Source organism: Malus domestica, chromosome 15 (assembly GCF_042453785.1).
Source record: "Malus domestica chromosome 15, GDT2T_hap1".
NCBI classification, from domain to species: domain Eukaryota; kingdom Viridiplantae; phylum Streptophyta; class Magnoliopsida; order Rosales; family Rosaceae; genus Malus; species Malus domestica.
This window is the reverse complement of record NC_091675.1, coordinates 53,890,848-54,032,790: the sequence shown is the minus strand read 5'-3', so window position 1 is coordinate 54,032,790 and position 141,943 is coordinate 53,890,848. Positions and strand designations below refer to the sequence as shown.

The following is a 141,943-nucleotide window of genomic DNA, read 5'->3' as shown; positions in this document are numbered from 1 at the left end:
AAACTCAATATTCACTCTACTTTGAATTGTTTTAATGTATTCCGTTAAATAATTGTTCAGCTAACTTATGCAACATAATTAGAGCCTATTAATGGCTGACGTGACATAAGTTCACATATTTAATGAAATGGTGCCACATATATAGAAACATAAAAGCAAAAGAAAATTTAATTTTCAAAATGTTGTATAACAGATTAAATAAAGAAAAAGTAAGAAAAATAGCAAAAGCATCTCCTGTGAAATCTCGTCCCTGGATTTCACAGTTTAAAATTACGAATTTTGTATTTCGTATTCGTATTTGTAGTTTCGACGCTTTTGTATTTACGGCGTATAGTTTTTTTTCGATGAGTAAAAGGACGAAACACCCTTAATGAACTAAACGGAATTTTCGCAAACGTATTTTATCCTTTCATGATTTTCCAGATTTCTTTACATTTTCGGATAGTAAGTCTCGATACGAGCTCATAGGAGAAAAACGTTCGTGAAACGGAGTTATAACAAATGAGATATAAACGAACAAAGTCAAGGGCATTTTGGTCATTTTGACCCTTCCTTTCTTTGTTGGAGCAGAAATGAGTGTGATGAAGATACGTGTGTGGTTGTGACGGGAAGAAGAGAAGAGAAATGAGAGAAATGAGAGGGGGATTGCCTAATCAGAAGAGAAAGCAAGGAGGGGAAATGAGGGATGAGAGAATGAAGGAATCAGATCCCCCTTTGACCCGTTTTCCTACGTGACCCGACCCGGTTCTGGGTAGCCAATTCTGACGACTTTCATTGGTTTTTATGGTGAATTGCACTGATCTACCACCTGTAAACTGATCCCCAACCTCCCTTCTCCCATTTCCATAAAAAATCTGAGAGTTTTTTTGCCTTGGTTTTGCAAGAATTACAATGACGACATCGCAGGGTGCACGGCGGCGATCCACCATATTTGAAGGTAATTCCATCGATCACCAACACCAAATGACTTCTCTTGAGACCAAGAACAAAGCCCAAACAAGTTTGGGGACGGCAGAGTTGCGGATTTAACGAATTGGAGAACACCCAATTCTAGGGTTTCCGATGGATTGAGGGTGATTTCAGGTGTTTCCCGACTGAATTGGACTTCGGCCAGGTGTGAAAAATGTTTCCCTCATTGAGCTCTACATGTTTGTAAAATTTGGTGAATTTTGGAGTTGGTTGGAATATGTGGTTTTCGTTTGTCGGAAACCGCCACCTGCAGTGGCGCGTGGTCAATGGGCCGACATTGCCTTTTTAAGTTAAATTCAATGTCCTGATTTCAGATTTGATATCCATTTGATGTGGTTCGATTATTTGAATATAGTATGAATATAACCGCCACTTGAATTTGCAATTGGTGGAGATTCGACCGTCGGATCGTGATGAAATTTTAGTATGTTGTTCTAGAGGCATAATTTGGACCTTAGGAAGTTACGGATTGAAAATTCAATGTGCGGATCTTCTGGATCGAGTTATGCAGAGTTGTGGACCCTACTAGGGGTGGGTTCAAATCACCGAAAACCGAAAAAAACCGAAAACCAAACAGAACCGAGGCCGAAAAAACCGAACCGAGGTCGAAAAAACCGAACCGAAACTGGCAAACCAAACCGAACTGAATCTGGCTGGTTCAGTTTTGGTTTTTGAGGTCCGGAAACTGAACCGGACCGAACCGAATCGAAAAAAAAAATATATATATATATATATACTAAAAAATATGTTAGCGTCAGGGTTTGAACCCCTGACCTGCAGGTTGGGTTTAGGTGCTGCAAGCCAACTTAACTGTAGGCTTTGTGTTGTTATAATTGTACTAGTATGGTATTTATAGGTTTCTTATATTGAATGCTTTATAAAATTTCTTAAGCTTAAAACCCTAGCCGTCTCAGTGTCCCACTCCCATTTCATTTTCAGATCTCAAAGTTTGAGACTCAAACACTCGCTCTCTCTCCCCGCCGCTGCTTCCTCTCTGCTTGCTTCCTCAGTCTCTCTCTCTCCCTCTCCTTCCTTTCTTCCTCCAAATCACTCTCTCTAGTCTTCTCTTGTCCTCCTCGCGGATTCTTTCTTCCAAACAATGATTTTCCCTCGCCCATTTCGAGACCCGACGAAAAGAGGAATTGTAAGAGCTTGCGACGATCACTGCGATATCGCTGCAGCAAAGGTTGTGGGTTTTATTTATTTTTCAGTTTATGGGTTTTTAATTTTATGGTTACCCATTTGAAATTTATGTAATTTAAGGTGGAAAAGTTTGTATTTTTCTCTGAATATGTTTTGGAATTTTCTAGATCTATTGTGGACTTGACTATGAATTTGAATGTGGGCACTGGGCATGTGATATTGGAGTCCGATTATGGCATTTAGACGAACCCATTTGCTTTTTTTTTTGTTTCGATCTGCATCAGGTAATTTGTTGAATTATTTCATGATTTTGCAAATTTTAAAGTTTTAGAATTTCGAATCCTGTACATTTCCTTGAAGTATATATGTTTATGTATTTGCTTGATCATAAGTAGTTGAAATGCTTGAATATATTCAGGATTTTGAGGCTCTCAATTCTCTGATATATGAGAATTGGGAGGTTGATAGGTAAGCTCCTTCCATTATTTACATCATTTTTTGAAAAAAAAAAAACCGAAAAAACCGAAACCCGAACCGGAAAAAATCAAAACCGAAAAAAATCGAACCGAAAAAAAAAGAACCAAACAGAACTGAACCAAAATTTCGGTTCGGTTTCAATTTTGGCAAAAAACCGAATCGTTTTAAACCGAACCCAGCCCTAGACCCTACCGTTAACCTTTGACCAACGGTTGACTTTTGGTCAACCGGTCTCAAATCATTCTAAAATATCCTAGATGACGTGTACAAACTACGATTACGTGTTCTAGCTATAAAATTTTGAAACGTGATTTGATACTTGTTTTAGGCGACGATCGTTCGTGACGCCTTGATATTCGTGCTTGGGAGTCGTAACGCGAACTCCAGGTGAGTGACTTTAATACATGTGATCTGGTTATTACCCTGAAAACTCCGTGCTAGTATTCTTTGTGGATACGGCATGATTTAGAACTATGTTTTATATTAAATTGTTATTTTATATTTAGCCATCGATCTATTTTTATTAAATGTGATTTGACTTATAGATTGGAAATATTTGTTAAATATGATTTGAAATGCATGTGAACTGTTTGTGAAATGTGAGGGCTAGTAGTGGACTGTTAACCCTTTGACATGGGGATTTGTTGCTTCAAAACTTGCTTCATATCCCGTTTCTTATTTCATTTTTCCATTGTTGAGCCGTTCTAAATTGTGTAACTTGTGCTTTGTTTCATTCGTTGAGCCTTTATAAATTGAGCAACTTTATTCATGTCTTGCTTCTTCAAGTCGTGGTTATGTTTCTTGGACTTCTGCTCAGTTCCGTTGAGTGATCCGGAACTGAGTCCTACTGGGGTTCGTTGAGTGGTCCGGTTCCCTACTTCGTCTGGATTCCGTTGAGTGATTTGGAATCCCTTGTACTCTGCGATTCTGTTGAGCGGTTCGAAATCGTATCCTGCTTTGGATTCCGCGAAGTGGTCCGATATCCATTGTACTCCGCGATTCTGTTGAGTGGTCCGGAATCGTATCCACTTGGATTCCGTTGAGAGGTCCGAAATCCCTTATACTCCGTAATTTCGTTGAGTGGTCCGGAGTCTCACTTGGTATTTTGGTTCCGTTGAGTGGTTCAGAACCCGATGTTGTTGGATTTTGTTGAGTGGTCGGAAATCACATTCTTGACTTCGTTGATTCGTTGGATTGGGTCTAAATTGAGAAAGCTTTAGAGATGTGGGCTTCAGCCGAACTGTGTCGCTCTAGCCCTGCATTTTGGCACATTGCATGAGTTATTGATTGTGAACCTTTGTGATTTGTTTCAGATATGTCGATGGATGTCTGTGTGATTCATTCGGGATTTTCAGTGGCTTGATTATGATTTCATAAAATATGATTTTATATTTGATGTTTATAAATCGTGATCGATGTATTGTTTTTATTATTATCACATACGTTGCATTATTATCACTCACACGAGCTTCGCGACTTATCCAGGTTGTTGTTTGCCCAGTGCACCATTCCCACGATGTAGGGGGCGTTGTGCAGGTTTTAGTTGATACGTGGAGCTTTGGGGTAGCAAACAGAGTTTAGAGAGCTTGGAGTGATTAGGTTACCCCTATATCTTTCCTTATACTTTCTTTGGACTTTTTTTTGGGAACCTACGGGCATGTCTTGGCCCTATGGTAAATATTGTAAAATTTCAGTTCAGTATTTCAGTTGTATTCTTGGCATTCCCTTATAGTCTACGGTCGCGCGTCAATCCTGAACGTATGTCGGAATCGGGCCATGACATTTCCTGTGTTTCATCTCTCCGACCCCTCTCTATCCCTTTTCTCTCTCTAATCGTTGTTCATACATTCATCCTTTCTCATTCGTTGTTTCTTATGTTCTTAATAACGGTGGCTAATCAAGAGAGAAGATGGTTCTTTTGTTCTTTTTTACTATTTATTTATTTTAGGGAAAATTTGACATATTATCAATTATAAATTTTGAATGGATGAACTTATTTTAAAAAAACATAAACAAGGCGTCTTTAAAAAAAAAAAACATAAACAACGCAATGTAGAGCGAATTTTGAGTTTCATGGAGTAAAAATGCGAGTTTTGAGTTACAGGGAGAAAAGTGAGATCAAATGACGATTTTTAAGTTTCATTTACTGATTTAAATTAGTATTTTCAATGCAGGTGGCTCTTTACCATAGTGGTGAAAAAATGTTGAGTCCTTACATGACGACGTGGGTAACCTAACATCTAATCTAACAAAATCTATCGTTTGACCAAAAAAAAAAAAGTATTTTCAGCCAAACAAGATGAGTTTTGATTGCCAGTCATATTTTCATTAATCCAAATTTTAAGTTAACGATATCACTTAACACTATAATCTAGTTATATTATTCACTTGGAACTATAATCTAGTTATAATATTCACTTGGAAGTAGAAAGCCTTAAGTTAGACTCCCGTGAACAATGTTAAACCCTCTCCGCAACACACTCAAATTCATGATACAGTTAATCATGTCCTTAACCAATAGTCGTGAATGAAGATAGCAAATCAGCTCGTCCTCTACGAGTTGAAGCTTCTGAAAAGCAATGTTCCCTTGGACATAAAAGAAACATATCCTATCTATTCCTACCATTTTTGGAGGTGATTGAAATAAATAAGCATTCTTAACTAAAAAACTCTCGGTGTCATACATTAACAATAATGCCTTATCACACTAAGTGAAATCGACTGTCCTAAAACGCCACTGCGCTCCACTTTATAAAACCCTGGTGTCATAAAGAAAGAAAACACGAGAAACTACCGCAACGATCCATTGATACAAGTACGTGAGTTACAAATTCAACATTTATCCACGTAATTCACACGACACGTTTGGGCCATTGAAAGTAACAAATAAATTACTGTCAGGTTCTTAATGGAGATACAATACACAAATATAGCTGATGTGGACTTCATCTTCTAGGTCGGACAGTCCGCGGCCGCCCTGAAAAAGGAGAACAAAAAACAGTGGCTGTTACAACCTCCAACACTAAATAAATTGAGTACCAAAACATATCCTGGACGAACTGGACTGAAAGGCATTCAACTAAGAGCAATCTCAGAGATAAAGTTGAGTACAGTGCAACTCCGACGGTGAATTTATCTTCGATGAACAAGGACCCTGTTCAAACTATTACATTTCCACTACTCAATAAAAACGCGTTGTATGTATGCAGTTATAAAATAGGCATCTAATATAGGTGAGGCAAAAGGCATTCAAAAATGCAATCTCCTTTTATTTTGTTTGCTTCAAATTTTTGTTTATAAAGTTAAATCTATGCTTCTGGTATTGTGCCATCCCTAAAGCAACTCCTCAAGCCAAAGAGGGTCACCAAGATGTATGCACCGCTATCTACATGTCGCTTTAGAAACTAATGGAAAATTAAATGACTGCAAAAATTTATTAAGATGAGGAATGAAATGGGAAAAACACATAGGCAAGTATGATTTCACTAGGGAGTTGCAGTGGTAAGGACAACAAAGAGCAAACACAGCAGCAAATGTTCACTATGGAGATGCAGGAAAAAGTATTTGGGTACGCAGTAACATTATACGATGTTGCAAACTTATGGTATTAGTTAAACCAAATCAAGTGCTGAAAAATTTCCACTTTTAATCACACAAGAGGTAACAAAGAGTGGCAAATGATGAAAATGACACCTACTGTCGCCATTCTCATTGATTCCACACACTGCATATTTACCCAAGTAGGATGGTGTGTTCTTTACGGAACCTATATCTTCATTAACAGGACTATAAGTAACATGTACCTAAACGTTGGGATGGAACCTCTTAAGTCCCAGAACTTCAGGTCCTTAAACACATAGAACCATGGTACAAAGCCACAACATTTTACAAAAAACAAAGGCATTTCTTATGACATGGAGGTCGTGAAATAGAACAGCATACTAACTCAACCTTCACTGAATTTTTATCATCAGTGAAGAATTATGAAACACTTATAGTGGTGTCCGACTCATACTTTACCAACCAAGAAACAAATAGAATTCTCAATGCAAATGAGCCATACTTCAATGTAAAGTATGAAAAGATTGTAATTCCTTTTTTTTTCTGGACACCATATAGCCAATTCTTTTTTTGGTCAACCATATAGATACTTCCTGGAAAGTAAGTATTAAAAAATGCATACCTCTTTGGGAGGGTGGATTTACAGTAGGCCTCTCTGTCTGCACAGGAGAACTAACTTGACTCGCCAACTGTACTAGTAAACCTTCAAACCGATTCATTTGCTCTGAAAACAAACCCTCAACTCTACCAAGTTGCTCTTTTAAACCCTGTACCTCAGCAACACATCTTTGTTCCGACTCCTCTTGTCGCTGCTTTGATTCGTCAAGTTGCTTTCTGAGTTCACCCCATAACTCTTTGGAGGTTATACCACGTTCCCTCTGCGGACGCTCAGGTCCAAAAACCTTTTCATAAATCTCGTCTTCAGTCATATGCAAGTTCCCCGCAGACACTTCAGCATAAAGTGCCTTGAGCTTTGACTGGATTCAGAAAATGGAACAACTAAGTGAAATATAAGAACAAAAGAAAAACAAAAGTATACCGAACTCAACATACATAACTAAAAGTTAGGTATGCTTGCATTTTTAATTTAATTTTTGGAATCAGTATACATACCAATGCCTCCTCTGCAGCTGGATGGGCAGCTTTTCCATCAGACCGCAAATGGGTGAGTTCCCATAGACGTATGCGACCAGGGTCATTTCCAGTCTTCTTTCTCTATCATTGAACCGAATACAAAAGAAAAAAAAAAATTGCGAGCAACTCAGCAAAATATCCCTTAATATTTAAACACAATATTCACTGGACAATACAGGTCATACCTCTTCCTCGTAGATTTGCGAGAAACTCTTGGAGCCACAAGTGTGAATTAAGTTATTTTCTTTGAAACCATTCTCCTTGTTTTTCTTACTCCATGCCTACATTTAAGGAAGACAATGTATGTATAAAAATAGAATTAGGAAAGAGTAGAGGAACTGAGAGAAACATAGAGAAAAATAACTTGACTTTTTCCCTCGTTGTCTTCTAAAATATGCAACATTTGGTTATACCTTCCATTCAGGTGAGCTCCACAAGTCTGTAAGATACTGCCAATCATCCTCAGCGACACTTGGTGGTATGTTTTGCCGTGCTTCCTCAATTGTCCCACATGTATCATACCACAACCTCTTGAGGTAACGCCGATAACTGTGGTAGGATCTATGAATCTGTTCCAACACCCATCTCATGTGATCTTCAACTTTGAAGCGCTTCTGAGAAACATATATGAAGAAATATTATACAGTACGCATACAAAAGGATTTGAGGGAAAATTAATTGGTACATAGTGTGAACTACTTCCAAATCTTTTGTTGTATTACTAACCAAGATACGCTCAAATGCCTTCTTTTTAATATCAATAGGGATACTCTTCCACGACTTGACCTGCAGGGGTATCTCCCGGGTTTGCCTAACCAGGGCTGTACATGCTGATTTGAACAATTTGGAGCTTTCACCTACAGCTCTCCGGTTCCTCCAAGTGACTTCAAGTCTTCCCCCAAAAGGAACTTGATCTAGTATACGGTTAACGGTGGGCCCTCGTGTCCTCCTTTTCTCCACATTAGAGCTTTTTAACACTAAAAAAGAAATTAATCAAAATCTAACAAAAATGAAAGCAGAAGTAACCTACACCGATGGTGAACCACACACTATGCATGCCTCATCCTCACAATACAACGTAATGGGCAATTAAAAGATTTATCAAAGCACAATCACCACAGGCAATGTATGTGTGAAATGCATAATCTGGAATCTTTCTCCTACCTCTACCTCGGGATCACCTGTCAATCCAATCCATTCTCTACCAATCAGCGGTCAAATATTATTAACTATTTATTTATAGGAAAGTGTTCTTAAATGTCAAAACAGAATGGATAAAAATCTATAATATATGAAAAAAGAAATAAAAATAAAAGGTGAAAAACTAAAGGATACCTCATAGCTAATGATTTTATACCTTGAGAACTCGGTTGAAACATATGCTGAACTGCCAATTCAAATGTTCTACAGTCTATAATTTAATCTTTTTGTTCGTAATTAATTATGCATGCAGGCATGGATCTTTTCACATTTCAACCCATAAAACGAAAACCTAGTAATCCTATGCATTAACCCAATTAACCAACCAATTAAGTCTTTAAAACTACTGCATTAGCATACAGGAGCATTCCATCACCCAGTACCTGTACAACAAACCAAACGACACTAAAATCTTGTTAACTTTGCTTACCAATTGATGTAAAGCATTCAATCTTATGCATACTTGTGCCCACTCATAGAAAACATATACATTTACAGCAAAGAGATTGCATAAATGACAAATAAAATGACCAACATTGTATAATTGCATAAATGACATCCATTAAGTTTATTTTATGCTTAACTGGCTACCGAGTAAAATTTTTATCACCAAGAATAACAAAGAGGGTCTTGTTGAATTGTACCAGATTGGCTGATTCATATGTTGAATGATAGTTGACGTTTTTAACCATAACATAATTGTTATAGTTTTGTTATTATAATTATAAGGCTTATGCCCCTACACCCTTCCATACAGGGCATCAAAATGCCATGTCTTGTGCTTTCATGTTTTAAAATACTGCAGGACGACTAGAAAAATTAACAGAATAAAAGTAACGTGAAACCCTTACCACTTCTTGGTCCTGGTTCTTTACTGCACAAACCAGCTTCTGTCCAATATGTCATGAATTTCTCCTTCACCCGCTTCATAAGGTCCAAAACAAAGTTACCCTCATTGTAATAGGTGCAGCAGTTCTTCCAAATGTATTGGACGTCCCTGAACACATCCTCTGAGTTCATATATTTAGTACCATTTTGAAGATGGTTGCATATTGTTCCAAAATCCATTGGTGTATCTATGACATCAAAGTAATCCTGTTCCAGCCACAACCACCCCCACACCCAAGAAAGGAAAAACAAAACAAAGTACATGATAACACAATAAGAGACAAAGAAAGAGAGGAATTGTGAAATAAAGATAGAAACGCATTTGAGAACACATATGACATGTTAAATAGCCATGTCACGTTGCGGGTCTGTATGTAATAATATCAAATAAACAATTAAGAACATCCCAATAGTTCCAACTTATGAATTAATCTCAAGACCTTACACTCAGGATAAAAGCTTTGTCAATCTGTTTTGAATACATGATATTCTACAAAATGTCCAAAACAGGATAAGAACCCAGATGTACAATAACTTGCACATCTATTAATACAAGAATACACTGTGTTTCTGACCAATTGTTAAATGCTTTTGAGGCTTTTAATGCAGGAGTTTTTGGTATCCTTGACACGGGCATTGTAAAAATATGCATTACGATAAGCATTACGAAAATATGCATATAGAAAGACTCACAGGCATTCTCATAGCAACTGGATCCACAGGAGTGTTGAAAGGTACAGATGCGTCCATTTCCATAACCCTCTTAATAACCTAAAAGGTGAATAATTTGAGAACAAAAGTAAGTTCAATCACATTAAGCATAATCTGGTTAGATAAGTTCCCATGGAAAAATATCTGGTAGGAAAATCACGTTCATTGTTGTAAAATGAAAGTAAAAAGGACTACACCTAAAACTGTAGAACCAAAAGTTTACGACAGAAACCAACTATAAAGTTTCAAACATACCGCCAGGGAAGCACTCAATTCTTTCTTGTTAAAGTGAGGGACATGAGAAGGAGCCTCTTGCTGATTCTCAAAACTAATCCAGGAACTCAAGCCTGCCAATGGTGTAGTTTCCGCGCGATCATGAGAAGGTGTCTCTTGCCCATTCCGAAATCTACTTGAAGAACCCAAGCCTGGCAATGGCGTGGTTTGCACAGGATTATGAGAAGGCGCCCCTTGCTCACTCGAGAATCTATTCCAAGAACCCAAGCTTGTCAATGCCTTATTTTGTGCACGATTATGAGACGGTGCTTCTTGATCATCCCGAGATATACTCCAAGATCCCAAGCCTGTCAATGCCTTAGTTTGTGCAGGATTATGAGAAGGCGCCTCTTGCTCATTCCTAGATCTACTCCAAGAACCCGTGCCTGTCAATGCCTTAGTTTGCGGACGATTATGAGAAGGCGCCTCTTCCTCATTCGGGAATCTACTCCAAGAACCCAAGCCTGTCAATTGCTTAGTTTGCGCACGACCAATCTTCTTGGACGATTTTTCCCTCTGGCGGCTTTCTTCAACATACTTAAGCAATTTTTGCACTGCCTTATCCACAGAGCTCACATCTTGATCCCCGTCTTGATCCCCACCTGACCAGTCGCTCCCGATTGAAGTAGAATTACTAGCTGAATCAATCTCCATTTCAGGGTTAAATTCCTCATCGTCACGGTCTTCGCGACTAGATTCATAACACTCAAGAATATTTCCTTCTTCAACATTGTGAGTATTGTGATTTACAAAATTCAAGAATGCGTTTTCGTTCTCATTGACCACTCGCTCGCTGACCACCCTCTCACTCACCACTCTTTCACTCACCACATTTGGCGTTTTCCGTGGCCTTCCTCTTCCCCTGCACGGTTGTTTGGTCCTCATGATCTACTAACAAACTTCAAAAAATTTAACAAGGAAAGAAAGAAAGAAAAAAACAACATCAGTAAGCAAATCAGACTACAATATCTAATTAAGAGCAGTAATTATAAGCTTGGAAGATCGAAAATTGTTCGATTCGTTCAAATGAGAAAACAAAAAACGTTCGGGAAAAATTAAGCATGTTGTTACCAAAAATGTTAACATCTAAGTCACAATCTGAGCAGCATTGAAAGCTTAAGAACTTCCATTTCACTTCAAACCCACCAATACGCATACCACCAAAAAAACACGCATACTCTTTAGATTTAAGTTTATCTGAAGCAAAAGGAAGGGGAGAGAGAGGGAGAGAGAGATAGAGAAAGTGACCTTTTTCCTGGATGAACTGAATCGCAGAAATTAGGGTTTGGAATAGCTGGCCATTTGGGGATTAGGGTTTTGAAAATCTTGCTTTTTCTCTGGAGTCGGGGTTTGCAGGTAGTAGCACAAAGAATCGTGGCTATAGCTGCAATACATCACGGTAGTACATTATAAAACAAATGAAATGGTATCATCACGGCAACAACCATGGTTACTTTATATACATCACGGCAATAACCATGGTTACTCTTTAAAACCACGAACCACATTCAAGTGGCAATTTTTAAAGAAGCTGTCTTCACAGTTTGACGCTTAAAATGTCACTGTGCACTCCAAATTCGATCAAATCTAAGTTTATTATATGAGTGATGTTGGAGAAATCATCTATATGAACTATAATTCATAAATTATATTGTGTCAATTGATGATTGGATTTTTAAAAATATAGTCTCTTTAATATTTTTCATACTATAATATTGATCATTGGGTATTGAAATAAACAATTTTCGTTTTACTTCTTTCAAAAGCTAAAAGCTATTTTGTTTTTGTTTTTAATTTTGACAATTTGTGCGTAGAAATATTTAAGATGATATATTTGATCTATGCATAATATCATGAAGAAAAATGACACAAATTATTGACACTTTTGTGCCCATTAAGGAACACCAAGTTAGAATAAGGCCTTGAAAAAGCCCAAGGGACATAAGCCCAAAAGGTTCAGAAGCCTAGGGAAGGACATGGCCGAGATCCCCGCATATCGACCTGGATGCCAGCCGACCAGGATAGGCCTTAAATGCCGATCGGAGAACACGTGAGTAGACTGACAACTTCATGACACGGATTTTTAGAGAGAGGCCTACTCAAATGTCATTCAAGCCACATGGCGACTTGGGGTTAACGTTGAAGACCCAAGATGGGACACAGTGTGTCGGAACGACCCTTAGGTAGATTAGGTTAAGTAATTGAGGTCGACCGAGAGGAATATGCTACTTTATTCTAGGCCGACATGCATTTAACTGGATATCAGTCACTTCACTGCCGAATGTTGTTGACAGGTAAAAAAATGTTAGTGAGCTAGTCCACGTAGAGTGGCACATTAAATGCTCATTGTACAATCAATTGAATTCTAGCAACTATGGACGTAGTTTAGGTTTTGTGGGGTGAACCACTTACATCTTTGTCTATTTAAATTTCAGCCCAAATCCTAAAGGCCACCAAGAGTTATATATCTTTGATTGTTAGGTTTAAAGTTTGTTCGTTTCCACCTAGATTCATCTGGGTTTGACTTGCAAATTTTGAACGTTAACACAAATTTTTTACTACTTAGTTTTGACAAAAGAGGAGATAACGAAAATATAAGGGAGGAATAAGGAGTGAAGAAAGGTGGTGGGCAATGGCGGAATGCCGACAAAGTGGTTGGAGAAGGTTCTCCAAGTACCACATGGAGATGGAGGTCTATTATGCAAACCTTTGATGCATGTACTAAAAGCACCCTTCCACTAACTTCTCGCCAAAATGCATTACTCAACATTCTTCCGCAGTCTTCGCTCCGAGATCGCGACACAATACACAAGGACTTTATACAAGTGTTTTATATATCCTCCTAGTTAGAGCATTTCTAAGGGAAGTTAGCAAAGTTAGATATGTTGTGCCACATAGAAAAAACGTAACTCCAACTAAGGTAGCAACTCAATTAGCAAATTAAAGAATTAGCAATTGATCTTGCATGTGTTTGTTAGAAACTTATCTCTGTTGAGTCCTATTAGATTAGGAATGTGATTGTGTAAATCCTAGTGTATATAGGAATATCTCTTCTATTTCTATTTGGAGTTGATTACCTATTAAGAGTTGTAATCCTAAAAGGGTAAGGAATTAACCTTCCCTACTACTATAAATTAAGGCACAATGGGGTGTAATATAACACACCTCACAATTACACATCTCTCTTTTTTCTCTCTGTGCCGCACCTTTCTCTCTCCCTCTCTCTCTCTCTATGGGCTTCGTAATCGTTCAATAAATTATGCCTAAAACACATTATTAGCACGATCTTGACGCTGCGCTAACAAGAGAATTTATTCTTCAATCAGGGGAGATTACGTTTTTAATCATTCTTTTTATGATTAATCTATTATTTTATTGAATTGATCTACATGCTATTGATTCGATTTAATTTTTCTGTGTTGAACGTGATACAACGCATTAGAGATGCAATTCCGACTTTCTGAGAAGGATCTTCTACAAATTCAAAGGTTTTTGTAGTTTTCTACCAATCAGGTAGCTTAAAATAAAGGAAGATATTTGAAACGACCATGAAGCATGAAAACATTTCTCATGATGCATGAACCCCTACATTTATATTTACCTTCCGATATATATATATATATATATATATATATATATTGTATATGTTTTATATATTTGTTTCATGCATTACGCAATTAAATTGCTATGTGGAATTGTGAGTCAAAGTATATTCATAAATTAGAAGCAGATCTAAGGTTTGTAGAACCCTAACAATTTCAAAAAAAAAAGGATATTGGGACTTTGCGGCACCACCGTCGTGGCACCACCACAAGGACCACCATGCTGGCATGAAGCCTAGCCGTGTGGAAACCCTCATTGACACGACATCATTTGACGTCTCGGACCTTTGCCGAAGCCTTTGGGCTTCACTGCACAATGTGGACAACCAGGTCCTGTGCTTGGTTTGGTTTCTTTACCACGGTCTTACAGCCCCAACCCATACCAGCGCATGCTGGGCTGGTCCCTTTTCACCACGGCCCATGCTAACAGTTTACTACTGGGCTCTGCCATTACCACAACCCGCGCCTCAGTCAGGCAGCCCATGCGGCTGGGCTTAGTCATTGCACGCATAAACCCGAAGGCCATCATTTTGCTGGGCTTGACCTGTGCTCGCATTCGACCCAAACCAGAAACCCAGTTGTAGCTGGGGTTTCCCTCGCACCCGTAAGCCTCTGGTGTCAGGCCCCGATCCCAACATATGTCCAGGATCGACACGTGACGTCACTAAGTATCCATATATCTAACATACCTCACCTCTGGGATATGTACAAAGCATAACTCAAGCATCAATTCGCATAGTAATTTTCATATACTTTATGACTGCATCTAACCTCCTCGTTAGACTGCCTACGTACCCTAAAGGGATTAAGCCATTCATAGTTCACTGAATCATGCCTTCAGTTATGGCAAGGCATAATATGAATTCCAGTGATACAAGTAAGTTCAATAGAAAATAAATATATACATATATACACACACACACAGAGAGTATCCTTAATAAGAAACAATTCCATCCCTTTCAGGTTTTATACATATATAATCGTTCCAACTACAAACATGTGCAACAAGTTTGATAATGTTAAACAAATGGAGACCTTAATAGATATTTCATACATAGGACAATTACCATATATGCCTTTTAAACATTTATACCCAAGATGTCCAATTGTTTCATATGTTAAAATAGGCATCTGTAAAGTTGAGAGAGCATTGGTTTGTCCAGGGCATATAATCTAATACTGCATAAAAGTAGTAAGAGACAAAATATATGTTAACAACCTACTCGAGTCCACTACTATATAAAGCTATATCAAAGATCAGAAGCAATATTTAGTATAAACAGTCATATACCTTCACTCTTATCACATGTGCAATCGAACTGATCTCCAATTAAAGTCTAAAAGTCGTGCATCTTTGCGGATATACATATGTATATAAACCACCAGAAGATGACCTGATGAGTTCTACAAACGTAATATAAAGTAGCTATGGAAAAACTAAAGAAAATATGAGAATCTTTACTGATAATTAGCATGCCATAGGTTTGGCAAATGAAATCGCGCTTTTGCCTGATGGTTTGGATCAACCTCAATCCCTTTCTTCTAATCTGATTGCAGACAAGGAGGCATGAAGCAGATTTCCTATCTCTATTACTCAGAAAAAGGAACGGAGGTGCTCTGCTATAACTTGTTCCTTCACAAGGAGGAGGATTCCCCTCTCTGTTCAGCTTTCCTACTTTTTCCTCATTTTCTCATTTTTTCCCTTTTCTCGATGGTTCTCCCCACTTCCTCTCTTTTTAAATTTATTATTATTTTATTCTATCAATAATATTTTATATTTAGTGATATTATCTTTTCCCTCTACTATGAATAAAATGATTGATACTTGTTTTGTAAAATCTTTCTGGTTCCAAGTTCCAATTTTCATTACGCATGTACTCAGTCGTTTGTAATAATGAGATACATAATGAATAGTGAAATTTTGAGGATGGGATTTCACATCTGGGCCTACCCCGGCGCTATGGCCTTGGCTGCTGGCTCCTGTCACTCGGCCCGTGGCCTGAAGCCACCCCATTGGTTGCTATTGCAGCCACACCCGTGCCCAATGCTTATGGCACTCAACCCAAATTTTGAGCTATGGTATTTTCAACCCAATGCTATTATTTTAGCATTATTTTTGCTTCTATGATCGACCCCGTTTGGTGACACGGCTCGATCCAAGAATCAAGGCGTGCTGGCCGTCACGTGAGCATGACGTAACCAAAAGTGCGATGCGAAAGCAAAAGATATGAGAAATACGAAGGAATAAAAACCAACTACTAGCAGTAATATCCAACTAGCATGCTAGAGTGAGTTTAAGTGTGAAACACACATATTCAGAGCCTAAGAACTAGGTGCAGTCAAGTAGGAACATAACTAGATTACAACACCCGTATGTGAGTCCTACATTTATGTAGTCTGTCAGTACACTGTGGGGATCCTCGTGGGCCACCAACGCTGCTAACTAGAACCTGGAGGGGCGCAAAACAAAATTGAATGGGTCAGTAAAACCAAAGTTTTTCCAAAACATTTCATTTAAAACATTTCTAACCCCTCGCCGTAAAACCTGTATACTTTCCCAGAAAATAACATAATAGCATAATATTTGATCAAATCTCTCAAAACATTAATCTTTACCAAAATCCAGCAAGTATGCCATGCAATGATGTCAATGATAGAATATGGATGCATCAATATAATAGGCGATATAAGGAAACAACCGGAGACCCTGCAGTTGGTCCTGTACGGTTAATTCTATAGCTCAATATCCAATCCAGCCGGAGTCACCACGATGACCTGTACGGTGCTACTCTGCACATAAGTCGAAACTACCTGAAGTAGTCTGTACGACAAGAATGGTGAAATAATACGCTCTAGTGCTTCTCTCATCAATCATTTGCGCGCATAATCTAATGTCACCTACCAGTCGGAACCACCTCTAGTGATCTGTACAACTAGCATGTCGGAACCCTCTTATGGTCTGTACGACATGCACCTACTTGGATCCAAGGTGAGCATGCGGTGCGGTGAATACTATAAGCACTAATACCAGGGGTGCAGGTTATGAGCTCTCAACACAATTCACATCATCAATAATTCACATGAATAACATAAAACTCACATGTGCGTCCACAACACTAATTCACATATATATATGCATCAAATATCAATTCATATAATTCACAATATGCATGCATGGCATTTTAAAACATACTTTCATTTAAACTCAATTTATGGGAAAAATATCAATAGTATATAGGTATAAACAGAAATACTGCCCACTCACTGGTAAGTCGATGGGTCATAACCCTCGTGACGTCCCTGGATGCGCTCGTCCTTGAGATAGGTGTCACCTATATGCGAAACAACTATTAAAACGTTAATTAAAGCACATAACTGACAATTCGTAATAACTTCTCATACGATGCTCAAATTGGGTATATGAATATACCACATTGACCTACTTGACGTCACGGACGTCGATAAATTTTTAGAAAATTTTTCTGAGGCTGCACGCGCCCCCATGCGCCTGGACAGACACGGGTCCACGCGCCCCCCACGTGCATCTCTTACCTCGGGCTCGCCGGACTGGTTTTTCCGGTGGCCGGAAAACTGGAGATTTTTCAATCTCCTTATTCTCCGTCATTTCTCAACCATTTTCTTCGTATTTTATATCAAAATGAAGCCCTAAGCATGTAGTTTCACGTTACACTACTTTAAGGCTATAAAAACTACGAAATCTCATCGGAGAAATTCCAAGAAACCGGCCAATTTCGAACTCAATGATCCTGACGTCCAAAACCTTCAAACGAAGCACTCCGAGCTTCCTTAGGACCTCACTAAGCTCACTATAAGCTTAGAATTCCCTGAAAATCAACATATCACGAATGCATGAACAGTGACATAAAAATGGGGTTCGGGTTTCACGTGATTTCGAAGGTTTCTCGTTCTAAAACTAGTACCAAACGACTGAGGAGGTCGAAATGAGAAAGAACCTTACCTTTTTGGCGTCGATCCGTGAAAGTTCGAGGGTATTTGGTCTCGTCCGTACGGTTTCGAGAGGGAGAGAGTGACTGAAACAGAGAGGAGAGGGAGAGAGCACGGGGGAGAGAGAGAGAAAGGGTTGACCGTGTCTATGTGTGTGGTCCATCTCAAGCCATCACCATCCATTTCTTTTTCTAACTCCCTAACCACATAAATTACAAACCAATTTTAATCCAACTTAAATTATTTTCCAAAAGCTTATGAAATATGTGTATTTAGTCCAAATAATATATCACACACACACATACCTTCATACCCGTCAAGGGTAATTCCGTCATTTTACGTCCCTGATATAAAGAATCCCGGGACGGGCTGTGACATTTGGTCTCAATCTATTGAATTAATTAAAAGTGACTTGTAGTCCATTAATCTTGTTGATGCACAAAACCGGAAGGGTTTGGAACAACGTAAATCTGATAGTGAATCTGCAAAAAGGTAAAGAACACAAGATGTATCGTGGTTCACCCCAATGTTTGAGCTACGTCCACACTGATGTTGATATTGTTTCACTCTGAATGGTGAATATACAAGAAGGCTAGATGCAGTGTGCTCTCTAGCCTATTTTCTGTGTGCCTTCTTCCCATGGCCTAAAACTTGACCTCCCCTTAATGAGGAGAGTGAGAAGTCATTTTATAGAATAAGGGCTCCTCACTTATTATATATTTATCCCTTCATTTATTACATGATTACCTTTGAGTCCCCCGAGTATTTATACGAGGTCTAAATACGGAGGCCCTAAGTATGGTACAAACAAATCTGATAATTAATCCAAAATTATTGACATGAAGATCACTTTTGGACATTAACGATTCAATAATTTATTTTTATACTTTGAACCGTTGACATACTTTCATAGTAATGAAGCTCTCACACTTGAGTTCCCGAAGAAACTCAAATTTACTACACTTAAATCAGCATATTGCATTATGTGTTCTTGCATGAACCTCTCTTTTAAACGTTCATAAACTAAATTGAATCTGTAGTTTCAAATTTAGTGCCTTTGAAACCTAAAGTTTTCATAAAACAATACACTCATGAAAACCCGATGTTTTTCATGAAAGCCATGTCTTAGAACTCTAATGTTCTAACTTTGATGCTTATGGATGTTCATTCCCATAGCACCAATAACAATTTTGTTCCCTCCAATTTGATGGATTGTCGAACCATCACAAGTTCGATTTCCCTTATTTGGATGTTTTTAATAGAAACCACTTTATGTGGGATACAAGACATTGCCTGAAGCACAACATGATTATGTCTATGAATGAGTACATTTATGAAGTTTATAAATCCGATCGAATTTTGACTGAAGAATACTTTTCTCATCCTTCCATGTTTCTAACTCGCTCTTGAAGCAACAATGTAGAAAGCAGAAGTTTACCAAATTCTCGGATCTGATTATTACCACAAATGTGAGAGAAATGCATGGACCCGGTTCAGCTGGAGTCTACCGAATGGCTTAACCCAGTTCGGTCAAAACCTACCTAACGGTGATGCCCTACTTCGACATGGATGCATTAAAGGGCATGCTCGAAGCGTGTGGTAGAATCATGACTTGCCAAGGTGTGGCATCATGCTCGAAGCGTGATTAGGTAGGAATGTGGGGAAGTTAGGTTTCTGGATAAATGTGATACTACACACGTTAACTTTATACCTAAATCACATCTCTAACAACGACTGTAGGTCTATCCAACCTAATTAAGAGCATTGGCACGCTCATCGTTGTATGAATGTACTGCATCACCATTTAAGGGACCTTAAATTCTTCTTGTCGTTGAGTTTTTAAGGATATTCGAGAGGACAATGATCACGAATGAAACCACCGAAGCAAAAGAGTGAAATATCTTTGTACCACTTCTAAAAATGAGCTTGAAGCTTTGATTTGGGGCTAATGGGTTGTCTCATAACTAGGGTACATGCCACAAGTGGCTGGCTTAGAGCCGGGTGATTCGAGTAGTTTACTTGTCTTCGCACGACCATTTGGGACACTTAGGTCAACCAACGATGCTACGACGCATCTCCTTACCCGAAGTAAGAATCTTATGCCTACAAGAACACTTGCCAAAGCCTGGTCGTTTGGGAAATTTGATTTTTATATCATCCCTTGCAAAGATACGAAACGACTCTCTTTTCACAGTGGATTTAAGGGAATATATGTGGACTAATCTAACCAAAATGTGTACCATAAAAATACTTATGGTTTTGATTGATGAATCGATAAACTGGTCACATGTTTGTCCACACACATTGCTACTAAACCTCCTGGCCGATTAGGGGTTCACCACCCTACTTATCCCATAAAGTTCGGGAGACTGGATAATGCCAGAGAGTTTATGTCGACGATTTTCGATAAAGTATTGCATGTATTTTGGATTTATAATTGAACATCAAATTCTCATGTTCACCCCAAATAGCCTCACCTAGCGATCATAAAGGGCAATGTAAATGATCGCTCAAATTTTGGTAAACGTACCAAGTTTTTGGTTTCTGCCTAGGGCTATGCAATCTTGTACGCAGTTATGTTGGTCCGCCTTGAGGCCCATTACCACCCAACCTGTCACATCCCTACCCAGGCCCCCACCATAAATCAGGCTCGACTCTACCGTAGCACAATATTGTCTGCTTTGGGCCCCGACCACGCTTTAATGATTTTGTTTTTAGGAACTCACACGAGAACTTCCTAGTGGGTCACCCATCCTGGGATTGCTCTCGAGCGAACTTGCTTAACTTCGGAGTTCTTACAGAACCCAAAACCAATGAGCTCCCAAAAGGCTTCATGTTAGGTAGAGATGAGAATATACATATAAAGCTTACATGATCCACTCCCCTGGCGATGTGGGATGTTACAATCCACCCCTTCAGGGGCCCGACGTCCTCGTCGGCATACTTCCAGCCAAGGATTGGCTATGAGACCAAATTGTCACATCCCGGCCCAGGTCCACACCACATCCTGGGCTCGACTCCACCATAGCACGATATTGTCCGCTTTGGGTCCTGACCACACCCTCACGATTTTGTTTCTGGGAACTCACACGAGAACTTCCCAATAGATCACCCATCATGAGATCGCTCTCAAGCGAACTCGCTTAACTTCATAGTTCCTACGGAACCCAAAGCCAGTGAGCTCCTAAAAGGCCTCGTGCTAGGTAGAGATGTGAACATACATATAAGGCATACATATAAGGCTTACATGATCCACTCCCCTGGGCGATGTAGGATGTTACACAACCTATTTGACGTTACAGTTGGTTATTGGGTATGAACCTAATGATTTTCGTATTTACGCATTTGGATGTGCATTCCATGTACCAAGTTGCTGTGCCGTAATGTACAAATATGGGTCTTCAAAGAAGGATGTGAATCTTTGTCGATTATGATTCTCCTTCACACTAGCTCTCTTAGAGCCCTTGCATGTGATCTCTTTACCGTTCATTTATAGGTTGTCACTTTAATGAGACAGTTTTCCCGCAATTAAGGGGAGATAAGAACGTCAACGTTATTGGAGAACGACTCGAATTTGCATGGACATTGCCCACTTTGTCTCATCTCGATCCCCATACCGCACAAGTGTGATAAGCAAGTGCGATGAATTCTAGCTTTCAGAATGTTGCTGCAAACGCATTCTTCTGATCTAGTTAAAGTGACGAGATCATATACCAGTTGCAAACATGCCTGTAATGATAGACATACTTAACAGATGTCGAGTCAACATCTCTAGAGGGTGTGCTGCCTCTGTTAGACAGTTTAGATGCCCCTGTTGGATGGTCCAGTACACCAGCGGATAGCCAATCAATCTATCTTGGCCTGGAACATGACATATCACTCGGTTTGTAGGATTTACTTCCCTAGAAGAGGAAAACATGGCACAACAATGAATCTATACTTTATCGTTGTCTCAAATCATTTCCATCTCATGAGATTAATCTGGATTACTCCCGAGACTTGAAGTTCTTGGTCCAGTATACTAGTTTGGATGAGACAATGGAATTGAAATGAGATTACCATCGATGATATTTTCACTTATATGGTAGCTACTGACATAAATGAAAAGCGATGATATCGAACCATGTTTTATTGATTAAGTGACAACGTATAACTGATTGGACAACTGAAATTACAATCCAGGTCAAATTCCTTACTAAAGTGTGTTTTGTACCTATCATTCCTACACTGCCTAAGGTAACCCTGTTGGGTTGCAAGTGGGAAATGAAGCGTTATGAGATGAATGAAATAGTGTGAAATGATGCATGCCTTACGGCATAAAGTTTCTCTCAAACGTCATGTGATTGATAGCAGCATTATGAAATGTGGTTAGTGTTTCTCCATGGGGATATAGATACAAAGATTTATATGTAAGTTCCTGAAGAATTACATGTACTGATTCAAATAGTTCCAAACCACGGAACACTCTCTTAACTCGTTTTGAAGCATTCACTTATGGATTGAAAAATCCGACGGAAGTGATATACCTGTCTAAGTGATTATTTGACCAATCAGGGATATAAATTATGCCATTGCGTGTTAAACTATGAAGTCTTATTTCGAATTGCTAGAGTTACAGTTTATGTTGTTGACATAAATCTCACTAAGACTCCGGAAGAGCTTGAAAAAACTACCTTGCACTTGAAGATGAAATTTGAGATGAAAGATCTTAGGAAAACTAGTTTATGCCTTGACCTAAAGTTGAAGCATTGTTCTAATGGTATTTTCGTCTACCAGTCGAACTACACCCTGAAGGTGTCACCTTTGAGTATACCTTTGATCGTCCATACGTTATATGCAAATGAGACCTTTGAAGAGGTTATGGAATCTGAAATGCCATATCTGAGTTCAACATTGTGCTTCATTGTATTTAGACAGGACATCTCATTCACTGTTGATTTATTGGTAAAGATGCAGCACCGCGCCTACACGCATCCACTAAATTGGTACTAAAGACGAACCCTGAAGGTACTACGAGGGCAAATCCCAACGCATCTTGAGCGGATTCAACCCCCCTGATCCTCGAAATGATGCTTGCCTTGTTGTTATGCTGACACAGTTTACTTATCAAACCTGCACAAGGCAAAATCCCTGAATGGTTCTATCTTTACTGTTAGGAATATCGCAATATCTTAGAGGTCCACAATATGACCTTAGTTGCGAAATCTTCGAATCGTTCCAAGACTCTTCTTACTTCACTACGCCACAAGTGAGACATGATTAGGAGTTCTTGTTGAGCATATTCGAAGTACTTGTTGTTTTTCACCCATCGTTGAGTCCCAACAACGATCCATGAAGACCATGTCGCATGTATTAACCCGACCAAGCCATGATACATTAACGAAGTCAGCACCAAGACATATTGTGTCTACATCAGCAAAACATCAGGAGATTGAAGTCATGCAAGCCGATCCTAGACAACCTTGCCGACCTCTACACGACATCACTGCCAAAGTCAATCTTCCAGAAATTTGTCTGAGGAATTGGTATGCCTAACTATCATATGCAATGCTTGTAGTTCTCATTTGGAAGTTCTATTAAACTTAGGGGGAGTATCCAGAAGTATACTCACTTGATTTTAATGTACTCTTTTTCCTTATGATTATGAGTATTTTTCCTACTGGACTTTTGCTACCTAACTAAATTTTAACAAGGCACCATAAAGCTCGTTTTCAACTAATCACTTTTGAATCAGACATGGTCCTCTACATCATAATTTTGCTCCGTTTCAAGAGTCAAGGTCTAAAATTGAAATTTTATTTCGATTTTATTGGTGGCGTGCATGGATAACTTTGTTTTGGTTGATCATATACAATGCACCTTTTGATTGAACATTAATCCAGTACCGTCATATAGGGGTTTTTCAAGTAACGCGGTATTCCCTATCCACTGCCAAAAGTGATGTAGAAGCCCGAAATTCAACATGGCTACTATTTTTCTCCATGTATGTCGGAATACAATAATGTAACATTCAGTTAAAAACCATCAAAGACATCTTCAAATAACCGAATTGAGTGAGGATTTACGAGTGGATATTAAAATGAGTGTTTAAACCCAGAAAACGAAAATAAAAAACAATTTAAGTATGTGAATGCCCCATAAACTACACGTTCTTATAAATTTTTGTGAAGAAACAAACTACCATACCAAATTTAATAATTAAGAGGGAGAAATATTACCGTGCAAAGGCAGGTGCTAGTACAAATCACACTATGGTAAAAAAAATTATCATTTTACGATTATTCTTCCCTATTATTTGCGTGATATTAATTTTTCTAAGATGGAAGTCTATTGTTCTTTCTAGGAAAAAAAAAATATTAATGACCTAGAAGCGAATAGACGTCAGAAGGTTCCTTGCTTACTTAGAAGCTGGAAAATCATGACCTGTATTGCACAAATAAGTCATCGAAATTTATCAACGTGATTCAAATATTTTCAAAATTTTAAATACTACTAAGCTTAGAAAATTAACACTTAAATTTTGCATCACATATTATTGTACTCAAAGTCTCGAACTCGACAATTAGGAGAAAATTTTGAGTGTGTCAAGAACCCGTCTAATACACCAACTGTCATAATATAAGTGATTGAAATTTCTTTTCAATTATCCAATAAATTGTATTGTGATATTTTATGTACTGGACCGCGTTCCTTGCACTTAAAAATCTATCGAAAACTTGACGTATATATTACTGTATTGTGCATATATTGATCGAAAAAAAATGATTATATTATGCATTCGGATACATAACTTTACGCATTTAAACGTGTGAGATAGCCCCTGAACATTGAAGATGTCAAAAGCTTGACCTAACAGGAAACTCCATGGATATACTACCTTCCAAGATAAGCAACAACTACGTTCTTATCATATCATATCATTTTCCATCAACCTAACTCTTACCATCTCTCTCTCTCTATATAAGTCCTATGACACTCCCCCTAATTAACCATCCCAACAATCAATATTCTAGCTATCCCTATACGCCAAGTCTCTCTCATCCAAATACACCAACAATTGATCTCAAGATCACCACAACTACAACCATATCGCTCCCTCTGCGCGGTCGTACAATTAATATATATATATACATACATATATATATACTTCTAAACCCTAGTGCAGCTAGGCTGTAGCTAGCAAACATGTCTCTTAGACCAAGAGCAACTTCCACCATCACCCCTGCCGCGCCACAACCAACCTCCACCTCCGATACAGAACCTGATGAAACCCCGAAAAGCCCCCAACCACCTAAACCCACCTTCTCCCAACGTGCCATCTCCCAAACCCTAACGAGCACAGCAAACCTAGCCAACCTCCTCCCCACAGGCACCCTCCTTGCTTTCCAACTCCTCATCCCAATCTTCACCGGCAACGGCTCTTGCGATGCCGCCACACGCCCCATGACCTTGATCCTCCTTCTCCTCCTCGCCCTCTCGTGCTTTCTCGCGTCCTTCACCGACAGCGTCAAGGCTTTGGACGGACAAGTCTACTACGGGTTGGCAACCACCAAGGGCCTGTTTGTGTTTGACTACCCGGATGCTTCGGGTTCGGGGCTGCCGGATTTGAGCAAGTACAAGATAAGATTCATTGATTTGGTTCATGCAGTTTTGTCTGTGTTTGTGTTTGGTGCTGTGGCTTTGAGGGACAAGAATGTTTTGGGGTGCTTTTATCCCACACCAGACCATCAGACTCAGGAGGTCTTGGACATTGGTCCAGTTGGTATAGGGCTCATTTGCAGCTTGCTCTTTGTGGTCTTCCCCACCAGGAGACACGGTATTGGATTCCCTCTTACGCCTGGCAAATAACTGGTTATCGAATTCTGAGAAATGTTATTTAGACACGCAAAATTGTCATTTTTGTCATACTTTTGCGTGTCTAAACAAAATTATTGAATTTGTTGTTTAATCATTTGTTCTCCTTTGACTTCCAAATGCCCTTTGGTTTTCCGTGTAGTTTAATATTCTTTGTTAATAAGTCTTAATTTATTGTAGTTAATTACCTGGAAGTGTAAGGATTAAGGAACATGTACAATTGTCCATTTTAGCAGATCAAGAATAAATTAATCACATGTGTAATTTGATTCCTTCAAGAATAGTGCGAGTGCTATTTTCTATTCAATATATGTGTGCATTTTCTAACTACTTCTATGTATAATATTCAGCAAACTTAACTCGAGTTTATAAACAGTGGTCATCTTTGAGTTGGTCAGAATATAAGTGGTCAACTTTTGAAAGTAAGTAAATTACCTCAGAGTAATGTTAAGTAGACTAATTTTTTAGATAAAATTTACAAATTCTAAAATGTGTCACTAATAGAAAATAAACATATTAATCAACACATAAGTAATAATTCAATAATCAACAATCACGTCATATAATTTACAAAGTTTAATCTAAATAGTTGATCTCCCTGAAATTGTGTGTAATCTCCAATTGTTATGTATTGACAATAAGGGTGAAACTGCATGACCAAGTCACTTAAAATAAACAATATTAATTCATCAATGTCGTGAGGACAAGTTTTGGCGTAATGAAAATGTTGCTCTTTTGTGATCGAAAGGTCACGAGTCCAAATCGTGGAAACAACCTCTTTGCAAAGCAAATGTAGAGTTGCATAAGATAGATGTTCCATCTCTCGACCCTAGCAAAACAGAGAGCTTTTGGCTTGGAATCGTCCTTTTTTAATTTGTTGATGCACAAAACCAGAGGGGTCTTGGAACAACGCAAATCCGACCGTGAATCTGCAAGAAAGTAAAGAATATAAGATGTATCGTGGTTCACCCCAATGTTTGGGCTACGTCTACACTAATGTTGATTGTATTTCTTTGTATGAATGTACGGATTACAAGCGTGAGGGGGAGTCCCCCAAAGAAAGAGAGAGTTTGAGAGAGCTTCTCTGTGAGGATAAGAGCTCTGAATATGAAAGCCTCTGTTTAGGGATGTGAGAGCCTCCTGATTGTGAGGGTGAGAAGTCATTTTTATAGACTAAGGGCTCATTCCCTTTTACATAGATCATGGGCTCAATGTCTGGAAGCCCAAGTAACGAGGCCCAATATAATATGGTACTAACAGTAGTCCCCTAAGTCTTCAGTCAAGAAAGTCTTTTGGTTGGAGACTTGAAATTCAGTCCATGTGTGGGCCAAAATAACTAGATGTTGTCTAGAATTGATACTCGATATGAGGCGGTGCTCAATGTGAAATGATGCTTAACTAGAAATAGCACATGTTGCGAGGCTGCTCGGCTTGTGGCTTATGTTGCCTTGGTTGGCTCGACTTGTGGCATTGAAGGTGAGGGAGTCCCTTTTATAGAATAAGGGCTTGCTTCTTAATATATAAATGATGGGCTAGAGTTGATGCTTGCGGCGAGGCGGTTGCTCAGTAGGCGGCGATGCTCTTTAATAATGGTGAGGAAGTCCCTTTTATAGAATAATGGTTCGTTCCTCAATACATAAATGATGGGCTAGAGTTGATGCTCTCTAATGAAGGTGAGGGAGTCCCTTTTATAAAATAAGGGTTCGCTCCTCAATACATGAATAATGGGTGCTCTCTAATGAAAGTGAGGGAGTCCCTTTTATAGAATAAGGGTTCGCTCCTCAGTACATAAATAATGGGCTAAGTCCCCCAAGTATTTTTCATGAAGCCTAGTTGCAGAAGCCCAATATATGGTCCATAGTGTAGTCCCCCAGTCAATAGAGTCTATTGGCTGGAGAATTCAGATTTAATCCATGTATGGGCCGAAGTGGCGGTTGTTCGGAGGCAGTCTTTGTGGACCATGCACTGAAGCTTTGTAGGTGAAGCTTTGAAAGTGAAGTTTTGAAGCTAGAGCTTTTGTAAATGAAGCTTTGAAGCTAGAGCTCTGTAAATGAAGCTTTCAAAGCTAATTGACATGAGTGATGCTTACGTATGATTTTTTTGGAGTATTGGACGTACTTTTGATTACCTGGTTAGTGATAATAGCGGCAGGCTGCCGAATAATTTTGGAGTACTGGACGTACTTTTGATCATCTGGTTTGTGATAATAGCGGCAGGCTGCCGAATAATTTTGGAGTACTGGACGTACTTTTGATCACCTAGTTGGTGATAATAGAGGGCCTGACTCTTTTGGGCATATGTGCCTTCGCCCTCCACATAACATTCCAGCCCACTATTTTGGGCTTGTCGACATTTTGCCTTTTTTTTTTTGGCATGCTGCCTTCTTTCTTTCTTTATGATTACCTTCTAGTAGGTTTATACAGATGTCTCCAAAAGATAAGAAAAGTAAATTACATCATTCAAAAAAAACTGTTGGGACTTGGCAATAGCAAGATTTCTCCCTTCACATCAACCTCAGCGGTCCAGCTGTTGGAGGAAACCTTCACGTGGAGGCAGGTTTGGTCAGCAGGCATGGTCTCTCATACTTTGATACTTTTGCATGTTCTTCGGGTGGGTTTTTCAAAATGGGAACATGCATGATGAAAGTGTGGGCATCTTCTTTGCCAGTTCATCAATTATGGGGTGGAGCAGTTGGAAATGATTTCCTTTGTTGCTTTTGCTTCCTGCTTTTTCTTTTGTTTCCCACTCCATTTCACTCATTTTAGTTGCAGTCTTCGCAGACTGAGCACGTGCTTTGAAGGTATCTTTTTTCGACCTTGCCTCTTGTATCTTACTTTCTAAAAGTCGTGTATTAGACATAAGATTATCAATAACAGCTTTTTGTTGATCAAGTTGAGATTTCAAAGTATTATCATTATCAGCAAAAGATTTACGCCTCTTCAGAGCCTCACGTGCAAGATCATCCTCTCCTTTTTGAAGAGCTAATTGTGATTTGCTGTACCAGTCCTCAGAAGCTTGTTCAGCAGCTTTGTACTTATTCTCCATCCGCTTTTGAGATGCCAACACTTGTGCTGTGGCCTGACGCATCTTTGTCAAGTCATCATTCATTTCAAGAACTGTTTGCTCTAAGATTTTCTTAGGATCTTCAAAGGTACTTATTAATGTATTTGCATATGACTTGACAACTCTAGCAAACCGGTCAAATAGATTCATACGAGCACCAAGAGCCTCACGTATTCCAAATTACCGAAGTCGCCAGCGGCAACCATCGACGTCGGAGCTCGGGCAGAGATTTGGGAAAGCTAGAGGTCTCTGGGACTCGGCGCCATTGTAAGGTACCAAGCCGACAGAAAGAAAGACATGAAGGTAAGATAAGTGGGTTGAGAAACATATGGTTTTTTTAAGCTTAAGACCTCCGCCGAGTCCACTGATATGCTGAGGCTTGAGAGTTGACGAACAAAGTGAAGCACCCAACATCTTTCCCTTCCCCGAATCTCTATCTCTGTGGCTTCAACGGTCAGCTGGTGGCGCAGTGCTGCAGAGATGATTGAAAGATCCATGGCTTCAACGATCAGCTGGTGGCGTAGTTGACGAACAAAGTCCGAGTCGCTGAGTTGTTTGGCGGGTGATGATACCTTTTTTGGATTGGCCCAGCGAAGAGAGGTCTCTAGATCTGAACGAAAGCCGCTAGCGGGCTGGAGAACGCTTTGTTGAGAGAGAAGAGTCTCGAATCGAGAAGATCCAATGTAGACATTATTACCATACGCTCGTGTGATTGTATCTCTCTCTCTTTACATAAATATATGTATATATTTTAGGGAAGTCCCTCTCTTTCTTTGTTTCTCTCGAATAGCTTGTTAGAGGTAGGATGAGACAAAGATTATGGTGAGGAGAGAATCCGCAAACATTCTCTCATACCTCTATGGCCGACGAACAATGTCGATAATCGCGACGGAGAGACGTAGGAGGGAGAGAGAGTGAGATGAGAGAAAATGAGAGGTTGTGGGTTTTCTGGGAAAGCTTTGGATTCTTGGGTTTTTTGCAGATCCACGGTGGAGGTTGTGGTGAGGAGACGAAAAAAATGACAGAGAACCGACATAGCTTTTCGTGTCGATTCCCACAGACAGCGCCAAATGTTGATGCACAAAACTGGATGGGTCTTGGAACAACGTAAATTCGACCGTGAATCTGCAAGAAAGTAAAGAACACAAGATGTATCGTGGTTCACCCCAATGTTTGGGCTACGTCCTCACTGATGTTGATTTTATTTCTTTGTATAAATGTATGGATTATAAGCGTGAGGGGGAGTCCCCCAGAGAGAGAGTTTGAGAGAGCTTCTCTGTGAGAATAAGAGCTCTAAATATGAGAGCCTCTGTTTGGGGATGTGAGAGCCTACTGATTGTGAGAGTGAGGAGTCATTTTTATAGACTAAGGGCTCATTCCCTTTTACATAGATCATGGGCTCAATGTCTGGAAGCCCTAGTAACGAGGCCCAATATAATATGGCACTAACATAATTCATCAATGTGGTATGTATCATTCTCTTCCTCTCTTTCTTCGAATTTCAAAAATGTGCCTACTTATAGAAAGAAAATCAAATTATATGGTCGACATGCTGTTAGTGATGAAATAATGATCTATACAAAGTGACGAGCTTGAAAATTTGATGATGAATGTTTATTAATTTTTCTTAATTATACTAACGTTTACTAATTTTCTTAATTATACTTCCTTCACTCTAATTTTAGCTCTAAGTATTCTACGAAGTTAATTTCTAGCCTAGTATTGATGTACGATAGCACTTTGATCAGCTTCATATCCAGTTTGATATATAAAGTCAAGTATACTTTGAAAAGAAAACTATTCATAATGTGTAGACAAACTAATAAATTGAATCATGGATCAAGGCTAGTTGTTTATGCAAAGCATCGTTGCTAGAGTTTGCACTTATATAAATATTCTTTTGTGTTGTGTTGCTTAGCCTATTTGTTCGGTTTGTTTCGGAGTTTTTGTGGTGCAAATGTGCAACCTAAGGAGAAGTCTTTACTTGCATACAGGTATATACCAGGCTACCAGCATCTATTTGTGGATTTAGAGAACCACAAAGACGAGCAATATAAGTTTGCTTTGTTTTTCAAAGTTCTGCCGGTCTTCAATTGTAGATCATAGTTTTGGACTAGGAATGAAACGTCGAAACTTTCATAAAAAAAATTTATGCAACACTAATCCATCATTTACATGCTGGACGCTAGCAGGTCGGTAAACAAAATTCTTCCTTAGGTTGGTTTTGGCCACTTCTCGCTCATTTCACCTCGCGGATGGTTGCATTATTGGCAGCAATGTCTGAACAAAGAAAGTTGAGGTTGATCATAAAACTAATTGGCAATATGTCAAGTAGCTTAATCTCTTATAAGTCCTTGCAAGGTTTCTTTTTTCACCAACATGAGATTCTTTAACCTTCACATCTTCACACGCCCTCTCACGTGTGACAATTATCAAGTCAAACAAGTGGACAACATATATTGGGTGACATGGAACACGTGCGGCTGTTAAGCTTCACATGTGAGCCAACTTGCTCTGTTACCATCAAGGTCTAAAATATCGATATTATCCCAATATTTCCATCGAAATTTCCGTGTTTTTGGACTACCGATATTTCCGATATCATCGATATTTTAGACCTTGATAGGAACTCTATGTAGTATTAAGTCACTCATGTATCTTACCATGCAATGTATAAAGTGTAAAATATTGTATTAATTTATTATATATAAATGATTATGGTGTGTTTAATATTCTTTCATTAATTACTACATATTTTCTACACTCACAATGTTTGCCAGCTCGTTATATAATCAACTTAAATCAGTTAAATCCATTATGTAACGCCCCACTCCCGAAATAGTTGTATATTTCGGAAAAAATAATTATGGTAGGCCCAACCTAAAAACATAGCTAATTTATTTTCTTCTCTTGGATCAATTTCCATCTTATATACTAATTCTCGAATATTTAAACACATTTATTTTATGGCTGCATCTAACGTCCTCGTTAGACTGCCTACGTACCCTCAATAGGGATCAAGCATTCCGTAGTTCAAAACTTCAAAATTTAAACCAAATCCGAAAATATTCCTTTAATTCAGCATATACCAAAATCGTAATAATATTCAAAACCACAGCAATCTTGATCTTGAAGACATAAGTTGAATGATGAAATTCACATAAAGGGCAATAGTCGACTTCCTGGCCGTGCACCGCCGCACCCGCCGCCGCGGTTGGCGGTCAGCCACCCCAACTCACCGGAAACTCAACTATTTCTAAAAATTACCAAAAATGACAGGAATGAAGATCTCAATACGTAGAGTAACTTTCATACCTGTGACCAAGGGAAATTTAACTTGGAAATGCTCCAATTTGCCTCGAATCCGCCGGGAACCCTAGAAATAGGTGTTCTTGATTCGACTCCATAGCAGCTCTGACGCCTCAAAACTTGTTTGGGCTTTATTCTTGGGTTCTTAAGGAACATATGGGTGGTGGAAATTGAGAGAGTTTGCTTCAGATTTGATGGATCGCACCAATGAACTCGTGCACCCCCCCCGTGGGGTTTTGCACATTTTCAGAGCCAATTTCTATTTAATTTGTGATAGAATCAGTCAAGGGGAGGTCATGGAACCTTTTTAAGATGGTTTGGTAGTATAATTTGTCGGAAAAACCGACGAAAAGCCACCGGAAGAGGTGGAGGAAACCGGGTCGGGTTGTTGACATAGAACCAGGTCGAAGGATCCGGTGTACTTCCTTCCCCTCCTTTCCCCTCCTTTCTCTCTTCTCTCATTGGTTACTCTTTCTCTCCCCCTTTTCTGATTGGCCCTTCTCTCCCTCCTTTCCCTCCTTTATCTTCCATCTCCACCACCTAACCTTTCTTACTTTTAATCTGGGCCACATACGTGGCCTTCCAGATTTGGCTCCAAATCTCTTGAGCATTCTAGAAATTATAAATTTACCATTTTATCCCTGACTTTAAACGTTAATAACTTCTTCGTTCTAACTCCGTTTCATGAACGGTTTGCGCCTACGTATTTGTGAGGTCGAGCTCTATTCAAAAATATAAATTTTGACCTCGAAAGGTCTACGTATTTTAAATAATTCCATTACAATTTTGTAAGAACGTGGGCAAATGAACCTATATATATTTGAATACAATACAAATAGCCAAAGGATGTTGAACCAATGAGGTTATATATGGGCATTTGTAATACAGTGTAATACACTTACATGATATGACACAAGGTTGTAAACGAGTTCATATGAATGGAGAATTATATACGAAGGGTTGTGAGTTGCCCACATTATATCTCCATAGGTAAATCCCCAAGTATACATGAGAGCAAATTGCTCTGTATAAATTCCAAAGGAAAATGTATCATGAAGTGTAGAAAACCCTTGAAGGATTCAAATTGCTTGAAGTAAGCCTCTGAAGGGTAAAACATAAAATATGTACTCAATACCAATGGATGATATAAATTGCCTTAGTGAGTACTATCATTATGATATTGTTGCAACATACTAAAATCTCTTGCAAGAGTCAATGACATTAAATTATAACTCTTGAAGAGTTGATGATATTAAATTGGGACTCCTGAAGAGTCTAGAAAAATTATAAAGTGTTGAAGGAATTATTGTCTCGAGCTGCAGATTGAACAATCTACCAACACGAATCCTATCCATGATATTTATGATATTAAAAGAACCATATGGATTGAAGATTATGAGTTGAATACTCATATGATGAAGACACTAAGAATAATCATTTATCTTCGTGAGGGTAAAGATAAATTAATATTTGGTCCAGAAGTACCACATCTTAGTGAAGTATATGCTTTATTGTATTTGGCACAATACATTGAATGAAATAAAGCTTATTTATTAATATCTCCAAGAAATTACAGATATATACATACACATGAGTTAAAACAAACAAACGGGATGGAGCTTTCACAAAGGTTGCTCATGTGAAGCCTCAGTACTCGGAAGTACCCCAGAAGGGGGAGGCACTGGAGATTGATCATGTGGCACCCCAGTACTTAGCAAAACACCAGAAGGGGAAGACATCAGTTGCTTTCGGAATCTAGCAACGAACCTCTGGTGATCACTTTGAATCCGACTTTCGGATTCCTGCAGTTGGACGAGCTTTCTTTTCATGCTCGTAGAGTAACTATTTGCAAGCACGTGTAACACCCTATTCTCGTGCTTGAGCCCTCTGATCTCTTGTTTAAGACTTGCCACATCCGCCATCAATGATTCAACTTGGCGAGTTTGAGCAAGTAGGCGTTGGCCCATATTGGACACAGAGCCAGCACACTGAACACTGAGAGCCAAGGAGTCTTGAACGGCCGACTCTTCAGACCGTTCTAAAAGGATCTTGTTATCCCTTGGAGTGAAAAGATTCCTAGCTACCACAGTAGCGGTTATGTTATTCTTCATCATAGAGTCCCCAACCGTAAGAGGACCATTAGAAGATAAGAAGGACGGGCGCCATATATTATCCTAACGCTGCTCGTCTGTATCACTCCTAAGACTCAAATCTAAGCAAATGTTAGATGGGCAAGTCATTTTTCAGAAATGATGAAGGAAAAACAGAGGTCAAATAAAATTTCAAAGGTGCAAGATAGGGGAAATTTCTACAAGCAGCAACTTTCTGAGCATACTCTTGAACACAATTGATGTCTCTATAAAAGAATAGGCAGCAGAGCCACTTGTTCAAAGATCGATGAGGCACCGCTCTCCGAATTTCAAAAGCCAGATTTTCCTGAATAAAATTCGTTGGCATTTTTCAGACGTAATCTCAGCTTTTCAGATATCGCGTGCAACTTTGTCAAAGATCTCTGACAAAGTTGAAAACGCGTAAATCTTACTGTTCTATTTACACCACAGTTGCTGACAAGAGTAAAAGCACAGCACCACCACTTGCTATTGAGAAATCTCTATATATGTCGACATCTGTTCTCCATAACAAGGCAGACCCGCAACACTGCAAGAATACCTAACTCTTCCTCATCTCCGAGAATGCATCTTCAACATAGCATCTCGAAATAATCAGTTTTCTTCCTCTCCGAGAATACCTCTTCAAACATGTCACACCAGAGCAAGATTATCACATATCTTCAGGGACCAGAGCAAGATTATCTCATATCATGCAATCTCCCTGTCCTTTCCTTTGTCCTTGTTCTTGCCTGCAAAGACAAGGATAAAGAAAGCAATATGTCGGAACCTCCACTCAAACTCCCGGTAAGGAACCGACTGCCTGGAACCTTTCCTGATTGCTTACCTAGTATTGCTCTCGAGTAGTCATCTTCAACGGTTGGAGCTGGGTCTCCAGTCACCAAGAAGTGATGAACCATCCAAATGCAAGGGTTGCACTCCACTCCGGCATCAGAGGGCAAATACTGCCGGAGAAGATGCCACACATGCATGGGGGAAAAGCAGGGAAAATACTACTTAAGCAAGGGGAGCAAGTAAGGAAAGTGAAAATGATACATTGAAGCATGTGGAGACAAGCGCAACAAACGCGTGCTGATTCATCCCTGACAAAACTGAAGACACTTGCCACATGAAGCTCCTCATGGTCCAATTTCATTCAAGATCAAGCCTCGAAGGCCCTTGAAGAAATCACAAGTCCGATTCAAGATCAAGTGTTCACTACTCTTGAATCAAATTCCGCTCCAGATAAAAGGAGTAAATTCAGACCTTTGGATCAAGTCTAGTAGAAGGTCCTCCAGCCCAGTTCAAGAAAAAGCCTGTGGAAAGTTAACAACAAGTAAAGCAACTCTTTCAGCAACTCTTCTTACTAAGAGACTAAAGCAGAACGATCAACGATCAACCTAAATGATTTGAAATCAGGGGGAGATACTCATCAGGGAGAGCATCCAAGACAGATCAAGATTTTAACGAGTCAATCGAAGACTTGTGGCCATCCAAGGGGGAGTGTTGTAAATATTATGTGGATGGTCCACATGAATAGTTTGTTACTATTTATGCACAGTATTTTCACTATTCATTTGTGGAAAATTTGTAAAGTGAATAGTGCTTTCTTTTGTTTATATAAAGGAAGAAGAGGAGATGAAGTGAGCTGAGTTCACGGGAAAGATGGGAATAAAAAGAAAGAGAGGAAGAGAGAGAAGGAAGAGGAAGAGAGAAAATAGTGGAAGATGAGAGGAGATAATAGAGAGAGTTATCTTTGTACTCCTATTATTTCAAATTATAATGAAAGCACCACTGCTGCCCCGAGGACGTACTCCAGTCACACTGACTGTAGAGGAACCTCGTAAATTTTGTGTCTTATTTCATTTATTCCACTGCACCCGCAGTCAATTTTACAACAATATATATATTCTTCTTCACTTATAAGTGAGAGGTTTTAAGTTCAAATCTTGTAAACGATAAGTTCGTAACCAATTATTCTTACCCATCCCTTAATGTAAACATATCATTACATATATAGCACCCTAAGGTTTATAGACCATAAATTCTCCTTAACAACCTTGGTTAAATAATTTAGGATAAAAATACCCTAAACGTGAAGGGAAAGGTGAAAGAGAAATTTTATGATTTTCATTTGACTGGTTGTTTATGAATGCCTCATTGTCCTCTTGTTTTCCAGGATGAAGGGCATAAGGATATTTGTTGATGATCCTGCAAAAGCACAATACATGTAAATACAAAAGTAAATTGATTAGGTATTAATTATTTTTATGGGTAAAAAAAGACTATTAACCTCTAAAAGACAAACAACATTTTTCACCCAAGATTTGGTTGTCATTTTTAAAATGGGCTATGAGGTTTGAATTTTTTTCATATTGGAGACCATGTCGTTTTCACATAAATAACCCCAATATAACCTTTAGGTTTGATTGATCATTTGGTTAACTGTTAAATGTTGACATGTTAGGTTTTGTCTACTTCCAAATCACACAAAGCCCTCATAGTTTATCAAATGATCAAATATACAAAAGTATTAAACCAGTGCAATCTGAGAAAATTGAAATGTATCAAGCCAATGATCCTTAAATGATGGGTGTATATTATGTTGACTTTTGTCCTCAATTTGTACCAATATGAGGAAAATTCTACAAATTAATTAACTCTATAATTTTTCTTTTGATACCCCTAGAAAGCCAATTTAATTTTTTTATTTAACCGAAAAAAAAAAAAAACCAAGGCTTTCTTGCTCCTCCAAGTTGACGCCAGCATGAGCTTTGGACTCCTTTCGGTTCGGATATAGCCTACTCTCTATCTTTTCTCTCCTTTCTAATCTGGAACACGGTTCGGTATATCATATGTCATAATATAAATAAATGGACACTAAAAGAAAATTTTATTTATACTTATATTATAACACATAATATATTAAGTTATGTACCGATAACTTTGAAAAATTTCTCGATCTTGATGAAGAGTTGGGGTCACAAGTGAGTGGGGAAGAAAAGGAGGGGAAAAGGGGAAGATGTGTTGCAAGTTTGAACGTGGACACAATTTGTTAATTGTAGAAAGTTAAGGAGAATTAAATTTATTAACATGTGTCAATTAAGGATAGAAGTCACATAGATACTACACACAAAATACGTAAACTCATGACGTATAAGAGATGAGAGAATACTCTTTACCTGCCACGACGCTTTTCAAGAAAACATTGCAGGGAATGTCTCCTTGCCATTGGAATCCCTGAAATAATTCAAGTGTAATAAACTAGTTTGTAAAATCTATGGAGAAGATGCACCCACAGGTTTTCATATTTGCAATATATACCAAAAAATTACAGGCAGCCCCATCTATAAATTAGCCCTTTTCTTTTTCCCGATAATAACTAGTGCGCTTAGTAAGGAAAGCAATTTTCACACGTTATTTTTAACTTTTCAAATACCAAATTTATCATCATTTTACGGTTTTACTTCATAAAGCTTAGGAGTACTTGATTAAACCTATGGCTTTTGTTCTCATAATGGCACAAATCATGTTTTTGAGCTTTGATTTTGTTTCTGAATCACATGTCAAAATAAATCCTAAAACTTTCAAACCCAAAAACCCTTGAAAAGCTTGAGCAAGAAACGAATTGGAGAATGAGAGGCAGAAAAATAAGGGAACTTAATTGAAAAATTTTGCCAAAAAAAACTTCCGTCACATGAGAAATTTAATAAAAATTTAATTATCTATAGGGGGGTATTTGAAATTTACAAAGTTTGAAAGCCAAATTACATATATGTTTACAGGGAAAATTGAAACACGACTTAAAGCCATACTACAACCATTTGCAACTTTGTAATGAAAGAAAACAAACCTGCTCTTAGTTTAGAAACTGATAATTGCGGTCTAAGAGGTGGTGGTGCCTTCTTTAACCTTTCTCGTATAAGAGGTTTGGACGATGAGTTTTCACTAGCAAGACACAGAATCTCTTTTGCCTACAATAGGTACGTACATTGTGAATATTATGAAATTGAAATGTATGAAGTGCTTGCGCATATATATATAACACATTTTGTCTACATGGATTGAGTATTAGAGTGATTTTTATTCTTGATTTACCGCATTAACTAATCACTGAGTATATGGATATTATTCCAATTCTTAACAACTCTTGTGCATATTATCATGCTTTTAGTAAATTTGACATGCGCAAAATGTATAAAATGGACATCATGTTTAAAGAGCGGCTCTTGGTGATAGTGGTTGTTGCTAAGCCGGCAGTGGCGGTGGTTGCAAGAGCGTAGGTGGTGACATGATGGTAGTTTAATAATCAATTTCTTATTTTTCCTCTTCCACATCTGTCGTTTTCTCCCTCTCCGGTATGTTCCTTATTAACTTTCATCTTATGCATCATATGCGTAATGCCCTAGTTTAATAGTCAATTACTATTCCCATTCAAAGTATGCAGGCCTATGCTTACTATGAAATATTTGAGAATTTGGAAGAAAAAAAAAAGATTAATTGAGGACACGAAATTAATATGGCAGTCAGAACTTGTATGGTCACCTTATCAGCAGGAATATCATCATAGACATGGACAATCCCATTGTAAAATATTGTAAGTTGCTCTGTTGTAGAAGTCTTGTTGGATTGATCACCACATCTTTACACATGTACATACACAACAAAAGTACAAGGATTAATTTTACATTTACAATCAACGTTCAATTGTATAATTTAGCAGACAACAAAAAATAAAGAGTAAAGATTTTGGTACTTGCTATATGGCTTGTTAGGAAGCACTTTTAAAAAGATTGAAAAAATGCTTTTAGAGAAAAAGTTTTTTATTTCTAAAAGCACTTAGAGTGTTTCTTGTATGTGCTTATTCTATGAAGCACTTCAAGTGTTTTCCAAAATACACTTACATTTTTATTAAAAATTGGTTATGGAAACATTTTCAGCAAAAATACTTTTCATTTCAAAAGCACTTACAAACGAGCCTATATATACTTAATATAACATAATTTAATGTACAAATTAAATGCACGAGTGCTTCAAAAGCTAAACCGAGAGTGTCAAAATCGCAACTCCAAGATAATACTCGTAGATAACGGTGACTATGTGGAGGAGAACATACCGCAACCCCGGAAGAAGCTTTCGCTCTAGCAAAGACAGCCGGTCTCCTCGAAAATCATTACTACCAAGAAGCATAGGTGGTACTGAAGGGCCGGGTGATGAATGCCTTTTGACAATTTCTGATTCAGATTCAGCTTCCGTGTTGGATTTACCAGTGCTATTACTATGACTTCTTGTAAAAAGATATTTTCTGAACAACCAAGACATATCATTCGATGGTTTTAAGCTGCTGTTTTCTTGCTGGCAGTCATTTGGGGTACTTGCACCTTTTTCACCATCAAAACCAGCAGCATTGGAAATTATTGCACGATTTTTCTTCTTCTGATCTTCGAAGAATTCTTGGATATCTGATGAGTTATTGTTTTCTGTCTTCATGAAGTAGTCCTTTGTTATCATTGGAGTGCTGCGGAAGCATGCAGTGAAACTGTAATACCTATATATGGCATTGAACTTTTACTTGTATAAAGGTTGAAAATTAAGAGGTAGTGTGTGTACCTGATCGAGCAAGTTTATGCTGGTTTCTCAATGTGCATATATATAACCTAGCTCAGACGATGGTGGAGATCTGTGAATATGTGGGTGTGTGTGTGTGTGTGTGTGTGTGTGTGTGTGTGTATATATATATATATATATATATAGAGAGAGAGAGAGAGAGAGAGAGAGAGAGAGAGAGAGAGAGAGAGAGAGAGAGAGGGTGATCGGGTGTTGATTGGGAGTAACGCCTGGGGAGTTTTGTTGGTAATTTACAAATGAAGCAGGTTAGGGTTTTCGATGCACACGAAATCAAATTGGAGTTGCTGCCAAATTTAAGTGCATGGCCTTTCCATGCTACTCAGACAGCTGCCACCGACACCAAAGTGATTATATTTTCATTGGTTTTTAGCGAAGTCCTTAAATAAGGTTGAAGTTTCGTTAACCTTAAAAATAACTGAGAGCATAGGAGGTGTAGCTAATTGTTTATAAATACATGTAAGGTTTTTTATTTTTTTGAGTTTTAATGAAAAAGGTTTCTCAAAATTTTTAATTAATTAAAAATCATCTACTAATTTTATTTAATAAAAATCGCTTAAACTTTAATAAAAAAAGTTCAAATTTTAATGAAAATGACAAAAATTTTATATAAAAAAAAGTCAACAAATAAAATAGTTCAAACTTTAATAAAGAGAGCTCAACTTTTAATGAAAATGATAAAATTTTACATAAAAAAAATCAACAAATACTGACACGCAGGACCACACATACACAACACTCTCCTTTCTCCCTTCAACCTCTTTCTCTCTCTCCCCTCTCCAGATATTCCCATCAATTTTTCTCTCTTCTTTCACCTCACCTATTCACATCAACTTTTTTTTTTTCACCTCTCCCCACCCACTCTTCTCTCTCCTTTCACCTCACTCTATAAACAATTTATTTATTTATTTTATTTCATTATTTGTTTATTTGACTATATATTCTTTCAATTCTTTTTAGAACAAACTAAGTAATAATATTACAATATAAAAAATAAAGAAAATTTTCATTATTCGGTTGTATGAAGACTAATACTAGCATTTTTCTTAAATAGGACATTGACTACTTCTTAAACCAAACACTATTTCTTAAATTGAACATTGACTACTTCTTAAACTGAACAATATTTCTTAAACTAAACATTAACTATATCTTAAACGGAACACTAATGCTATCACTACTTCTTAAAGTGAACATTGACTATTTCGTAAACTGAACACTGACTATTTCTTAAACTGAACACTGACTATTTCTTAAACTGAACGCTAGTACTATCACTATTTCGTAAACTAAACACTGACTATTTCTTAAATTGAATACTAGCACTATCACTAATTCATTAACTATACTATCACTATTTCATAAATTAAACACTTATTATTTCTTAAACCGAACACTAATATTACTACTATTTTTTAAACTAAACACTAAGTATTTTTTAAACTGAACATTACTACTATCACTATTTCGTAAACTGAAAAACTAACTATTTCTTAAATCGAACACTAGTATTACCATTATTTCGTAAACTAAATACTCATTATTTTATAAACTAAACACTAGTACTATCACTATTTCATTAACCATGGCAGAAAAAACAATGGACAACAGACAAAGCTCGACTGGAAAATGCAAACTAGCATTTAAGGTTTTGAGGGCCAAGAAATTAGTGGCCAATGGTATGAAAAATAAATTTGGAAAAGGCATGTCATCAATATTAACTAGATACAAATGATTAGTTGTGGTTCCTGATTAGTTGTTATACTGATTGATGGATGAATCGTGACCATTAGATTTTTAAACTCATGAATCCACTATTGTAGATGCTTGGTTTTTAAGCTAAAACTCCATAGACAGCATCAACAGTCTTTGTGTACACTGCCAGTCAATCAAAATTTACATGACAGAGCACCTATATGTCTATTTATAAAATTATAAAATTAAAGGTTGATACTTGATAGATTAATTGGACATCCCTCGAAAATTACTACATTTCTTTTCCTTTTTTATGTACATAAATAGAACTCTCTCTCTCTCTCTCCCTCTCTAAAAGAAAAAATGGAGACTTTGGATGCGGTCCTTAGTTATGAATATTATTTGATTAAAACCTTGTTGGTTTTTAATTTTTGATCGAGGTCCCTAAAATTAATGTGATGATTTATTTCTGTACATATTTTTTAAATTAAAAATTAGAAATTTTAGTTGTTTATATAAATGAGATTTTAAATATAAAAAAACCATAATTTATGGGATTAAAAATATTAAAATATAAATATACTATTGTGTGTGTGTATATATAAACATGGGTACATTCATCAAAAGTAACCAAAAAATTTATTGTATCAAAACATGGGTACATTCTTCAAAATCACAAAAAAAAAAAAATAGGCTTAATAACATTAGTAAATTTCTTCGATTAAACTTGACATGGATACACTTTAAAATCAAAGAAAAAATAATGTACCCATATTAGTTTAAAAATGGAGAAAAAAATTGAATAGATTTTATATAAAAAAAAGGGTACATTTTACATATAACAAATTGGTATATTTAAGAATGAGTACATTTTAAGATTAAAAAGTTTTACATGAATGGGTACATATAATTAGCATGGGTACATTTAGCAAAATAAAAAGTACAAATACAAAAAAAATATATAGGTACAAATACAAATAAACTTTAAAATATATGGGTACAAAAAGAAATTAATATATGGCTACAAATTAAAATTGAAAAGAAAATTGGTACATGACACACCCCGACTTGAATCGAGGCATGTTGGGCGTCACGCGAGAGTGACGTAACCATGTGCACAGTGCGGAAGCAATGAAGATGTAAGGAAATGTGAATCAACAAAAACCAAATCAACTAGAGTACTAAATAAGATAAGGTGCAAGTGCGAAATTAAGTGAAGTATACAATCAGAGCATAAATAGCATAAGTGCAGTCCGACTGGACAAGTACTAGATATAAAACACCCAAATGTGATCCTACATTTGTGATGTTCTGTCAGAACCACCATCGAAATCCCCGTGAGCCACCAAAGCACTTCTACCTAAAACCTGGAGGGACACAAAACAGAAAGTGTGAGTGGGCAAAAACAAAGCTTTTCAAAATCATTTCATTTCTCAAAAGTTCTAACCCCTTGCCGTAAAACCTGTATAATTTCCCAGAAAATAATATATGCTATATCAGAAATCATGATCAGGACAAAATCCATAGAAATATACCATGCCAAAGTATCTCAATAAAATGCCATAAATAATTCAGTTAAAAATGTATCAATGCTAGATATCATATCAGCCGAATCCACCTAACGTCACTTGTGCGGCTGAGTATATAGCTCGTAACCAATCTCATTCATATCAAATCCTGCACACGAGTCGGAACCACCTAAAATGGTCTGTACGGCAAGACTAGGTGTAAAATAAATATGTTCTTGTGCTACGATTACGTAAAGACTGTGCGAATAATCGCGGGTCACCTACGAGTCAGAATCACCTATAGTGGTCTGTACGACAAACCTGTGCACCTAACTTGGATCCAAGGCGAGCATATGGTGCAGGAGGTGAACATCACGTGAAGGACTGTGCCTTAACTCTGGGCGAGAGCACTAACACCGGGGTGCAGGTTTATGAGCTCTCAATACATCACATCATATCTCGTATAACTGAAGCAATCTCATATCTTTAATTAATAAACTTACCTGGCACTTACCTGTGCATCCGCCGCACCAATCATAAATATATGCAACTACTAATGCATAAATAAAATAGGCAGATACTTGCATGGCATTTCAAAACGTATAATTATTCAAATTTTATTTTCTGAGAAAATATCAAGTACATAGGTATATACGGAAAACCAAAAGCCCACTCACTGATAAGTCGAAGGTTCGTAGCCCCCGAGCATCGATTGATGGCGCTCGTCCTCCGGATATGTCTCACCTATATGCGAAATAACTAAATAAACGTTATTTAAAGCATATATACAAAACTAGGAAATAATTTATCATACATTGCTCAAATGGGGTATTTAAATATACCACCGTGACCTACTCAACCTCAGGAACATCCCCATATTTTTAGAAAAAAATTTCGACCACCCACGCGCCTGGCACACCAAACGGATTCCCTAACAACGTTAAGGAATATTCCGTTAAATATAAGCATATACCGTTAATTATACATGACGCCGTTAATTGTCGTTAGGAATATTCTGTCAAAGTTGACGAAATATTCATCTTCTTCTTCAGCGAGTCACCGGATTCCTTCGCTGTTGCCGAAAATTGGGAAAAATTTCTAAACTTCATATCTTCTTCAATTTTCAACCAAAATTCATGAAACTTAAACCAAAATGAAGCTTACAACGAGTAGAACAAAACCTTACTAATTTTAAATCCACGAGATCTTGCCGGAAAAAGGCACGATAATTCGGCCACCTCTGCAACTCGTCAAACTTGAGCTTCTCAACGTCCAAATCACTCCAAAGTTACTCCCCAAGCTTCGTGAAGATGTTTTAAGGATTCCTATGACCTTAAAACTTGCTGAAATGTCCACATTTACGACTGCATGAACAGTAACCCAAAACTGGGTTCTCTAGTTCTCGGGAAAATGAGGTCTTCACGTCCAACCAAGGGTATAGATGAGTTCATGAGCTCACAAGGAACATAAAGACCACTTTCACAGCCTTGATCTGCGACTGGAAGGGAAGGTTTGAAGTTTATTTGTACGCTTGTACGGAAAATAGAAGAAAATCGAGAGAGGGAGGAGAGAGAGAGTCAACGTGTGTGTGTGTGTGGGTGTATGTGTGGTCCAGATTGGTCCCCAACCAAAAAACAAGAAAATAACTTAAGTTCCAAACACTTAAGGAAAAAATAAATAAATGGGTCCAAATCCTAAGCTTAAACCCCACAACCCCACAAAACGTTCAAGGGTACTTTAGTCATTTCACGCCATAGAGAAAATTATTCGGGACGAGCTGTGACAGTACAAGTTAAAAAAGAATCACAAATTAAAAATGGGTACAAACTAAAACTAAAAATATATGATAAAAAAATTAGTCATAAATATAAATATACTAATTATAACATTTTTAACATTAAATGAATATATTTAGAAATAAAAAAATATTTTATTATTGAAATAATTAACGATGTTATTAATATCTAAGGACCTTGAACAAAAATTGAAAATGAATAGAATTTTAATCAATAGAGTACCAAAATGAATGATGAGAACCTAATTTCTTCAAGAAAAAATGTCATTGAAGTTTCACTCTCTCTCACGTTTTCCTTTCCAATGAAATGTTTAAAAAATAATTTATTGCATCCACCCATTCCATTTCATCATTTAGTGTACTACTTTACTAGAGATTTTTCAGTGTGACCGGTACACATGGTGGTACACCACATATCACTATACAAATGGTGGGATATGTGTGATAAAAAGTTAATAACTTAAAAAATAAAATTTCTCACCACTCCTATTAAAACACGTGATTTACCATTTGTATTCCCATCACAACTAAAAATTTATCTACTTTCATTACTTTTGCACTGTACGTTAGCTTTCTTCTCAGTTTTATCTGCTCACAATAAAGGCTTGATTTGATATTTGAATTTGTTGGCGTGTGTTACACGCGGTTGGGTAGGATTGTATTTTGTTTTTATTTTTTTTTTAATTTCTTATCCTTATCATTAAATGAAGTTTGTATATAATTTTTGGTTAAAGTTTAAAATTTTGAAGCCTTTTTAATTAGTTTTCCTTTTATTTTTTCAATCTTACATACTTAATCTCCAACTGGTCCTAGAATTTGTTATGCTTTCCTAATATATAATGATACTAATAATTAATACATATGTACGGAAAGATAAATGCTAAGGGAACTCTTTTAAAATTGGAATTCTCTATGTACAGACTCTATACCATCTCGTAGTTTAACGTCAGTTATTATGCAAACATTATAAAACATTATGCAAAAAATATGAGGTGACAAAAAATCATGAAGAATTATACTTTTAAGAGAGTTTACAGAAAATCTTCTATTCATTTGTACAGTGAAATTGTAAACGCTATTGTTGAAATATAAATAACTTCATATATGTAAGAATCCAAGCAATGTGCATAGCTCCTTGCCGAAACTCCAAAACACCAAATTTGCATGCACTAGGTGTTTCTTGTCATTTTTAGCCTCAAACGCTAGCTGAATGGAATCGAATGAGGTTAGAAGTCCTTGTCAGTTGTCACCATCAGTGAAAAACAACAGAGAAAAATACATTTTCTTCAGATGAATACATGCACGTGTAATGTGTTGCATACTCATGTGCTTTTCATGAATCATAAAAAAAAAAAAAGGACCAATGACAACGACGACCCCTGCTATAGCTGACAACTACAGGTATTCATGATTTATACATAAGCTAAGCATACAGTTAAAAAGAAAAAACAAAAATCTCTATGACCAAGACAAAGCACAAGAAACTCATGCCGGGCATTGCAATGCATGTCATTCATTTGTATTGCCCAAATAAAAATGTATTTATTGTAGTTATTTTAGTGAATTTATTTGTATTTACTTGGTTGTAGCATCTCATGTTAGTAGGTTCTGATTTTTAATCCACGGGAATCTGGGATAAATCAATTTATTGACATTGAAATTTTCTTTTTTAAATTTAGACGTTTTGAATCTTGATGTTTGGAAATCCGTTTTCATTTTACTTATTAAGAAACTTATGAGCCATTTTTTCAGTGACAGTCAATTAAATATTAAAATTATGTGTATTTTATCAATTAAAGGAAATAAGTATACATGCTAACTCAGCCCAAAATACACTATACAGGCACAATTAGTTCTAACGAATTGATTGGACCAGCCTTAATGTCGCAAATAATTGAGACATGTCTACAACTAGGCAAGTTTGCAACAAGGACAATTTTTTTGTGGTCAAACAACTAACTACATATTGATTGTCAACCAAATTTCCATAAAATTACCATTTTAACATTCTAATCAAAACTGAACATAAATAATAAACATGGACATAATGTAATTTCACATAAACCAAATTTCACTGTTTTCTCTTAAGACCCACTCACATATGATTCTAACATATCTCTAATATGGAAAAATGTAAAATATAAAACAAAAACCTCTCTCGTCTCTATCTTCACTCCCACATTTCTCACACTCTCTTCCTTTATCCTTCTACTTTAAAAACAAAAATAAGTCACTTAGTACCAGGTTTGGTGGTATTCATCTTCACTTGGAAGTGAGAGGTCTTAGGTTCGAATCTCGTGGATTGCGAATTCAATACCAAATTAGGTTGTTGTTGACCCTAAAAACTACAAAGCCTACGTGGCGCGTAGGTCGAGTAATTAATAAGCTAACTACGTCCTTTGGTTGTATGCGGGCGTGCCAACTCGTCGGCCGAGGAGTAAAATGTGTTGATGTTGCGTTGGGTGCGCTGTTGACTTCTTAATCTTGCGACTGCGGCCGAGGAAGGAGCACGTCTACAGCAACAGTGATGTTTATCCAAACTAAAGATATTCGCCGGTTGCCTTCACAGTGTTGTTTATCTAAACTGAAGATGTGTTGGCGAAAAAGGAAAATAAAAATCTCAAGGTTGTTGAGAGGTTTCGCGTAAAGCGAGGGTTTACGCAGGGTAGTTTGTGTGTTGAGTTCGAGTTGCTTTTTCCATTGCCATTGCATCTATATTTATAGGACTGATGTACTTGTTTGGCACGGTTAGATAATCGTATAGAGTCCCTTTGCAATTCAAACTCTGTCGAACATCACTTCAGAATTAGTGTCTAATCATCTTGGCTGTCAAATATCTCTAAGATATAATAAAGGCTCTCCTAATTTCCCTTAAAAAAAATTATATATATATTTCCGCATACGCGACCTTTCCAAATGAAAGCATCATATTCCAACTGAAACTTCTCTTTTTCCCACCATGTTAGTCCAGGTGTGACCGTGCATGCATACTAAATTGCATTTTATCTGCAATACAACGGGATCACTTTAAGAGACCATTCTCTATCAAAACCCATCTGACAAAATATCAAGATCCTTTATGATTATCCATGACTTTTCAAAAACAACACCTAGGCTTATCACATCACCAGGCCTATCCCCCTAAATCATCATCTTTATTGTTGCATTAACCCACGCATGCGTTCATCCATCCTTGCATGCATCATTGCCGTGCATATCCCAATATCCCAAATGGTCAAATCAATGGGGATTTAGACAAATATTAGGTTTAAATAATTTAATATATTACTAAGAGATAATATCATGACTAAAATCACAACATTATTTCTCAATAATAATTGAAAATCATTTTAACCACCCTGTCATTTAACGACACTTGATTACTCGAGCCGATAATGTAAAATCAGGTCCAAACAGTTGCCCATTGTGTAGCTTAGCTGAACTCTCCCTCTTCTTAGTGTAAAAATATCGATGTATTAAAAAAACAAAGAAAAAATGTTCACACTTTTAGTGTGGGCATACTAATTTCATTAAAAATACACACTAATACAGAGTGAGGCAAGTCCAAGGGCAATTCACAACTTTGAAGTAAAAGTGCATCCCATTACAAAAGTAAAGTAAGAAAACAAGCCCCAAAAGTGAGCCTATAACAATGCCTAAGTCGAAAACCCTAAATTTGAAATTGAGGACCAACCTCCCCCACCAAAAGTGATACAACAATATATTATACTAAAAAAAAAAAACCATATTATCTATTCTAAAATTGAGGATGGATTTGACTGTAGCTTAGCTATAGTCAAATTTTTGTCCCTTAATTTTGCCTTTTTTACACCATTGCCATCGCATTTGTGGCTGGGTTGGAGGGTAATTTTGTCATGGAATTCAAGATATTTACATTTTTACCACTCTTCACAATTAGACGTGTGCTTTCTCCTCTCGTCTCTCACTATTCCTCTTTCTCTTCTACGCATGTGCTCTCTTCTCACCTCTCTCTTCCGCTTTCTCTCCTTCTCTACTAGAAAATCCACAATCTTTGTCCTCCTTTCTCTCCACGCCCCATATCTCTCGCCGTGAAGCCACAAACCCAGTAGTAATGGTCGAAAACCTCAAACATGGAGGATGTGAAATGGAGGTACAATGACAATCGACAACCGCTTTCATTGTTGATGAATTTGGCCATCGGAAAGCATCCTCACTTCAATTACGGTATGTTGGATTTCTTGAATTTCCCTTTATTTGGGTTTCCTCTCTCAATTTTGCGTTTGTTTGGGGTTTATAAATTAGGGTTTCCTCACTCTTTTTTTTTTCCAGAAATTGCACTGCATTTCTCAAATTTTGAAAAATGGGCCAAATTTTGATTTTTGCTTTCGTCTCTCTAGTAATTACTCTGAACCCCAAAAGATTTGAAATTTCTGGTAATTTTCTCATTGTTTTTGACAATTTGTTGTTAGAATTTGTATAAATTGCTGCCATTATGTTGTGAATTAGTAGAAAATTGGGGTTTCAAGCAAATGACGAGATGGGTATGACACGCCCCGATCCCGATGTTCCCCGAACACTAGGGTAGGTATGTGATGATCGACACCCGAGGGTGACGAAAGCCATTTATTGAAAATATGAGAACCAAAATATGAATAAGATAAAAGAAATTTAAATATAATTAAAATACAAATGAAGAACGTGTTCAGAGCATACAACTAACTAGAACACTAAAGGAAATAATATAAGATTGAATGAACAAAAGAGTGGATCCTACATTGAGAGGACTCAAAGATGTCGATGCGAAAGTGCATTGATGCCGGGATTGTATGCCTCAATTCTAAGTCCAGAGGGGGCGGGGCGCTAAACAAACATGAGTGGACCAAGTTGATATACATAATAATAAAACAGTTATTCAACATACCAACCCCCAAAGTTTTATGAAAACATAGGTATCATAATATATAGTAGGTTTTTCGAAAACCCTAGCATGCCATAAAACCTTCATAAAACATATCCTATATATAATGCTAACTAGTGGTATCAGTATCAGTATCTATTCAATTAGGACCCTTCACTTGCCAAACAAGCCATTTAGAACACTTCCTTCATTTGCCAAACAAGCCTAACCTATGCCTTGCCGAAGCCAATAAAAATATCATTGCCAAACAGGCCCACCCTACGCCCGGCCGAAGCCAACATAAATATCATTGCCAAACAGGCAAAACAGTGACCACTAGATACACACAGAAACATTGAATATAGTCTTTCCAAACATAGGTACATATATCTCAAAAATATCTTCATAGTATAAAGTCATCTATCATTTATACTATAAAGAAGTGTGTAAAAACATGTTCTAAATAGTATATCGTCATCCATTAAATATCCTATAAAGAACATGGGTTCGATAGAAAATATGGTAATCCAAAATATTCTAAGTAAGCATTATATCTCATAAAATGTTTCATAAAACGTAATCAATAAATCATGTTTTTCATGTATGCATTTCTATGATTAAAACCTACATTTTAGAAGGCGTCCACTCACAGATACGCCGTCATAGAAGAGCTGTATGAATTAGAAATGACAGATTCACCGCTAATAATTGTACCTAAGCACATAAAGGGTACAATTAATAAAACTATACTCAAACGATTTAATTTGGAAAAACAAACGTCAGAAACAGGTCCAGAACGTTGAAATTAGCCTAGGAGGGGTTCCAAACGACACTCGAAAAGTCAATAGGTTCCAGTCGGTCAAAGTCAATGAGTCCGGATCGATCAAAGTCATCAAGTTCGAGTTGGATCAAATCGGGGTGGACCTGGTCAATGGGCTAGAGGCCCTAGGTTCTTGGGCTTGGGTTCTAAGGCCTAAAGGGTTTAGGGGTTTAAGGTCAATGGGCTGCACAAATGGTACTTGGGCTTAAAGGCCCGGCCTAGTTGTTTTTGGGTTTTTAACTAAATAAAATAAAATAACAAAAAGAAAAGGGCTTGGGCTGAGGGTTTAACGGGCCTACGACTCAACTCCTAAAATGGCCCAAAGGCCTAATTAACAGGGTTTAATAGGTTAGGACTTCATGGGCCTTGGGCTTGGAAGCCCAGTCCAAAGTTCTAGGCCCGAAGGCCTGGGTTTGACGGAAGGAAGAAGTTCGAAGCTCGGGAAGCTCCGATTGACCACGATCTTCAACCCTAAGACTCGAATCCACCACCAAAACGAAGAGTAAGAAGAGAGGAAGAGATTGATACATTCAATTCGTCGTGAAAGGGCCGGAGGTCGTCAGACTTTGGCTCACACACCCATTGCTCGTCAGGAGCTGAGTTTAGCACCTCGTGGTATCTTTGTGCAACTTATCGCCTCAAATACAAAATTTAAGTCAAGTGTTTCCGAAACTTACCAATCGTCGGAAAGACAAAGGACTCGACGGAGTTCCTATGTGCTCCATAAAGATGAAGAGATGGAGGGAGAGAGAGAGCTAACATGGTGACGATGATGGTGATGCTGTCGTGTGTATGCATGTGTGTCGGGTAGAGCTCGTGGAAGGGGAGGGTGCAACGAGGGAAAGGGAGAGAACTGTGAGATAGAGAGAGAGAGAGCTTTGAGAAAGGTGTAAGGTGCACGGGAAAGGGAAGAAAGAGATGGAGCGAGACTTGGGCCCCGAGGGAAAAAACAAAAACACGTGGGCCCCACAGACACACATTAAAACCCAAAACAATTTTTAAAATCGGGGGTGGGGTTTTACAAGGTATGTGGGTAAGACAATAAAAACCCATGCTTTCATCTATTTGTTTGCTTAAATATAGTTTTTGTCCTTTTTCAACCTTCTTTGTCAATTGTGTAGGAATTGTTTCATTTTTCTTGGGCTTCTTCAGGTTCAGCAACATCAGGTACTTTTCAATCAACCACAAAAAACTGGTATGGTCTTTTCAAAATTTTCAATTTGGTACATTTAGCGTTGTATTCATATAATTGTATTCTTAATTTTTCAAAATCCTAAATATTTTTCAAAATCCTAAATATTTCATGTATATTAGATTCTCCAATATTTCTTCTGAGTAGCGTTTGATTTTTTCAGGTCTGTTTCCTGTTGGCATGCTTCCTTTGTTTCAGATGGGAGTCAACTCAATTGGTAAGCCATTTGTTTCGATCTATTGTCTCTATGATTTTTCCTCAAGAAATTACATTATTCTCTCAATTGGTAAGACTAAAATTGGTACTCCTTGCATGCCAAAGTACCAACCCGGCACTTTTAAGTTTTCAATATTATTTGCTCAGGGAGTATATTGTTGGGAAATCGTATTTATGGGGAAGGTGATTTTGTAGTTGTTAGAGCGCATATGTGTGGGATGAAGGAAGATATTAGGAACATACTTACTAATTCTATAAGGATGGTTTAAGGGGTTAAATTGAGATTTTCTAGATGAGACCACATGAATTATGAACAAGCTCTTCTTCATTTGGAGAGCATTCAACTTCAAGGAAAATATTTACTGATTCTGCTGTGAATAGTAAGGTGAGATTTGCTATGTGTTTGAGTGTCTATTTTGATGATAAAATTTCTTTTATGAGGTTAATTGAGCTTTATTCCTCATTTCTTTCCGTTATTTTTAGGGGAACTTTAACGAAAAGCTTCTGGTACTGTTCATTTTAACGAAAAACCACATTTTTACACTAAAATGTCAATCCTGGTACTATTCACTTTACCCTTTATTTTGTCCTTGTCATTAAAACTCAAAGTTTTCAAACCCTTTTCATTAGTTTTCCTTACTTTTAGTTGGTTTTATTTCATGATGTTTTTTTTTCTCCTTACTGTTAGATGTTGCTTGACCTCTTTATTGGGACTAATTTTTCATGATTTTTTTTTCATCTCAGTGAAACATATATCAAACCAACAAGGCTGTGGTAGTTGAAATAATCGTTTTAAGGTATGTGTCTAACAGTCTGAGTGTGATAGTATGCATTTCGTTTACTCTTTGTCACCAATGCTTACATGCTTTTTGCTAAATACTTCATCAACAAACAAAGTACAACACAAGAGAAATTTTACTGACCCAAAATCTCCCGAGATTCAAGCTTCACCAGGATCGTGCTCCTCCACACCAAACGAATCCATCGTGCTTCCAATGCAGAGGGCATTGTTCTTGAGATGTGCAAGTGAAATTTAGTTAAATGTCTTTTCCATTAAAAACCCTAACGCATCCATTTTAGCTAAAGGCTTTCAATTTTCATTCTTGTTACGTTAGTATGGTTCATTTACCTTAACAAAAAACAAAAAAAAAAAACGCTTTCCTACTCGGACAATAATATAGAAGTATGTATCATGCATCATCTTATTTGAATCGTTGATTTGTTTGACTGATGAATGAGGGGATTTTATTGTAAGCTCACCGTTTATGTGATGTGTTTTTCTGTTTAGGACATTGCTGCTGAATCTGTGAAGCAGAAGCGTCGCTCGACCAAGAAGCCCTATTCGAGGTCCATCTCCACCGCAACCTAGCTTTTGCCTGTGTAAGTTCTGTATAATAAGTGTCCTTTTACTTGATAGATGTGTTCGGTATAAAATCATATTTTTCCCATATGTTAATAGGGTTTTGGAGTTCACTAAAATCCTATTCGAATTTGGTTCGTGTTCGTCGGGAATATCTCTATGCATCTGGAGACTTGGCTCGATTTCCAACGACGACGAAGGTTCAGATGGTATACTCTACTTCAATTTGTCCATTTCTTTGTGTAATTCAATTCAATGTGCTTTGTTTTTATGAAACTAAATACATAGTAGTGATACTATATTTCAATTCTCTAGACACATGCGCTTCTCTTTGTGATATATAAATAATAAAGTTGTAGATTTGCACATTCGATAAAACATCCTCTTGCTTTGCCAACAAGCCGAATGATATTGAACTGCCAAACCTTTGAGCAGTATTTTTACCAATTCTTTTTTGTTTTTTTCAGTCTTCTAATTTAAACTAAAAATTTAACATTCTAGAGTGTAGTTAATCATAAAACATAGTTAATTGAGGTCTTCAATTAAGTGAAATATTGACAAGTTTCTGTACTTCCATTGTCGAAAATGCGGTGTTGACAACTTGAATTTGTATGGCATGGAGAGCCTATAGTGTCAAGATTTAGTCACAGGTTTAGTAGATCATTCGTCATGTAACTTTGATAAACTTTGTCATCAGTAACTTTTTTCTGAATAGAGAGAATCATTTTGATCTTAAAGATGACATTTGGATATCCCCAGTAGCATTTTCCTTTGGTAGCTCAAATTATCTCATATCAGTAAGTGGAGTTGCATGTTTGATGAGGCATATTTATAGGGATGTGATATACACACATCATTTTTTACTTCTCTCACACATTTTTATTTTCGGTCGTCGAATCGGATGAATTGAAGAATATTAACGGACATAAATTAATAAGGGATGTGTGAGAAGTAAAAAATGATGTGTGGATAGCACGTCTCTATTTATATAGTTATTAAGGGCTTAAGTTTATTTATGCCTTTTTAGTAAAGATGATACCGAGCTTTCATGATTCTTGATTTTTTTTTTTTTTTTTTTACATCCTTTCAGATTACATTGGTTCAGCCTTCCAAAGTAATTTTTTAGACAGAGGAGGCGGAACGGAGGCTAAAGTACCTCTAATTTGTTCAAATGACTACATCTCATGTTGCAATTTGCTTCACAAACCTCTAAAGCTTTGCTTCCACACAATATATTTGAGAACATTTTTACATCCTAATTTTTGTTTTTGTCTGATTTCTGCAAGTTTGAGAGTTGGGTATAAAAAAAAATGCAGACCATTGCATAAGTAAAATACATTTTGCTTCCAGTTTTTTGCTTTGATCGTCTTGGTGCTTTTTTACGATCATCTGTTTTTGGGTTTCAATCTAACGATGCAAGATTGTATGTTGTGTTTTTTGTCTATTTGAAGTGTTATCTGATGCTAATTTTTTTTTTTATTGTTTGGTAATTTAGAATTTGGGTTTACGGGTTGAATTCCGTTTTAGAACTATAATTAAGGTAGTTTAGTGCTCTGATCATGCAGGAGTAGATGAGTATTGAGTTTCTGTGAAAGGTCAAGTTATAAATGGAGACTTGAGGTCAATACTCAAAAGCGTACTAAGCTTGATGATGAGTTGCCGACCGATAGCAGCCCTCTAATCCATTGGAGTTTAGAGCGAGTTCATCGAACGCTTCAGTTCAAACCCATAGAAATCTATGAAATCCGCACCAGAACCCAATGATCATGATATGGACACTAGGACGGAGGTGGATTGTCTACCCTTCCATTTCCATACTCTTTCCATCTCCTCCTGTTTTGTGTGATAAGTCACGTCAACATTTTATATTCGTATTACTTTTTGTTTTATTATTTTTATAAAAAAAAATCAATATAAAATGTTGACGTGGCTTAACCGTGACCACACAAACAGAAGGGGATGTGAATAATATGAAAATGAGAGAGCAGACAATCCACCTCCCACTATGACACCTATATGTAAGTTATTGAAAATATGTTAGTCATTGTATGTAAATGTGGTTGTAAATATGTCAGCGTTTGCCTGCCATATTTTGGACACAGCCCTTGGCCTGCCTTTCTGCAAGCAGCTGGACTTGCCCTCATGGATTCACACATTTTACTGTTTGTTTGGATGCATTGGAAAATTTAGGGTGGAGAATTATTGATGGTGACTTTTGACGAAACATAAGCAAGCAAGCGTGTTACTCATTTTACGCAAACCCAAATTCTTTCCAAAATTGGACTAATACGGCCCAATTAGTCCTGATTGTGAAGTCCAAAATGGTAATTATACTTGATCCCTAGTATTACCCTTCTCAAAAACATCTTTAACAAATTTGATTATTATCATAACTTATTAGTCAAACACAAAGTTGTTTTACATATAATCAAATACGAATAGATACATTAACAACAACAGTAAGAGTACTGAAAAACCAAAATAGTTCAAAATCATCCCACTAATACAAGTTAAGTTCTCGAAAGACAAACGTAACCACATGCGCCGCATGTTCAGCTCTGTTGCAACTGCAAGGAGCAAAACCAAACGCCACGATTTGTAAATAGGAAGCAAGGACCCGAATGTCATGGATGATCTCTTCTACTGACATCACCTTATCAGTCACTAACATGATCTCTAAAGCTAATTATTATTCTAATTCTCTAAAAACTTTCGGGGAAAAAAAAGGGAACTCAATTCTTTTCTCAAATAATTGGAAGTCATGGATTGGTGGCCTCTCCTCAGTGTTGCGCTTAGGTCATCCAAAATTTTATTTTCTATTGTTTCTGGTACAATGGGACAGCTTTGTATTTCAAATTATTATTCTAATTCTCTAAAAACTTTCGGGGAAAAAAAAGGGAACTCAATTCTTTTCTCAAATAATTGGAAGTCATGGATTGGTGGCCTCTCCTCAGTGTTGCGCTTAGGTCATCCAAAATTTTATTTTCTATTGTTTCTGGCACAATGGGACAGCTTTGTATTTCAAATTTCAAATAATGTGGCAATAGGACCCCTACCAATGGAAAGACAAAGCCTACCAATGGAGTTTAGGCTTAGGATTGTATATTATACCTCTTCATGAGAAGAATAAACATATCATTCAAAACATTCTCTTCTTGGCATAAGAGCCAGGACGAAAAAAAAAAACCTCGTCGTGCTATGTAATCAGTGCATCGTCCAAACATAACGCCATGCATGACAGTAACACAACATTTGATCAACGAACGGGTGTTTCGTACTGTTGATGTCCCTCGGAAGAAAACCACAGCAAGCGACGAATTGTCGTTGCTGTCCTCGAATCACAGTGAGCGATTATTCCATCGTTGCTATCCCGGAACCGGTGTAGACATTCTTGCATCCCAGAATTCTGTGCAGCATTCTTTGTGCATGTGGTTCCTTGATCAGCACCACAGCCTCTCAGCCACATCCGTGGTCAGCGAGCAATCTTTGTGTTGTTGTTGCAGTGTCCTGATTCTCAAGCAGCGAGCAACTTTCTGTGTTGTTGCTGCTCAGACTTGCTGCCCATAATTGTCAACATATTTGTTTTTTATTTTATTTACCCATGAAGTGTTACCCTGACATAACCGAGCCCACCACTATAGAAGTTGGAGCATATGCGTCTCTTGCCAAATCTAAAGGTGAATTCGATCGTATAAATGCCAAGGCATCGGCCATGAGTACCGTGGCCAGTGATGATGGTAATGGTAAGACTTTAAAGGTTTATGCATCTGCTACGAATAATACATGGATAATTGATTCAGGTGCTACTGAACATATGACTTATGATTATAGACAAGTACAAACCCTAAAACCATCACCCAAAAATGTCGTGAATGTTACCAATGGTAATGTTGCCCCCATTATTGGAGAAGGCAATGTCTCACTTTTTGATACCTTGAATCTTGATTCTGTACTCGTTGTTCCTTCTCTTGACTATAATTTATTATCTGTTGCTTAAATAACTGTCGCCATACATTGTCTTATGATTTTTTGGCCTTCTTTTTGTGTTTTTAAGGATATTCGGACGTGCAAGACGATTGGTTATGGTATTAGGAAAGGAAAGCTCTACCACTTGTAGCTGACATCGAACAGTTCCCGGATGTTGACTCAAGCTTTTGCAGTGGAAGGAAATCAGGGGGATAGGAATAAAGCTTCGGAGATTTGGTTGTGGCATCGTCGACTTGGACATGCTTCGTTTGGCTATCTGCACAGGTTGTTTCCTAGCCTCTTCGTTAAGCATGATATTTCTACTTTTAAATGTGGTGTTTGTGAGATGGCTAAAAGACATCGTACTTCGTTTCCGCCTAGTTTGAATAAAAGTTCAATCCCGTTTATGATCATTCATTCTGATGTTTGGGGACCATCTAAAACTGCTACACTTGGTAGTGCTCATTGGTTTGTTACTTTTATTGATGACTACACACGTATGACTTGGGTTTGTTTGATGATGTCCAAAAGTGAAGTTACTTCTTTGTTTCAGCGGTTTTACAAAATGGTACTAGTGCAATATAAGTCACAAATACAGGTTCTCAGAAGTGACAATGGCAGCGAATATGTAAACTCTGAACTTCGTGCCTTTCTTGATCATCATGGTATTGTTCATCAGACCACATGTCCATATACTCCACAACAAAATGGTGTTGCATAACGCAAGAATCGTCAGCTTTTAGAGGTTGTTCGTGCTTCTTTACTCGAGGCGTGTCTCTCATTATCCTTTTGGGGATAAGCTCTCACCTCAGCTGCTATTTCATGAATCGTGTTCCATCCCGATCAGTCGACTTTTAAACACCGCTCCAGACTCTCTCTTCATATGTTGATGCTCCCACAGTTCCTAATCTTCCACCTCACGTGTTTGACTATGTGGCATTCATTCATCTTCATAAACAGCAGAGAAGTAAGCTTGAACCTCGGGCCTTACGGTGTGTGTTTGTGGGGTATGCCTCAAATAAAAAAGGGTATCGTTGTTATCACCATCTAACGAAAAAAATTGTTTGTCACAGTGGATGTTGTGTTTCATGAGAATGATATATACTTTGTCAATCTAGAGTCTTCACTTCAGGGGGAGAATCAGACAAAAGTTTAAACTCTTGATTATACTATTCCAGATATAGAGAGTGTGGATGATTTGGATTGAAGTGGTGATGTCTTGGAGCTAAGTGGTGATCATTCACACAAAAACAATGATGTGAATGAATTGGAGCTAAGTGGTAATGTCTTGGAGACAAGTGGTGATCATTCACATGAAAACAATGTTGAAAACTTTGAAAGGGTCGACTCAACATCGCCAGATAACTTACTGCCTGATAGCTCACTGCCAGTTTCCTCACCACCGGACAATCTTATGTCGCCAGCTATCTCACAGCCGATCTTAAGTCCTAATAACCATAATCAATCACCTTCGATCCCGAATTGACCACCACCACGTTGTCTCCCTGATCGCGTCAACTGAGGTATTCCTAAACTTACTTATGAAACCGACCTTAAATGCAAAACTAGGTATTTGATGAGTAAGCCCAACCTTGAGTCTAATGTGTTATACCCGTTAAGTAATTATATGTCCACCAGTCACCTGTTAGAATCAAATGATGTGCATCAATTATCTACTGTATCTATTCCTAACAGTGTATAGGAAGCTTTAGTTGATCCACGTTGGAAAGCAGCAATGAATAAAAAGTTGAAGTCTTTGAAGAAGAATGCTACGTGGGAGATCACAGACTTGCCAGCTGGTAAGAAACCTGTGGGATACAAATGGGTTTATACGGTGAAGTACAAAGCTGATGGGACGGTGGATCGCTTCAAGGCAAAACTAGTAGCAAAATGATACACTCAAAAATATGGAATTGACTATACAGATACATTTGCTCATGTGGCTAAGATCAATACAGTCCGTGTTTTGTTATCCTTGGCTGCAAATCTTAATTGGCCATTACAACAATTCGATGTGAAGAATGTCTTCTTACATGGGGATTTGACAGAAGAGATTTACATGGAACTCCCACCAGGGAGTAATGTTCTAGATATGCATAGAAAAAGGTGTGCATGTTTCGGAAATCATTGTATGGGTTGAAGCAGTCTTCAATAGCGTGGTTCGGTAGATTTACTAAATTTATGAGAGCATTTGGATATAAGGAAAGCAACTGTGATCACACAATGTTCTTGAAACGTCGGAATGGAAAGCTTATATCACTCATTGTATATGTGGATGGCATGGTAGTTACCGGTAATGATCTGGATGAGCGTGCAGCCTTGCACAAATATTTAAGTACAAAATTCGAGATGAAGGATCTTGGGTCTCTGAAATATTTTCTTGGGATTGAGGTATCAAGGAGCAAGTCAGGAATCTTCTTGTCACAGAGAAAATATTCTTGATCTGTTAAAAGAAACTGGCATGTCAGCGTTCAAACCCGTGACTACTCCGTTGGCAGAAGGAATGAAGTTGAGCATTGATTTAAACCAAGTACCGGGAGATAAAGGGAGGTATCAACAGTTAGTGGGAAGATTAATGTATTTGGCACATACTAGACCAAACCTTGCTCATGCCTTGAGTGTTGTTAGTCAATACATGCATGTTCCAGGAGAACAACACATGAATAAAGTTATGAGGATATTGAGTTATTTGAAAGGAAGTCCAGGGACAGGGATTTTGTTTCAAAAGAATGGTCATTTTAGTATTAAAGGTTATATAGATGCTGACTGGGCTGGTTCGAATGATGATAGGCGCTCAACATCAGGTTATTTCACCTTTGTTGGTGGAAATCTGGTTACTTGGAAAAGCAAGAAGCAGGAAGTAGTAGCAAGGTCGAGTGCAGAAGCAGAATACAGAAGTATGGCCCTTGGTATTTGTGAGATTTTATGGCTTAAACTACTACTACAAGATTTGGGTGTTAAACATAATCAACCGATGAAGTTGTTTTGTGATAATAAGGCTGCTCGCGATATTGCTCATAATCTGGTGCAACATGATATAACTAAACATGTGGAGGTTGACAGGTTCTTTATTAAAGAAAAGCTAGAAGGTAAAATAATTGAAGTTCATCCAATCAGAACGGAAGATCAAATAACTGACATTCTCACCAAAACAGTTTCTAGTGAAAAGTTTTATAAGTTTCTAGACAAGTTGGGCATGTGTAACATATATGCACCAACTTGAGGGGAAGTGTTGACTTGTATAGTTTCCTATAATTTAGGATTTCCTAGTTTAGGATAGATCCCGTGTAATCTGGGAGAAATTTCTTTGTAAGCTCCTGTAATTATTCTTTCCTATTTAATAAGGCTTAGGATTGTATATTATACCTCTTCACAAGAAGAATAAACATGTCATTTAAAGCATTCTCTTATTTTTCCCTTTCCGTTTGGAGGGTACGAGGGTATTCAAGTTTGTTCCTTTTGCTGTATGGTTTGAGAAAATTGAATCTAGGGTTTGTTTGATCATCTGGGGATCGATCAGGTGCTCAATTTAGGGTTAGATATGGCTGTATTCTTGTATTATACTAAAGGGGTGATAACTCAGTAAGTACATAATTAAGTGTATGAAATGTAATAAAGTTGGGAAGTTTCAGAATATTTCGGATCAGATTCGAAATATTCAAATACATTCCAATTCCTATACCATTTTTTTAGAATTTTGGTTTTATATTTTAATCAGATGGAATATTTTAGAACTTTTCGATTCAAAATGATGGGAATTGGAAATTCCTATCCAACTTGCACCCCTAGTACCACATCATGTGCATTTTCATCTTTCGTCTACATCATTCTTAAATCCTTATTCATCCGTAATTTCTTCTTTGTAATTATTCCTTATTTCTAACCAAAAATTACAAACTAAACCAAAATCAACAAAGTCATTTAATACTACAGTCTAATGGTATTATTCCGCATTTGTAAGTAAACGATCTTAAGTTTGATTTTTGCTCAAAGGCAATTCTGAGCTATATTATTATGGCTATCTCATTGTAAGGTTTCACCCACTTTATTATCGCTCAAGGGCGATTTTGAGCCATATTATTATGGCTAACTCATTGTAAGACTTCGTCCACTTTCTCATCATTTTAGTGTAAATAATACCGTTAGTTAAAAAAAGAGGGAGTTTTAACAAAACACTTCCGATACTGTTTACTTTTAACGAAAAACCACATTTTTACCTTTAACTGACACTATTCACTACACCTTTAAAAATGGCTTTTCGTTAAAAGAGAAGTTTTTTTGGACTTTTCATTATTTTTGCTTAAAAAAAAAACCACTCAGTACAACGGTATCATGATATTTCTCTTCAGTTGTAAGTGACATGTCTTAGATTTGATTCAATCATATTATTGCTAGCCCATTATCAGGCTAGACCGACCTCATTTCTCTTAGTGTCAATAATATTGTTTGTTCTTAAAAAAAAAAAACTAAAATAAACGAAAGTTATCAAACGGGCCATAAGTTGGCCCTGTAAGGTCATTTTCAACCGAATGGTTCAGAGGGCTAGATGGTTAAAAATAGCCTGAAAATCCTTTCCAACCGAGGGCTAGGCCATAGGGCTCGTGGGTCCTACGGAATCTGAAAGGGCTAAAGGGCTGGTTGCCCAGGGTTGGCCTAAGACCATCTCCTAACCGAAGGAGGGCCAGAGAGCTCGTTTTAGCCCTCTGGTCTTCTAAGAAATTAATATTTTAATGAACAGTGCATGATCATATTTCTTACCGTGTCCAACTGAGGGCCAAGCCAAACATAGCCCTGTCACTAAAAATCATCTCCAACCGAGGGCCAAAGGGTCATAGGGCCAAGCCAAACATAATTTATTATTTTAATTGAATTATTATGGTTACTTAAATTAAATTAACTCACTAATTTTATGTTACGTCAATAATTTTCATGTTGTTAAATGTTTTTAAAATGTTGTTTAAGTTTCATGTTGTTAATATATATTTTTATGTTGTTTAATGTTACTTAATGTTATTTAAAGTTTTATATATTATTTAATGTTGTTTTATGTTACTTAATGTAAAAAAAAAAAAATGATGTCATCATGTGGCCTGGCTGTGGCCGGCTGATTGGCTCATTTGAGCCAATCGGTTGGCCCTTTGGCCCTTTTTTGTTCAGTAGGAACCACAAGCCCTTTTACCTGGCCCTTGTTTGGAGACTGTTTTCGGACTATTTTCGGTCATTTGATCCTCTCTGTCGGAGGTTGGAGGTGGTATTAAGAGTATTGACGACGGAAATGTTAATATTTAGCCCAAAATGTCTGAAATGGGCGTGTGGCTAATTCGGCCCAAAGAAAAAAGCGCCGTGAGTGTAGTCCCTAAAACCCCGAGCAAATCTTCGCCGACACCATGAGCGCTCCGTGCCAACTCACTAAGTCCGCCGGTCACTGTTGATTGAAAGCGGTTTCCTTCCCGTCGCCGGCTCAGACGGTCACAGTGTTTATCTCCGTTTCTCGTGGCTGAGTTGGCTGGTAAGTTTGGAAACGTGGAGTTGTTAAAACAATTTTTTGCGTTGCTTGTTCTGGTCTGCCCTTTATTTCATACTCATACTTTGCTCTTTCAATTTGAGTGTTAAATTTGGCATATTTCTTTTGTCTTGATTGCTAAGAAGTAAGATTAAAATTGTTTTTTTTTTGGACAGTTTCTGCAGTTTTTGCAGAAAAAAGTAATATGAAATTGAATCTTAGAGAGAAAAACAAATGGTGCTTGGATTTGATAGGAGTGATTCGTTTTGCATTGGGTGTGAATTTTGAAATGGGTTTGTAGTGGGTGAACTGAAGTTGTACAAGCTTTCATAGCCTAACTCCAACTGCCTGTGCAAACCTTAATGATAACATACTCATGGTGGGGATGGACTTGGAAGACTGAGAATGCTATCTATATTTCTTACGTTTTTAATTTGACATGCATTTGGTTGACAATTATTCGTTAGTCGATATATAATAGATTAATAGGTTCAGATGTTAAATTTGTCTTACTCTTATTTTGTTTATTTTTTTTCCTGCTTTGCTTTACTTTCTTTGTTATAACTTAGGGTATGCCTTCTAGTTTGAATAAATGCCTTCCACATGAAGGTTGAAGTTCTTTACATTGGTTTAGTCTAGAAATTAGACAATGAGGATTGGCTACTTCTCAATATTTCGGTTTGTTTTCAAGGGAATTGAGAATATGAAGATACACGTATCTCTACGACATCAGTGTGTATTTCAGGTTCCTAGTTATTCTTGTGCCACCACCTTGAAGTATGGGTGGAAGTACACAGTTTAACTCTTATGATTCTCTTCCTAGCAATATGGATGATTTAGATTACAATTTTAATCCTATGTCAGTGTCTGCTTGGTGGATTTTCTTATTTTTCTTTGAAAATTTCTATTGCTGGATGAATTGTTTCTGATATGGGCTCTGATGATAGGTTTGATCATCGGAGTCATGGCTATGTCTCTGATTAGGAAACTCCCCCATCGGTTCAACACCATCAGGACCTTTGTGAACGCCAAGGTAAAATGGGTCCGAGATCCATATTTGGACTACGTAGTTGAACGAGAGAAAGACCTTAAACAATCCATTTCTTTGAAGAACCAAATCCTCTCCAATCCTTCTCAGTCCCTCCCTCTCTCTGCAGCTTCTTTGCTCAAACCCCACCTTGACCTCCCCACTACATCCTCCAAATTTTTCCATAAATATCCTTCCTTCTTCTCCATATTCCAGCCCTCCCCTGGCCTCCCTCCCCATGTCAAGCTCACCCCACAAATCCTCTCACTCCATAAAGAAGAGTCAGCCATTCATACCTTCATGCCTAACAAATACAACGCCATTGAACGACTTTCTAAGGTTTTGATGCTCACCAGAGGGACCAAGTTGCCCATGCACCTGATTAACAGATTGAAATGGGATTTGGGTCTACCTCATGATATTGTGGGTACCCTTCTTGCTGATTTCCCAGATTATTTTCAGGTTTGTGAGGTTGAGGATGCAGTAACTGGGAAACTAGAGCTTGCGTTGGGGCTTGTTTGTTGGAGAAAGGAGCTTGCTTTATCTCAATTGGAGAAAAGGGCAATAATGGTTGACCTGAGTGAGAAGATGTTGAAGCACATTGCATTTCCAATGAACTTTCCAAAAGGGTTTGATTTGGATAAGAGGGTGAAAGATTGGGTTGAGGAATGGCAGAGATTGCCATATATTTCACCATACGAAAATGCAGCCCATCTTTCAGCAAATAGCGATCAGGCAGAGAAGTGGACGGTGGCAGTGCTTCATGAAGTTCTTTGGCTTATGGTTTCCAAGAAGACCGAGAGGGAAAATTTGTATGTTTTGGGAGAGTATTTGGGGTTCGAAAGGTCTAGGTTGAAAAAGGCTGTGGTGCATCACCCAGGAATCTTTTATGTTTCAAATAAAATTAGGACACAGACTGTGGTACTAAGGGAGGCATATAGGAAGAACTTCTTGATTGAGAAACACCCATTAATGGGTATTCGGTATCGGTACATTCATCTCATGAATAAGATACCAAGAAGGCATAATTCGAATCTTGTTTTGGCCTCTGATGGTAGAAGACTGATTTCTGTCAGCTGATAATTGTGGTATAGAAGAACTGGGAGAGGAGATCAATGAGAATTGCTCTTGAGATGCTGCATTTGATGATTCTAATAATGCTGCAATGATGAAATGGAAATTTGAGGGAGGTCATATAGAGATTGATGTGATAAGTATAATGCTTTGGTGGCATGATGTGTATTTTGATTGAGAAGATGAGTTAATCTATTGGATGATATACCACACTGTTGCTACGGAAGGCATAAATGCTGCCCAGGATCTGATGCGGGCAAAGCTGGTTTTACCTTTAGTGAGAGGAAGTGGGTTGTTGAAAGGACAGCTGTTATTTTGGAGACATACAGGAAACTAAGTATCTTCGGCAAAAAATTTAGTGGCAGTGTAGTTTATAAATAACAATGGTATTGCATCAAGTTAAATTATTTTCTTTTTCTCCTGCATACAAATTGCATTCTTTTCCTGTGGTGTCGTCACACTTTTCCGTTGAGGGTTTTAAATTTCATCCTAGTTGGAGTTAAGTCTCTGCCTAATTGGATTTTAGTTGTTATCTGGTGAGTGTGTTACTTAGTGTTTTCTGCTCCTTGAGATGATTTGTTTAAATGCTTCATTACCTTGATAAATTTGAGTTGTGTTTGATTTGAACAAATGAGTTGTTAAATTATCTTGGTAAGATTGCCCTTTTGTATGCTAACTTGCCAAGGCTTGGATTTTATTGTGCAAATAATATTTCAGATACCTCCTTTCATATCTTCTGTGGGTACTGGTATGAGTATTAGAAGTTAGATGTTTGACGTTCTTTATGTGATTATCCTACTGTGTTGCCTTTTGAGAATGAAATCTGAAATTCATGTAATAGTTTTATAAATGATAATAGGTTTCTAGACTTGAATTTTTTGAGTAGCTAACATGTTGGAGAAGGAAACGATTTGATTCAATTCTTATTAGGAAAGCTTTTATTTTGTGGATAGAATTGATACAAGTGCTATTGCAAGCAAACTTTCTAATGTATTCATTTTGTGCATTCTATTGTGTCATCATCTAGGTTGGGTCTGCACATTATTGTGACTTGATAGTTTAGGAGCCATGCTCTTGTTGTTCATTGTTATCTTTATTTTTACCATCCCTTCTTTTGTTTATATGGTCCACTATTATTTTATAATCAATCACAAGTGAAACTAGAGATGGTTTTGGTGTGTTGTTGATTTTATGTTGGGTTGATATTGAAGCTAGATGGTGCCTGAGTTTTGATAGAACAAGGTAACTGAATGACATGAAGCTGTCTTTTTCTTTTAGGGTAGCTTGTCAGTTTTATTCAAGCATTAGGATCTATCTTGCAAGAGAACGGAGAATTAGATGGAGATCTCAACAAAAGAATACAAGCTGGATGGATGAAGTGTAAGAGTGCATCCGGCGTGTTGTGTGACCGTCGTAGGCCACTGAAGCTCAAGGGAAAAATTTTATAGGACGGCAATAAGGCCAGCGATGTTGTATGGCACAGAATGTTGGGCGGTGAAGCATCAACACGTACACAAAATGGGTGTAGCGGAGATGAGGATGCTTCGTGGGATGTATGGGCACACGAGAAAGGATAAGATTGGGAATGAGGATATCCGAGGTAAAGTAGGAGTAGCCAAAATTGAAGGAAATATGAGAGAAAATCGGTTCCGGTGGTTTGGACATGTGCAAAGAAGGCCAACTGACGCTCCGGTTCGAAAATGCGACTACGGGACAGAGGTTCAGGGCCGAAGGGGTAGAGGAAGACCTAGGAAAACTTTGGAAGAGACCCTAAGAAAAGACTTGAGTACTTGGATCTAACGGAGGACATGACACAAAACCGAGCGCAATGGCGTTCTAGGATTCATATAGCCGACCCCACTTAGTGGGAAAAGGCTTTGTTGTTGTTGTTGTTGTTGTTGTTGTATTAGGGCTTTTGGATTGATCCAGAGCTACAGTAGCACAGCAGTTTTAATTAGTGCATATAAAACCAAAAGAATTAGACAATCATGTTTATGTGTTCAGTTATGGCTGAATTTATGATGATATGTGCTTTAAATAGGAGTTTAGAATGTTAAGTATTGTGCATCAGAGCTGAGAATTCTGGCTACCTCTGGAGCTTTAATTTGGAAAAGTTTATTTTGTATTTTGTATAAAATTTCCTAATACTATTCTCTCATCTGTACTTGTTTTTTTGTTATTAGTTGTGTAGAGGTAAAGCGAGTGGAAGAGTTGTAATGGAAGAACTTTTGGGGTTCACGGAAAAATCAAGAGATAATGAGGAGTTGGGTATATCAAAGTCGTCATCATCATCACCTTACAGCTACAAATTGGTGCCTTGGTTGAGCTGGGATGAGTGGCTCTTTGTTGACAAATCTCTCTTCTCTAATTCACCTGATTTTGTGGCTTCCGCTTTGAGAAGAGTAAGAGAAACCCAACTTCATGTTTTCATTTTGCTTACCATGGAAAACAAGAAAATGTTATGTTAGAAATTTCACGTGGATATTGCTTGTTTGAATCTTGTGTATCCATTGCGATAATTTTGAAAATTAATGGACACAATTACTTTTTAAAGAGTTTTTTCCTTTAAATTGAATTTTTTTGTGAGGTTGCTGGCAATGACATAAATTCTTTTTATGTTTTAATTGTTGTTTACAGATATCAACATGGAGAAGCAGAGGCTGTCTTCCTATTACGATTGAAGTTACAGCATCAATTATTGAAATTCAACGAAAAGATCCTCACTTTAGGTAGCTTTTACTCCAACTCCTATGCACCTGTTTGGATCAACTTATATCTGTTTTTACCCGGTGGGGGTGGGGGAGGGAATACTTTATGCTAAATGCTGTTTGCTTTGTGGTTATGTTTGTATATATTTATATCTCTTATATTGTTTTGAATTTCTTCAAAAGATAATGTATTTGTCCTACTTTGCCAACAACTTTGTGTACGTGTTTTTGAATTATAGAAAGGACCAGTCAAATGATGCTTTAGATAATTCCAGAACAGATCAATCAATTGATGCTTCACTCTCGGAGGAAATGCTGGCCATGTTATATTGTATGGCAATCATGAGGTGAGGTTCCTTTAATTTTGTGCTCTTAAATCTCTCCATTCTTTTCTTTACTCCTTATCATTTTGTGATGTATGGATGCATGTTCTTAGTAATAGTATCATAATAAGCACAGTGCAATAATTAGTAGAAACATGGTCCTTGATAAACTATAATGCTGAATCAAAACTATAGTCCTTAATCAAAACACACACACACACACACACACACACACACTTTCTCTCTCTCACTCGCTCTCTTTGGGAGGTAGTTTGTAGTGGGTTTGACGGAGAGGTAGACTACTTCGACTCATATATGGGCAGCAAGCATGTTAAATAGCTAGTTGTATCAAGTGTTGGATCTTTTTTCATGTTTCTACGAATTATTGCATAGTCTTTGACTTATCCCAGCTATTATGGATGTATAGTAGATATATATGTTCTTAGTAAGGGTCATTTGGAAGAATCTTTAAGCATCCGAATTTTTTGTCGGGAATTTTTTCTTGATACGTGCATTCACTGCGTATTATCTTCAATTTAAGATATCTTGTGCAATGGGTTCTTGTAAGTATAGCATGCATAATTTTTTAAAGCTGTCCCATCACATAACTGATATTAGTAACATATCATGATAATTTTTGAGGTTTTCATAGTAGACATAGAACAGAGAAATTCTGTATTCAATTCATAGGGGATTAATGTTTAAGCTCATAATTATTTTGCCTCCTTTTTCTGTTTGTCATTGTCTCATGTGATGTTACATAAATAATCACCTTAACACTAGTTGGCTTGTTTCTGAAGGCTTGTGAATGGTGTGGTTGAGAAGACACGGAAAAAAACAGAGGTGTCAATTGCTGTGGCTGCTGATGCAATTGGCATTCCACGTACACTGATTGATGTTCGTCATGGTGAGCAGCTCCAACTTTTATCTTGTAATCTTTTGTTTGTTGGTTAAGCCTTTAGGCTTTTCTGTTAGATAACCAACCATGCCCATTCGACTTATGCCTACTTTGCGCACAGGGGTTTGGGTATTTTAAATAATTTTTTGAATTTATTTTTATTTTTCACTTTATTATTGCTTAATTGTTTAGAGGGATCTCACCGTGAACTTCCCGCACTTGACGTTGTTCGTACTGCTTCAGTTAAGGTACATATTATGCTTGGTATATCAAAAACTTCCCACCTTCATACTCTTCAAATGCTTAATCAACTTTTAGATTTTATGTTTGAGAAATCCAGTCTATTTGACAATGAATAATTATAATAGAATCCGAGTTAGACATCGTTTGATGTTTGATTAAACTACTTGTGGGTGCTGCACAAAATGGTGGTTTTATTTGATAGTATGTCTGAATTCTATAAAGTTGTGCAAACCGGTTTTGTTTTTCCATATAAACATAGGGGACACGTTTTCTGATGAGAGCAGATTCTTATTTCAGGTTTCCCACACTTGGCTTTATTCCAGCCTATTTTGGCTGGAAGACATCATATTCTGCTTTTCAATTGTAACAAAATGATATTATTATCTCAATATGTTTCTAGCTATCACTTTCATAGGCTAGAACTTTCAGATCTTGAATAGGGAAGATTAAATTGACCCAAAAAGAGAAAATATGAATAGGGAAGATTAAACTTGTTTCTGAAAACAAACCCTTTACAGTTAGTCTTTTAATAATTTTGACTTCATGAATATCACCAGATATTATTATGTCTGAGCATAAAAAGGCCCCTCTACAGTTATCGTAACCCTTTATGGCTCTGTTACAGGTTCATTTTAATTCATGACAATTTGTTCCTTTTTGCCCTTTTTTTGCCTACTGGAACACTTCAATGATTATATACGAGTTGTTTGGAAGAGGATGACTTGCTTTAAATTTGAGAAGTTAAACATTATCCCTGGTTGGTGTTTTTAGGCCCTTCATTGGTTGAAGTGCTATTACTGGGAGCCTCAGAAGAAGGAAATTCCATTTCATGGTAATGAAACTGATAATATCAGAAATGAAATATGGTCTAAATTGCATGAATTGGCCTTCTGCTTTAGAGTTAAGACAACTCCTCAATCCCGTTCTTCAAATGTCAAGAAAAAGCGCGGTATGAAATTTGCATTTATTCAAGTTATATTGATTATAGTGACTAAATCTCTGATATATATAGGATACAATATTTTCTGATGCTTTTGCATAGAGAAAATATGCGGTGCACCGTATATATCTTTTCATATTACTTGCAGCTACATTTTGTAGGGATTGTGATGTTTTCATCTCCTGGGGATGTTTCTTGTTTGTATGGTTAGGACTTTTCAGTCTTCACCCATTCTTTGTAAAGGAGTAATCTTAGACAATAAGTTCGGAGTTATTTTTCTGATAGAATTTTAAAATGTCCGTAAAATTAGGAATTCGTAATTTTCTCCAATGCTGAAATGCTTGTCCAAGTTTTTTTTTTTTCTTGCAAGTTTTGGGGAATATTCTTTATGATGGAATGGGAATGGATTATCATGGTATGTATTTCAATCAGCAAGCTATCTCGCAATCACAAGGGAAGGTCAGAAAACTGTTGATTGTCATGTTGTGTTCCAAGGAAATGGAATTTACTTGGCTAAGCTGTTGTAAGGAAGTCAATATTGACATGTATCATGTGTACGACGTATACTCTACTGAGACATGTCCATGTAGTCCATGTGTATGTCATGTTTTGGGTTTGATTTAACACGTTTTATTTGATGTAATGCTACACCTGCATATTTCTCTTTTTATACTTGTATGCCTAATTCCTATTGTTGTATTGACCAAAAAAAAAAAAAATTGCTATTGTTGATTAGAATGTTTAGAAAATGTAGTAGGTGATTAGAACGTTTTATTTGATGTAATGCTACACCTGACTTACTCTTATATTGTGCACACAGCCATCATAATTCTAATCGGATGTCCGTGATTCAAGAACAAGATGTATTTTAAAACATGGATGTTTTGTAAGTATGGTTATTAATTGAGGTACTTCATTTCCAGGTTTAAAAAAAGACCGTACAAGGATATTGAAAAGTCTTATTGGGATGTATTCTTCCTTCTCCTCAGAAGTTGTTTCTGTACTGTTGGAGTTCTTGTTGGAGTCTATAAATTCCTCAGACTCATCGGAGCTTCCAGTAAACACCCAAAGTGGCCCAAGACTACTTGTTTCGTTGAATGAGTGGAAGCTTGTGATAACAAAATTTTCAAACAAGGAACCAGAGTTGCTTCTCGCTCTTCTGAATGCAGTTCTTGATATGATTGAGACTCGGGAAAGAGTGATATATGAGACGGGTAATCACGTGACCTTATTTTTTTATTTTTTGTATTATTTGTCCCTTATTCAGATATAGAATGGTAGAACATATGCTGAGATTGTGTGTAGATTTTAATTATATATACATGGTAACTGAGTTGCTTTTTTATGTTGGAGATGGGTAAGTGATCTAGCCTGCAATAACGGTCACATCAGAACTGTGATTTCTTGAGTATAGAGTGTTTTTAAATTTGCATGCTTAGATATATTTCCTCTGGCTTCCCCTGATAAAGCTGCATATTTCATTTCTATATCACATTTGGTGACAACTAAACAGCAACGTACCTCCTTTAGGTCGGAAAAGCTTCTGGTTTTCAGAAGTTCTAAAGCATAAGCTGCTGAATTAGGTTAGATGAGTAATCAACGTTGAGCATAAGAAATGTCTCTGTAAGGTGTCCTTTTTTAGCATAAAATACCGCACAACAGCTTAAGGAGAGGAGCCCTCCCACTGAATCCTCAATCAGTTAAGAGTTTAAGCCGCTTTCTTGAAAGAATGTTCATGGTAGCTGCGTATAATCAGCTAAAGCCAGATGCCTCTTTAGGTGCATGATGTGCATTTGATTTCCTAGCCTAAATTCACAGTGCAAGTTCAGACACCTGCTTTTGAATTTGTTCGATCATAGCATGAATTCAACATCATTTGCTACAGCTAGACGTACTCACCAAAATTGAGTGTGTGATTTGTATTTGCTCAAAATTTAGATTATCCAAGCATTCTTATCTTGGTTGCTGCGTTTATGAATTTGTCTAGGAGGAGGGATTCGCACATCATCAGACCACAGGGCTGAGGTACTCCAAGTTGAACACCTTTCTTCTCTGTTTGTGTGGCTCGTTCAAAATGTTGAAGGATTAAACCCTCGCCATGAAATAGACTCTGCAGCCGAAATCAAAGTTTCTTCAGCAGAACGAACTATCCCACAAGCAATTCTGATGGAACTCCTACGCAAATGTCTTATTGTATCAGCTTCTGCTAATAAAAAGCTCATGGATTCTGCCGCCCATCTTGCACAGCTGACTGGGGACAGCTTCCTAGTGGGAAAACTGCACAAGCTCTCTTCGTTTGTTTCATCAAATTCAGATGGTACTGAAGAAGATACTGTTCATATAAATTCAAATAATCAATTCAAGAAGCAAGAAGAATCTATAAGTCAAGCAGCAGAGAAGCTAGAGCTGATTAAACGTCGCATAGTGAAGAGCAAAGTAGTGAAGAGGATCGATGCTGATGTCGGAGACACTAACAGATGGGTTCTGGCAAAATCATGGAACCAGTGTCCAATTGGAATGTTGCCTCGAGCTGTGGGGTCCTCTGGCCGCCTTCCTGTTCTGGACGTTAATGTTCCGGAAAAGGTTCCTGAGTTACTAGGAAGAAAAGAGAAGTGGGAGTTAAACCAATGCAGTGTCAAGAGACCTGGTTCCGATATGCAGCTCCTAGATAACCCATGTGTTAAGAAGATGAGGGCGACAGTGGATGGTTCCGCGTCGGAAGGTGAGGATGTTTCATCCTGGGAAGATGTCGACGGACATCTCATGATAGGCGGGGTGTGGAAGAAAGTCGGGGAAGAAGAGCTACTCGCCATCAAGTCTGCAGTGAGGATATTAATCTAGCCGCCGACGGTCGTCGACATTTTTCATCCTAGGAATACAAAGGGTAGATTAAATTTTGGAAGGTAACTGTGTTGGCTCGCAGGATAAGCTTCAAATCTGGGTTACAGTAGTTTTGGTTTATATTTTCCAGTGATTTATCTTTTGTAATTTAATTAAGAGACTGTTAGATGATTATTTATCTCTTAATCTTATGCTATTCAGGTAACAATAATTACTCGAATCTATTTTTTTATTTTTGGATCAAACTCGGTCGCTTGTTACATTCACAAAAGGGAAAATCCGATCATAGAAAAAACAAAGGAAAAACGAAAAGTATGAAAACACCTGAGAAGTGATTTATGCACGTTTGGTTTTTTCTCAGCATGTCCATTTATTTTTTATTTTTGAATTGAATAAATAAGAATGTACGGAAATTATCTTTCTCTGCCTACACTGCATATTATTTAGTTTTCATTGACAAAAAATGTGAATTAAATATCATCCTCCGTCTAATCTCATCTTATTTTGGGCATTAATTCATGTTTGTGAGACCAAAATTAACAAAAAAAATCATAATTAATCGAAATCCCATTTCAAAAGCAAACCTATTGAATTTACAAAATAAAGAATAAAATGAGCTTTTCATACTACATTTTGTTCATTACAACAAAAATCTACCTATTTCTAAACAAAAAAAGGCTTCCTTCGAATGGTACAACATAAATGCCGCTTCTAATCCCATCATTGGCTCAACTAAGTGCGAGTTAAGTTACATCAACCCATTGATACAACATTCGTCTGGGTACAAACATCAATCTTCGCTATATACCGATAATTTTCAGGCGGAAAGGGATGTCATCAATGGAAAGAGATCCTCTCCGGATCTCTTCCACCAAAGCCATCGGATCCGGGCCTTTGAAATTTCATCCAATGGCCTACCTGTTTCCAAATGTTTTATTTTTTCTATGGAAATGAGAAAGTATTAAATAAAGTAACCACGATTATAACCAGTTCCGATACAACCAAAGAAATATGCCTTATTTGCCATAGGAGGCAACGGCCTATCCCAAACATGAAAAACCATTAAAATGAAATCATGTATTAGTAATAGCACATGTCAAGAAATTTGCTTCTCTGTGTGAACACAGAAATTCCTGAAACAAGAACAACGTGTACAAAGAAAGATTTTGGTGTTAATGGATTTGTAGGGTTACAATCTCTTTATCTTGATCCTCTGATTCGATCTCCGTAAGGTGTTGATTTATGGATATTTTGTTGATCCAAGGGCCGTCAAGGTTTGATCTTGGATGAATAGTTTGAAGTTTCTTCAAGGGCTTTTGGGCTTGATCTTGAAGGTTGACGGATGAACAGATCTTCAAGGGCTTTTAGGTTTGATCTTGAAGAACGGTTGGATGTGTAGATTTGTTGATGTTGTTGATCCAAAGGGCCGTTGGGGCTTGATCTTAGGATGAACGGATGATGAACGATGAACACTTTCTTCAAGGGCCGTCGAGGCTTGATATTGAATTGGTGGAAGTTCTTCAAGGGCCGTTGGGACTTGATCTTGAAGGAGGATTTGACGAAGAACGAAGAGGGCTTTCTTGATTCTTCGGGATTTGCTTGAGAGCTTTAGAGTTTCAAAGCTTCAAGGATTTTGGATATGTGGGGAGTATTCTCTTCCATTTTGGAGTAGAGAAATGTATCTGTGAATTTTAGGATGATTGATACCTTGATGGAGAAGCCTATTTGTAGGCTTTGAGAATGAATTACCACCATCCATTTTTTTGGTGAAGTGAGTGGATGTTGTAGGTGAAGTGAATGTATGATGTTGTTGAAGTGAGTGTATGATATTGGTGGAATGAGTGGAGGTTGTAGGTGAAGTGAGTGTATGATGTTGGTGAAATGAGTGGAGGTTGTAATTTTAATGCGTTGGTGAAGATTTATTTACCGAAATTTCAATGTCTACACTCTGTAAACATGAGATAAAAAATTAGAGTCGAAAGAAGAGACCAACCACTTGATATCTTCAATAATATTTCTTAATTGCCACGGAATAGTACAAGAAACTTTGACCGCATCGATCACGAGCTTTGAGTCGCCCTCCACACACATCTTAAAACCTCTTCCTTTTGCCATCCAAAGTGCATCCCTTGAAGCAATCCCTTGTGCTACAGAAATTATATTTTCCCCCAGACAAGAAGCTCAAGCTACAATCGGAGTTCCACCTATTAGTACTGTGCCAAATGCTAAAATTTGACATACTACAAGACAAATTTTTTAGTTTTCAGACAGTTTTTCACCTAAAAAAAAGTGGTATAGGCTCAATAATTTAATTATATGAACATTTTAACCTTAAAAAAAATTCAAATTCCGACAAAAATAACAAAATCCCGGTTGGCAGTGGAAAATGTAAACAAAGAAATGCTGGGGGTTTCGGCAGCATTGAATTTTGGTACATTCAGAACCTACTCATGTTTGTAACGTTAAGAGTCGAACAAATTCAGGCAATTACAGTAGCAAGGGCGCGGAACCAAAATTTATGGCCGGCATGACTCAACTAAAATACCATCCATGCGTATACTAAAATGGAGTCGAAGAGGAAACAAATGACATGTAAATTCAAGAATCAGCTACCACGGGTCATTTTTATCTTCGGCATTGCCTTCTTCATCTGACGAGCACGCTCTTTTGCTTCTTTCTTGCGAATACTCTCTGCACTGAGCTTAGCCTCGACCTCCTCCATCATCTTTCTCCTCTCCGCCTTCTTTCTTTGCAATGCTTCTTGCCTTGCATTTTGGAGTTCTTTGTAAGCCTCTTGCGCCGCCTTTGATCTGATTGCTTCAGTTTTGGATCGAGCCTGCAACAATCAGAATTAGAAAATAGGACCAAATGGAAATTTTGTAGAAACTTGATTCCACAATATATCTGGAAGCTGACCCACCTGACTGCTTAGCTTGTAGCGCCCAATCAAATCAATATAATAAGGTACCAACGCCACCAGACGAGTCATATCAGCCATGTTACCAGCATCCGGTAGGGCAAACTTGAACAACAGCATCTTCTTTTGCGAGCCTGGATGTTGATCTGAAAAATGCATGTAGATGAAACCCTTTCCAAATTTCTGAAAAGCCTTTTCACCTAAAACCTGCAAATGCCAGTTCCATTAATACAAGGAACTAAGCGTAAACAAATAATAAAAAGTTGTGCGGAATCAAGAAACAGTATGGATAACTCATGCAGAATGGGACCTATGAGGAATAATGTAAAAGGGCTGAAGCACGATGAAGTTGAATGTTGCGGTATGGTTGCATAAAGTTTTATACATCCGATGCAATTCGATCATGTGATACACTAAATGGAAGTCAATTTGTACAGAAGAGATAACTTATAAACACAAGGACCTAAGAAAAATGCAAGACCCTTTTTAAACTAGAATAAATGTGATGAAGCAAGCGACTTTTCCATGGCTCTTATGATAAAGAAAACACAGGTTATCGTTCTCACAGATGAAGGCACCGACAAGGGAAGTACCCAAGGGCGAATCGTCTAGGGAAAACACAGGTTATCAGGTTATCGTTCTCAAAGGATCAACCATCTTAAACAGGGTTTAATCAGTAGTGGTCAAACAAACGAAGAAGAAAGATCAAAATCCCTTAGACAATTGAAAAAAGCAGTACCAAATTGATAATGTAATGTAATTCCACATTTAGAGTGTACTAAATTACTAATCATTTCGCCTAACAAACTGAGACTTGGAACCTCAGCTTGGCCATCCTCATGGAATTCCAACTGTTATGAAAAGCATAAGTTGTTCGGCATTATCATCGCAGAAAAGTATTCTTATTCTCGAGATAAATATGTGCATATACAGCCTATCTACCACTACATTCAAATACAAATTACACAATCAAATACATTGCATATGATCACGAAAATTACGAAACACTTGAAAGAAAACTCATTTCAAGTGCAAACTAACACGTAAACACACAAATCAAATACCATTTAACCGAAATTTGTACCAATATTAAATTGAACCGACCTGTTCGAGCACAGCCTCAGTGATCAAATCACCAGCCACTTCCTTCGATTCGGAGATAACCGCCAGGTCCTCAGAAACCCACTTCCTTCCAGTAGGCGGAGACAATATCCCGGCAAACTTCTGCAAGTCCCTAACCTCCTTCTGCATTGCCTTGGCCGACTTCTTCCTCGCCAAGGCAAAAACCACGTGGTCCATCGCTTCATCGTTCATATAAACCTCGATATTGATCTCGTCCCTACTGGGAACCACCAAGTTGAAAATCGAGGAGATCAAATCGTGGCGGCTCTTGAGCTCCATCGTCGCCAGAAGCCCCTGGCAGCACCTCCGCCCACTCGCGTAAAACTTGAACACGTTCTGCCCTTCCTTCAACAGCAAGGGCGGATCGTCACCAGCGCCGCCATCTCCGACGCCCAAAATACTGAAGTTCTTCTCGAAAATCGAGTCTTTGGTGGCGAATTTCGCCGCCCAAGCCAGGGCGATGTTCTCGTTCACCCGCTTCCCGGTGAAGTAGTTGATGATGAAGACGATCAGGAACCCTCCGCACGCGATCTCCACAACAAAGGATCTCGGCGCGGCGGGGGGCTTGGGGTCAGCGGAGGGTTTGGGATCGGAATCGGAGGAGGGAGTGGCATTTTCAGTAATTGCAGGGTCGTGGAGGGGCGGTTTCTGCTGCGGTAGGACGGGTAGGCCTTCGAACTCATCTTCATCCCAATCCTCAAAGCTGGTGGAGGAAGGCTTCGGAAGATCGGTGGATAGAGAATCCGAATCGGGAATCGGGTTGGGATCCGGGTCGGCTAGGGAGGGATCGGTGGAGGGAGGTGGGTCGGGTTGGGAGGTGGTGGTGAGGGAAGGATGGGTGCGAGTGGGGAGAGGGAGTGAGGAGTCGTCGTCGTCGGTATCGTCGATTTCGTCGGCGTCGTCGAAGCCTTCGAATTGGGAGTCGGCGAGGACGGAGGAGGGAGAGAAGGAAATGTGAGAGAAGAGGAAGAGGAGGATGAAGAGGGAGAGCAGAGAAAGGAGGCGCGTGTAAGAGAGTGAAGCCATCGCCATGCTTGCTGCTCCTGCTACAGAGAGAGCGTACAGGAAACAAGGAAGTGTATTCAGTGAACGTGGGAGATGGATACGAGGGTGTGACCAACTGGGTAATTATATTTTTTTCATATTTTTTTATATTTTAACCTGAATAACACATTACAAGTGACGTCAGTAAATGAAATAGTCAGTTAGTTAGTTGGCAAGGCGATACGTAAGATTAAACTCGTACTAAAATACATAGGCAATATTTATTTATTTTTCCATTGAAGTAAGGTGTCATCTGAATATTAGTCGTACACGTTACATTGAAAAAAATTTGCAACTTTTAAGCAAAGTAAATATTAAATTTGGAAAACTAGTAAATCAAATTCATGATGATTGCAGTAATGACCTAAATAAGTGAGTCTATTTGTCATGGCATAATGCTAAAAAGATCAAAATTGCAAACTAAATTATAGGAAATAAGCATATTAATCAACGTTTAAATAAAAATTTAATTATCAACATCATTTTGTTTAAAAATTTAGTCTCATTATTTGTCATGGTATTAGCTCTTGGGTGGATATGTTTAAGTGTATAATTATTATATTCTGAAATTGTATTTCTTCGTTTAAAAGTGTGTTTAAAATGACTGAAAGCACTTTTAATAATTGATTTTAGGGTTGAAGCACCAAATCCATCTAATTCAGTCTTTAAAACTAGTACAATACCCAAGACAAAAGCATACAAAAAGAAAAACCGATCCATGAACTCAACAGCCCAACTTGCATAAGATTTTATTAACTTTGATTTATATTTTGAGAACTTTAACAAAAAGCTCATGTTATTGTTAAACCACATTTTTACTTTAAAAAGTTAATTATGATACTATTCACTTTACCTTTTATTTTGTCATTATCATTAAAACTCAAAGTTTTCAAACTCTTCTCATTAGTTTTCTTTTATATTTTTTATCTGATTTCACATCGTGCATGAAATATTTGATTATTGTATAAACTAATGTTCTGTGTTATACTAATTTGATTGACTTATTCTTTTCTTCGTTGGTTATCATCCCAGACTCCCAGTACCTTTTCCTCCCCTTCCCCTTTGGGCGGCATGTTTCTCCGTTTCCTCTTCAAATTTAAGATTTTAGTTTTTTCGTCAATGAGGGAAAGTAGTTTGTAAATTCATGTATATTATACACATAATTACGTATTTTTCAAAAATATTTTTGTGTTCTGTACGCATCTTAGTAATTCATAAAGTTGCACGTCTATTAAAATTTTAATATATAGTACACATACTCAAGTACATATGTACTTTTCACGTTTAATAGATGTTACTACCACATATTTTTTTAAGAGAACTGCTATACCCGCTCCGTGACCTTTTCACAGTTTACCATTTCCACAGCTTCAACTGCGCTTTCAGGTCTCGGACATCTTGCTCTCCAAGTTCAAAAATCCACATTTACATGCACCCGAAAACAACTACTATGGAAGCAATCGGTGTACAAGTACAGTGGCCAAGCATCTTGGGGAAGAAATGGTAAAAGTTTATGAAGCAAATTATCTTAAATTCAACAGTAATTAGTCACAAGTCATCCTACATACAGCATAGTCTGTCGACTGCAGCCACAGCATCACATTGAATACGTCATAGATAACGGGGAACAAAATTCAGATCGCCTCTGCTAAGAAGAGCAATGCGTAATCATTTGCCAAATTGGATGGCGACGTTCCTTGTCTTTATGACTCTTGAGCACGATACTCAGCCCGAACCTTAACATCAAACAACGAATGCTTTGTCCTTAATTAACCAGAGTGGCAATGATATTGTTATACAGAACATTTACCGGAAGCAGCATAAAAGCGAGAGGGGCAGTGAATACCTGCTGAATGTGTTGGGATTTATGCTCTAATACAGAATGAATCCTCCCAAATGGTGGTGAACTTGTCAGTTTGATAACAGTCAGCAGCAAGCTCCTTGTGCAAATCACAAAAGAGTTAACCGCAATCACGAAGAGAAAAGCATGTGTCCCCAGTCTGTGATCGAGCAACTGTCCGAATCAAGAACATGAAGACATACCTTTGATGCTAATATATTATTGTGGGGGCCTGTCTTCTTCTAACAACAAATGGATAATCGACCTTAAAACCTCATTATGAGCAACGGTGGAATTCTGAAAATAAAAAAAAGGGCAAGAAAATGCAAAAACAAATTGTTATAAGGTTCTAAATAAATAACTATATGATAGCATAAGCCAAACTAAATTGATACTAAGGATTGAGTTTAGAGAAATGGGTTTTCGGATTAGCATGGGACAGTGAAATCTAGCTCACGACAGACAACTCATGCTTTATGCATTGAGAATGATAGAGGCAAGTGAAAAGTAACGGCACAACTAGATATTAATACGCTAAGGATACATTTGTAGCAATTGACAAGTAAATTACAACTTAGAAGCAACCTGAAATTACCTCTGGCTTTCTTATCAATTCCTTCAGAACGGAATGAAGAGTTAAACGGAGTTCCTTGAACAGAACAGCAGTTTGTGCTGGCGCCGTCAGTTTTAACCATCCATCAACAATAACAAGTCCCGTCTGAAAGATGAAACATCAATGCATAATAAAATAACTGAATCCATTTTTGCTTCTGCAAACCATAGAAATGGGAGGAAGAATTGGAATATAAAGACAATAGCACATAAACTCATCAAAGTCATCAAGCATGAACTGAAATGACATGTCCAAGAACCGGATACATTAATTCAAAAATTATTCACACCACTTGGGTGAAGCAGGCATAGCTCATACAAACCTCAAGCGGATAGAAAGATGTCAAGATGACAAATTCTTAGCTAGCCATAGAAAAGGCCCAATTGTACTGCTTTGTTTCTTTCCCCTTTTCTGATTTTCTGCTTTTTTTTTTTATGGTTTGTTATAAAATAAGGGGAGTGATTGCTCAGACTTCTCTCAGCGAAGTATTTATAAGATTATAGATTCCAGGAGTTCTTTGACCAAGGAACACTTGGTGGTTTGTCCTCTGGTTCAATTACACAAAGGTATAAAACAGACATCAAGATCATGTTATTGGACAAGGTCAAAAGGAGCACTGACCTGTCAACTGAAAAGAGCTAGAAGCATTTACATGTTCAGATTCACATACTTTAAATGCATGGTTTTCAAATGCACATATTTTATGTCTGGGAGAACATTAAAAACTAAAAAGAAAAGAACATACCTGATGCTGGATGTTGATGGAGCCACCAAACAGCAAAATAGAGTTGGGAGAAATGACTGTAGTATCTCGGAGAAACACTTTGTTGGTTTCGACCTGTGGAAATGATATATTAAACTCTCATCTTTAAGTCCAAAGAATCAGTAGGCTGAACAATTATTGTAGGAAATGTATTTATGTACAAAATTTCGTCCAACTCTCTCTCTCTCTTTCTCTCTCTCCACACTTAATAGAGAGATTAGAAAGGTCATGCTGCGAAGGTTATTATTTTCCTTTCTGCAATATGTAATTATTAGTGAGGCAAGGGTATGCCGTATTGATTACTTGTTTATTCCCTTTGTTGTTATAGTCACCATCACCGTATTACTGTGAGAAAATGTAAACAAATTAGATTCAAAAGATAATAGTGCACAAACCTTTTCGAGGAAGACGAGGAAGGGGTACCGAAATTCTTTTAAATTACTGTTGATAGAAGAAGGGTGTATACTAACTTCTCTTCTTCCATCAAACCAGATTGGGCGTTCCTTAGTTGCTAGACCGGCAGATTGTTTAAGGTTACTGAGAGATGCTTCAGCAATGCCTTTCTCTGTGGCTGCAACATTAGGATATAAACCTGCACATAATATTGCCTGCAAGGAAAGGGTAGACTTCAATTCAAAATCAGTTGTTTGATATGAACTCCTCAGTTACCTAAGTGACAGGCACATACTTAGGGAAAATTCTCACTTGAATAACGACAATAGTTCACAACACGCAAGTAGAACAAAGGTTAATATCTCACTACTAAGCATTCAACTCTATATATGTATTGAAGAAAAAATCCGAGGTGAAATGAAGCTGCAAAATGTTAAGATAAATTTTGTTGGAACTTTCCCATACAGATATTTCCCATCAGCTTAAGTTTTCAGTCTGTAATGGTAGTCTAATTTGTTATCAGATCTTCAGTTCGAATAGGTCCTGGGTTTGAATCATCTCTGCCCCATTTCCCAAATTATTTGTTACTTCTACGCTTGTATGTTCGTCTACCTCTCCACGTGCGACTGCTTGTGAGGGAGGATGTTAACTTGATATGTCCTATCCCATGACAGGTTAAGCTTTATGGGTACAGTGATGTTTAACAAGTTTAATTTAATCTCACCCTAAGCCTTAGCTTAAGCGATAATGGAGTTAGGTAGGGTGAGTAAGAATACTAACTTCAAAGAAAATAGTTTGAAGATGACTGGTACGATATCAAAGGAAGATTTTATAATATAACTGTCTTGGTTGTTTAAAAACATTATCAGGCTACATTTACAATGATGTACTGTTCTCTAAACCTGAATTATGAATAAGTATTCAAGTAAACCAAAGAATGGTCCCTAAGAAATATGTGAAATCACATACAAGAGAGAAACACCATAATAATAATAATTACAATACTAATGCAACATGACATACGACATAAAGTGAGGAGCACCGAACAATCCTCTGCTGATTCAAGATAATATGCAATGACCAAACTTTACCATATACAGCGCAGATCAATGCGTAAAAACAGAGACAAATCAGTCTACCACTTCCTCAGAATCAAGCCAGAAAGAACTTCATCAAAATCACAAACCTTTATAAGCCATTGAGTTTTACCTTTACAATTGATGAATGGTTTGAATACATATTGAATGGTTGTGATGCATCTGAAAACCAAGTATCAAGATTCTCTTTCTTTCTCCCATCAACCTGAAACAAGACACAGTTCCTAGGTTTAACTCAAAGCTTCTGATAAAACTCTAGTTTAGTCTGGATAGTAAACTATCTGACATAGAAATTTTGCAACTTTGCATAGCAGAAAATAGCGTATGGGAGCATAAGATTGACTAACAGATCAACATCTTGGCATCAGCGGAACTTTGGAGTTTTAAGGAACAGACTGTTCCACAGATTTGACATAATGGGAAAAAATATTTAGAAGTCAAGGTTGAAGGGGGTGACTTCCAGCTTCACATGTTTCTTCATTTTTCAAGAAACACTGCATTGTTGGTGGAACAGATGTAGAACAAGTAACGAATATATAGAACGTAGCAACGATTTTAGAATAGAAGAGGATAAGGGATCCAGAGAAGAAGAATAGAAGGGGAAGAAGAAGAAAAATACTGACATCATAAGGATAAAGAATAGAAAGAGAGTATTCAAAACAGAGTTTAGAGAGGAAGAGGTAGATGAAAGACAGAGAGAAAGATATGCATGGAAAAAAATTTGTGTATCCAACCATTCAATTCTGCCACTACTGAATTACAGTGGATGCCCTATAATGACAAAATCTTGCTACAAACAGGAAAGCAAACCTAACTGTGCTAGAGACAGGAAAGTAAACCATATATTTCTAGAAACAGGAAACTGATAAATAAAAATAGGAAGTATACTAGAATACCCCTTTCCACTTTCCTAAATCCTAATTCATCCTACACAAGAAACAGGCAGCTGTTTTTGTTTATTCACGCTGATTCTGTGTTCCTTCAGTTGTAAGTTTACTTGCATGTTTTCATCCAATCCAATGGAAGAGAACCCTCCCTCCCTCCCTCCCTCTCCCTCCCCTAAAGGCTTCCTTGATTTCCCAGTTAGAAATCTAGGCTCCAACGGTGATTGGAGTAAATCGTTTATATCACTAAACAAAAGTGACTGTTGTAAAATACTAGATCCTTTTTGGAAAGAGAACTGATTTCTGCACACTCCCTCCCTCCCTCCCTCCCTCCCTCTCCCCTAAAGGCTTCCTTGATTTCCCAGTTAGAAATCTAGGCTCCAACGGTGATTGGAGTAAATCGTTTACATCACTAGACAAAAGTGACTGTTGTAAAATACTAGATCCTTTTTGGAAAGAAAACTGATTTCTGCACACTCCTTTTCCTTCATGCATACCCTATTTTGTTTATGACCTTTGGATTGAATTAAACCTAGGAAAATCAAGGGAGAAAAATTAATGGGGTGTGCAGGAGGAGAAAAGGTGTGCTGAAATCATCTCCCTTTAAAAACCCATAAAATCATTAACAATGAAAAATAATGCATGTGACCAGAACCCTACATGTTGTATTACTACTTTATAGAGTGATTACAATTTACCCTCCCTCCCTCCCTCCCTCCCTCTCCCCCTCTCCCTCTCTCCCTCTCCCCTAAAGGCTTCCTTGATTTCCCAGTTAGAAATCTAGGCTCCAACGATGATTGGAGTAAATCGTTTACATCACTAGACAAAAGTGACTGTTGTAAAATACTAGATCCTTTTTGGAAAGAGAACTGATTTCTGCACACTCCTTTTCCTTCATGCATACCCTATTTTGTTTATGACCTTTGGATTGAATTAAACCTAGGAAAATCAAGGGAGAAAAATTAATGGGGTGTGCAGGAGGAGAAAAGGTGTGCTGAAATCATTTCCCTTCAAAAACCCATAAAATCATTAACAATGAAAAATAATGCATGTGACCAGAACCCTACATGTTGTATTACTACTTTCTAGAGTGATTACAATTTACTTCGGTTAAGAATTTATAAGGTCTCTGAGTGATCATACATCCTCAAACTTAACAGTGTCAGTTGAAAAGTCACTGGCCAGCAAAAAACTAAAAATTAATAAAAGGAGTTTAATATTAAAATTTCCAACATCGCGCAAACTAATTTTACTACTAAAGTGAAATAGTGAAGCACTACCTTATTTTTTCTCGGAAGGTCAATGAGCCCAATAACTGCTAGCAGAGTCCCAAACTGTATCCTCATGTCTCTGAATAATTAAACATATGAAGAGGAGTTGATGGATTATAACAACTAACCAAACAAGAAAAAGGACTCTTAACAAACATTGACATACAGATACATTAAGTTCTGGAGAAAAGAAGCTGCACCTTATCATGTACATGACGGAACTGCTCAAGAAGTATGAATTGCAAAAATTTTGCGCAGCCTTAACCCCTTTCTACAACAACCAAACTTATCCATGTCAGCAAACGTTGTGTTCTACCAATAACATGTCAGAATACATTCAACAACTGAACTGTTTCACTGGCAATGGTATAAGAACTTCACATGCATGTATGCTTTAGGCAGGCTATAAGAAGTATGTGGCTATGATCTCATGGCATGAAACAACCAAATAGTATCATGATTCATGACATATGATCCAAATTGGTATTGGCCTCAGGATTTGTGTGCACATGGCACATGCACACTCAAGCCCTTGCATGCAAAGTGCAAACAAACATATGACAAACCTCACGTAGAATCTTTTCCCATTTACTGTAAGCACTCATCATTATAAGATGGTCTGATTGCCTGTCACTATCATTTGATTCACTTGGACCGTCTAGCTTGCCGGTCAAGAGTGCCAATTTAGCTCTTTCAACATTTTGTCTCTGTAATTTAAATGTAGTGATATAGGATAAGTATATAATTGAAGTTCCTCTCTATAGAAATAATTAACAGTAACTTATATCAGCATTGAGAGAGGGACCTCGTCTTTGGGATATATAAATGGAGATTTGTAGCTCAAGAATGCTGAAATTGAGAGAATCGGCGACAAGCAACCAAATATTCCCCCATATAACATCATCTGCAGTTCCAAAAGAAACAGCATGAGAAATCAGTATCAAAAGATTTTACATCAACATCATCTGCAGTTTCAAGTCTTTACATCAACATCATACAAAGGCTACCTGAACACATGAGTACCAAAATGTAAAGCCCTAGACTAATAAATTGCCTTTTACTTTTTGAGGCTGCAGTTGTTATTCACACGCATCCTATTGAGTGCGGGAAGGAAAATTGCATACCTTCCCAATCAATACATCAACGGGAAGTTTTGCCAGATGATGCCCAAGAGGAGTCAACTCTTCATCTGCTTCAAGAGCACCAACCTATAAAATAAGCCCAGTAGTAAAGATTCAGCTTACAATGTGTCGGCATTCCTTCTTGGTGCCCAAATAAATGAGCATGTGCTGACGAGTTTACACAAATATAAATTGCAAGAATTTTCACTATATGCACAAAAGTTGATTCTACCGCTACCATGACTAATGCAAATAAAGAGAATCAGCTTTTTCTGGATAAAGAATAATGAAATTTATTGTGGATATGCATAATACAAAAGTATGATGAATTATGAAAACTTAGTACTTTCCTGTTTTGAAAATAAAAGTATGAAGATAAAAGACAGGAGAAACTCATTGCAGAAACAACAAAGAGAAAAAAGAAAGAAAATGATTGACCTCTTCCCCAGGAAGAAAGGGAAAAAAAAAAGAGTAGGAATTAACATTGATCCCAGAACAATTGGCAACAAACTCATGAAGCCAGTAACTGGGACAGATTATTTTTCCAGAGTTCATCAGTTCCACTTTTTATCTATATCTGGAACGGATAACACATTCAAACCAATGCCATAGCTGTTGAGAATAATGTTTAATTTTAGTTTTGTGGGAAATAAAAACTTTCATTAAAAATACATGTACAAAACTCTTCGTGGTATTTTTATTTTTCCAGAGTTCATCAGTTCCACTTTTTATCTATATCTGGAACGGATAACACATTCAAACCAATGCCATAGCTGTTGAGAATAATGTTTTATTTTAGTTTTGTGGGAAATAAAAACTTTCATTAAAAATACATGTACAAAACTCTTCGTGGTATTTTTCCTGGTCCTCCTATACTCATCCTTCTTTACAAGACCCTTCCTAGTATCCTGAAACAAGTGCCTCCACCCAAATGACTGGTAATCTGAATCTCCTACAACAGCACCTCCCTATACTGGTAAAATGATTCAATTCACCTTGGCAATGGTGACTAGAGGCCTATCTCCTGTATAGGTAAAATGTCACTTTCCTTTGGCTCCAACTTATGTCTATGTTGTTCCTTCTATGCATAGGAATCTGTTGTCTATTGCTCAACTCTATTGCGACAATAATGTCTTTGATTCTAACCATTTTTAAGTCTTTGATCAGTCTATGTTCCATTCCTTTTTCAAGGGTCTAAGTAGGAATGGTCTCTATAAGTTTCCTTTCCATCTTGAATTCAGGCTTTTTCTGCCTGAAATAATGTTTATGGCATAGTCATATGGGTCATCCTTCTAGTCAAATAATGTCTTACTCTTTGGCAAAATCATTTTTTAGATTCTAGTTTTAAAATTCAAAAATCGTGTTGAAGAGTTGTGCCTAGGGTCTTCTGATCTTATGAAACGTTTGCTTCAATTTGAATTGTAATTGGGGGGAAGTACCTTGTGCATAATGCATGTGCAATTGGCTTTAGTTTAGAAGGTTGAAAGACAACTACTACATTGGAGGACCAAAGAAGGTTAAAAGAGAATAATTATAAGTTGACATCTGATGTGTTGGATAAATAAACAAAACAAGAATAAATTTTGTTTCACTCTAATGCTTAGGCATTTTCTTCTATTTCAGACAATATTTTGTTTCACTCTACTCTAATACAACGAATCAACAGTATGACAAATTATATCATTATGGAACCAGAATAAATTTATGGGATGTGCTATCCACACACCTCATTTTACTTCTCACACACCCCTTGATAATTTATGTCCGTTGATATTCTTTAATTCATCTGATCGGACGGCCGAAAATTAAAAAGGTGTGTGAGAAGTAAAATAGGGTGTGTGGATATCACACCCCTAAATTTATTAGTGACTGTAGGTTATAAAGCAAGAAGTGAATACAAAATGAAGAGCTTTAGGATTTAGTCATAGATTCAATTGTTTGTATGCATTGTGGTTCTGATTTGAATAGATAAAACTATACCTCATACAATAACTTAATTGATGAGGTCATAGCCTCTTCCCTTGGAGGTTCTAAAGCCTGATAATAGAAGTAAACAACCCAAACCGGTCAGATGACATCATCATTAAACAAACCTCTTATAAAAATATAACATGACTTACCTCGGATAAAAATGACTTTATGTAACCCAGAGAAAGCAACTTAATTTGTAAACACAACTCTACTAATGGCATTCGAAGCATCTCCGGAACCTTGGCATAATTGTACAGTACAGTTAGAAATTATATAAGCTGATATTTGACTGTTTCTTATATAAAAACTTAAATAAAATAACTGATTAAGTGGATAGCAGTAGAAAGCATATGAAAATTGCCCCGTCTTAGAAAACCATTTTAGGGGCAAGTACCTGAAAAGGCCGCATGAGCTTTTCAAATCGATAACGTGTATACAAGCAAAAACAAATTCCAGGTTTCACACGTCCAGCTCTTCCTCGCCGTTGCCTTGCATTTGCTCTAGATATCCAATCTTCGACCATGCTTGACAATTTCTGCAGTTGTTAGTAAACCAAATATTAGACCCAGCAACACCAAAGGTATTCTAACATCCATGGAGACACAATTCTGCAGATGGTATCTGCTGATAAATCCAGTGGAGACATATATGCAACGAAAGGTAAAATGAGATTCTAAGTTACTCAAGTTTTTTTTCGCTTTTAGGAGACAGATTTTATATCTAAACAAAATTGAGAACATTCACAGTGAGCAAGATGGCAAATTCAACAATACATAACCGAATTAGAACAATATATCGTCCCTCAAACAGCAAAAAGTAAATAAAAATATTTAGATAGATAACAAACAGCAGCTTTCCAATATGCCAAATAAAAGGACATTGTATAACCCAAAATTAGATTCAACTTCTTCAGGGTCAACCTTTTATTTTGATTTTATGGAGTGAAGACAAGAAGAGTGGATGCAAAGTTGCAAACTGGCAAAGGGGCAAGGACGGTTATCAGGAGAACTAAAGTGAGAGACATCGTGCACACACAAACTAGTGTAGTTCTATCGTCTTTGTCAGTTCTACTGAAACCATTATTAGATAACACAATGTTCTGAAGGTAACACCAGAACGGTATGAAACCTACCATGTGTTAAGAATGAAATCTGGAGTGCTAAATAGATTATACAGTGGGCTTCCATGGAAATGGAAATGTTTAGCACCAGCACCAAATGAAAAACAATACAAAATTGGGCTCCTTCCATACAGTACTAAGCTTCTAGCAACAAATATAGAATAAAGTACAAATCTGAAAGAGTGCCGAAATTATTGCAAAAAGAAAGGCCTAATGTGTATGATGTATCTGAATATAGATACTACAGAAGCCACATCTAAAATACTAAGAAAGTCACAATCAAAATCAAAAGAATCACGTGGTCATTCATTAAAAACGTTAAAACAACAAACCTTTTGTGGATTATAACGATTCTCCTTATGCTTTCCACAGTCTATAACATATACCACATCATCTATTGTTATGCTGGTCTCTGCAATGTTTGTAGCTACAATGACCTATTAAGATATTGAAACAAAACATCAACGAAATTTATAGCAAGCCAAACAAAAACAAAAGCATTATGCACTAAAATTTATTTACGCATCGATGTTTTAATCAATGTAAGCATTTCATGAATTGTTTTTGTTATTCATTTTCATTGAGCAAGAGTAAAGTACTGGTTGTTGTTTAGCTTGTATATATGTTAGTACACTTTGCCTTGGTTGACTGCTTTTGAATACACTTTTATATTTCTGTAACTCTTTTTTTTCTCGCAAAACAGTTCCATTTTCCGATATGAAAAAATTGGTAGTTAATCTGAGCGAAGCTGTCCATCTAGATCTGCTTCGTCAATATGAATAACCAGCCAGACTGGATGAAGACAAAATTCGGCAAAAATCATTTTTCCAACTCCGTTCTCTCCGCTGATGGAATTATTTGGGTTATACTTACGAAACATTAAAAACTGATGCATGAAACATGAAAAAAAGCCATACATGATATACACACGAAAAGATAATGCTAAACCTTTTCAAGTTTCCTTCTTCCGAAGTTTAAACTCTTAGTTACAAGACTGGAGGTTCACCTTAAATTTTATTTTCTACTTCGGTTGGACTTTGGTAATCACCTCAATTCATTTATTTTCTAATGAAATATCCAGCTATCATTTCCTAAGTTTAAATGAACTTTCAGCTTTTACCCTGAACTTAAATGATGTTTTATGAAACAACTGTAAGCAAATTGCTGTAACAACTACATACGTTAAAAATTTCCATTTATGTAAAGATAAGAAGTGCTGATTAGAACAATCTAATGAACAACCACTCCAAAGGTATAACAAACAATCTAATGAAGAACCACTCAAATTCTATAACAAGTACCATAATAAAAGGGTAAAACAATAAATAAAGAGCAAAAAGAGAGAAGAAATTAAGTGGAAAACATGCCTTCCGTATGTTCTCAGGAGCCCGTAAAAACACCTTCTTTTGATCAGTTGATGCAACGGAAGAATGTAGTGGAAGAATCCAATCAGAAGCTGGTCCACCAAATCGATACGAAGCAGATAGCTTATCAACTAAAGTGTAAATTTCAGATACTCCCTGTTAAGGAACATTTAAGTACAAGAATAGTAATATGTTATTAGTGGCGAGGCAAACACAATTACATGTATGACCTATAAGCGCACATAAGTGTGAAGAGGTGGATGGCTTACAGGCAAGAAGACAAGTATGGCTCCCTCACTGCAAGTTTCATCAACATGGCACACCAAGTCTTCAAGAAGATCATAATCAATGACATCTTCATTCACTCTTTGCTGTACAAATTTTGATTACCATGTTATATGGTCCCCTTACGAAGAGGGAAAGAAAATGAACCATATCTCCAGAAACAAAATCTCAAAGGCAATTACCAAGTTTTGTCGAGTTTTCTCTTTGTACGATTGATAACTATCTGGTACATAATACGGATTTATAGTTTCTTCAGAGAGCAGAGAATCATCACCCCAACCAGATAAAACAAGATTCTTCTTTCCCCTGCGGTTGTTTACAGGACCAGCCTGGTGTTTTCAGAATGCAGGAATTTGAAAATTAGGTAATGAACATCAAAATGTTACTGCATGACCGTGACTTAACCATAGTAGAAGAATCTCAAAGAAATTAAAAGAAAAATTGTGGAATAATATGGCTGCAATTATTCAACCCAAATTCCAATCTAGTGTGTATAGTAATACTATGAATATTGGGAAGACTAATAAGTACTCCTCATCAAAAAATTATGAGTGAACACTGAATAACCAGGTCCAATAAAACGTTGCAAACATATAACATGGTTTCTATACAGGCATTCAAATCTTGTAATGATCATTTTGGTGTTGACCTTGTGCTCATTTATAGAACTACGTAGTTTTACAACTCTATATATTTTTTGGAATGAGGGTAAGGCTAGCCGACATTCACCTCTCCCAGACCTTGCGTAAAGCGGGAGCCTTGTGCACTGGGTACGAGGGTTTAGAACTTGTTTGACTCAATCAAGTATTAAACGCTCACTCCAAAATGCTTGACCCTTAAACCCCCAAACGATGTTGTTTCGAACATTAGCCCAATATTAGAACCAAAAACATAGGTGATCCTATTTCCCAAAGTAGACATGTAATATGTGATAATTCAGATATTCAAAGAATTTACTGCACATGAATCCATAGAAAAGGAAAGTTAAAGAGAAAAGATACTTTTGGAAAACAGAGAAACTTCTCAGGACTAAAAGATGAAAAGAATGAAAGAGAGGTGTACAATTTGGGTCACCTTTTCTTTGGTCAAAGCTCCATATCTCATGGAAGCTGGAGAGTCTGAAGCAATCTGATAATCTATGCTTTCGTATATATCCTCAAGATAGTATGTTGTGACAGGATGTGTTCTGCCTTCTGCAGTAATCACTGGGCAATTACCAAAGTATCTCGAAAACAAATTTGAATCAACAGTTGCAGACCTGTATAAATGGGAGGTCAACTATCAACACAATTTTCTAAACACACACATTTATGTAATATAAATTTGAGGAAATGTAGTACAGACATACATCAGAATAACCTTCAGTTTTGGTGTGTTAAGAGCTGATTGCTTCTCAATCAGATTCTTCAACACTATGAGCAGGAAATCACCCTGTTTATAGGAAGCGAAAAAAATATCAATCTGTTAGAATTCCTTTTTTTACCAGGTTACACTTTTTTTCTTAATTTCATCCCTTGACAAGGAGACGCATTCTGACAACACTCAGGAAAACGTAAAAGTAAAATGATTTGTGAACCCAGTAAAAGTAAAAATGAAATTAACAAGTTATGTGGTATTTCTCTTCTATAACATTCTTTATTTCTCAATTTTCACCGCTTGACAGGGAGATGAATTTCTAACAACACTCAGAAAGGGAAAACAATCTGTGAACCACTAAAAGTTATGTGCTGTTTCTATAACACACGACCATCTGTACTTGCCCCCACCTCCCCTTTCCTCCCATGAAAAATGAAAGGCAAAAACCAGCTGTGTTAAGCTTCACTTGGTATTGTTCATCCATAACATTTCAAAAAAGAAAAAGTAAAGATGTAAACCAAAGGAGTCAACCTCTTTCACCTATTGTTCAAAAAACAAAAAATTATGATTTTCATTCAAAAGAAAAAATATAGTATAGCAGAGGATACAAGATACAAGTCACTGTTTTTTTTTTTTAATGAAATTTTTGTTTCTTATATATAAGAATAATGGGATCACAAAATAGTTATAGGATGCCGTGTCTTTTTTTTTTTTTGGAGGACATGGAAGGTTTGTGCTGGCCATGAGCATGAATAATACCAACAAATATTTCTCAAAACCACCATGGGAACCTATAAACTACTAAAGCTACTACTCACCAAAAGAGACCGCTCATGTACTTCATCAACTATGACATGAGTAACTCCTGTCAAGTTTTTATCCCCCTGCAAATGAAAAGCTGTAAGTATAAGATTTGTTTAGTATCTTCAATGAGATTTTCAACAGATAAAGCATTGAGCGAAAGAATTTTCATCACTCATGCCACACAATAAGTGTATTGCTGAAGATACATACATGTCATGATCTTGCACTCACCAATGGGCACGAATATTCATGCTCAATGATCATCGTTAAAATTCAACAGTTTATTCAAGAAATAAAATTACATTACCAGGATTTTAAATATCAGTCATTGGATTTTGAACCCACATTTGGTGAACAATGATTTAGTACTCACGAGTGACTACGGAGTTCAAAGCAAACTTCAAACATACATAAATAAAAGATCTCTTAGATGGCTGTCCACTCCACTTTTTACAAATTTTAGGGCCAGAACAAAAATCCTTTTTTTACGAATATGTGAACCAAGCCTAAGAAGAGGTCGCACTTGGTGCGATGGCAAGTGCCTTCGCCCATGAGCGGTAGGTCTCGGCTTCGAGACTTGGGAGCAGCCTCTCCATAAATGGGGGTAAGGCTAGCCGACATTCACCTCTCCCAGACCTTGCGTAAAGCGGGAGCCTTGTGCACTGGGTACGACCTTTTTATGTGAACCAAGCCTAAGCCCCTTGAATATCAATTGAAAGGGTTTCAGTTGTGAAACCTAACAAGTGATTTATCGTACTTTGAACTCAACAAAAAAAAAAGTGATTTATCTCCAATAATGTTCAAACAACATGAATATATTTGGCAATGAAATCTACAGTCCTCTAGTTTCTAAATAAGAAGACTAAATTAAAGTCTTACCACAAATTTTCTCAGAAGAATGCCCGTCGTACAAAAGAGAAGCTTAGTCTTGTCATTGCTGACATAAGAGAAAACCAGAATGCAAATTTTGGTGACAAAACAAAAGACCACCAAGATGCAAATAATAATAAGAAAATTAAAGTAATGAAAACTTTGGCATACAAGCATAACAACTCACCAAAAGATCAGACAGATTAATAGATGTCCATACTAGTGCAGATAAAACATAAAAGACACAAACTTTTACGTTGATATGGTGTAGTTTCATGTAAATGAGTAGAACAAACAAATAAAAAAAAGAAACACCTTGCACTATCGAGACGAACTTGATAACCAACCAAAGAACCTTTTGAACCAGGTGAAGGTTCACAGCGCTCATCAGAAACTCTTTCAGCCACAGAGATAGCCTACAATACAAAAAAAAAAAAAAAAAAAAAAAAATACTCACATGAGCAAGTAGTTAGAACCATTATACCTTCTAAAATTTGCCAGAGCAGAGTCCACCGCAAATACAGACTAATATATAAAGGAAATTCATATTTTTACTAACATTAATTTTCAAGCTCTATCAAATTTATTTCCTCCAAACAAAGGTAACTTGTTTTTGTTAATTTAATGAAACATTGTCAATTTTCAGTTTAAGCAAGGAAAAGTCAATTAATAATTTTGGGCATATAAGGATTCTAGTGAATAAATTAAAATCTTCTCACATATGTTCATAACACACAACCACGACCATTTTTTGAAAATGACACTATTTCCCTAGCTAGAATTCATACAACCTAATTCAACTATGAAGGGTGTTTCTCTTTTGAGAGCCAATTCACTTAGCCTGTTACACTAAGGAATAATATCGAACACAAAAAGCTTTCGAAAGTATATCAACAGTTCACACTGATACAAAAGGCCATCAACATCTCAGCAAAACCCTTTCAACTAATTGATATCTGTGGGTTCATAAAATGGAAGCTTCAATAGAAACTTAGGAATGCAGATAAGGACTATTAACTGAAATTTCAATGGTTATGATCATTTGATTGTAAAGGTATATACGCTGATTTACAAATGCAAATCAATATCTTGAACAAACTACTAGAATACTTCACCCTTTCAGGAAATACCCTAAAACAGTGCTACCTGATGTGAAGGAGAAAGACAAAAAAAACCACACGAGAAACCAGGAACCTGGTCCTAATGAGAATGTGTAGATCAACAATGAAAGTATAATTTTTTTTTCTGGTGCAATGCATGTGATGGTCATCCAGTCATGTCACATGAATTTTGGTTTAAACTTTAAACAGAAGGGACCTAATGCAGTGTCGTACATTCAAGCAGAGAAGATTGCACCCACCGCTATTCTCCTTGGTTGTGTGCATATAATGTTACAATATCCACCATGTCCCGATTTGATCATGTCATCCAATATGAATTGCGGAACCTAAAAGTATGGAAAATAGGAGAGAAAACAATTTCTAATCAGCCTTAGAACTTCAAAAAGTATTACAATACCAAAATCATAATAATGCAAAACCAATGAAAGGTAGATTTCCACCTGGGTTGTTTTTCCAGAACCTGTTTCACCACAAACAACTAGAACATTATTCTCACTCAGCAGTTGCAGTATATCACCCTTCAAACCAGCAATGGGAAGTGCAGCTCTAGTTTTCAACATGTCCTAGAACAAGTAAACATGTAGTTAAGTACTTCTTTTTGTACGAAACACAAGATTTATTTGGAGAAAACACGAAGAGTACAAAAAGCATGGACAAGTAGTCCATGAAGCAACTAAAACAAACAGAAGAAACATACAAATCCAACCATCCCAGAACGCCCTCAGTACAAAAAGCATGGACAAGTAGTCCATGAATACAAGGGCGGACAAGAAAAAAGAAAGAAATAGGGTCACCAAGTTTGTTCATCAAATGATATAGCAGCATTCTATTTATTCTAATGACTAATGTACTGACGTCAGTACACCCAGCTGTGAGCAACAAGAATCAATAAATAAAGGCAGGTCAGTCTCTTTTGAAACAAACAAATTGCAACAAAAACCTTGAATTTTGGATTTTTCACTTTATTCTCCAGTTCTTGTCTCAAATAAGTGCTCTCCACTTCCTTGAGACGATGTACTCCTGCAAAAAATCAACCATTAGATAGGATTACACTTATATTCATTGACAAACTATAACACCACACGCCATCAAATTTCTGATTCATTAACCCACATGAGTAGTCAAGTTAGCTTAAGATCTCAGCTACAGAATTATATTTTGGCCCAAAAACAATTATGTTCCATTCTTCGAGACAGAGTTCAATCCTGGACATCAGGGTTTAGGGTTCTTGTGGTCAGGAGGAGTAGAAAGGTTTGGAATTTTATATATATGATTCCGGGCTTCAAATACCCAATGTGGGATTCCAATATTCTCAACGCACCGGTTCACATGTGCGAGACGGAACCCAATATGTAGATCAATAATTTTGAGTGCCATGAAAGTGTATGGTCAAACTGGGCCTAACATGTGGATACATTTTTTTCATTGATGGATAACAGAAAAAGTAAGATACAGCAGAAAGTTTAAAGGACAAGAAGTAAACTTATTTTCATTGATGAACATGCACTTCTTCTTTCTTATATACGTTATATGGAATGGAAGTATGGAAGTATGGAACTGATAAGAAGTGACTCCACTACAAGCAACGGAATAAAAGCAACGTTTGTTCAACAATGCAACCAAGAGAGGAGTGCAAGTACGTACTTTGAGCTGCTAAATCAACATGAGCAACACCTGCGCTTATAGGTTGTTCAACATGGAGTTCTTGAGCCTTTTCTGGAACAATATCATTCGTAACATTAGCAGCAGAAGTTGAAGCAGAACCATCAACTCTCAAAAGTGAGTCCACAAAAGTAGCTCTTCGATCTTCCTCACTATCTTCCACATTCGTTGATGATTCCCCTGATTTTTAGACGTAACAAAAAAAGTTTACAACAGAATCATCAGATTTTACACTTGGACAGTACACATCAATTGAAACTATGTAGAAACAATATTAGTATTGGAACCAATCAACCAAAGGTTCACTACATCAACTCATTCAATAAATTTTTATTAGAGATCTTCATCCTCTCTTTAGAAAAGAGAGTTATGATTTATAGAACAAGAATAAAGATCCACACCTTCCATCCATTGAATGACTAGAGAAGCATAAGGCTCAATAATTAATAGGTGAACTGGGAGATCAGGAAACAGTTGACAAAGAGCAAATGCTGCCACTCCATTTTGTGCATCCTGTGATAAAAAAATCATGTGATTAAGTAAGTAAATTTTCAGCAAAATTTTCCCAATACGAAAACAGTATATATTTTTACAGTATTATACTTATATAAAATTATTTGCAGGACCATCACCAAAATACCCTCAAAGGTCAAAGCATAATACGGAGTAATAAACATGAGTAATAGACAACAATATAACGAAACATCCAACACATGTCTTACAACATCGTTCATACAATTATATTCATAACAAAGGTCAAAATTCATGATTTATTATGTCAAAACTCAGAAGTACAAGTCTTTTGGAGGTACAATAGAAGGGTGTGGCCCTGAGGATATGTGCTATAGTTGCTGTTTTCAGGTAATTTGCATGGGAACCGAATAGAATGGTGTTTGATGGTCCTAGGAATGAAAAAGAAATAATACTTGTGAAAGACAGGTTCAATTTTGGGCTTCATTATGGGCTTTCGTATCTTCAGATTTTAGGAGCAGTTTTTTCGTTGTCATATTTTCTGATAGGAGAGCTGCTGCTTCCGAGTGCTAGTTTCTATTTTTCTGGGTGCATTGTGCTGTGTTTTTGTTTTCCAGTTTTGTAAGGAGTTCTTTAGTGCAGTGGACTTCTTCTTTCTGTTTCTGTGATTCATGCACACATACATTTATATACACATATGCATAGGTATTTGCCTCAACATCTACCACCAAAACCTATTCAAGAAAACAATAATTAAAAACATGTGCTAGGCATCTTTTCTCCAACACCCCAAAGTTCCAGACATTTATAGGTGTAAGTGATCACCTCAGTTGAATCAAAAGTTACATGCTGATCAGGAAGCTGAAGGGTGACCAAGCCCCCAGCCTTTCTGCTTTTACCTCTCCCACTGGCTTTACGCAAAACGCTGACAGTATAAGAGAGATTATTTTGCTTTCCATTCATTTTATTAAACTTTGGAGCTTCCCATCCGGATCTTTGACATAACTGATGAAGAATAGCCTTGGGAATCTTTCGAGAGTCCCCCTGTCATTATCAGACCATATCATGAATGGCATAACATGGGGTATCAATTAAAGCATATATTAATGGGCACACATGACTCCTATCAAAAAACAATAAGCATAAATGATAAAAGCCACATATAAAGTACTGCAGAAAACACTAAATATGTGATCACAAAATTAAATACATAAGAACTAATAATTCAATATCGCACGGTTAAGAATTACATAACAAAAAGATAACCACACTTTCACCATTTTATTGTACTCTACTGAGATTCATTTTCCATTTAAAATGTGGAGTAAAAAACAAGAAATATGAGAAAAGGAAGGCATCAGATATTGCATATTTAAAAAATCCTGCACATTTGGTCCTAGGTCCAACAAGATCATTACATACACTACCTTCTTCCAAATACCATCTAATTTCTCCAGATTTTTCTCACTAGACATTTCTCTCATCCTTTCTTTCTTCTGTAGTTCCAAAATTTCAGGAGGTGGAACATCTGCAGATGGCCCATCTTCTAAGAAGAAATTACCAATCTCCACATCTGTTGACTCTTCTTCTGCAACAATCTTTCCTTGGACAGGTACACTTGGAGTAGAATTGACTGGAGAATGAATAGAGCCGCTGTGCTCTGTATTACTTTCGTCAACTATTAAATCATCAGCATAGACTCCTTCACACTGATTGCAAGGACTATCATATGTGTCCTCAGAAGGAGCAGAACCTTGTTCCTTTGCAAATTCTGATGCCAATATGTCGTCTGATAACCCTGATGCATATATTATAGAAATACATAAGAGAAGGTATAATCCACCAGTAAGCTTAACTTTAATCAGAAGAAAAGTAAAAGTTTAACCTAGAGCAGATAACTCTTGCTTGAGATTGCGGATGATGCTGCCTGCCCGTTCCTGGCTTTTCTTGTCCCGGTTTTGCTTGGCTTTTGCAGCTTCCAATCGTGCAGCATGATAATCTTTGGCAATAAGATCGTAAGACCTTGGTTTAAGAGCCTATTAAGATAGTTGAATGTTGTCGAGAACTGTTAGTAAGATGATGAAAAGACATGCTAGCAATTACTCCACCAGTACAGCAGAAGTAAAATGAAAATACCTTCTCAGCCAAAGCCTCATCGGCATCATCCTCCCAAGTTGTGGACTCATCCTAAAAATCATTACTTATTAGATTCTCTTTTACATAAATATCAAGATAATTACTACAGGAATAAAAACTGATAAATATATTAAGCATCGGTCAACATCTAAATTTTTCCACAAAATTTATATAAGGTCACAAAATCAAGGATTCCACAAAAGATAAGGCATAAGCTGGTCTATAAGATGAGTAAGATCTAACTAGCCATCTCTAAGAAACATTAAGATCCAAATAAAGTAAACCAAAACATCATAGATGACGGGTATTAGACTCTAAGATACTACTGCTTTCTAATCAGACAAGATGTCAAGATCACAGAAAAAGAATAATTCCTGAACTCTGGAGACACTGAAGCACATAATGATCCCCAAAATCATACTATCTCCCACAATTATTCACTTAATAAGTTCTAATATCATCACACCAAAACTACCCCAAAAAAAAAGGCATCACAACGTGCCTCCCCAGAATCACTCCCCTTTTCTTCCCTCCAAAAGAAAAAACAGATGCCTCTCACACAACAAAGCAGCGTATGGCACCGAAATCACGCAACTTAACCAACCTTTACTGCAAATACAACACAGTGAAAAGCGAGTGCTCCAAACTTTCAGCCTAACTAGACAAGAAGGTCTTCTCCTCTGAACCATATCATAAGTACCCAACCTCTGGTGAGCAAGTATCAGAGGCAACAACCGAACCTTAAGTGCGGTACTTTAGCCTTCAAATTACAGTTAAGGGAATAAGAATAAATGGAGAAGGAGATTTGTACATTATCTCCCTTGAAATCGATCTACAAGACAATGCAATAAGGAATCCAACCTCCATATTCTCCTATCATAAGCAGGTACCACACAAAAAATTTTGTAGGAAGACAGTAGGTAAGGTTACTCGCCCCACCTGATCTTTAGGTTTCTTCAGGGCACAAAGTCCAAGTCAAAGCATAAAAAGAAGGACACAAACACATTATTTCAATACAGAGATTATGGAATTGAGGCAATCTATAGCGACAAGTAAACTACAGCTGAATCCCCAGCCCAACTCTCCTCCCAAACCTCACACTTTCCCCTTTGCCAACCACAAAATGATAACAAGAAGAAACCTTTATTGGTATATTTCTCCTCCTTGGTATGTACTGTACAAAAGAGATGCCAGTTGTTTGTTTTTTGCTTTTTATTTTTTCTACGTGGACTTCTCTAGTGGTAATTTTTGTTGATACTAGTAAAGTTTGTTACTTCTCAAAAGTAAAAGGAAAATGAGGTGAATCTGTTAGTGGCTCTATCTATGTACCTCTTCTTGTTGCTCGACATATCGTTTGATCCAATCTGCCTGAGATGGCTGAAACGAATCAAGAGTCTTATCATCCCGATGTCCCTTGGTTCTAACAGCAATTCTCGGTGCATCCTCATCAATCTTGGCATGTGTATCTACCGAGGGAGTCCAGTCATCCCGAGAAGTCAATATGACACCAACAGAACCACCTGGACCATGGAATTATTATAACAACATACGTTTAAACACAAAATAGCACATAAATGCTCAAATTGCATTCCCAGAAAATCACATTTACAGCAGTAAATCCATTGCATTTGGAATGAGTTAAAACGTACCTTCACTGGTGTGCAAAGAAGTTCCGGTAGAAAACTTCAGCGGCAGCTCATTACTAGTCAAATTTAAGCACAACCAGTCCACTGCATTCTCAAATGTAGCACCCTCCTACATCCAATACAATGCACACACGCTACTGAGTTCCGAATTCGAATTCCCAATCAGTTATAATAAATATGCTAATATTCCGTAAAACCCTAAAATCAATAGCATTTGACTAGAATTGCTGCAACTGTTTATTGCCAAACATTTTCTCATTCATTTTCTCAGCATTCAAACAGGGGTTAGGATTGATCATCAATGTTACCTTGAGAGCAGAAAGAGCGAGTTCGATTTGATCGTTCGTGAAGCCTTCGCAGGAAAGCTTCTCGTACACGGCTTTGAGCTTCTTCGTCTTCTGAGCCTTGGAAAGAGACTCGTCGACCGGAGCCGCCGGGGCGGTGGACCTCCCCGAGTTGAGCAGGAGCCGGCGGACCCGGTTCTCGTTATCGGCCGAAATCTGGAGCCTCGGTGCCGACGACGCTGTTTTAGCCTTGCTGCTGCTGCTTTGCTTCGTCGTAGTCTGCTTTTTCTTCGGAGCCATTTTTCGTTTCTTTTGTTTTCAGACTGTCGCAGAAACCGAACAAGGTCGAAGTGCGAGGAGAAAATTGCATACGTACCGCCACAGTGTGGCTGTAGCACGAGCCAATCACGAGCTGTGACACAACGAAATGCCTAAATTACCCTTTTACACGTCATACATGTTTATGTACACGTTGCTTAGTACGTTGGGCCCTACTTTGCATCTAATGTCATTTCCAAAGGATTTGGACCTCTTCGAGCCAATTGGTCGGATCCTGCTGACTGGTGTCTGTGGATCGTTGAATTTTTATCCAACAGCTACAATTATTATAACTTTTAGAAGATCTCGTGTTTGTAGTCGTTGGATAAAAATTCAACAGCCCACAGACACAGGTCAGGAGGATCTCGACCAATTGCCTTGGAGAGGATCCAAATCCATTTCCAAAAACAAAAATCATCCAAATAAAAAATAAGAAAAGCCAATGAAAGGGTTTAAAAACTTTGAGTTTTAATCAAAATGATAAAAATGTGTTGTAAGTGAATAATACTATGAATAACTTTTTAGAGTAAAAATATCATTTTCGTTAAAAGTGAACAGTACAAGAAGTGTTTCGTTAAAACTTCCTAAAAAAGAACTTTAACTGCTAAAATGGTCTCAGTGTTCTAGTTTTTGGCCAATTTAGTTCATGTATTTTAATTTGATCAATATAGTCTATGTATTTAGTTTTCGTGTTTGTTTTTGTCAAATTTTTTAGAACTATTAATAAAATAGATACGAAATAAATATAATTAGAAATAAAAAATAATAGTAATAGAAAGAAATGAACATTGAACAAAATTGATTGGAATTAAGAAGATTATGGTGAAATCGGATTATGCACTTGCAATACAATTGATTTTAGATGCTAAAGTAGATAACAGTTGGAAAGTTTGGCATTGGAATTGTTGTGCTCTTATGAATCAAAGTTGATCTTTGTGAAATTTGACATATTTACCTTAAAAATAATCTTGTTGCTGATGATTTGACTTATTTGGATTCATTATGTAATTTGAGTCTAGTCTTTTTTAACAAGCTTTCTCTTTTTATCGTCAATTGCTAGTTATTCACCGCGTAATATTCTTATGTAATTTAGTCTGATCAGCCGCCAAGAACTTATTCCCTTGAGAGTAGTCAACACTACTTGCTTTTCCTTTGACGGCTTTGTCCTCCATCATTTCTCATTTATTCATGTTTCGGTTGGGGAGGATAGAAGGGTCTCACCCTAATATTATGTACAGATTTTTATTTTAATTTCAGTATTGAATATTTTAAATTGAATAGGTAATTTTATAAATAGCTTTGTAATAGTTTGACTTATTTAGCAGGAATTGGATTAAATGTACTTGATTAGCTAACAGAGATAAACATATTGACTAAATTGGCCAAATTGACAACACGAGAGCTAAATTAGCCAATACACTAAACACAGGGACTATTTTGATATTTAAGACTAGAAAATAATACGAAGGTTGGATTAATGACAGTTCATTCAGTGTTTCATGAAGTTACATATGTTAATACAAATTCACGATCAATTTAGTGTCTATTTGAAGTACCCATGGGCGGATCCATATAGGGACCCAGGAGGTCCAAGGACCCTCCGGAAGTCCTAAGAAACACTTGTGATCGACCTTTGGGACCCTCCAACAATTTGGGCAGGTGCAGAGTTGAGAGTCTTATTGTCTGCATGGATGTGCATGCAACAATGCTTATAACGGATAAAAGAGGTTTCTAATTTTTGTTTTAAAGGACCTAGCCAAAATGACAACGTTTTTTAGCCAAGTAATTATAAAATATTTAAAAACTAAAATATCTCTGGTTTTTATACAGAGCCTGAGAACCCCGATCCTTTCCAATATCCCCAAATTATATTTAAGAACTCCCAATCCCAAATCGTCCCAACCTCTCAACTTTAAACTTGAGTTACCCCATCCCCCAGCACCATTTGCTGTTCCACCACCTCTAGCTGCCTATTTTATTTCTCCCAAATTCATTTAAGTTTTTTAATCATAGACTCTAGTCTCAACTCCTAATTGTAATATATATGTTACATTAACAAATTTCATCTTTGTAGAGTCATGACCTCCCTTTTTTTTTTTTGTATTTTGAGAGCCGAAATCCGCGCCCTTACCATTGGACCCCTTGATGTGGTTGATTAATTTTGGTTATTCAATGAACCAAATTCAATAAAAAATAGTGATATGAAACTAAACTAGTCTAATATTTTTTTTGAACTTTTATCTTGAGAGTCCCCGATCTTGAAATCCTGGATCCGCCACTGGAAGTACCCTATTTGAAAATATTTTGTTGCTATTTTCAATTTTCATTGCAATCCTGCCCTTTTGCTTCAGGAGTAGTGTGCATGGAAAAATTAAATCACTTTCACCTTGTTAATTAATTAATTTTTTTTTGTAACGATAGATTTTGTTAGATTAGATGTTAGATTAATCATCTATAGGGTTCAAACCCACACCGTCTTGTTAATTTATTTCATTGCATCGTAATTTCAGCTCTTACTTTACCCATTTACCTACGTTGTTTTTCAATTAATCGTATTAATCCTAGTGTGCACACAACTTAGTTATAAAAGCATTTATGCGCACCACCGTGCAACAGCCGAAAATGAAGACAATTTCAGGATTCATATATTTTGGCGCCTGTTTAACAATCAATGATTGGGGACAAATTTTAGGCTCGGATTTCACACAACACGTATTGGGTTTGATTCATGGCGTTGATGAATCACATGATGTTGGTCAGGAGGAGGCTACCTTTGCGAGTCTTCCCAACCTCCGGAAGAATGAATTGTCGTGATGAAGCCAATAACAGATCCTTAAAAAAATTGTCAATTTTATAGGATGATGCTAGAAAACTATATTTTTAAACCACATCATATTGTGTACAAATTATGGCCAAAACTAAAAAACATTTCTCCCTAGCATTTGCCATTCTAAAGTTTGTATTTTCCTTCACACACACATAATAAAAAAGGAATGAGCGGGTCGGGTGGGTGAGGGCAGTATCCATAGGCGGGCCGTGGAGTTGTTATGATGTCCTCGTCCACCTTAATCCATGATCCCTATCCTGCCCGACGTTTTGTCTTAACCTTGAAACAATCTCTCTCTCTCTCTCTCTCTCTCTCTCTCTCTCTCTCTCTCTCTCTAAATTTTGAAGTGCAAGCAAAGAAATCCCATGCCAAACCAAACCCTACCGATCATCATGAAATATATATCTCCATGACCTTAATTCATGCACACCATTTCCTTCCATCTAGCACACACATATCCATGGAATCGGAAACCCAGCACTCCCTACAGCTTCCTGAAGAAAACCCAGCAGGTGGAGCAGCTGCCCTAACCCTACCACATGTTAACGATTACAACGCCAATGTCGACACTGCCCGACCCTTCCGCTCCGTCAAAGAAGCCGTAGCGATCTTTGACGAGCGCCTTCTTCTCGGAGACATGTTTTCATCCCCTAAACCCCTATACACCAATAATATTGTCCAAAGTAGCCCTACTACCACTCCATCATGGAAGTTTTCGCCGCCGAACTATAAAGAAAGCGAAGAAGTAAGAGTTAGTAGTTATGGTGATCGCGAGGAGAAAGTAGCAGTTATGGACACTCTTAAGAAGCTCGAGGCGGAGCTCGAGGAAACAAAGGTGGAGCTGAAGTTGCTGAAGGAGAGGGAGTCAGAAACGGAGGTGGCACTGGCGTCGTTGAACGCGGAGCTCCACAAGAACATGTCCAAGTTGGCTCGAGCGGAGGCGGATGCGGCAGCAAAGGCGAGTAACGTGCTGCATGTGTCAACAACTACTACATCATCATCACCAAATATTACTACTATGGGAGATAATGTTGAAGAGCGGAATAAGGGGGAGTGGATGATAAGGATGGAGAACTCTACGTCTTTGGCTCAAGTATTGACCATTGGTACTACTGAGAAACAAGGAGGAGCCGGCTACCACCATGTCGGAGCCGGCTACTACGACTATGTCGGAAGGAACAGAGAGAAGAAAACAATGAAGAAAAAGCCTATTGTCCCTCTTGTGCAAGATTTATTGTCGTGGAAAAAAGGGTCTAAATATTCCAGTTCTCTTTGCAACCCTTTTTATTCGTCTACGCAATTGTACTATTGAATCTTGATTTAAATCATGTTTAATTACTTCGATATATTTCTTTCAATCCAAAAGGGGAAGAAACATGAATATAAATGATATCATGTACTTTGTTATATTATTATTGCAAAAGTTTGTTTAATATTGCTTTCAAATTTATATATGATCTAATAAGCAGTATTTGTCAAATTTAGAAAAGAAAATGAAGTCGCATTTAAATCTCTCTCTCTCTCTCTCTCTGTTTGTTAGTCTCTTTACCCAAGTTATCCATCTGCGTTTTCACAATTGTACCCAAGCTGTTCAAGAAATTTCAGTGGCAGGAATCTCAAGGGAAACTGTGAGTGAAAAAGTTAAGGCTCAAGTAATGAGTCACTTTCGATGAATTCTAATTTTGGGGGAGCGGGACTAGATCAAACACTTTTGGGAAATTTTATTTAAACTCATTTAACATTTTTCTACACCTAACTTAAATTTTAAATGTTAATTGTCTATTTTACCCTATTGCATAATTACTATTAAGCACAAAATGAAATTAATAATAAAACTCATATTTATCAATAAACCCAAACATTTATTGTGTAGATGACATATTAACAAAAAAAATGTAGATGGCAGCACTTTCTCTTAACAAAAACAACTAATAATTTACAAGATTGGGGAAATATATCAATAAACATGATTAATGTCTCTTCGATTACATGCAACCAACTGATCACACATGAGTGTGTGTATAGGAAGCATTTAAGGGAAGGGATCCCCATTTTTCAAAAAAAAATGGGGGTATCCTCATGACTGTTAGATTTGACTTTAATGAAATCATGTGGTTGAGATTCTGTGACTTGTGATTTAATCTCAATCACAGAATTTCATTAAAACCAAATCTAATGGTTAAGAGGGTGTCCCCATTTTTTTTGAAAAATGGGGATCCTTCCCTTAAAAGGCCTGTATATATATATAGTTCCATTTGATATATGTTAATGGCGGTGATCGGGGATCAGTGATCTGAATTATGCTTTGGAGTTTGGAGGGGTACGGTTGAACAGACAAGAAATGTAATTGTTTGGAAGTTGTAGCCATAAACAAGATGGAAAACAAACACGAAACGTTAAAAAGGGGTTGGAACTTTCAGTTCAAATCCAACTTCTTGTCCCACAATCCCTTTTTCTAGCTAGTTCCCCTTTTCAGACTTTTGAAGAGAAAAACAAAACCAGAACAATGCACCCGTTGATCGATGATGCAAAGGAAGAGATGGTGATACATGGCTTTTGTCAACATGTATAGAAGTGTTAGTCTTGTTGTCAGTCATGGCTGAATTCACACCCCAATTTTCAGTTTTCATTTCCAGACGGCGTAAAGATAAAGTTAAAAATCAAATGGGTGTAAAGAAAAATCTACATATTGAATTGAGTTTATGGGGGTATAATAGGTAATAAATTTGAGTTTAAAGAAATATTAATAGTTTAGTTAAAAATCAAATGATTGCAAAGAGTAAGTTGAGTGTAAAAATAGGTTACATGATTTTAAATAAAATTTCCAAACACTTTTTATAGAATGTGGAACATGGACAAATAGAAGAAATTAAGTCGGACTTGGCCCAATCATTTTATGCCTATAAAAGGTCAATAATCACATCAGCATAAGATGACAAAAAAAGTAAAGTAAATATGAGATCACTTTATAATATACTGCAATCATCTTAAACAAACACTGATTTGAGCATGAGTGTTTTCTTGTAGGTATCCCCTCCTTCCTCATTGATGGCAAGCGGAGATCATGCTCGGTTTCTTGACATGATTACAAGATTACTTGTTGAAGAACTAGTGGACGAATACCAAATATAATGAGAATAAAAATAAGAGCATCATCATGTCAAGGCTCGCAATAAATTTTCTTGCATCGATCCCAGCCCATGCGAATAACGTTGTGTTTTTCTTGCAACACAAGATGTAAAGAACATGAACAATTACACGAATACTTGGCCAACTAATTCCCAGCAAAGAACACATATATATACACATTAGGTAAGGAACCGCTAGACATTCCGACTCACACACTATGTAAATCATCAAACATTTAAGCAAGGCCAGCCCTGTATTTATGTTCTCGATCTTACTTTTTTTCTTACAGCAAATTAAGGGTTTAGGGTTTGACTACATTTTCTTACAGCAAATTAAGGGTTTAACTACTTTTCTACAAAAAAAAAAAAAAAAAAAATTCAATTTTAACTTGATTTGTTGGACCATCTCCAAAAGAGTTAGATTATAGCCGTCAAATTATTATTGATGGCTGATGTGGCAATCTGAAGCCTTATGCCAAACTTTATACTTCTTCAATTGAATTGTCAAATGTTATTTTCTTATTACAATATAGCTTTAAATGGTAGTAATTATTAAAACAATATTGAAACAAACTTTATAAGGGATCCACCATTAAAATTAAGGGAGTTTTAACAAAACACTCTTGGTACTGTTCATTTTTAACGAAAAACCACATTTTTACCTTCAACTGGCACTATTCACTATACCTTTTAAAAAAACTTTTCGTTTAAACAAAAACAAAATTTGGACTTTTCGTTAGTTTTCCTTAAAATTAACTAAAAACAAATTTGACTGACTCCTAAGACCATCTCCAAAGGAGATGTCAAATATGTCAAATAGGATTAAAAGACATTTAGGTGTTCTTCAATGGATATGTCATATATGATGTGACATGTGAGTCATTTGACTTCTTGCTTTTTAGCTGTCTTTTTTTACAGCAAACAAAGAAGGAGTCAAATATATTTAATTGAATTTTTTAATACATGGGTCTCATTAACAACTAAAAAAATAAAAACTAAAATTAATTTTGATTATTTTTTAATAGTTAATGTAACTTTAGGCTCAATAAAATAATAAAATAAATATTTGACACATCCATTGGAAAGGAAGAGAATTTAGCACTTGTATTCAATTTGCCACATCAGACATTAAATAAAATTTTGACATATTATATTTGACATCTTCTTTTGAGATGCTCTAAGACCATCTCCAAATGAAGTATCAAATTTTAAACATAAAATTTAAATTTGAAGGCTCATGTAGCACATTGATCTTTTTAAAATTTTTGTTTTCCAACCGATATGTCAAATTTAAATTATTATTATTACATTATTTACTTTTTATAGTTGTAATTAGTATTTTAAAACAAAAGATAAATATAAAAATTATGAAAAGCCTTTATTAATTACTAAAAATAGATTTGAAGCTGCTGTCAAATTTGACAAGAACTTCCTCTATTGCCTTTCCATGTCATGTTATATAGGAATTGACATTTCGGTTAGAAAACAATAGTAATGTTTTTTTTTACCTAATGAGATTTTGTGAAATTTAAAATCATGTAACAAAATTTTGAGATTTGGATCACTTTTTTGTTTTGTTAAGATTTGGATAACTTGATATAGCTTATCACCGTTGATTTATGGCTCGTTTGGTTGTACTTTTAAAAGATTCAAAAGCGCTTCCTAATGAGTAAAAGCGCTTTAGTTTAAAAAAATGATCGTTTGACAAATATTTTAAAAGTACTTTTAATTAGAAGTAGAAGCACTAAATAAGCATTTTCTAAGAAGCACAGGAGGTGCTTCCTCCTAAAAGTAGTTTCCCATTTTACCCCTGAAACAAAAGGAAAGTACAAGAAAGGAAAATCAACGGCGGTACTTCGAGCTTCTTCTTCTGCGACGTACCTGTTTGGTTCCCGAGAAAATCCAAGAAGAAAGGAAACGAAAAGAACAGAGAAGAAATCTCCGCCATACTTTTCATTCGAGATGAGAGCGATGCTTCTCAATTCTCCGCCGTACTGCAGACTCCAACAACCACTTTCCACGGTTTTCTTCGATTTCCCTTTAACTTTCATAAGCAAATCAATTGCTTCTTCTTATATTTTTCCCTTTTAATTTTGAATTTTTACCCTTTTTTCTGCAGAGTTGTAGTTTATTATTTGGAGGCTCAGGCTCCTATGTATCTTTCAGTAGAGGGCGCAATCTGGTGCGGTCTAGCTCACGGGTTAGGTTACCTTCACCTTCACGCAGCCTAGGTCAGTTTCTTTTTATTTCGAAATCAATGATTTTTATGCTTTATATATATATATATATATATATATATATATAATCAATCAATTGAATGTTTGTTTGATTTGTAAGCATCGGCTGTATTTTTCAATCTGATATAATTAGTTTATTTTCGTATAGGATACAATTTCAGATAGTAGTATTAGTTATTTTATTTTCAACTTTTCTCGGCTGTTATCGAATTCAAGATTTCTGTAATGTTTGATTGAACTCAATTATGTAATGTTTGATTGAACCCAATTAACTACACAACTCGACTGACTCAACTTTAGAACATTGATATGCTACGCACTTGTTGATGTCGAAAATATATAATGATGTAATTCTGTGTACCTTGTTGCAACACGAACTTTTGTTGTTAATGGTTGCCATGCTTTTCTTGCTCTGCTTCTGTGGATGCTAGTGTGAGTCAATCCAGTAATGTCGCATGAATATTCCCAAATTGAGCGTTAGTTTGAAGGTAATGCAAGTGAGAAATCTGATTATTAGTCAGTACGAGAATCTGAAGATGGAGGTATTTGTTGGACATTTTAGGAAATGGAACCCTTGTGGAGCCTTACGAATAAGAAGACATTATGGGATGGCTACGGTTGCTCTTTAATTTGCAACGTTGACAACTTATTCTTCTGGATAAAATAAATAATCAAAGCCCATATGTAGGTTCCATAAGGACATGCACTCCAACTTTGCCGTAATCACTGTTTCATAATTTGACACAGATAGTTCCGGGCCTTATTAGCAGCCAGTTTAAGACTTCGTTACATCCCAGAAGTATGTGTGCATTAAGAAAGGCCAGTAGAGTTTATAATATTCTTTTCACTTTAAAGGTGTATAGAAACACAAATCAAAATATTTGTGTTTGTGTGTGATTGATATTCTTTTTTCTGTAAAGATGCTAAGATCATCTATGTAGCAGGTCGCCACTCCGTCTCGTTTTAGTTTTACCTAGTTGGATGCTTATGGTTATCTATATTTTATTGTTGTACAGTTGTTAAGGCGGTTGCTACTCCAGATTCAGCGGTTGAATTGCCACTGACTGCAGAGAATGTTGAAAGTGTATTGGATGAAATCCGACCATATCTCATTTCCGACGGAGGAAATGTATCGTTACATGAGATTGATGGAAATGTGGTGCGTTTGAAGCTTGAGGGAGCATGTGGCTCCTGTCCAAGCTCTGTTATGACAATGAAAATGGGTATTGAGCGTCGTTTAATGGAAAAGATCCCTGAAATAGTTGCAGTGGAAGCAATAGCTGACAAGGAAACAGGACTTGAACTGAATGAAGAAAATATAGAGAAGGTAATATTTCTTTTGAAGTCGTAAGACCCCTTTAATAATAAAATTGGATATACTTTTTCATGAGTTCCTGCTTCACGCATAAATCTGAATGGGATTTTACACTGCTGCTGCTTAAGGATTTTGGTTTAAGAAAAAGTATTATGAGTTTATTTGAATTTTATATAGAAAATTGAACCAATATGATATATAAGAAAATTGTTTAGTGGTGTTTGTTGCACTTGGCTCGTAATTTCTGGGGATTCTAAAAACCGTTTCCGTTTATCACTATCCAATAAACCTTGCAATGTTTGCTTAGTTGAATTATTATACTGCTGTTTAGCATACCTAGAGTATAACCAATGTCCTCTGCCTACATTATTTTTCTTCCTCGTCATTGGTGGTCAAGTGCTTTTGCAGTGGGCTATTAGTAGTAATTTACCGTGTTTCTTGGCCTGGTTATTAGGATAGTGATGATATCCACTGTGTGTCATGCACTAGCTCAAATAAGCTCAAGAAATTAAAATAAGAAAATTGTGATTATAATAATTATAATTCATACTTCTTTACCCACATTGAAGTCTTGAGGGATTGTGTTCGGGTCAATATTCCGTACTAACTTAAATTTTGAGTGGAGATGTCATTGTTAAACCACTTTAAGTCAGCCTTGAGTGTTTGACTAAAACCTAGGATACTTACTCCTGTGACTTACTGTCATGCTCTACAATGACCGTGAGAAGTTTAAAACCCTGATCAGCCTTCTAATGTTCTAGAATTGTGTATTTATTTTCGGTATGTATGTTCATTCTTGTTATTTTTTTGGTTAAATATAACTCTTTCCTTTCGGTTGACTGATATGTTGATACTAGGAAGAAATCAAATGTCTTTACTGCATAAAGTGCGGACTGCATGTCAGATGAATTGTGATGGAACGAAAGATAATAATTTCATGTTTAGATGAGTTCCAAATATAGCCGAAAAAATAAGGAAATTGGATGCTTGATTTCAGGGATGTCCTCTTATGTATTTGTATATACAATTTGCTCCAGGTACTTGAAGAAATTAGACCCTACTTAGTAGGGGCAGCAGGTGGATCTCTTGAACTTGTGACAATCGAGGAGCCTATAGTGAAGGTCCGCATCACAGGTCCAGCTGCTGGGGTAATGACTGTTAGGGTGGCGGTAACACAGAAATTGAGGGAGAAAATCCCATCCATTGCAGCAGTTCAACTACTCTGACTTTTTTGAGTCGAAACAAAGAGGTACACCAGGTGATGTTGCTGCTGCATTTTCTTCCAAAACTCGCACCTTGTATGGATAGATATTACTATTCAATTCTTTACAAATAGTATAAACATGTACAGTTAATAACCTGTGATGCAATAGGTGGAACAAAGCTTGAATTAGATATAAGCACTGAGAGCTCCTTGTGTTATTTCTGTGTTCATTGAGATCTTTGCGGGAGCGGCCATCAAATTTCTGATATTCTTATTGATTCATGGCTGTATAGTGCAAGTTACTTGGTTTCTGACAGTGAATTTAATCAGCTCTAGTATCAGTCACCGACTGGTTTTCGTGTCAAATGGAAAATTTTTGTTCTGCAAATTTCTATTGAATTTGGAATATAACCTTGAAATGAGCTTGAAAAATGTACATGATCGGTGATTCTGCTTGATTTATTCGATCCTATAGCCATAAAGAATAAGAGTGTGTGAGAAGCTTAAAAATGTGTATCGGGAAATGACGTGTTTCAGTTAAACTGGAAGAGTTCCCTAACTCCAAACGCACTCAACTCATACCAAAAACTTCTCTCAAGCCTTTGCTAGCTTTTATTGCTCTACTACTTCTGGTATGATTATCAGAAAAGTATTATCCCAATTGAAGCCCCCATTCAAGGAAGCAACACCGGAACTTAGCTCGATCGGCTCGTAAGCCAGCCTGACGACCTTACGAGCCCGACTCTGACAACCTTTCGAGCCCGACTCTGACGACCTTTCAAGCCCGACGACCTTTCTTTCCAGCGATTACCAATGGCTAGTTTAATTTGAAATATAACCTTGAAATGAGCTTCAAAAGATAAACACATCTCATAATTTGATACGAGCATGGAGTACTAAGGGCTTGTTTCGGATCTAGAATTGAATAACTCACTAGAATGAATGCATGTTAAAGAAAGAAATGAAACATTTTTATCTGAGTTGAAGGTAGAAGATATGAGAGCGGGCGGATAATATTAATCAGGACTCCGCCTCAGAACGCGGTCGGGAACACACATTGGTCTAGTCTCCAAGGAGATTATTTCCATCCCTTTCCAAAGACATGATCTCCCCGTCCAAGGACTGAAGCTTGTCAGTATTAGCTTGTTGAATCTTCTCATTAGTCTTTTCCTTGTAGCCTGGAGAATTTATCATCAACCACAGCTTTTCCCGTTCCCTGTAATAAGTATAACAAGATTAAATTGATCACTTGTATGTATACTTTACGGGCTTTATACGATCAAAAACGAAGCAAACTTGAAACACAAGTAAGATTTATGAATAATGTGCTTACAGTGTGAGTCTTTCCATCTTCTCGCGGATCGTTTCAGGGTCTGCCTTTACCCTTGGAACGTTCAGAAAAACCAAAATGTTTTTATTTACAGTAGACATCACGTATCCATCTGATTCGGTAGGGGTGGGAAAGCCATCTTCCTCATTCATTACCTGTAGGGATCAAAATGTTTATCATATCTAATACCTAAATCAACGAATGGAAAACCGCGTTTACTACTAAAGTATCATCAAACACTTGTTTTGCAGACAAGCCTCCGCAATAAATATGATCAATATGCACACTCGATTGTCTCCAAAGAAATACTTACCGTCAAAGATGACAAATGGGCAAGAGTTTCAATCTCCCGTTGATGGCTGCAGATTATCTTCCAATCCGAAATTGTTCTACAAATCACAATAGCTGATCGCCTGAAAGAAACACGGAAAGAGAATGAGTAACTAGTTATATCCAGCTCACGACGTGACATATCAAAAGTTCAGAGTTATTAAGAAACAGGAAAGATGTCACGCACTGCACCAACAAGACGTACCTTTCATGACTTTCTTTTGCGAGTGAACGGAGAGATTGCACAATAGACTCTGTAAGGTTCATCTCAGATTCCACCTTTTCGTTTGTCCAGCACTGGACGAATAACACGATACAAAGGTAGTTACTACGCATACTAATTTCCGATCAACAGTAAAAGAAAAACACCATTCCTATGTGTAGTATTATAGTTGAAGCAAGCAATGAAACAAGTGAACGTTTTGCAACCATTTGCCTCTATTTTGGGCTAGTCAGGATCACCAACATAGTTAAATTTAAAACAAAAAGGACGCGAGAAAAACTCGACAAAATAATGTCAATTATTATGACTAAACTAACCTCTATGATGGATGGATATTCGCATATCATAATTGACGTTTCTCTCTTGTGATCCCCTGAAGATGGAAGACGCTGCCACAGTTCTTCTGTGACAAATGGCATAAACGGATGAAGCAACCGTAGCCCATTGTCAAGACATAACCATAGAGTGTCTTGTGCACAACCCCTTTCAGATGCAAACTTTGGATCGTTACCAGAAAAGTAGGGCTTGATAGCTTCAACGAAAACATCACACAACTGGTACTGCCACCAAGCATGCACTGCAGTGGCTGCATCTGATAATTCGTACGATTCCAGTGACAAAACAGTTTTGGAAATGGCTTTGTTCAGTACCGAGAGTATCCATTGGCAACTAAATGGGAACACATCTGGATTTACAGTTGAGGGCGGAACATAGTCATTCCCAAGTATGCTCAGAGAAAACCTTACTACATTCCACAATTTATTACACCAGTTTTTGTAGCCCTCCACCCTTTTGATATCCAGATTTATCTTATCATGCTGACAAGACAAGAAAACGAAATAGATGATTAGATCCACCGTCCATGCGAGACAAGAAGTACCTGACGAAAGTAGTAAGCAAGACAGAAGTTTAAACCTGAGCAGTGTAAGACACTAGAGCAAAGCGGAGAGCATCTGCGCCACATTCCATAATCCCCTTAGGAAAGTCTTTCTTTAGCCCTTCTTCCGAGACAGCTACTTCCTTGGCATCCAAATTTCCCTCTAAAAGCTTCTTCTGTAGACCTTCAAGTTCAACACCATTGATCACATCAAGTGGATCAATGACATTCCCCAAGGATTTTGACATTTTACGCCCATGTGCATCACGAATCATAGGGTGCAAATATACCTGCAGACCGAGAAACAGTACACTTGTCACTTCAGTAACTAAAACATAATGAAAAAGCTATCACAGAAAGATTTCAATAGCAGAATTATTTGCTTGTTTTCCTCTGTATCACAATCTCTCCATAAACGCAATAAACAAGGCACTAAACACCAAAAAAAAAAAGACCAGTTTGGGGTTTGTAGCTTGTGGCATACAAGAAAAGCCTAAAAGTCACACAGCTAAAACACCTACTGGGGCATGCAGACAAGCTATGAGAAATATAGATGTGTAAAATTTGGAATCTCGTCACAACAGCGTGCTAAGTATCCTCAAAACTTCTTTTCGTTCAAGCTTTACCAAGAACAAAAATATTGTCTCCTTGAGTAGTATACGCAATAACATTCTAAAGCCAGGTAACTAGTAACTTATAACTTTGGCAATATGCAACACAAAATAGAATGAAAAAAATTCTGCCCACCTTTGTAAAAGGTACATCGCCGCCCAATGTCATTCCAAGCATTACCATACGAGCAACCCAGAAAAAGAGGATATCGTGACCAGTTTCAAGAAGTGAAGTCGGATAAAATGCCTTTAGGTCTTCTGTGTCCTCTGGCCAGCCCAACACAGACAATGGGAAGAGAGCAGAAGAAAACCAAGTGTCAAGGACATCAGGATCCTGAATCAATTGAAAGTTCCCCTCATATCTACCACTAGCCTGTGCTCGAGCCTCTTCCTCATTCCTTGCAACCACCCATCGATCATCAAGTACTCCAAAATCCTCCGCCTTATCACTCTCATAAACAACATACCATGCGGGAACACGGTGACCCCACCACAGTTGCCTCGAGATGCACCAGTCACGAATGTTTTCAAGCCATCTGTGATAGTTAGAGCAAAACTAAGTAAAAACTTTTATTTCTTTTCCTTTCATAGGAAAGTAAACTGATAATATACAGAAACAGAAGGAACACATAGAGATTAAGAGAACCAGCTATCCACATTAACAAGGAACTCTCAAACAAAGGGGTCTATAAAAAGGCTTGGAAAATATCAAAATAACAGCTAAAACAACCACTATGGTCGTCAGTGCTGACAGAAATATTGGTAGCCAATTTGATGGGTGTTTCGATATTAATAAAACGTCAACAGAAATAATGGAAAGTTTATAAACACTGGAAAATTGAAATGAAACTTTAGGAAATGTTAAACACGACGACAATATAGGTGGTAGATATATAAATTTTATATCTAATATAATACACCTGATGACAAGTTGAATATAAACTAATCCTTTAAGTGTTATCAGTAATGTATGCTGAGGTTTATTTGTTCTGACATCCATCGTTTTTTTCACTAAACGTGAACAATGTCATGGTACAGTTTGCCTAAAGGGTCTAGCCTTCTTCTTCCTTGCGAGGTATGCACCTATCTCCCGCTGACATTTTGGACCCTTTGTTCATTAACTTGTAGCAATTAGGTTTGGGTGTTAGGGAGTTTACTCTGCTTACTCAATTACAAGGAATTCCAGAAGATATTTTGATCCGGGTACTCTATATTTTTGGAAAGGATTTTGGCAATATCGGTGTTATTATGCCTAAACTCTGATTTTTATCTGAATCAGGGTGAAAATCTTCGCTCTCCAGGCTGATTTTTCCAATATTTAGGTGAAATAAGTGTGATATTTAGAACACTGACAACAAAGGACCAGCAAGAAGCAAAAACCAGTCGCAAGTATTTTAAAATTCATTATGCAATACTGATACCAGAAACATTTTGAAGTATTTTCAAAAGATTACCTCTCCCATTCAGCAGTATATTGTCTTGGGATGATCTCAAGCTTCCTATTTTCACTATCTACGGCAGCATCGAGGGCTTGCTTTCCCATACCACTGCATTTGACATACCATTGAGGTTTAATCTTGGGTTCCACAACATCCTTGCTTCTAGAGCAAATACCAAGGCGCATCTCATTGTTCGTTGCTTCTTTAAAGAGGCCCTAAATGCCATGAAAAAACAGTCACCAAAACATCCATAACACCATAGAGAAAATACGCAGAATCGCAAATAGACAGTACCCTCCATCAAGTGGGACGAGTGTGCAACAACAAACTGGTGATGTTCATAAGTGATGCAATTACAAGTAAATTAAGTTAATTTCTGTGAAGTGTCTAGGATGACAGAAATGCAAAAAAATTCAATTTCGAACTGATTGCTTGAAAGAGTATCAATTGGAAAATAGTGCAAAACAAAAAAAGGAGAGTTTCATTCAGTATCACAGATGCTACTTCTGGCAGCAACAATCTAGCTTAGGAGGTCGCCACCAATAACCAATACACTTATCTCTTCATTAAGCATGTATCAGTCATGTAGATACTATGATGCAGTATGTTCGTAATCAATACAAGTTTCAAAGGAATGTAGTCATGTAAAATATATACCTTCTTCTTTAGTGCTTCAGTCACTGCCTCTCGGGCTTGGAAACGTGGCATTCCTGCAAATTCTCCACCCTCCTGATTTATTTTTCCTTCATCAGTAAAGATGTTAATGAACTCAAGGTTATGGCGCTTCCCGACATTAAAGTCATTAGGATCATGGGCTGGGGTAATCTGCAGGAGGCAAAGAGAGAGAGCGTAAAGATCTTTACATCCCTGAAACATAAACCAGAAAAAGAAATTTAATGCAATCACTTGGAACTTCTATGTTAAACCTTACCTTCACAGCACCAGTACCGAACGCTGGATCCACGAGAATTTCATCACATATTATAGGAATTCTTCTTCCATTGAAAGGATGGATGGCATGTTTTCCATGAAGGTGTCTATACCTCTCATCATTAGGATGTACAGCGATAGCAGTATCACCAAGGATAGTTTCCACTCTAGTGGTGGCCACCACAATCTCACCAAGTTCTTCCTCCATTGGGTAAGCAAATGAAGTTAACACGCCAAATTCAACAGGGTTCTCATATCCAGGAACCCTCAGTAATGTCCTTTCTCGAATATCTATATAATCCACCTATACAGACCCAAAAAATTTCCATAAATATATGCTGCAAAAATAAGGAAAAATATGCAGGTAAAAGAAGAAGGCTGACCTCAATGTCAGATATTGCTGTAAGCAACCCACAATCCCAATTGACTATGCGATTATCCCTGCAAACAAAACATACCAACAAAATCCAGAAAGCTTAGCAGCCAAAGTGAAGAAAAATTCAAAGACAAGAAGGTAATTTATAAACTTATAGATGTCGATGATTATATAAGTCAATCTGTGTACACTGTTGTCAAGTTTCAATCCTTATCCCAACTGACTAAATAAGTACTAGCATCCACCGTCACATTAATGTTAGACCTAAACAGCACACCAGTGGTACGTTCTCCTCTGAAATTAGCAAAACTTTACTAACGGCTTATCCCTTACATTGTATTTATCAAGAAAGTTTAGATTCAGATTAGCATAGAGCTCTGAGCTGGAAAACACATAATAAACAAGGAAGTGCTCCCCTAATATTCTTCTATGCCAAGCATACCTGTAGAGAAGCCCTTGCTTATGAAGCCTTACAAAAGCCTCTGCCACAGCACTTGATCTTTTCTCATCCATCGTGAAGCACTAAAGTGTAGGAAAAAGAAAAGCTAAGTCAAGAACAGAGAGAGATCTTCGTTTATTGAGACTGCCAATACTTTGTTTCAATCCAAAAGTCAAACCAAGCTTCAAACTCAAATCCTTTACCTCGCGGGACCAATCCAAAGAAGCTCCCAAACGACGTAGCTGCTGTAAGATGGTGCTCCCGTGCTTTAATTTCCAATTCCACACCTTTCACAACCAAGTTACCGAACCACAACATGAATAGGTATGAATGTATTCAGAAAATTTTAGAACAAAATTATTTAAGGGATCTATGTCCAGCTAGTTTCAATTCAAGCTTACCTCAGCCACAAATGCATCGCGACCTATATCATGTCTGGTAATTTTTTTCTCACTCATAAGCTTCTTTTCAACAACAACCTATAATACGCACTTGGAAGTTATGGCCAGCAAACGAATACATACGTAATGAAGATAAATCCAGATCAATGAAAACAAAGATTACATGCATATATATATGGCCAAGATATGATTAGGTTGATAATTCGTCGCTCATGGCTATAAGGAACTGCTCTAATAAGAAAGGACATATCCCCTACACCCAAAAAAGGCCAAATATACAGCAGATTCATATTTGTGGCACAATAAAACCATTTGCTAGTTAAGAGAAAAGGAACAAAACCTGTGTTGCTATCCCGGCATGGTCCATTCCAGGCAGCCACATGGCATTGTAACCGGACATTCTCCGCCAACGAATGATAGTGTCCTGCATATGACAAAATCACATCCAATTTTCAATGAACACCCTTACCGATGAAGAGCACAAGTCAGGAATTTATGCAAAGAATGACCTCAATAGCAGCGGTGAGCGCATGGCCTATGTGAAGGGTACCAGTTACATTGGGTGGCGGCAAAACCTGCAATTTATGTGAAACCTGATTAATGTTCTCACTCTTTTTTCACTTTATCCATATCAATGCATACTCATGAACAAGTTAGTTTGGAGCAGTATGACACTCACAATCACAAATGGAGGTTTGGAGCTGTTAGATTCCGCTGAGAAGAACCCCATTTTCTCCCACCACTCATACCACCTGTATCAACCAGTATAAGAAATACGAAGAAACTACAAGTACAATTTATGGGAGAATTAATAGTGAAAATATGAGTACACTCACGACTTCTCTACAGCCTTCGGATAGTACCCTGTCGTCATTTGACTAGCCATCCTTTTCTTCTCGCCAAATGGAGTCCCTGGATCCTTTGCATTTTCATCTTCATCATCCCAAAGCCTTACATTCTTCTTTTTACTCGTCTTCGAAGTAGAAGCACATGCTTGTTGCTCCTGGATGATCTTATTTTTACAATAAATATATAAACCCTTAGCAGTTCATCATTGCATTGTTATTCTATGTTTATGTAAAAAAAAAAAATTGCATCTAAAACCAGTTTGCGTCTACAGACCCGGCCTCGTGCCCAAATTTGTTTAGTATGTCCTTTATAAATTTCAATTATGTATAGTTCCAACCACCAGGACCAAATTTGTAGTCATCATTGTTCTAAAAATTCCCACCTAGCGCCGTCTAGGCGCTAGGCGTTGGGTCACCGCCCCGATTAGTCCCTAAGCGTTTGAAAATTAAGAAAGTACGCTTAGACTTGCTTAGGCATCCGCCTAGCCCGCCTAAATCCGCCTAGGTTGCGACTCTCACTTAGACAGAAAATCGATAACTTTGATTTTGCATTTTGATTTTTCAATAAAATGTAAGAAACTTGTTGAATACTTGGATGAACACTTATTATATGCTTGTTCCCCATGTTTTCAATATGTTCTAATACTTTATAATTTATATGTCATTTTATGTCGCAATTTATGTATCCTAATACAATTATGTGTGTTTTTTTAAGTATAAATAGGTACTTATTTATACAATATATAATAAATTTACTTAAATCCGCCTAGTCTGCCTAGGCCCCCACCTAGACCCCCCTAGCCGCCTATGCGCTAGGCTCTAGCCTGCCGGCCGACTAGCACCTAACGTTTTTTAGAACCTCGGTAATCACACTCCATTCCGTTAGGTCCAAAGGCGACTACAACTCCCGACCTCAGCTTTCAGAACAACAGATTTTTGTACTGAAACCTCTACCCAAATTGCTTCCCCTTTGCAATTACACCGAGCAACAATTAATTTCTGGCCAAAGAACGACACGAACCAGAGTTTTTTTTTTTTTTTTTTCTTTTCCATAGCTTCTTTTTTATTTTCCAGCAGTGAATGATAATAAAATTAAAAAAAAAGGAACGTTGTTGAGAGTGTAAAAAGCCATAAGAAAATCACAAGAATCGCCATTACCTGAAGCTTGATAGCTTTCTCCAAAGCTTTTTTCTTCTTCAATTCCTTCTCTTTTGCCTGTCCAAAAAACAAAACAGAAAGAAAATACAATAACTTGTTCCGCAAACAACACTGTACCAATTTCAAGTATAAAAATCTCAGCCAAAATTGAAAAAAAAAAAATCTGAGAAAGAAAGAACGAACCTTCGCTTCCTTTTTCTTTTTCTTCATCAAATTTGGCTCTTCCTCCATTGTGGAAGGTATTAGCCGCACTGGAGACTATATTGAAGGCGTTAAGTTCGGAGCACGACGAGAAGACGACGGCCGCGAGCTTGGGATACACGGAGAGGGAGGAAACCGGTAGAGTGTGGATGAAGAAAGAGCCCTAACTTACGTCCCCTCCCAATTTATAGTGCCCAGGGTTTTAGGCTTGGACTTGGTCGTCAGTATCCTTTTCTTTATAGGATTTGATTTGATTAATTTGTTTTAACACATATAATATTTACACTCAGTACTATGGCCTAGTAGAGCCACTCCGGCGTAGATAATATTTGTTAAAAAAAAAACACATAATATTAGAAAAAAAATATTAAATAACTAAAACCCCAATTTTTTGTGGGATTTCAAATTAGTTTTTAACCTTTTCAAACATTTGAAAAAAAGTACCCAACGTATTGGAAAAATCGCTTCCGTTAAGTCTGGCATTCATGGCCAGATTTTTGTAGTGACAATGGACAAATCTCATAATTTCGGATTCCCGCTTATTAAATATGTTCCTATGGAGGCCAAACCTCAAAATACTTCTTCGAAAACCTAACCTCTTTTTCGTCTGAACCTGCACTTACGGTTGTAACGTCGATGATTGCCGCCCTAAGATACTACCCCTTGCTCTTGGTCCCCAACGTCGATGATTGACGCAACCCAATCACGACCGACCGAGAACTAGTACCGTACAACATTGCAGAAGGCAAAGCCTACACCAACGTTCGGTTACAAGTGCCTTTTCATAAGAGGTGTTGTGGCTCTAGCCACGGTTGGTTGGCTAGCGTAGAGAAAATCAACCAACATGGTCGTCCACGCTTTCGGAAGCCAACTGCCCATTCATCTCTCCTCCCTGCGTGTCTCTACTCATCATGAGGCAGTATGAATATTATGTCCCAAAGGTCTTATCTGCCGATCCGCTACCAAAACGTTTGCACTGCCTCCGTGGTCCTGATCTTTTATATTCTGATGTTATATTTTACAAAAGACAACTCTATACAGTTAGTCGAGACTATGGACTGGTTATGTCTCATATGACCCTTCACGGTCGCAGAAGGTATAGTCACATGTAACTTATCAGCGTCTGTTCTATGCAAAGCTTGCCTCCCATGCATATCTTGTGGTTGTGGAATCAACCAAGGGTGACCTCTTGCAATGGCGTAGCCAGAAAACCTTGAAGGAGGGTCAATTTAAATTCGCCAAATCAAGCACTATTGAACCTTCTTAATGCATCACAAAAAATTTGTTTGAGGAAATTTATGAATTTTAGATTGGCAATGACCGTTTTTGTAAGTATGCTCTACGTACCTGAACTCGAACATTAGGATTGTAATCCGAAATTGAAATTCGTAACCCCGGGTATGTGGGAATTTCTGACAAGTTGATTTCCTCACAATTACGTTTTGGAGCACCACCAGTTGATTAGTCTCTTGATATTAAAGATGACAATTGGTTTGTGATTTTCTTTTAAAATATCTTTCCATAACTCTATAACAACAACAACAACAACAAAAACAAAGCCTTTTCCCACTAAGTGGGGTCGGTTATATGAATCCTAGAACGCCATTGCGCTCGGTTTTGTGTCATTTCCTCCGTTAGATCCAAGTACTCTAAGTCTTTTCCTAGGATCTCTTCCAAAATTTTCCTAGGTCTTCCTCTACCCCTTCAGCCCTGAACCTCTATCCCGTATTCACATCCTTGAACTAGAGCGTCAGTAGGCCTTCTCTGCACATGTCCAAACCCATTTTGTGTATGTGTTGATGCTTCACCGCCCAATATTCTGTGCCATACAGCATCGCCGGCCTTATTGTCGTCCTATAAAATTTTCCCTTGAGCTTCAGTGGCCTACGACGGTCACACAACACGCCGGATGCACTCTTCCACTTCATCCATCCAGCTTGTATTATATGGTTGAGATCTCCATCTAATTCTCCGTTCTTTTGCAAGATAGATCCTTGGTAGCGAAAACGATCGCTCTTTGGTATTCCTGATCTCCGCAAAAAGGTAAGGACTTAAGGATTGTTGATGCACAAAATCAGTGAGGACTTTGGTACAACATAAAGTATTAAGTTTGTGAGCTTCGCTAGATTGCTCTGGTCATTAGTGTGGATAAGTATGTAAATGGATGGAGACAGGAAAGCAAACATAATATGTACGTGGTTCACCCAGATTGGCTACGTCCACGAAGTAGAGGAGTTCTCATTAATTGTGAAGGGTTTACATAAGTACATAGGTTCAAGCTCTCCCTTAGTGAGTACAAGTGAATGATTTAGTACAAATGACATTAGGAAATATTGTGAGAGAATGATCTCGTAATCACGAAACTTCTAAGTACCGAAGTGTGGTATCGTCTTCACTTGCCTTATCTGTCTCATAGATAGATGTGGTATCTTCTCTGGAAGTACTCTTCCTCCATCTAGGGGTGGTATCTTTAACTGGTGGAGATGCACAAGGTAATGTATCAATTTCACTTGAAGCTTACTTGTAGTTTCAGGCTTGGTCAAGCGCGATACAAACCATGTAGTAGGAGTCCCCCAAGTCGCCGAGCTAGGGGATTTGCTGAAAGAGGTGACAGACAAGGTAAGCAATCAGAGCTCCAAGCAATCAGTCCCAAATCAGAAGTTTGATTTCGAGTTCCGGCTGATTGTTCTCATTCTCCCTATCTTGTAGGCAGCATGAAGGATAAAGAGAAGAAAATGAGAATAGATGATATGAGATACTTTTGTTTTTGAAAAAGTAACTTTCCACAAGCTTATTCTTGAACTGGGCTGGAGGGTTTTCTGGTTTCCTCTAGAGTATAAGGCCGACTGAAGAATTTGAGGGTCAAAACAAGTCCATCAAATCTAGAGTACGTTCGACCCTGCTGATACGGGATACTTTTGCTGTTGACAAAGTAATGGATGTATCGGCACGTGTTCTGTTACGCTTGTCTCCACATGCTTCCTTGTATCCTTCTCACTTTCCCTATCGGTTCCTCAGACAGATGTGGTATCTTATCTGGAAGCATAAGATGTTGAAGATGAGTACTCGAGAGCAATGCTAGGTAAGTAATCAGGTAAGGGGTTCCAGGCAGTCAGTTCCTGACTGGAAGCTTGATTCCAAGTGCTGACTGATTGCTCTTTCTCCTTGTCTTGCAGGTAAGAACAAGGCCAAAGGAAAAAATAGGGAAAAAGCATGATATGGGATACTCTTGCTTTTAACCCTGATGATATGAGATATTCTTGCTCTAGTGTAGCTTGTTTGCAGAGGTATTATCGGGGGGAAAGAAAGCTGAGTATTTCGAGAGGCTTCGTTGGGAGTGCCCTCTCAGATATGAGGAAGGGTTAAGCATTTTTGCAGGTCTGCGTGTCCGTTGAGGATGGAGGTCGACATATATAGGAGTTTCCCTAACAACAAGTAGTAATGCTATTCCTTTACCCTGCTTGGTCATATCATGGTAGTGGGAGCTGCCAGCTTCACGTGTGTCAGAGCACTTTGAAAAAGTAGTCTGTGGTATATGGAAAGCTGATGTTGCATGTGAAGATTACAGACAAGCTTTATTCAAGGAGATATAGCTCTCGAAGTTGAGAAAGCGGTGCCTCTTCGATTTTCGAACAAACAATCATGTCGGGGATCTGGCTCTCAAGATTCGGAGAACGGTGCCTTTTTGATTTTTGAGAGAGCAATCATGCTGGGAGTCTAGCTCTCGAGATTCGGAGAACGGTGTCTCTTCGATTTTTGAGAAAGTAATCATGTTGGGAGTCTGGCTCTCGAGATTCGGAGGACGGTGCCTTTTCGATTTTGGAGCAAGCAATCTTGTTGGGAGTGTTTTCTCGAGGGAGTCTTTTACCCTTTTTGGTCATATCGATGTGGTGGGAGCTGCAAGCTTCACGTGTCTAAACTTTGTCAGAGATCTTTGGCAAAGTTATCTGCGGTATCCATGAGCTGATGGTGCGTGTGAAAAGTGGATGATTGAACAGTAAGATTCACGTGCTTCTACTTCACCAGAAATCTTCAACAGAATGCCCGTAATTTCAGCAAAGCTGAGTGTGCATGTGACAGGTGCTGACAAGGCTGAAAAAAGCAGGTGCCTCTTCGATTTCTGAGATCGGCCCTTGTGGTCTCTGAGCAGCCCAACTTTTGAGAAAGCAAGCCTCTTCGATTTCTAAGATCGGCCTTCGTGGTTTTTGAGCCCAGCTTTTGAGAAAGCAAACGCTTCTTCGATTTCTGGGCAGACGCCTCTTCGATTTCTGAAGCTCTGTCGAGTGTAGATTTTTATAAAGGCTGGCATTAAGTTCCAAAGCACACTTGAATCTTCACCAGTAGAAGCTCCCTTCTTGCACTTCTAAGATCTTGATTTGTCCGACCTCTTCTCTCTTCAACACCTTTGAAAATGTCTGGCCCCTCCGACCGTCGTTTTGACTTGAACCTTGTTGAAGAGGCAACCACGCCTTCTCCAGACAACATATGGCGCCCATCCTTCTTATCCCCTACTGGTCCTCTTACCGTTAGGGATTCCGTGATGAAGAATGATATGATCGCTGCGGTGGTGGCCAAGAACCTTCTCACTCCCAAAGATAACAGACTACTTTCCAAACGGTCTGATGAGTTGGCTGTTAAGGATTCTCTGGCTCTCAGTGTTCAGTGTGCAGGTTCTGTGTCTAATATGGCCCAACGCCTATTTGCTCGAACCCGCCAAGTTGAATCATTGGCGGCTGAAGTGATGAGTCTCAAACAGAAGATTAAAGAGCTCAAGCATGAGAATAAACAGTTGCACCGGCTCGCACATAACTATGCTACAAACATGAAAAGGAAGCTTGACCAGATGAAGGAATCTGATTGTCAGGTTTTACTTGATCATCAGCGGTTTGTGGGTTTGTTCCAATGGCATTTATTGCCTTCGTCTTCTGGGGCTGTACCGCATAATGAAGCTCCAAATGATCAACCTCTGATGCCTCATCCTTCTAGGGTTTTGTCCAGTACTGAGGCTCCGAATGATCCCCCTATGGTGCCTTCTCTTTCTGGGGCTCTACCGACTGCTGAGACTTCTCCTAAGCAACCTTTCTGAAGGCTCCATCTTGTTTGTTTATTTTGACTCATGTATATGTAAATATTTGTAACTTATCAGAGATATCAATAAATAAGTTTTGCTTCATTTCCAACGTATTGTGTTAAATACACCAAAGCCTTCTTCACTGAGTGGGGTCGGCTATATGAATCTTAGAACGCCATTGTGCTCGGTCCTGTGTCATGTCCTCTGTTAGATCCAAATACTCTAAATCTTTTCTTAGAGTCTCTTCCAAAGTTTTCCTAGGTCTTCCTCTACCCCTTCGGTCCTGAACCTCTGTCCCGTAGTCGCATCTTCTAACCGGAGCGTCAGTAGGCCTTCTTTGCACATGTCAAAACCACCGTAACCGATTTTCTCTCAACTTTCCTACAATTTCGGCTACTCATAGTTTACCTCGGATATCCTCATTCCTAATCTTATCCTTTCTCGTGTGCCCACACATCCAACGAAGCATCCTCATCTCCGCTACACCTATTTTGTGTACGTGTTAATGCTTCATCGCCCAACATTCTGTGCCATACAGCATCGCCGGCCTTATTGCCGTCCTATAAAAATTTCCCTTGAGCTTCAGTGGCATACGGCGGTCACACAACACGCCGGATGCACTCTTCCACTTCATCCATCCAGCTTGTATTCTATGGTTGAGATCTCCATCTAATTCTCCGTTCTTTTGCAAGATAGATCATAAGTAGCGAAAACGATCGCTCTTTGGTATTTCCTGATCTCCGATCCTCATCCCTAACTCATTTTGGCCTCCATTTGCACTGAACTTGCACTCCATATATTTTGTTTGATCGGCTTAGGCGAAGACCTTTAGATTCCAACACTTCTCTCCAAAGGTTAAGCTTCGTATTTACCCCTTCCTGAGTTTCATCTATCAACACTATATCGTCTACGAAAAGCATACACCAAGGAATATCATCTTGAATATGTCCTGTTAACTCATCCATTACCAACGCAAAAAGGTAAGGACTTAAGGATGAGCCTTGATGTAATCCTACAGTTATGGGGAAGCTTTCGGTTTGTCCTTCATGAGTTCTTACAGGAGTCTTTGCTCCTTCATACATATCCTTTATAGCTTGGATATATGCTACTCGTACTCCTTTCTTCTCTAAAATCCTCCAAAGAATGTCTCTTGGGACCCTATCATACGTTTTTTCCAAATCTATAAAGACCATGTGTAAATCATTTTTCCCATCTCTATATTTTTCCATCAATCTTCGTAAGAAATAGATTGCCTCAATGGTTGAACGCCCTGGCATGAACCCGAATTGGTTGTCCGAAACCCGTGTCTCTTGCCTCAATCTATGCTCAATAACTCTCTCCCAGAGCTTCATTGTATGACTCATTAGCTTAATACCCCTATAGTTCATGCAATTTTGTACGTCGCCCTTATTCTTGTAGATAGGCACCAAAATGCTCTTTCGCCACTCATTTGGCATCTTCTTCGTTTTCAAAATCCTATTGAAAAGATCAGTGAGCCATGCTATACCTGTCTCTCCCAAGACTAACCACACTTCGATCGGTATATCGTCTGGGCCCACTGCTTTTCTGTGCTTCATCTTCTTTAAAGCTACAACCACTTCTTCCTTTCTGATTCGACGATAAAATGAGTAGTTTCTACACTCTTCTGAGTTAGACAACTCCCCTAAAGAAGTACTCATTTCATGTCCTTCATTGAAAAGATTATGAAAATAACATCTCCATCTGTCTTTGACCGCGTTCTCTGTAGCAAGAACATTTCCATCCTCATCCTTGATGCACCTCGCTTGGTTTAGGTTTCTTGTCTTTTTTTCCCTTGCTCTAGCTAGTTTATAGATATCCAACTCTCCTTGTGAAGCTTAGAATTGTATATCTTTCACTTATCATTCTGCTGCAATGGCAGCATTGTTTTATACATCTTTACATACACGCATGCATTAAAACAAATAAAATAAAAAGGTGGTGTCCTTGCTGCCCATGATGCAGCAATACACATGCAGAAACACAGATCTAGAAATCATGTGCATCTGTCAGCAATATAGATAGGAAAACACAGATGTAGGAATCATGTGCAGTCTAGCTGTCAAGGAATGTTGTATCCATGTGCAATATTCCTTCTGTACAGGTTGCAATCATCAATGGAATTCTTTTGCCTCTGACAGGTTTACTCAACACTCCCCCTCAAGTTGGAATGGATGTTGATTATTCCTAACTTGCAGAGCAAAGTCGTAAACTGATGTAAGCTCAGTGGCTTTGTGAAGATGTCGGCTGGTTGTTTCATGGTTGAAATGTGAGATGTCCTGATCATACCACTTTGAACCCTTTCTCGTAGGGGTGGGTTCAAAAAACCGAAAACCGAAAAAAACCGAAAACCAAACCGAACCGAGGTCGAAAAAAACCGAACCGAAAAAATACCGAACCGAAACTGTCAAACCGAACCGAACCGAATCTGACTGGTTCGGTTTCGGTTTTTGAGGTTCGGAAACCGAACCAAACCGAACCGAACCGATATATATATTTAATTTTTTTTTAAATATTATAAATAGTTTAGTCATACAATCATAACAAAACATACCTTGTTGCTAAGTTGGTTTCGGTGAACCTTTTCAAGCCCCAAGGCACGGGTTCGATCCTCCAGGATGTCTGAGATGTTTTTTTATTTTTTGGAGAACTTAACAAAACCTTTTAACCCTTTAACCCTAGCAACCATACCCATACCTTTTATTTTTTTTCATTCCCTTCCTCTCTCTCGTTCCCAGCCTCCTCTCCTCCAGTGTAACCCCAACCCAGCGCAGCCGAGCCTCCTCTCTCTCGCCGAGCCTCTTCTCCTCCAGATGTCCGATCGATGCCGGTGCGCAAGGACGACGAGGTCCAGGTCGTGCGTGGGACCTATAAGGGCCGCGAGGGCAAGGTTGTCTAGGTGTACCGCCGGAAGTTGGTCATCCACATCGAGCGGATCACCCGAGAGAAGGTGAACGGGTCCACCGTCAATGTCGGCATCAACCCCTCCAAGGTCGTCATCACCAAGCTCCGCCTCGACAAGGACCGCAAGTCTCTGCTGGACCGCAAGGCCAAGGGCCGCGCCGCCGCTGACAAGGACAAAGGCACCAAGTTCACCGCAGAGGATATCATGCAAAACGTCGATTGATTTCGATCGATTTCATTTGGGTTCGTGTTTTTGTTATTGAAATGAAATTAGCGACTGTCAAGTTAAGCACTTTAGTTTTGATTATGCTTTAATGGATTTGGCGTTTAATCTGATCTTCGATTTGAGAAAAAAAAAAAAAATTGGTTCTGCACTCTGATGCTTGCTTGTTCTGCACTCTCGCCATGTCTGCACTGTGATGCTTGCTTGTTCTGCACTCTCGCCATGTCTCGCCATGTCTGCACTGGTGATTAAATTATGGATGAAGCATTTACATTTTTCGGGATGCTGGATGAAGCAATGAAGTAGCTGTTAATTGTTCTTTACAACCCAATGCCAAAAAGTACAGCAGTATGCAAACATAAGTTCATAACAGAAGGTGGAGTTTAGAAGTACTGAATCATATCACTTGTCTCAGATGTTTGTTTAGGTTACTGGACCTGTTTTTTTCTGTTTGTTTCTCGGGAAAATTTGCAGGCCCACCTGGTTTCATTTCTCTGGTTGTTGGATTTGCAAGGTAAAGTTTTCTGGGTTTTTACTTTGTTGCTCCAAAAGGGTCTTAGAAAGTCTAATTCTTTGAAACATTTATGTGGGTTTTGTTCAGTTGGTGGGTTGTAAATCTCTTATGGATAACATCTAAATTTTCATTTTTTGGAGGAAAAAAAAAAAAAAAAACCGAAAAAAAACCGAAACCGAACCGAAAAAACCGAACCGAAAAAAATACCGAACCGAAAAAAATATGGGCCGAACCGAACCGAACCGAAATTTCGGTTTGGTTTCGGTTTTGGCAAAAAACCGAACCGAAAAGAACCGAACCCAGCCCTACTTTCTCGTACAAGGTGACAGTCAATTTCTATGTGTTTGGTTCTTTCGTGAAATACCGGATTCGAAGCGATGTGAAGTGCTGCTTGATTATCGCAATACAACTTGACTAGATGTTTATGTTTGATACCCAAGTCTTGTAAAACATATTTCAGCCAAGTGACTTCACAACAAGTTGCTGCCATTGAGCGATATTCCGCCTCTGCACTAGAGCGTGACACAGTGTTTTGTTTCTTGCTTTTCCAGGAGATCAAGGATTCTCCAAGAAATACACAGTATCTAGTGGTAGAACGTCGTGTGTCACGACATCTGGCCCAATCCGCATCACAAAAAGCATTCAGTTGGATTGGACTTCTTGCAGAGAGAAAAATACCTTGCCCTGGTGTATGCTTAACGTACCGTAAGACTCGGTGGGCTGCCTCCAAGTGTGGAGTTCGAGGCTTCTCCATAAATTGACTAAGAATGTGGACAGCATAGACCAAATCAGGGCGCGTGATTGTCAGGTAGATTAGTCTCCCAACAAGCCGTCGATAAAAAGAAGGAGCAATAATGCATTGTCCTTCGTCATTTCTGAGTGATAAGTTTTGCTCCATAGGAGAGATGGCTAGTTTTGCGCCAAGGTAACCTGCATCCTCAAGTATTTCAAGGGCATATTTTCGCTGTGAGAGAGTGATCCCTTGCTAGAGCGAGCAATTTCGATGCCCAAAAAATATTTTAGTTGGCCAAGGTCTTTCAACTTGAATTGCTTCGTAAGGAAAGACTTGGTATCCTCAATTGCTTGTATGTTATTTCCTGCCAGGATAATATCATCAACATAGACAAGGGGAGCAGTGAATTTACCATCATGGTTTCGGACGAACAATGAATAATCTGCCTTCGATTGTTGATAACCGGCTTTGCTAAGAGCATAAGAGAGTTTGATAAACCATTGACGAGAGGCTTGCTTTAGCCTATACAAAGATTTATGAAGTTTACAAACTCGTGTCTCCCCCTTTCATCCGAAACCAGGGGGCAAGGACATGCAGACATCTTCTACAAGGTCACCATGAAGGAAGGCGTTGTGAACATCAAGTTGGTGAAGGTGCCATTGTTGGACTGCGGCAACGGCAAGAAGTAGGCGGACTGTAGTCAGTTTTGCAACCGGAGCAAAAGTCTCGCGATAGTCTAAGCCTTCAATTTGGCTATAACCTTTGGCAACCAAGCGTGCTTTATACTGCTCAACGGACCCATCGGATCGAAATTTGATTTTGTAGACCCACTTACATCCAACCGGCTTCTTTCCAGGGGGCAACGGTTGAAGAGACCACGTCCTATTCGCAGCAAGGGCTGCCAGTTCTTCTTCCATGGCTAAACGCCATTGAGGGTCGCGTATAGCCTGTGAGAATGAACTGGGTTCTATGGCAGCTGAAATGGAAGTGGTGAAAGAATTCCATTGATGATTGCAACCTATACAGAAGGAATATTGCACATGGATACAACATTCCTTGATAGCTAGACTGCACATGATTCCTACATCTGTGTTTTCCTATCTGTATTGCTGACAGCTGCACATGATTTCTAGATCTGTGTTTCTGCATCTGTATTGCTGCATCATGGGCAGCAAGGACACCACCTTTTTATTTTATTTGTTTTAATGCATGCGTGTATGTAAAGATGTATAAAACAATGCTGCCATTGCAGCAGAATGATAAGTGAAAGATATACAATTCTAAGCTTCACATGGTATCAGAGCTGAACCTCTTTGATAACCTGATAACCTAAAATCCTTGGCGTTCAAACACACCAAGAAGTTATAGCATTCCGCTCCTCGACGACATGGCAACTTACTCTTCCAGCAAACACACCAAATACGAAGATCCCAGTGATCCTCTCTACCTTCATCACTCCGATCAGCCTGGAGCGATTCTCGTTACACAACCATTGAATGACGAAAATTACCCCACTTGGAGCCGAGCCATGACCATGGCCCTCAATGCCAAGAACAAAGAAGGATTCATCAATGGAGCCATTAAAAGGCCTGAGTCAACGTCCACAATTGAATACCAACAGTGGACTCGTTGCAACAACCTCGTGAAATCCTGGCTGCTCAACTCTGTCTCAAAAGATATTGGAGCAAGTGTCATCTACAACAATGTTGCAGCTGATATTTTGATCAGGTTGAAAAATTTCCCCATCCGGGCATGGGGCCAAAGATGGCCCTTAGCCTTACAATCCTTGAACCCTTCCAAATAATGTGCAGTAAAAAGGTTAACTAAGAAAAATTTAATGAATGGCAGTTACTTTTTTAGTAGATTCTAGTTCTTAAGAATTCATGAGAATTTTCAAGAGAAGTTTGATAGCAGGCAGTTGGTTCTTTTTCGGGCTCTGTGTCTGTGCAGCACGTCTTTCTTTTGTGGTAGCCAAAACTCATGTTTTTGGAGGATTATACATTACGCATGTGCTAGTTGTGGCTTTTAGTAATAGTGGTACAAACAAAAGTTAATTGCATTTTGTCTTCAAGTTTTATTTGTTTAGCAAGACACGTTTCTGCTTCTTTTAGAGTGTTGAATTTCATGAATGTTTTGAACTTTTAGGGCACGTTATATTGCGTGGGGAAGGAAAAGACTAACATACGAAGTTATATTAGTTAATTGAACCCTATAAATTTGAATGAAAAAAATAAAAGAAAACATTGTTATTGTAAACAGAAAAACTTGTTTATGCAGCCTTTTTTTTTCCCTTCCATTGTTTCCTGACAATTTTGGTGGAAAGTCTTTAGCTTTTGTCCACGTCAGAATTTTGAGATTAATCAAATTCTAAATTAGATTTTCCCTTTTTACTTGACAAACTCATTTATCTATGGGGTGTTTACCAAGCGGGGTTGGAGGGGAAGAACGAAATTGCACTCTTCCCAAAGCATGTGCTTTCCAACTTACTAGCATTTGGGAAATCAGAAAACAGGTGGGTCCAACCAATATCAGTTATTGTCTAATTAAAATAAAATTAAAGTTATACCATAAAATTAATATTTTTATATTTAAAATATTGTACATCTATATAATCCATAATTAAGTTGAGAAGAACATATATGCATATGATGATGATTGTGCAACGCATTTTGACCAACATATATGCATATGGTATGATTTTCTTTATTTAGTCTGCATTCTAAACAAATTTGTACCTCCGTTTCTTATAAGCGCTTTTGCTAGACGTGATTTTATACGTTCATTTTGGCTCAAGATGAATTAAACCATCCTAATAAAGTGTAGGTTACCAAAACAATTCCAATGCCACTGAGTCCGAAAAAAAATTCTTCTCTAAATGCAAACGAGAATATTTAGAACTGACGAAAAAGAAATACAATTCTTCAAAAATATGTGGCTTTCCAAAAGTCACTTACAAAAAATTATCAATCCTCGATTTAACTTGGTGGAAAAGAATTTGGCCCTTAGCCTTACAATCTTCGAAACCTTCCAAGTAATAAGTTCCTGAGCTTCAACTCAAACTGTTCTGTTATATATGTAACCAAAATGTCCGCTGCCGCCAATTATATTTGTTCAAAACTTATCTCTGCATCCTTCCAATTCTTGCTTCTGTTTCAATGGCGGACGACGTTACGGCAACTTTCGTCGACGACGTAATGCAAGTCCTCATCGTACCTCCATCAAGGGTGATGGAAGCATGTGAGCTTTACCGAAATATTTTTAACGCTCGTCTGGTTCGATTTGTCAATTTCGAGATTTCGAAGAGTGCTTTTGCTGAGGTTCAACTCGGAGCCAGCGTGTTTGGCGTCACTAATTTTCTATGAGTAGTTTTTGTTGTTTTGATTTGATCATATTCTTGCAAATTTTTTACTAAATTCTTGATTAATTCATGCATATTCAACATCAATTCCCCAGTTTTTCATTGGGTCTATCTGTCATACGTGAATGCTTTCCTAAAACAAATAAAATCAACGTCCAATGGTTAGACGCGTCTATTCGTGCTGATTTAACATTTAATATTATTTCTTTTAGGAAAGCATTCATGTCCGACGGATAGACGCGGTGAAAAACTTGGGAATTGATGTTGAATCTGCCCGAATCAATCAAGAATTTAGTCAAAAATTTGCAAGAATATGTTCAAATCAAAACAACAAAAACTACTCACGGAAAATCAATGACGCCAAACACGCTGGCTCTGAGTTGAACCTCAGCGAAAGCACTATTCGGAATCTCGAAATTGACAAATCAAACTAGACGAGCGTTAAAAATATTTCAGTAAAGCTCACATGCTTCCATCACCCTTAACGAAGGTACGATGAGGACTTGCATTACGTCATCGACGAAAGTTGCCGAAACGTCGTCCGACATTGAAACATAAGCAAAAATTCGAAGGATGCAGAGAGAGAAGTTTTGAACAAATATATTTGGCGGGAGCAGACGTTTTGGTTCATTGGTTACATATATAACAGAACGGTTTGAGTTAGTTGCACTTGCACATGGCGATGGGGATGGGAATTTGTTAGTCTGTTAGTGCACATGGGGAAATCGACAGTCTTGGATTCTGGATGTAATTAGTCTGATAATTCAACTTCTAAGTAATTTTCTTAGTGGATAAATTGATAGCTTAGTAGTTTTACATTGAGAAAAAAGTTTTTGCTTGTATCGATGATAAAGTTATAACACTACGTTTTCAAAATATAAAAATTATTTGTGAACTTGTAGCTTGATATTTTGTTTTTTACCATCAAATTATGAATAAAAAAGAAATATAAAAATTATTTGTGAACTTGTAGCTTGATATTTTGTTTTTTACCATCAAATTATGAATAAAAAAGAAATTGATTAGTCTGACGCACCAAAATCTAAGCCACATAAGAAACTAACAAATTTATGCTATTGTGAAGCGAATTTTTACTTTTATAGAGATGACTTTCAAGTTTCAGGTAGCAAAATGAGATCAAAATTGAATTTCAGGGGTAAGTGAAGCGAACTTTGAGTTTCATAAGTAAAACGATGACTTTTTAGCAACAAGGAGTAAAGTGAAATTAAAATTGAGTTTCAAGAAGTGTAGCTAAAAGTAAGCCATACTTTTACTTTTAGGATGTGTGATTTTTTGCTCGAAAACCTTCGGGGAAAAAAAAAAACACATTGTTCCATTTATAATGGACATAGATCCTCTTTGGATTTTGTCCTGATTTAGAGGCCAAGCAATTTGAACATTCAAATTGAATCTAATGGTCCATATTAACTCTTCAACTGGATGACCTCATACAAACCAAGGGTTTGAATTTTTTTATCCTTGGACTTCAAACAGTAAAATCCGGATAGGATCCAAATTCCACTATAATGACAAGAAAGTCAAATAAAATCAACGTAATTATATTGTGTGGACAAGTTTTAGGAGGAAAAAGGCTTAGGGTTTTAAGGGTTTCGGATTTGGGCTTAGGGTCCCAACCAATTCGGCCTAAGGGCGTTTAGAATTAAATATGAATAAAAATAAAACAAAACTAGAAAGAAAGGGGCTTGGGCTTAGGCCTGACGGGCTTAAGGCCCGTGTGTTAAACGGCCCGCAGGCCTTTAATTAAAGGTTTAAAGCTTGGGTCTCGAAAGGGCTTGGGCTTGGGTGAAGGCCCAAGGCCCTTGTTTATAACATGACCTGAAAGGCCTGTCTCGACGGGGAAGATGCCAGAGTTTCCCCAGCTCCGGCCGGCTGCACAACCCGACCCTAGACTCCGATCTAGGTGCCAAAATGTAATTTACAGAGAGGAGAAGAGTTTTTGTACCTTCAAACCGTCGTGAGGTGACTGGAAATCACCTCGAAAACCATGGGTCCGTCGAGAGGGTTTTGGGTGTCCTGAAGCCCACGGAGTCGACGGAGAGAGAGAGAAGAACAGTCCTCGATGGTAGTGGCAGGGTTGTCGACGTCGAGGAGGGTGTGTGTATGGGTGTGGGTTCACGGGGAAGTGATAGGGAGGCTTAGCGAGAGAGTGAAATCTGAGAGAGAAAGTTTGAGAGTGAAAGAGAGAGAAAGAACTGAAAATGAGAGGGAGAGGTGAGAAGGAGAACTCGGGGAGAGCAGAGAGGAGAGAGGCCGGGGGACACAAATACAAAGTGGTCCCCACGTGGCTCACCAACCAATCCCATAAAACAATTCTAAAAAACGGGGGTGGAGTTTTATATATAAAATATCGATCATATCGGAAATATCGGTAGTTTAAAAACACGGAAATTTTAATAGAAATATCGGGATATTATCGATATCGATAAAAATTGAATAAAAACCACGGAAATTGTAAGGAAAACTTGGAAATTTTTATTGAAACTTTGCAGGATGTTTATTTAGTCAATTATCTATTAGTTTATCACAAAAAATTAGAAGGAAATGCATTGCATGATAGATATAATTGATTTAAGTTGATTATATAACGAGCTGGCAAACATTGTGAGTGTAGAAAATATGTAGTAATTAATGAAAGAAGTTTAAACACACCATAATCATTTATATATAATGAATTAGTACAATATTTTACACTTTATACGTTGCATGGCAAGATACATGAGTAACTTAGTAATGTCTAAAATATCGATGATATCGAAAATATCGGTAGTCCAAAAATATAAAAATTTCGATGAAAATATCAGTATATTATAGATATTTTAGACCATGATAAAAACTAACAATCATTGCCCACACAATGTTGCGGGATTGGAAAAATAATATTACTGGAAAAGTAAAATTACTTAATGTGTATGTACATGTACATACTATTTACATGCAAAAGTCTTGGTAAACAGTCCTACTGAAAACCTCATGAAATTTGCAGATAATCAACTAACTTTGTCCAACCAGAATAAAAAAAGTTTCCGAACAAATTATCATTTCCAAACCGTCAGAAAATTTAAATAACCACAATTCATGCATCGTGCTAATAATAATACGAAATCAATAACTATGAACAGATTCAAATTCTTAAACATAACAACAATATCTAATCCAACACACAAAAAAACAAAAACTCAAGAAATGCACATATCCATGCAATGCAGCAATCAGACTCCCATGCTACAAATACACGGCCTCCAGCCAGATATTTTTGAGGATCTCATCATAACTTTTATAAACACATGTCTATATATGTCTAGGATTTTACCCAACTGCAACATCTCGCCTTTTCAGAATTCTAAATTATTAAGCTCCTGTTTCCTTCTCCATTTTAAGGATTAACCCCATTATCTTGCGCTTTACGACAGATAAAATCAGTGCAACAGAATCGTTTCAGCACTTAACCACCACATTAATCGATCTGCAGAATGTGGCCATACCCAGGGAGTGCTAATTGGCCGGAAAACACAGAGATTCCGATTAGCTTTAAAACTCAACCATCGCACACCAAATTCACAACCTAAGCTAATTTGAGGGTGTAGAGTAAGAATATCACCTTCGCCGGACCCAAAAAAGGTCGGAAAGGCCTGAAACCGGTCGGGGAAAACTCAGATCTTCGTCGGAAAACCCCACCGCGAGCTGGGTTTATGGAACTCCTCTGTCTAGGGGCAGATTCGAGCATGCAAAACTCGAATGTTGTGTTGGGACTCCCCTGAGTCGAATAGATGTGGTTGCAGGGCCGGCCGCCACCGGAAAACTTATGAAAGTCGCCGGGAATGTCGAACCCAAACTGGGTTCGAGGGTTCGGGTGCGGATTAAGACTGATGGAAGGTATGGTTGTGTTGGTTTGGAGAAGGAGATGAAATTGATGATTTTTGGGTTTCTCGTTCAAACGGTCATGAGTGCAACGCGGCAGCGAGAGGGAAGAGGGAAGAGGGAAGAGAGAAGAGAGGAGGAAAAAAAAACTGTATATATATTTTCTCAGACAGTGGCAGAAACGTAATAAAGCAAAATTAGTTGGGACAAAATAGGAAGCACACTGTACTTATGAACAGTGAATCAGTTACATTATGTTTGGACGATGAAATTTAAGATTACTAAGGAATTTTACAATGACGGATTTTATTATCTAAAATTTGTAAATTTTCTTGTTTGATTAACATAAAAGAACAATGGAATTGATAATGAAATTTATTAATTTTAAACTCTTAATCATAGAAATTGGGAAAAGACACTTATTTACATGAAATTTAAACTTGAGAATTGGAGGCCCCAAATTCCAAGTTTATTTTCACGTGGAAATCCTAAATTCCTATGTTTATAAATCAAAACAAAGGAATTGGTGCATGTTAATTTATAAATTCTGCATTTTATCTAAATTCTAAATTTATTTCCTACGTCCAAACGTACCATTAGTAATAAGACTCATATTAGTAATAATTAATATTAAATTAAATGTTATAATACTTGGAAGTAATAAATATATACATACGTACCAGACATGCGGGCTCCTGAAAATGGACGCAAAGCCATGCTCAATCGTCCACCCGGTCTTCCAACTCCAATGGGTAACCCTCATCGAGAGCGACCTCCAGACCATCAAACAACTCAAAATATTTGTGGAGGTCGCTCTTCCACTACTTGTACCGATTCGAGAATAACCTATTCAAGTAGTTGTCCATTGACTTGTTTATGTCATCGAAATTGTAGTTTGTCTACAATTTAGCATGTTTTAAATTCAAATAATTAACAAATATTAAATTAAAAATAAAGTTAAATGTGGAAAACATTTTCTACCTAAGTGAGAGTTGTGAACTAAGTAGTCTAGGCTGGTGCCTATGAAAGTCTAGACAAGCGCCTAGAGAGGGACTTTAGGACACTGGTTTATACAAGTGTAGACAATGAGAGTGTAACATCCCACATCGCACATGGGAGTAGATTCTCTAAGCTTTATATGTATATTCGTATCTCTACCTAGCACGAGTCTTTTTAGGAGCTCACTGGCTTCGGGTTCCGTCAGAACTCCGAAGTTAAGCAAGATCGCGCGAGAGCAATCTCATGATGGGTGATCCACTGGGAAGTTCTCGTGTGAGTTCCTAGAAACAAAACAGTGAGGGCGTGGTCAGGGCCCAAAACCGACAATATCGTGCTATGAAGGAGTCAAACCGGGATGTGGTGAGGGCCCGGGCTAGGATATGACAATTTGGTATCAGAGCCAATCTTTGGCCGGAAGTGTGTCGACGAGGATGTCGGACCCCTAAGGGGGGGTGGATTGTAACATCCCACATCGCCCAGGGGAGTGGATCCTCTAAGTCTTATATGTATATTCCTATCTCTACCTAGCACGAGGCCTTTTGGGAGCTCACTGGCTTCGGGTTCTATCGGAACTCCGAAGTTAAGCGAGTTCGCGCGATAGCAATCCCATGATGGGTGACCCACTGGGAAGTTCTTGTGTGAGTTCCCATAAACAAAACCGTGAGGGCGTGGTCTGGGCCCAAAGCGGACAATATCGTGCTACAGCGGAGTCGAGCCCGGGATGTGGTAAGGGCCCAGGCGGGGATGTGACAGAGAGTTTTTTCTATGTGTTGGAAACATGGCTTAGTAGATTAAGTGTCATAATTCAAGTGATTGGATAATTGAAAAAAAAATTCTAACCAATTGTATTATGATGAGTTGAAAAGTTCTCATTAGCAAGTGGAAGAAAGAGGCAAGCAGGACTAAACACCAGGGCTCGACATCAAAATTGGATGTGCTAGACTCGACATCAGAATTAAGTACGATTACATATTTCATTAAAATATATAAATTAAAAAATAAAACCAAATTTACAGTACTGCTTTTCATATACTACATGTCTGTTAGAGATTTTTCGATGTGTCGAGAACATGGCTTAGTACACCAAGTGTCATTATACAAGTGGTTCGATACTTGAAAAAAATTTTCCAACCACTTTTATTATGACACTTGGACATGACCGTGTTTTTGAGACACTGAAGAGGCAAGCAGGACTACACTCTAGGGCTCGACATCATAGTTGGATGTGCTGGACTCAACATAAAAATTAAGTATGATTAATTATGTCGTTAAGATATATAAATTAAAAAATAAATTCAAATTTACAGTATGGCTTTTCATATGCTACATGTATGTGAGAGATTTTTTAGGGTGTCGGTTTACAATATGGCTTTTCATATGCTACATGTATGTGAGAGATTTTTCAGGGTGTCGGGAACACGACTCAGTATACCAAGTGTCATTCTATAGGTGGTTCGATACTTGAAAAAAAAAAATATCCAACCACTTTTATTATGACACACTGAAAAAGTTCTGCATGCCTGTTAAACTGTGTTGAGTTTTGATCCATATCCGTTCACATATAACAATCATCACACATTGCCAAATTTAGAGCTCCAGACAGCAAGATTAATGGTGTAATACCAAGAACTAGTATTATCTCAACCTAACCGAAACAAGAACTTTGCTGCTATCCTCTGGTCCTAACATGTCCAACTATTCATGCCTAAATATGGCAGAATTAGCAAGGAGGTAAGGAGTTACAGAAACTAGAAAACAAGATTAGGTCTAAGTTGTTGAAACTCTAGCCTGGTTTTGTTGCAGCTTCGAACCTTTATAAACTTCAAACATTTTCGGATTTGAGATACAAGTCAGCAACAAAGATCAAAAGATTTTTGAGATATCGGTTTAATATATTCAAACTACAAAGAGCTGTAAGACTCCAAAACTTTGTAGAGCGATGGCTGGAGGAGCATATGTTGGCGGTGGAGGAGGGAGGAGCTATGAAGGAGGTGTCACCATCTTTGTGCTTTTCACTTGTGTGGCGGCTGCCATGGGTGGTCTCCTATTCGGATATGATCTCGGGATCTCAGGTAATTAAATCTGTGATTGTCTCTATGTTTAAAAGAATTGAGGTCATCAAGAGAAACAAGTACTAATCGGGTTTTGAATTATCGCGCATATATGCAGGGGGTGTGACTTCAATGGAGTCGTTCTTGAGCAAGTTCTTCCCGTCTGTGTTCCACAAAATGAAGAATGAGACTGCTAATCAAAACCAGTACTGCAAATTTGACAGCCAACTCCTCACGTTGTTCACGTCTTGCCTCTACGTTGCAGCCTTGGTGGCTTCCTTCTTCGCTTCAACGGTGACTAGGAAATTTGGCCGGAAAATATCCATGTTTGTGGCAGGCCTTGTTTTTCTTGTTGGCTCAATTCTAAATGGTATTGCCAATAACATTATCGTTCTAATCATTGGTCGTCTCTTGCTTGGTGTTGGAGTGGGATTTGCTAATCAGGTACATATATCTTCTATCTTTAACTACAGGTTGATTAAAACATACGAACCTTAAGGTAATAACGCATTTTAGACGACAGGTTATGTATCAATTACCACGTATACCTCATAATGTGGTCGGTCGATGTTGCATGAAAATATGATCTCTGTAGCATCCTTGAAACTTAGAGCTAGACCGGTAGCTAACTAGTTCAAAATTCTCGTCGTGATTTGCAGTCCGTTCCCATTTATCTAGCGGAAATGGCTCCAACAAAGATTAGAGGAGCATTGAACATGGGGTTCCAAATGGCCATCACCATTGGTATTCTAGTGGCAGGTCTTGTCAACTTCGGCACAGCCAAGATCAAGGGCGGATATGGCTGGAGAGTCTCTCTTGCTCTTGCAGCCGTTCCTTCCTTGATGATGACTCTCGCTGCAATCTTTCTTCCCGACACTCCAAATTCCATCCTAGAAAGAGGTAACCCCGATAAGGCCAGGAAAATGCTGAAAAAAATCCGTGGCACCAACAACGTTGATGAGGAGTTCCAAGACC

The 141,943-nt window shown here is 37.7% G+C and overlaps 11 protein-coding genes and 2 long non-coding RNA genes across 25 annotated transcripts in view; 6 read left to right on the top strand and 7 right to left on the bottom strand.

The window, feature by feature from the left end:
* Positions 1–5,380: 5,380 nt before the first annotated feature.
* Positions 5,381–11,787, bottom strand: LOC103425368 (uncharacterized). 2 transcript variants are annotated; one of them, XM_029093840.2, is made up of 10 exons: positions 11,605–11,787; positions 10,339–11,255; positions 10,066–10,143; positions 9,336–9,579; positions 8,011–8,261; positions 7,698–7,898; positions 7,470–7,565; positions 7,264–7,365; positions 6,773–7,127; positions 5,381–5,566 (listed from the first exon to the last, which is right to left on the bottom strand). In XM_029093840.2, exons 2-10 carry the CDS (start codon positions 11,239–11,241, stop codon positions 5,535–5,537), a joined length of 2,262 nt encoding a protein of 753 aa, XP_028949673.1. In that variant the 5' UTR covers positions 11,242–11,255; positions 11,605–11,787; the 3' UTR covers positions 5,381–5,534. The 2 variants fall into 2 exon arrangements, with proteins under 2 accessions (XP_028949673.1, XP_028949674.1); XM_029093841.2 differs by having other exon boundaries at positions 11,428–11,748.
* A 12,891-nt stretch (positions 11,788–24,678) lies between these two features.
* LOC103431786 (protein DMP3-like) lies at positions 24,679–26,085 on the top strand. The gene has a single exon (XM_008369956.4). The coding sequence runs from the start codon at positions 25,110–25,112 to the stop codon at positions 25,770–25,772; it is 663 nt and encodes a 220-aa protein (XP_008368178.1). The 5' UTR covers positions 24,679–25,109; the 3' UTR covers positions 25,773–26,085.
* A 2,312-nt stretch (positions 26,086–28,397) lies between these two features.
* Positions 28,398–29,545, bottom strand: LOC103402483 (membrane-associated protein VIPP1, chloroplastic). The gene has a single exon (XM_029093569.2). The coding sequence runs from the start codon at positions 28,989–28,991 to the stop codon at positions 28,398–28,400; it is 594 nt and encodes a 197-aa protein (XP_028949402.1). The 5' UTR covers positions 28,992–29,545.
* A 6,676-nt stretch (positions 29,546–36,221) lies between these two features.
* Positions 36,222–40,238, bottom strand: LOC103402412 (uncharacterized). Of its 2 annotated transcripts, none has more exons than XM_008341161.4 (6): positions 39,869–40,238; positions 39,375–39,776; positions 38,804–38,900; positions 38,112–38,232; positions 37,441–37,498; positions 36,222–36,469 (listed from the first exon to the last, which is right to left on the bottom strand). In XM_008341161.4, the coding sequence occupies exons 2-6, from the start codon at positions 39,767–39,769 to the stop codon at positions 36,310–36,312; spliced, it is 831 nt and encodes a 276-aa protein (XP_008339383.2). In that variant the 5' UTR covers positions 39,770–39,776; positions 39,869–40,238; the 3' UTR covers positions 36,222–36,309. The 2 variants fall into 2 exon arrangements, with proteins under 2 accessions (XP_008339383.2, XP_070670127.1); XM_070814026.1 differs by having other exon boundaries at positions 36,222–37,089; positions 39,869–40,152.
* An 11,388-nt stretch (positions 40,239–51,626) lies between these two features.
* Positions 51,627–55,571, top strand: LOC108169578 (uncharacterized). Of its 2 annotated transcripts, XR_001785840.3 has the most exons (6): positions 51,627–51,747; positions 51,936–51,989; positions 52,733–52,785; positions 53,277–53,368; positions 53,448–53,557; positions 54,914–55,571. It is a non-coding gene; the product is annotated as an uncharacterized lncRNA (long non-coding RNA). The 2 variants fall into 2 exon arrangements; XR_003769673.2 differs by lacking the exon at positions 54,914–55,571 and having other exon boundaries at positions 51,629–51,747; positions 53,448–53,728.
* A 7,055-nt stretch (positions 55,572–62,626) lies between these two features.
* LOC103402411 (uncharacterized) lies at positions 62,627–73,091 on the top strand. 5 transcript variants are annotated; one of them, XM_017323224.3, is made up of 10 exons: positions 62,639–62,823; positions 63,765–63,850; positions 67,102–67,320; positions 67,556–67,647; positions 67,866–67,973; positions 68,750–68,856; positions 69,040–69,095; positions 69,862–70,039; positions 70,954–71,244; positions 72,018–73,091. In XM_017323224.3, the coding sequence occupies exons 2-10, from the start codon at positions 63,782–63,784 to the stop codon at positions 72,869–72,871; spliced, it is 1,974 nt and encodes a 657-aa protein (XP_017178713.2). In that variant the 5' UTR covers positions 62,639–62,823; positions 63,765–63,781; the 3' UTR covers positions 72,872–73,091. The 5 variants fall into 5 exon arrangements, with proteins under 5 accessions (XP_028949579.1, XP_017178713.2, XP_070670627.1 ...); XM_070814526.1 differs by having other exon boundaries at positions 62,707–62,823; positions 63,802–65,304; XM_070814525.1 differs by having other exon boundaries at positions 62,707–62,823; positions 63,765–65,304.
* A 2,171-nt stretch (positions 73,092–75,262) lies between these two features.
* On the bottom strand, positions 75,263–78,035 carry LOC103402409 (uncharacterized protein At5g49945-like). The gene is made up of 3 exons (XM_008341155.4): positions 76,893–78,035; positions 75,792–75,995; positions 75,263–75,707 (listed from the first exon to the last, which is right to left on the bottom strand). The coding sequence occupies exons 1-3, from the start codon at positions 77,940–77,942 to the stop codon at positions 75,477–75,479; spliced, it is 1,485 nt and encodes a 494-aa protein (XP_008339377.2). The 5' UTR covers positions 77,943–78,035; the 3' UTR covers positions 75,263–75,476.
* A 1,127-nt stretch (positions 78,036–79,162) lies between these two features.
* LOC103416417 (DExH-box ATP-dependent RNA helicase DExH7, chloroplastic) lies at positions 79,163–101,385 on the bottom strand. Of its 4 annotated transcripts, none has more exons than XM_029093298.2 (36): positions 101,051–101,385; positions 100,746–100,851; positions 100,426–100,616; positions 99,097–99,147; positions 98,846–98,996; positions 98,388–98,758; positions 97,786–98,004; positions 96,891–97,002; positions 96,472–96,669; positions 95,768–95,847; positions 95,268–95,390; positions 95,067–95,153; positions 94,022–94,122; positions 93,716–93,773; positions 92,851–92,916; positions 92,025–92,107; positions 91,751–91,934; positions 90,859–91,005; positions 90,661–90,762; positions 90,395–90,547; positions 89,360–89,464; positions 88,302–88,442; positions 88,057–88,146; positions 87,917–87,973; positions 85,940–86,023; positions 85,621–85,719; positions 85,382–85,522; positions 85,016–85,086; positions 84,825–84,894; positions 82,773–82,865; positions 81,566–81,778; positions 81,153–81,245; positions 80,390–80,512; positions 79,998–80,091; positions 79,801–79,894; positions 79,163–79,718 (listed from the first exon to the last, which is right to left on the bottom strand). In XM_029093298.2, exons 1-34 carry the CDS (start codon positions 101,324–101,326, stop codon positions 80,014–80,016), a joined length of 4,317 nt encoding a protein of 1,438 aa, XP_028949131.2. In that variant the 5' UTR covers positions 101,327–101,385; the 3' UTR covers positions 79,163–79,718; positions 79,801–79,894; positions 79,998–80,013. The 4 variants fall into 4 exon arrangements, with proteins under 4 accessions (XP_028949131.2, XP_028949133.2, XP_028949130.2 ...); XM_029093300.2 differs by having other exon boundaries at positions 79,163–79,690; XM_029093297.2 differs by having other exon boundaries at positions 79,801–80,091.
* A 3,075-nt stretch (positions 101,386–104,460) lies between these two features.
* LOC103402479 (WEB family protein At3g51220) lies at positions 104,461–105,604 on the top strand. The gene has a single exon (XM_008341233.4). It carries the CDS (start codon positions 104,581–104,583, stop codon positions 105,481–105,483), a length of 903 nt encoding a protein of 300 aa, XP_008339455.3. The 5' UTR covers positions 104,461–104,580; the 3' UTR covers positions 105,484–105,604.
* Positions 105,605–109,075: 3,471 nt separating this feature from the next.
* On the top strand, positions 109,076–112,273 carry LOC103416391 (nifU-like protein 2, chloroplastic). Its single transcript, XM_008354643.4, has 4 exons — positions 109,076–109,321; positions 109,419–109,530; positions 110,553–110,863; positions 111,889–112,273. Exons 1-4 carry the CDS (start codon positions 109,262–109,264, stop codon positions 112,075–112,077), a joined length of 672 nt encoding a protein of 223 aa, XP_008352865.2. The 5' UTR covers positions 109,076–109,261; the 3' UTR covers positions 112,078–112,273.
* A 673-nt stretch (positions 112,274–112,946) lies between these two features.
* On the bottom strand, positions 112,947–121,874 carry LOC103402408 (valine--tRNA ligase, mitochondrial 1-like). Of its 3 annotated transcripts, none has more exons than XM_008341154.4 (20): positions 121,201–121,874; positions 121,018–121,074; positions 119,848–120,023; positions 119,691–119,763; positions 119,521–119,586; positions 119,352–119,435; positions 119,012–119,089; positions 118,814–118,897; positions 118,614–118,693; positions 118,179–118,236; positions 117,797–118,099; positions 117,523–117,690; positions 116,881–117,080; positions 115,563–115,962; positions 114,854–115,105; positions 114,256–114,756; positions 113,921–114,012; positions 113,699–113,798; positions 113,389–113,540; positions 112,947–113,271 (listed from the first exon to the last, which is right to left on the bottom strand). In XM_008341154.4, exons 1-20 carry the CDS (start codon positions 121,246–121,248, stop codon positions 113,118–113,120), a joined length of 3,126 nt encoding a protein of 1,041 aa, XP_008339376.2. In that variant the 5' UTR covers positions 121,249–121,874; the 3' UTR covers positions 112,947–113,117. The 3 variants fall into 3 exon arrangements, with proteins under 3 accessions (XP_008339376.2, XP_028949466.1, XP_028949467.1); XM_029093633.2 differs by having other exon boundaries at positions 119,848–120,014; XM_029093634.2 differs by lacking the exons at positions 119,521–119,586; positions 119,691–119,763; positions 119,848–120,023; positions 121,018–121,074; positions 121,201–121,874 and adding an exon at positions 119,175–119,264 and having other exon boundaries at positions 119,352–119,377.
* A 15,272-nt stretch (positions 121,875–137,146) lies between these two features.
* Positions 137,147–138,053, bottom strand: LOC139192303 (uncharacterized). Its single transcript, XR_011576349.1, has 2 exons — positions 137,659–138,053; positions 137,147–137,552 (listed from the first exon to the last, which is right to left on the bottom strand). It is a non-coding gene; the product is annotated as an uncharacterized lncRNA (long non-coding RNA).
* Positions 138,054–140,856: 2,803 nt separating this feature from the next.
* LOC103402477 (sugar transport protein 10-like) overlaps positions 140,857–141,943 on the top strand; it is a 2,155-nt gene continuing 1,068 nt past the window's right edge. The window contains exons 1-3 of the mRNA XM_070814524.1: positions 140,857–140,989; positions 141,087–141,412; positions 141,628–141,943. The exon at positions 141,628–141,943 is cut by the window's right edge and continues 314 nt beyond it. Of these exons, the coding sequence (XP_070670625.1) occupies positions 140,857–140,989; positions 141,087–141,412; positions 141,628–141,943 (775 nt within the window). The remainder of the gene's footprint in view (positions 140,990–141,086; positions 141,413–141,627) is intronic.

Excerpts from the sequence above, each read along its gene's own strand:
- LOC103402409 (XM_008341155.4), bottom strand. The coding sequence starts at position 77,942 with ATGGCGATGGCTTCACTCTCTTACACGCGCCTCCTTTCTCTGCTCTCC. Across the intron at positions 75,996-76,892 it reads CTGAGGCTGTGCTCGAACAG|GTTTTAGGTGAAAAGGCTTT; the intron begins GTCGGTTCAATT and ends TGGCATTTGCAG. Across the intron at positions 75,708-75,791 it reads GCTACAAGCTAAGCAGTCAG|GCTCGATCCAAAACTGAAGC; the intron begins GTGGGTCAGCTT and ends TGATTGTTGCAG.
- LOC103431786 (XM_008369956.4), top strand. The coding sequence starts at position 25,110 with ATGTCTCTTAGACCAAGAGCAACTTCCACCATCACCCCTGCCGCGCCA.
- LOC103416391 (XM_008354643.4), top strand. The coding sequence starts at position 109,262 with ATGAGAGCGATGCTTCTCAATTCTCCGCCGTACTGCAGACTCCAACAA. Across the intron at positions 109,322-109,418 it reads TCCAACAACCACTTTCCACG|AGTTGTAGTTTATTATTTGG; the intron begins GTTTTCTTCGAT and ends TTTTTTCTGCAG. Across the intron at positions 110,864-111,888 it reads ATGAAGAAAATATAGAGAAG|GTACTTGAAGAAATTAGACC; the intron begins GTAATATTTCTT and ends AATTTGCTCCAG.
- LOC103402479 (XM_008341233.4), top strand. The coding sequence starts at position 104,581 with ATGACCTTAATTCATGCACACCATTTCCTTCCATCTAGCACACACATA.
- LOC103416417 (XM_029093297.2), bottom strand. The coding sequence starts at position 101,326 with ATGGCTCCGAAGAAAAAGCAGACTACGACGAAGCAAAGCAGCAGCAGC. Across the intron at positions 88,443-89,359 it reads ATCGTTATAATCCACAAAAG|AAATTGTCAAGCATGGTCGA; the intron begins GTTTGTTGTTTT and ends TAACAACTGCAG. Across the intron at positions 87,974-88,056 it reads TAAAGTCATTTTTATCCGAG|GCTTTAGAACCTCCAAGGGA; the intron begins GTAAGTCATGTT and ends TTCTATTATCAG.
- LOC103402483 (XM_029093569.2), bottom strand. The coding sequence starts at position 28,991 with ATGAATCTATTTGACCGGTTTGCTAGAGTTGTCAAGTCATATGCAAAT.
- LOC103402411 (XM_017323224.3), top strand. The coding sequence starts at position 63,782 with ATGGCTATGTCTCTGATTAGGAAACTCCCCCATCGGTTCAACACCATC. Across the intron at positions 67,648-67,865 it reads CGAAAAGATCCTCACTTTAG|AAAGGACCAGTCAAATGATG; the intron begins GTAGCTTTTACT and ends TTTGAATTATAG. Across the intron at positions 68,857-69,039 it reads ACTGATTGATGTTCGTCATG|AGGGATCTCACCGTGAACTT; the intron begins GTGAGCAGCTCC and ends TTAATTGTTTAG.
- LOC103402412 (XM_008341161.4), bottom strand. The coding sequence starts at position 39,769 with ATGATAACAAAGGACTACTTCATGAAGACAGAAAACAATAACTCATCA. Across the intron at positions 38,233-38,803 it reads ATGATATTCCTGCTGATAAG|GCAAAAGAGATTCTGTGTCT; the intron begins GTGACCATACAA and ends TACCTATTGTAG. Across the intron at positions 37,499-38,111 it reads AGTTTCTAAACTAAGAGCAG|GGATTCCAATGGCAAGGAGA; the intron begins GTTTGTTTTCTT and ends GAATTATTTCAG.
- LOC103425368 (XM_029093840.2), bottom strand. The coding sequence starts at position 11,241 with ATGAGGACCAAACAACCGTGCAGGGGAAGAGGAAGGCCACGGAAAACG. Across the intron at positions 9,580-10,065 it reads CAGTTGCTATGAGAATGCCT|GATTACTTTGATGTCATAGA; the intron begins GTGAGTCTTTCT and ends TGGCTGGAACAG. Across the intron at positions 7,366-7,469 it reads CGCAAATCTACGAGGAAGAG|AGAAAGAAGACTGGAAATGA; the intron begins GTATGACCTGTA and ends GTTCAATGATAG.
- LOC103402408 (XM_008341154.4), bottom strand. The coding sequence starts at position 121,248 with ATGGAGGAAGAGCCAAATTTGATGAAGAAAAAGAAAAAGGAAGCGAAG. Across the intron at positions 118,100-118,178 it reads CAGCAATATCTGACATTGAG|GTGGATTATATAGATATTCG; the intron begins GTCAGCCTTCTT and ends GGGTCTGTATAG. Across the intron at positions 117,081-117,522 it reads CTGAAGCACTAAAGAAGAAG|GGCCTCTTTAAAGAAGCAAC; the intron begins GTATATATTTTA and ends CATGGCATTTAG.